Raw genomic sequence first — 144,179 nt, 5'->3', positions numbered from 1 at the left:
CAGGAATGATAAGGATCACTGTTTATGTTCTCTGTAAAGTCTGAATTATGAAAAAGGATTTGTGAGGTTGGCCTTAAGTTGTAGCCAATCTCCTGTGCTTTGCATGTGTTTCCGTTTGGTCAGTAGCAAACTTTGCTGCAGGCCTCCATCTTGTGTTGTGTCCTTGGAAGTATGACCTATAACTACGCGGAAACGCTTTGTTCTAGCCTCTGCCATTTCACAATGGCAGCTTGGATTAAATCCTGACTTAGGGAATGAGTCCTTTCTGGTTTGATATCTGCATGATCTTTTTGACATTTGTTGATTTTTTTTCCCCTACACAAAACACCTTGGATTTTCCTTTCTCTGAGCCTTTAGTGAAGTTTGGAAGCCAGAAATGTTGGCCGCTTTACATGACTAAAGCCAGATAACAAGGAATTTAAAAGGATTTTCTTAAAGAGAGCTCCGCTTAATTAAAAGTGGATATCCACGTTATAGGTATATTTAAAAGGCCTTTATGTTTTCCTCTTCCTAGATGTATTTTGTTAAGAAACGTTTTTTTCTCAGTCAACTACATTCTTTTTCTGCATTTTGTATTGTCACTCTGAATGCATACATGAGAGGCCCTAAGACAACTCCTAGGGGCATGGGATTCCTTGGGAAAAACAGAGAAGGCACCACTGACCCTGTTTTGTGGAGAAACCTGTTTTACTCATGGAACCCCAGGAATGAAAAGCAGATAGATCCATCTCAAAATCTGTTCATGCCTCCTAGCTTTGCCTGTTTTTAGGCCTTAGGAAGTGCACGTTTTCCTAGCCCTGTCTCTTAAAGGGCTCCCCAGGAGGCCTTAAAGATTATAGGTAAAATGCAGATGTTATCAAACTGCAAATTTTTGACTAAGTTTAAAGAATTGTTTTGATTTACATACAATAAAGCTAAAAGTTCAAACAAGTTGTGAAAGGGTTGTAAAATTTAATCTTTCAAAGGAAATTCTGTGTGAACATATTGACTAACTTCAAAAAGCTATTATATGTTTTTCTGTAAATTGAGCATTGAAATACAAGCACAACAAGGTACTCTTTTTTGTTTGTTTTATTATTATTATTTATTTTTTATTTTTTTTAAGGTACTCTTAAGGCACTAATCTGTTCTTTAGCAAAATTTGTAAAGGGTTCTAACAACTTTTTGCTTTTTTTAAATTTCTGAGTCCACATTTCGGCAAAATACATGACTTATGGTAGTCTGAAATTCTATTTCATAATATTACATGTTTTAAATCTCTAACTTTTGATAGGCTTCCCAAAATCAAACTTTGGTTTCAAAATTATCTTTCCTGACACCTGGCTTTTGAATGTTATGGAGGACCCCTGGGGTATCCAGAAGAGAGGTAAACAATATTACCTGACATTTAGGTACATGAGATTGCCAAAATTCTATTCTATCTTGTTTAGGCTATGTTTTAGTGAATAATATTAATATAGATTTCAAAATTATATGGGATTTCTAAAATTCTAATGTCTAAGTATATGCTATTAATCACAGTCAAGGTTGTTATGTTAAATTGTTGTAAATCACGGGTATAACCAAATTTCTTTGACAATCATGTTTCTGGCTGTACTATCCTGAACATTTTGTTACTCACTCACAACTGCTGTCTTGTTTTTATCCTCTTCAAATGATGGTTTATAATCACCTATAGAACATTAACAGGTGCTTTAAACACAGGTTTCTGATAACTTTGGAGATTGTGACATTGGATTAAAGGAAAAACATACAGGACTCATAAAGAGCTGAAATGTTCATGAATATCAAGCAAAACAAGAATAAGCTAAATGGACTGAACTAATAGACAACTGAAGTAAATGTATGAAGCATTGTTGATTCGTTTTTTAGAGTCAAGTAAATTTATTTTGAGCTATTTACAGCCTTTAGTAATTGAGTAAGGTATACTCCTGTGAACAACATTTGGAGCATATTTATCTCTCTCTTTCCACCTAGCTTCTCCATAATTTGGAAACTAGTTATGAGGATTTTTAACTTACGGCAATATAGTTGTTTGCATCAATGCAATAAGAATCCATTTTCTTTTGCGACAGGATGCAATGGAGAAACTGGTTGTTTTACGAAGGCTTTGACTAAAAGGCTATACTACCCTTTAAAGAGTCAAGCTTGACTTGCAGAGCTGATAAAAGTCCTTTGGGAAAACTGTCCTCACACCTTGTCCACAATCCCTGTGCAGGGATCCTGACCTGTGGTAAGTAAAGAATGCCACTGTCTGACACTGGAGCCCAAGGGCTCCAAGTTTATCTTGTGACCTTAAGAGGAAAGGATCACCCAACTCACAGGTATTGGAGGACACAAACCCATGGCTAAGCTCAGCTTTAGAAAGTCCTATCTGAGATTCCTTGTAGAACAGAGTTCCATGAAAGCCAATCTAAAAGGCCTGTGTAAAGGGAATTATTCTTGCTGCACTTTACGCAAATAATTGGGCCAAGTATAAGACGAAAGTCTATTTTGCGAACAACTCAGTCCTATTATTATTTGTTTTTAACAAAAACGAGGATGGGAGAGAGAAAAATTATGTTTCAAAACTTATTGTACATTCGTCATTAAATTCTAGCCTCAGTTGTTTTAAGTTCTTGCCTACATTTTAGACTAACCCTGCTTGTGCCTGTGAACCATCCAGTGATCTCCAACGGCAGTTCAGAAGGAACGGAAGGGGATGGCTAATGTAAAAATCTAGATCCATATTCTAGTTTTGAACCATTATCCTGCAAACACTGTCAGGCAATGAGAATAAATAGGGTGCTCATCACCTGAAGGTTTCCTTTTTGGGAAAGTAAGACCAAGGGAGCTGACCAAAGCCAAGCTCTGTGCATCCAAATATTAGCAGGCATAACTATAGTCACCAGTTATCTGGGCATGTCCAAGACATCCTTTTCTCTCACTTGTTGGAGGAGAACTCAATTTGACAGATTCAACTTAGCATTTGGCTTATAATATTGAGTCCATGCAACCTTCCCAAAACACATTTTTGTCCCAATCTCAATTCCAAGCTTCAGGTTGAAGCACTAGGACAGAAAACTGGATCTGAGGGATACAGGGGCTGATGATAAAGGAAGTTAAAAGGCACAGTGCAGGAGAGCATGATCAAGCTCCTGCCAATTAAGCCAAGTTTCCCATTTCATGAATAAAGGTCATGCTAGTATCTATGGCATAAATTAGGTCTAGAGAATTCAAAGGCTACTGACAGCAGGGGAAATAGCCATACATGGGTAAGAGCAGATATCCCACCTTCTAGGCCCCCCTGTTAACATGGGTGAAAGCTGTTTTGACACCCATGGGTAGCACCCTGTTGTAGTCTCTGGGACCTATAGAAACGAAAGGATGGAAGAAAGAAAGAGTAACACCTCACTTCTCCCTCACGTATGTTGGAATATTTGCTAAGAAGAGAAGGGAATCAGGACACTTTACTCCCCTCTTTCTAGATGAGTAGCCTTGCATTTTCAGTCTGTGCCCCTTTCAAATGCATCCTGAACCCCTGGGACTCCTTTGAAAAAATGCCTTCTTTTTTCCTTCTTCCTCCTCTGTCCTCTCTTCACTGATAGGTAATTGTGTCTCGTACTATGGGACACTCCATTAAGATGCATCCTCCAAACTGGGAAAAGTTAATTCCCCAAACCTTAAACTGGTTGGCTTAGGATTGGACTCAAGGGAAAGACCCAGAAGCCTGAAATCCTGGCAAAAGGGTCGACATTTGTGTGTGTGTGTGTGTGTGTGTGTGTGTGTGTGTTTTCTTTCTTCTTCCACTAGTTGGGCTTTTAACCTCCCTCTCACTGTGCAAACTGGTAAAAGACCTCAGATTTTTTAGTTCTTCTTTCCCCTACTTGTTTTGTTTTGATACATGTTTTCTAATAACCTGGTTTGCCTCATCTCACCTTTAGGCCATCAAACTCTAAATGGTCATTCAACTGGAGCTTCAGATGATGGACCCTTTTGCCAGGGACACTTAAATAGGCCTCCGAGGGACATTGGACTGCTGTTTTCCTTAAACAGCACCCCTTGTCATCAGGAAGCGTTAAGATCAGTCCTCATACCTATCCTTATTCTTATTCTAATGTAGATGTATTCTAACATCTAACTTAGATGTACTTCTTTAGAGTAGGGCGATGATAGATGCAGGAGGTAGATAAGGAGGAGGGTCCCCAGATAATTTCCAGCCCACCTGCGCACTGGGAGAAGGGGGTGGAGCCATGGGAAGTTTGCACCTTTTGCAATAGGGAGAAGCCCGGCTCTTCAGCATGTGTGATGGTCTGGAATTCATTCTGGGAGATGGAAGCCCGCTGTCAAGATCTTCTCTTGCTATTCTGAAAGGTTTTTTTTTTTTTTCTTTTCTTTGCCTTTTTGCCCAATAAATTACCCTCTACTTACCCTTCAATATGACCACATGCCTAATATTTCCTGGTCATGTGACAAGAACCCAGTTTTAACTGAACTAAGGAGTGAAGTTCTGCATCAACTAGATATTACTACTAATAAAAATTTCAATATAACTGGAAAATATAGTAATTATAAATATTTAAGCAGCTAAGAATAGACCATTAATGTATATGAAGAAAAAGGTAACCAAATTAGAGAGAAATAGACAGTTCTACATTAAGAGTTGAAGACTTCAATACCTGACTCTTAATAACAGAATAAAATAGATGAAAATAAGTGAGGAAACAGAGAGCTTTAACAACTTAATGAACCACCTAGATATAACAGACATATACAGAACAGTCTATCCAATAACAACAGCATACACGTTTTTCTCAAATGCACAAGGAACATTTTCCAAGATAGACTATATGTTTAGGCCACAAATTAAGTCCCAATCTATTTAAAATATAGATTTTTATACAAAGTATTTTTTATCACAATGGGATAAAGTTATAAATCAATAACAAAGATAAAACTGGAAAATTCACAATGTTTTAGAAATTAATATACTCAAACAATAGATCAAAAAATTATGAACTATATTAGAAAATTCTTAGAGAACAATGAATATAAAAACAGAACATGGCAAAACATGGGATACAGCAAAAGCAGTGCTAAGGAAGAATTAGTAGCTATAAATAGTTACATGACAAACAAAGAACGATTTCAAATAAACAACCTAGATTTACAACTAAAACTTATTTTAATAAAGAACAAACCAAACACAAAGTTAGCAGAAAATAGGAAGTAATAAAAATTAGAGCAGAGCTAAATGACATAGAGAATAGCCAAACAATAGAGAAAAATTAATTCAAGCAAAATTGCTTCTCTAAAAAATCAACAAATTTAACAAAATTTTAGCTAGCTGGATTAAGAAAATAAAGGTAGAAGACTACATTACTAAAATCAGAATTGAAAATGGATACATTACTACTGATTCTACAGAAAATTAAAACTATTGTAACAGAGATCTATGAGTAAATATACACCAACAGATTAGATAGCCTAGAAGAAATGGTCACATTTCTAGAAACAAAAAACCTACCACAAGAGACTTACTAAGAAATAAAAATAAATCTGAATAGAACTATAGTAAAGTGATTGAATTGGTAATTTAAAATCTTCTGGCAAAGAAAAGAACAGGAGCTGGTGACTTCACTGGTAAGTTTTTCCAAACATTAAAAGAGAAATAAAATTAATTATCTCAAACTTCTACCAAAAATTTTCAGATGATGGAAAATTTTATAATATATTCTGTGAGGCCAACATTACCCTGATAACAAAGACAGAAAAGAACAGTACAGAAAAGAAAGAGAAAGAGAAAGAAAGAAAGAAAGAAAGAAAGAAAGAAAGAAAGAAAGAAAGAGAGAGAGAGAGAAAGAAAAGAGAGAAAGATGAAGGAGAGAGAAGAAAGAAGATAGAAAAAGAGACAGAAGAAAGGAAGGAATGAAGGAAAGAAAGAAAGAAGAAAAAAGAAAAAGAAGGAAGGAAAGAAAGAAAGAAAGAAAGAAAGAAAGAAAGAAAAGAAGGAAGGAAGGAAGGAAGGAAGGAAGGAAGGAAGGAAAAGAAAGAAAGAAAAGGAAAGAAGAAAGAGAGAGAGAGAAAAAGCGAGAGGCCGGGTCTCATGGCTCATGTCTGTAATCCTAGGCAGAGTCTTCGTGAATGGATTAATGCTGTTAATACCATGAGAGTTAGTAGGTTATCACGGGAATGAGTTCCTGATGAAAGGATAAATGTTGCCTCCTTACTTGCTGTCTCTCACAAACTTCTGCCTCTGCCATGGGATGTTGCAGCAGGAAGTAGCTAAGCAGTCGCATCTCCTCAATTCTAGATGACTCAGCCTCCAAAACTGCAAAACAAATAAAATTCTATTATTTACATATTACCTGGTCTCAGATGTTCTGTGATAGCAGCAGAAAATGAACTGGTACATTAATTATTGTGGAAATGCAAATCAAAAGTAAAATGAAATAATACCTCATACCCATTTGGATGGTTACTATCAAGATACAGAAAATAGTAAGTGTTGACAAAGATGTGAAGAAATTAGAACACTTGTGCTCTGTTAGTGGAAATATAAAATGGTATAGTTGCTGTGGAAAACAGTAGAGGACTTTCTCAAAGAATAAAAATAAAAATAGAATTGCAAAATTAAAAATAGAATTAGATGCAATTCTACATCTAATTACATAACAAAAATATTTATAAGCAGGGTGTTGAAGAGATATTTGTACACCATGTTCATATCATCTCTATTCACAATAGCTAAAATATGGTAGCAACTCAAGTGTCCATCTAAGCGCAAATAGCAAAATTAATGAGTAGAGAAGCAGAATGTGATATACACATACAACAAAATATTATTCAGCCTGAAAAAGAATAACATTCTGCAATGTGTGACAGTGTGGATGAACCTGAAAGAAATCATGCTAAGTGGAACAAACCAGTCACAAAAGGACAAATACTACGTGATTCCACGTATGTGGGGCACTTACAGTGGTCGTGGTCAGGGAATGGGGAGACCGGGGATAGAGTTATTGTTTCGTAAATGCAACATTTAGGTGTAACAAGGTGAACATATTTATGGATATGAGCCCTTCAGGGTTGGAGATAGTAGTTTGGTTTAGTCAATTGGCTTTATTTCTATATGCATTCAGGGGGAAAAGGCTCAGGTCAGCACTCCTGGGCTGTGTACTCTATCCCTGGATGGCTGGGATCAGGCTCATGGCTTTATTCTTTGGCTCTCCGTGGTTAAGCACCTGCTGTTCTGGAGGGACTCAGGTGTTCCCAGCCCACTACCAACAACACTCCAATGGGGGCAGCCAAAAAAGGCACTCCAGTGGAGCTGCAGTGGGGCCCCACACACATACACCAGGGGGTAGCAGCAGGTCTCCATACATGTGTGCACTGGCCAGGCAGCAGCGGGGAGATCTGGATGGGTCCACACTGGCAGAAGACCATCTACAAAAGTGTTTCAATAGGAAGGTGCAGTCGGCTAGCGGAAGGGCTGTTGTGGTGGACACTGGCAAGTTGAAGCTGGTCTGCAAGTGGATGCGGGTAGGCAGGGAACCTGGGAGAGGGCAGCAGGAACCAGGGCACTTAGATCCGACTGGCCTCATCGCACAGGCAAGACAGCCCTGATCTGTGTAGTTTAGCAGGAAACAAAGGCTAAAGCTGCCTAGGCGAGTATGGCCAGCCTTAGATGTTCATGGTTCATGGTTATACTCTACTGCAGCTGTTCCCAGGCCAAACTTTCTGGACTCTGTACAGGCCAGAGTTCTGTCTCACCCACTGTCCATGCAGTTTTCCTGCCATCTCAGATGCCTGTGGGGTTGTAGAGTCCCCTGTAGCTAGGATCCTGAGAGTCTGTGGTGATAGCGGGCCACTACATGCCCGTTTCAGTTGCCCTTCCAGGAGCCAGTCTGGGCCAGGAATGAGTTGTGGTGCTGGGTGCTCAGCAACCTTGTGTAGGGTTCCCAGCTTCCTCTTCTTTCAGCCCAGGGTCTGTGTCCTCTCTCCATTTACTCCTATTTCCTTCTTTCTGGAGGTCTGTTCAGAGTGTGCTGGTCTACTTGTTGGTCTGGTCCCTCAGTGTAAGAAGCTCTTCCTGGCTGCTTCTAGTCGGCCATCTTGGCTCTTTCCCCACATGGAATTTCACAAATGGTAGGTTTATAGAACTTTGCTATTTGATAAGTCAGTATCCCCAAACTCAATAATATTTGCATGGAAATTTTTGTATTTATACATTTTCAGATGATCTTCAGAATTAAATTTTCAAATCCCTAAAATAAAGTACCTTATATTTAATTGAATTATGTATATAATATTGTGAGGAGCATTTTAAATTATATTTTGACATTATAAAAATTCATGTTATAGTTAACTATTCTTTTTTAGGTTACCCATATATTTTGAACGTCTCTAAATATACCTAAAATATTTTATTCTATTCACTGCTGTGTTTTTCTGCCTCCCCTATTGACCTGTATGTGAGCTTATCATGAAGGCTTTATTCTGTTTATTTACGTTAGCAATTTCAGAATTAGCTCAGTGCTTTGACTGTCAATAGGTGTTTGAAAACCATTTGTTATGTAAATGAGAGAGTGAGTAAAATATTTTTTTATATACTACAATTTCTCAGAGTAAAATAAGATCATACCAAACATAATATTATACTTTTATATATATATATATTTTTTGAGATGGAATTTCGCTTACCGCAAGCTCCACCTCCCAGGTTAAAGCAATTTCTCCTGCCTCAGCCTCCTGAATAGCTGGGATTACAGGCATGTGCCACCATGCCCAGCTAATTTTGTTATTTTAGTAGAGATGGGGTTTCTCCATGTTGGTCAGGCTAATCTCCCAACCTCAGGTGATCTACTCGCCTCGGCCTCCCAAAGTGCTGGGATTACAAGCATGAGCCACTATACCTGGCCTATTTAAGAATAATTTAATATAGCATGTGGTGAATAGTTTTCTTATCATTTAGCTACATATTTGAAGTTATGTGGTTTAATATCAGTAGCATTAATAAATTTAATTTGGGAGCACATTTCAAGCAGACACATGCTCTAATTAGTTTCAGATATTGTTTGCCATTTTGCAATTATAACTCACTTTTCACAAGAAGAGATAATTTTTCATATCACTTGAAATATAAATTGAGTTATTTTTTGATGTATATATCATAGGAGATTTCTTGATTCTCTGAAGAAAAATAGTCTTCTTCAATGAAACAAATAAAGTCAAATTTTATGACTATCAATAAAATAAAAATGAATCAACAGTAATTGAAAATAACAGATGGCATTAATATTTCATAGAAAAAGTGTCATCAGAAATGATAACAAAGTTCTTAGACACATATCAAAATGAATTAAACTATATGGGTTTAGCTTGAACAATTTCCACATAAAAATAAAAGCTATAATTTTTCTAATGTTTTAAAGCTTAATATCGGTTTGGGATATCAAAGGGATCTTTATATATTCTGATTATATCCTTCTGTCATTGAAAAACATGAATTCCTGTTGAATTATACAATTTTAGAATTATAAAGATGTTTTGGATGCTATGGATCTGTCTTCTTTCATTTTAAAGATAAACTGAGAAGTAAATAACCTCTGAAGGTTACACAGCACAGTGTGGCAGGGCTCTGACTGGAGTACGGATTTTGTAACAAATCCTTTTCACGTAGCCCAGCTGCCGCTCTCAATTCAAACATGGGAAGTGTTTGAATTATTCCTATATTCAATATGACTTGGGGCTGTTGAATTGTCTGGTATTTTGGATCAGATGTAAAATAGTTTTAAAGATTTTGTATTATTGCCATGTAAATATTAACATGTTTCTCCCTCACTTTGAATACTTAAAATTAGTCTAAAAAAGGAAAACATACATTTATATTTCCTTTTTTGTTTATTTGTCTCCATGTTTTCCCTTGTACTTATGCTTGTAAATATTTAAAGACTGGTAAGTGTAATACACTTTATGCAGTGTATTTACAAGTTAAAAAATGTGGAGTGAGACTGATTTTATCTCTCTGATTATATAAGTATATACAAATAATTGTTGCATATGGTTATCAATATTTTAAATGAAACTAGATTTTGAAGTCCTTGAGGATTATGGTGTCTTTCAGTTCAGTGAATTACATTATTCTTACATTGAATATTAATTTGGACTTAAGTGCACACTTTTTATCATCATCCAAGATGATGAGAAACATGTTTGTAAATATGTGCATAAAAGTGATTCATATGCTAAATATGAAAAAATTGGAATTTACTTATAAAAATCATCATTTTTGGCAATTAAATGTCTTTTCAACTGTAGTCACTTTCAAAGGATCTTTTCTTCCCAGGAATGAAAAAGACACCACAAACTTCTACTGATAAACATATTGAAAGATAGATAGGTTTCTCCTCAGATTATCTCTCCCTTTGTTCTTAGATATTACTGAATATGTATTATCTGAGTAAAAACAAGTTGGGCAGAAGGATGATTTTTAAAAAGTCCTTGTAACTCTGTATCACACTCTAGGCTAATACAATTCTTGAACATTTTCAAGAGAGTGTGTTTCTTGAAACATCTTTAGAGAAAAAACATTATGCACACATTTATGCACAAGATGAAAGAAAATAATTTTTAAATAAACTCATTTTACTTCAAGATAACAATTATTAAGAAAATGTCTTTATTCTAACTTTTCACCTGTAAATTTCCAGAGAATACATTATTACACTTCACAGTGAATCTTAAAATTTAAATGTTTTTACAGTTTTAATTTAATATTTAATCTGTGGAGTAAATAATGAATATACCCTAACAAAATAGCTTAAAAAATAATATTCTGGAATTAACTACACAAATATATGTAGGTTTATTCTTATGCTTACACTCATTTTTGCTAATTATGCTCTCAAACAAAATTCTTACTTGATAAATTTTGTATGAAAAATTATGACAATCCTGGCAATACTTTAACTTTTTTTAACTTGTTTACATTTGCAGACTAATTTGTAGTCACTAATCTATACTGACAGAAAGTGGTTGCTTGGGGATTGGGCAAAGGACAGAGAGGAACTAGAGGGAAAGTTTGCAAAGGGACAAGAGAAAACTTTTTGGAGTGATGGGTATGTTCCCTATCTTGATTTTGGTGACCATTTCTACAGGTTTATACACATGTCAAACTTACACTATTGCATACTTTAAATGTGGAACTACTTTAATTACACTTGAACATTTTAATTAGTCTTTCAATTATTCAAAATATTCTAGCAATTATATGACCATAATGGATAGGAAAGTATGGGGAATGCCATGCAATTCAGTATAGCAGAAAGATTATGTAATCTTTAAACAAAGTTTTGGGTTAAAGTAATAGTATAATAGTTTTATTTGAATAACATTGTGAGATTGTTAAATAATCAGGTAAGACATGCTTTCTAAGTGACTTCCAAGATAAAAGTTAAACCCTATCACATCAACTATCTAAATATTTTTTTAATTATTAGGGTAGTATAATTACTTTTAAACTGGCAAATCCATAGCAAAAACAATCGAATGGTTTACTGTTTTATCTTTTAAATTTTTTTAAATATTAACATATCTATTTTATGGTAGACAAGTCAATTAAAAAGGTTGTTGACGCTAGGTCATGACATAGATATCACAGGATTTTACATTTTAACATACTTAAATCAAAGTCTGTTTGGTTTAGGGAGGTAGGTAACTTCTTTCAATTTCATTTGAGAATATTCTAACTGAATTGTTACCCAAAGCATTTTGGGGAGTAGAAACATGACAGACCTAACTGTACAGAGCTGCACTGTGCTCAGTTAAGCTGAGTCTCTCCAAAGATCCTGCTACTGTGGGCAGTTCTGCACATCCTGGCAGGTAAATATTTCATACTTACTACAGTACAGCCTGGAAACCTCAGGATGATCTGGGCAATTAAGTTAAATGGACAAATAGCTTTTCACACTCATTACATTTCTGAGTCTTTAATACATTGCTTCCAAAGAGCTGACTGTGACAAGAATTCAATCCTAAACTGCTATGTTAAGATCTCTGTTTCGTACTATTATAACCACCCTCCTGGCTAAAACTAATACAACTTTCTAACACAAATTTCTTAGAAATATGAAAAAACAGTAACCAATGATCAGTAATATATTTATTCTGTTTTACTAAATTTATTTACTTTGCCCTACGAAGGGCATACATTTTAGATATAATCAGAAACATCAGCTGAGATTACAGGCATGTGCTGCCATGCCGGCTAATTTTTGCGTTTTTAGTAGAGATGGGGTTTCACCATGTTGGCCAGGCTGTTCTCGAACTCCTGACCTCAGATGATCTGCCCAACTCAGTCTCCCCAAGTGCTGGGATTACAGGTGTAAGCCACCACGCCTGGTCAATTTTTTTTTTTTTCTTTTTGAGATGGTGTCTTCCTCTATTGCCCAAGCTGGAGTGTAGTGGCATGATCTTGGCTCACTGCAACCTCTGCCTCCCGGGTTCAAGAGATTTTCCTGCCTCAGTCTCCTAAGTGACTAGGATTACTGGCACCCACCACTGGCACCCACCACCTCACCCATCTAATTTTTGTATTTTTAGTAGAGATAGATTTTCACCATGTTGGCCAGGCTGGTCTCAAACTTCTGACCTCTGGTATTCTGCCCATCTTGGCCTCCCAAAGTGCTGGGATTACAGGCATGAGCCACTGTACCTGGCCATGAAATTTAAAAAGAAATAAAGTTTTAAATGCCCATTGATATGACTAAAGATTTATGTTTTTCAACTCAATTTGAATAGGTTCCATAACTCTATACCCGTTAGAGTTGTTTATTGCCCTATCGAAGACCACCATCTTCATATCCAGGCAGATGGATGAGCCTCCTAAATTATAAATGAAAAAGAGAACAGCATGCACATGTTGACAGCATCACATTCCATCAGTTCTAATTCTAAAATTATCCATAATAATACTATGTATAATTGTCAGCTCAGTTACATTGCAGCAAACAATGAGGCATTTCATTTTTTATTCTCGCTAGTCCCATTACGTGTATAATGGATTTTTTCCCCTTTGCCTTTCTTAAATCTGTTTTTGAAATTATGTCCACTTTTACGTCTTTTTCCTTTGACTTATCTTAAGTTTGCAACATTTTACAGTCTCTTCTAACTAGTAAATAAATAAGTAAACAAAGGAATAAATAGAATCCCATTGCTTCGCCAATCACCTGAGTACACGTTGCTGTATCTTCCTCTATTCCCTTCCGTTGCTACATTTTCCGAAATAATAATGTTCTTTAATCTCTATTCATTCTTCAGTCTGATTCAATCTTATTTCTTTTTTCAAAACCCAGTGTTAGGTATTCAATGTTGGATTCATTAGACCAAATTATTATAATTTTATACCGTAATAAGTAAATATTGTTTACTACTTCAATTTTGTCTTCTATCAATTTTTCAGAATCTTGTCTTTTCTGTTTCCCATCCTCTATCATGTCTCTGATTATTCCATGTCACCCTGTACCAGCCTTTAATGTTGACATGTACTCTTTTGATATAAGGCCTTCTTCTAGTAATCCCTGTACAGATGTAGTCAAGACATTTCATTGTAAAGTTTAATATAGAAAATATTGTCAGTTTTCCTGGTTGTAAGTGAATGAGCATGACTGTGCCCAAATAAAACTTTATTCACAATTTGGCAATAGGCCAAATTTGGACCATGTGTCAGTTTACTGACTCCTGCTTGATCGCATCACCAGATGGTTTCTTTATCCATGCCTGTGGTAGCTACCACCTATTATAAAATGATGACATCCATATATTTCTTCTATCTAAAACGTTTACTCTCAGCTTCACACATATGTTTAGCATCAGATTGAACATTCCAGATGTTATATTTCATAAACACAAAATATTTTTTAACATGACACAAAATCGAAAATTCTTTATATGCAACTCATGCTGTCCTTGCTGTCCACTAAACTCATAATTACTACTCAGAATCAATCTAAATTATATCTACTATATACAGCTATTCCTTACCTCTGTTATTACAAGTAATTATTTTTGTGTGTTTTCCTTTAATATTATGTTAATGCTAATATTATAAAACTTTAAAAAATGCATTACAACTTAGAGGGCTCTATTTCCCACTGAGGTGCTTTCTCACTAAAGACAAAAAGAAAGCTTAAATTTCTTTTATTTATTAGCAATTAATATAGTTTTCTTATTCCATAGTTAACTCAAAAATATTACGAAATCTATTAATATAAATGTGAAATACAAGTATATTTTTCTGAGAATATGAATCCGTTTCCACACTAGTCTGAGAATGTCACGAATGTTGGTATGGTTCACTCAGAGTGGATTAACTGCTGTAATAATTTAAAAATTCCAACTCTTTACCACCAGAAAGCTTATTTTGTCCAATACAACCATCTAAAATGCGTAGGTCAGCTCTACTCCTTCCAGTTATTCAAGAACTCAGGCTCTGAGTCTCATGACTCTGCTCTTGTCTCGATCCTAGAGATCTCTGCATTCAGCCAGCAGATGGAGAAGCAATATGAGGGTCACATTTGGGAGATACATATACGTCGGGCTGAGAGAGGGTACCTGTCATTTCTGCACACTTTCCAATGGACAATTCTCACTGGCGTGCCCACAATTAAACACAAGGAACCACACAGCAAACAAACAAAAGCTAGCTGTTAAACCAGGAGAACAAGAGTAACACAAATAGTAAAGAGAAATAGTAATTTCTGTCACGGCTGTATTTTTTTTTCAGGTTTTCATTCTTTTTTATTTGTATTTTTCTTTGCTTGATTTCTTTATTTTTTTCTTTTTTTTTTTCTCTTCAATAAAAAACATTTTATATAAGTTGCAAGGCTACAAAAATGTTCTCCAAGACAGGGAGGAAATGATTTTTTAAGTGCCTCTAACTTTCACGATGACTTTTATTAACTACCATCATCTCTTACACTGTCTTCTATGTTGTAAAAAAGATGCTAAGAAATCGACAAGGTGTACACACCAAAGAATTTAAAAATATAGTTTGCTGGATTCTAGGAATTTTTTTTTACCATTGTATATATCTTGCTTCTTGTAGTAAGACTATCAATATTTTCCATATTGAACACTTTTGTGTAGATGACTAATTCTGTGGATTGTGCATAGCAATGTTTAAAAATTGTATTTGGGGTCTTCAGAGATTACACAGAATGTAATATTTTCATCATGCAATTTCTGTCTTAATCTGTTTGTGCCGCTGTAACAAAATACCAGAGACTGTAATTTATGAACAAGAGAAATATTGTTTCCTGCAGTTCTGGAGGCTGGGACTACTATGAAAGTGTCAACAGGTTCAGTACAGTTCTACTTCCAAGATCATGCCTCATTGCTGCATCCTCCAGAGAAAATGAGTGCTGTGACTTCACATGATGGAAAGGCAAAATAGTGTTCGCTTCAATCTCTAGCTTTTGTAAAAGGGTGCTAATCCCATTCAAGAGGGCTTGATCCTTACGACTTCATCACCTTCCAAAAACCACACCTCTTAATACGGTTGCATTAAGAACTAAGTTTCAACATGAATATGAGAGCGGAAACCATCATTCAAACCATAGCACTCCCTGAATTCACTGCTGGATGCTCAAAGAATGCAATGTTATTTTAGTAATAGCTTAATATTCATGTTTCTGAAGATAAAGATGCTAGAACATATTTTTCTTAGAAAACGTAAGAGCCAAATTTCCAAATACAAATCAAATTTATATCACTCCATGGTTCCCATAATAATAGATGGCTGTGAATTGGCACTAGCAGACTTTTAAATTTCATAATTTCAGAGTCTACATTTGTTTTACTCTTCATTTATTACTAGGGCCTAATCTAGCGCCTGTCATTGAGTAAAAATGTTTGATCTAGTGAAAGTTAAAGTGAAAGACATGAAATAGAATCCAGTAAGTTTAGTAAAAGGATATTATTAAAAATATATGTACTGAGGTATAAGGATGGCTTTGACATTTCCTTTTAATTTTTGTATGATTAAAAATGTAAGTAATTTGAGTGAGTAATACATGAATATCTATATCTACATAAACAGATATACATATGCATATAACTAATATGAATGTTTACATGTAGCATGGAACAAGGCTATTAAAACATAGATGGGCATACAAATTTATTGTTTACTTTTAATTTGAATCATTTGCAAACATAATTAGGAAAACATTTGATAATATTAAAATTTGGATAACAATTTGCTATTAGAAATAGAAAGTTATTAGAGGAATTCCTTTTGAAATACATAGAAACCTAGACTAAGAAGTAAATGATTTAATTTCATTTGTGGACACAAGAAGAATAATCATGAAATACTGACTGATTTTGGTTAAAAAGAAAATGTAAGCCATTTTAAGCTTATGTGACATAAAGTGAATTTAGTAAATTCAATAAAGTTTATGTCACTTTTTCCATGTATTCTCACTCTAAATGTAAATATCTGCTGGCCTATGTGTTTACAGGAGGGTAGAGCAAACAAGAACCATATTCAGACCTGTCTTTTTAAAATGACATGCCACATTAAAAATATGTGGACTTAATTTTGCCTGAATTATATAAAGCATAAAAGGGGGAAGCTTATAGAATGTTAACATTCAAGAAATCATGTAAATATGAGGAAAAAATTTAGTAAATCCATTGGTTGATAATTAACAGTTTAAGTACGTAATTATTGTTTACTGTCTCTAACAAAAATAAGATATAATAATCACAGTAAAATGTGCTGTGGTAGGCAATTTTATTTGTTAACGTAGCCTGTAAATAAGTAGCTTTTAACTTTGGCTTCATGTTGAATTCCTACTGGATATCATTTGGTCTAGGATATAAGAACTAGATATGTAGAACTTTTGATATAATTGGTCTATAATTGATATAATAAGAACTAGGATATATAGGATATATAGAGCTTTTGATATAATTGATCTAGGGTATGATGTGGCCATTGGATTTTCGGTTAGCTATATTATTCCAAACTTTATCTAGGGTTAAGGACATTACTTTAAACAAACATCAAATTTATCTTAATCAACCACTGTTTATAATGAAGACATGTATTTATTTGGCCAAAACATCAGGTGACTTGGTCAGAATTTTTTCTTATAGCTTCCTTAAAATTAGAGTTCTTCTGAAAATTCTGTTTAATACATTACTTGTGCCTTTTTCTCTTTCACATAACTAAAACAGAATGTAAGAAAGTATGCTATCATAATAATGTCTCTGAGTTTATTTGGTTTTCTGTTCTTATTGATATTTTAAGATACTCTCTTTTTTTGAAATGAGGAATCTACTTATTTATTTTTTATTTTTACACATTTTTAAGTTTTATTTTATTTTTATTTGATAATGATTGCATATATTTATGAGATACAATATGATATTTTTATTTTTCTTAATCTTAATTATTTTAGTTTTAATTTTTTATTTTGTGTTCAGGGGTACACGTGCAGGTTTGTTACATGGGTAACTTGCATGTTAATGAGGCTTGGTGTATGGGTAATCCCATCACCAAGGTAACAAGCATAGTAGCCAGTACGTAGCCTTCCAACCCACACTCTCCTCCCCACATTCCCCACTCAAGCTGTTCCCAGAGCCTATTTTTCTCTTCTTTGCATCCGTTTGTATTCAGAGTTTAACTGTCACTTATAAATGAGAACACATAGTTATATTTAGTTTTTTGTTCCTATATCAGTTCAACTTCAACAAAGTTCTTTGCTAAGGCTGATGTCCAGAGTAGTATTCCCTAGAGTTTATTCTGGGGTCTTATAGTTTGAGGTCTTGCATTGAAATGTTTTATCCATCTTGGGTTAATTATCATATATGGTGAAAGAAAGGGGCTCAGTGTCAATTTTCTGCGTATGGCTATCCAGTTATCCCAGTACCATTTATTGAATAAAAAGTTCTTTTCCCATTGTTTGTTACTGTTGACTTTGTCAAAGATCAGGGGGTTGTCAGTGTGTGGCTTTATTTCTGAGTTTTCTAACCTATTTCATTGGAATATGTTTCTACTATTTTACCAGTACCATGCTGTTTTGGTTACTGTAGCTCTGTAGTATATAATTTGAAGTCAAGTAGTGTGATGCCTTCAGTCTTACTCTTTTTGCTTAGGATTGCTTTGGTGATGTTGGCTCTTTTCTGATTTCATATGAATTTTAAAATAGCTTTTTATACTTCTGTGAAAAATGGCACGTGAGGTTTGACAGAAATAGCATTGGATCTATAAATTGCTTTGAGAAGTATGGCCATTTTAACGATAGTGAGTCTTTGTATCCGTGAGCATGGAATATTTTTTTCATGTGTGTATGTCAACTCTGATGTCTGTCAACAGTGTTTTGTAATCATATTGTAGACGTCATTCATATTCCTAGGTATTTTATTCTTTTTGTGGCTATTGTGAATACAATTACAATACTGATTCATCTCTCAGCTTGGATGTTATTGAAGTATCAAAATGCTACTGATTTTTGTACATTGATCTTGTATCCTGAAACTTTACTGAAGTTGCTTATCAGTTCTAGATGCTTTCTGGTGGAGTCTATAGAGTTTTCTAGCTATAGAATCATATCATCTGTGAAGACAGATAGGTTGACTCCTTCTCTTCCTATTTGGATGCATTTTATTTCTTTCTCCTACCTGATTACTCCAGCTATGACTTCCAGTACTTTGTTGAATAGGGCTGGTTACAGTGGGCAGCCTTCTCTTGCTTCACTTCTCAAGGGCAATGCTTCCAGCTTTTGCCTGCTCAGTATGATGTTGGCTGTGGGTTTGCCATAGATAGCTCTTATTATTTTAAGGTATGTTTCTCTGATGCCTTATTTATTGAAGGTTTTTAACACAAAGAAATATTGAATTTTATGAAAGGTCTTTTCTGCATCTATTGAGATGATTATATATTTTTGTGTTTAATTCTGTTTATGTGCTGAATCACATTTATTGATGTATGTATATTGAATCAACCTTGAATTCACAATTCAAAAAGTTGTTTACCATGTTGCAAGTTGGAAAATCAAGCTTCCTCACCCAAAATAAAGTATACACTGTAATTTTGAAAACTTCGTAATAGTGTAAAAATTTTGTATCTGTACTCTATATTTTATATGTTTGTTGGCATATTTGATATATGTAATATAATAAAGTTCTGTATTTGCCTTGATGAAAGGCATACAAACTCCCTTAGACCAATATTTAAGGTTACTTAAGAGCTGAACACTTTTAAGTGATTTATCTAATTATTTAACTTCACAAGCTATAATCCCATTTCTAAGTGATATTATCATAATTTTTCACAATGCCTCACACTTTTGCTGCCTCTGTGTAGCAATCCCTGTATTTCATCTGCCTGGTTTGAGTGCCCTATCCCCTCCATTCATAGCTCATCCATATCATAAAAATAAACTCGAAAGTCTCCCTTCCAAGAATGTTCCCTGAATTGCCTTTATAGAAATCTTCATTTTACTTTGGAAACCACAGCATTTAAATTATTTTTTAAGAGGTGTTATCATTTTCAATCTAATATTATAATTTCTATGGTCACATACTATATGTAATATCTCATAAGCTTTTTAAATAAACCATAATTACTTCAAATATTTTAAAAAAAATTTTAAAGCATTTTTCACTTTCTCGTAGTAGGTCATTCATTTACAATTTTTGAGTTACAAATAATATTAGTTTGGTATGGAAAAATGACTTCTCAGGTATGTCACAAAAACAAATACCTCTCTCAAACTGTATTAAATATGTACTTAAGGCCTCAGAATGATGTCAATGTACCTTATTAAGTCAATAGTAAGAGATTCTATTGCCACAGAATAGCTCGAAATTTATTATGTCTATTATAAAACAAATTTTAAATATGGTAACAAGGATAATGTATGAAGTTCTTTTACTAAGCACATAATTCCAGAAGGCTTAAAATGTGTACAAAGATACATTAAATCACAGATGTATAATGATAGAAACATTTACTTGATCTATATAAAAATCTCTAGGACATATTTGTATAGGGTCATTCAGGTTCCTTCAATATTTTTCAGTGCTTACTTTGAGCTCACGACTTTTTTAGATTTTTTTCATGGCCTTGGATCATTTTCATTACCGTTTCCTTTCTCGTTTTTGTTTTTTTTTTTCAGCATCAAAGTTCAAATGGGATTTTTAATAATCCAGTTAAAGTTACCCAAATTATTCTTTCTGAGAAGATATTTCGACTTTTACCTTGTTTATATTCACATATGTATTTGTCTCCACAATAACTATAGTAGTTTCAGTTTGTCTTTTGTATCCTTTTTCCTCTTCCTTTCGTCATTTTCTCTGCTTCTTTAAAAAAAAAGTCTTTAAATCATTTTATAATTTTCTACTTTCCTGTTTCATCCAGTTCCTAGAGTCTTTTTAACATTATCACTTTATATCTAAGTTGGATTTCCTTTTCTTTTTTTTAAAGGATTTAAAAAAAAGGATTTCTTTTTCTTTTTTTTTTATTATACTTTAAGTCCTAGGGTACATGTGCACAACGTGCAGGTTTGTTACATATGTATACTTGTGCCATGTTGGTGTGCTGCACCCATCAACTCGTCAGCACCTATCAACTCGTCATTTACATCAGGTATAACTCCCAATGGCATCCCTCCCCCCTCCCCCCTCCCCATAATAGGCCCTGGTATGTGATATTCCCCTTCCCAAATCCAAGCGATCTCATTGTTCAGTTCCCACCTATGAGTGAAAACATGCGGTGTTTGGTTTTCTCTCCTTGAGATAGTTTGCTGAGAATGATGGTTTCCAGCTGCATCCATGTCCCTACAAAGAACACAAACTCATCCTTTTTAATGGCTGCATAGTATTCCATGGTGTATATGTGCCACATTTTCTTAATTTAGTCTGTCACTGATGGACATTTGGGTTGATTCCAAGTCTTTGCTATTGTGAATAGTGCTGCAGTAAACATACGTGTGCATGTGTCTTTATAGCAGCATGATTTATAATCCTTTGGGTGTATACTCAGTAATGGGATGGCTGGGTCAAATGGTATTTCTAGTTCTAGATCCTTGAGGAATCACCATACTGTTTTCCACAATGGTTGAACTAGTTTACAATCCCACCAACAGTGTAAAAGTGTTCCTATTTCTCCACATCCTCTCCAGCATCTGTTGTTTCCTGACTTTAATGATTACCATTCTAACTGGTGTGAGATGGTATCTCATTGTGGTTTTGATTTGCATTTCTCTGATGGCCAGTGATGATGAGCATTTTTTCATGTGTCTGTTGGCTATATGCATGTCTTTTTTTGAGAAATGTCTGTTCATATCCTTTGCCCACTTTTTGATGGGATTGTTTGTTTTTTTCTTGTAAATTTGTTTGAGTTCTTTGTAGGTTCTGGATATTAGCCCTTTTTTCAGATGAGTAGATTGCAAAAATTTTCTCCCATTCTGTAGGATGCATGTTCACTCTGATGGTAGTTTCTTTTGCTGTGCAGAAGCTCTTTAGTTTAATTAGATCCCATTTGTCAATTTTGGCTTTTGTTGCCATTGCTTTTGGTGTTTTAGACATGAAGTCCTTGCCCATGCCTATGTCCTGAATGGTATTGGCTAGGTTTTCTTCTAGCGTTTTTATGGTATTAGGTGTAACATCTAAGTCTCTGATCCATCTTGAATTAATTTTCGTATAAGGGGTAAGGAAAGGATCCAGTTTCAGCTTTCTACTTATGGCTAGCCAATTTTCCTAGCACCATTTATTAAATAGGGAATCCTTTCCCCATTTCTTGTTTTTGTCAGGTTTGTCAAAGATCAGATGGCTGTAGATGTGTGGTGTTATTTCTGAAGACTCTGTTCTGTTCCATTGGTCTATATCGCTGTTTTGATAGCAGTACCATGCTATTTTGGTTACTGTAGCCTTGTAGTATAGTTTGAAGTCAGGTAGCATGATCCCTCCAGCTTTGTTCTTTTGACTTAGGATTGTCTTGGCAATACGGGCTCTTTTTTGGTTCCATATGAACTTTAAAACAGTTTTTTCCAATTCTATGAAGAAAGTCATTGGTAGCTTGATGGGGATGGCATTGAATCCACAAATTACCTTGGGCAGTATGCACATTTTCACAATATTGAGTCTTCCTATCCATGAGCATGGTATGTTCTTCCATTTGTTTGTGCCCCTTTTATTTCACTGAGCAGTGCCTCAGCTCTCGCTGGTCGGGCTGCACCAGCTGCCCAGCACCAATTGTCCCGCACTCCCCAGTGAGATGAACCCGGTACCTCAGTTGAAACTGCAGAAATCACCCGTCTTCTGTGTCGCTCATGCTGAGAACTGGAGACTGGAGCTATTCCTATTCGGCCATCTTGCTCTGGGACCCTAAGTTGGATTTCTTAAGACCTCTACACAAATATACTAAAAATGTTCTTTGATATCTCATATAATGTTTTCTTGCCATAGGAATTTAATCACATTTGTTGAGTATGTATAGGTTTGGGATATTTTACATCAAATAATTTCTTAATTAAATCAAATTGTTGTATAGCTATAAAAAAGTTATTGTCTTCTATAAAAGTGCCATGGAGTCCAAACTTCTATATAATGGGTGAATATTTTTTCTCTTGGCAATCCTAAAGTTATCACTTTTATTAAAAGCATACTGTAAGAGAAGACAAGAGATAGCATATGAAAAGCTATCATTGTGATTTGGAAAGGTATAATACCACAAATATTTTAACATTGCATTCTAATGTAATAAGCGTAAAAGCAGAAAGCGGTAAGTATGTATGAAAGCAACATAATACAAGGTCTAGATATTTTTAAATGGAAGAGATTTTGGCCAGTAACATGAGAGTGTACTAAAAATAATAATACTAATTCTACTACGTGAAAACAATCATCTTAGTGTAAAATGTGGCAGTATGAGGCAGGATCTTGCCAGGACAAGGAGAAAAATTAATGTCAGACAAGAAGAATGCAAACCATACCTTGATTTAAATAGCGGTTTTAAAAAGCTTGGTAAAAATTATACATGACAAAAAATTATAAGCACTATTCTGTGAAAAATTAAACCAGGTAGTACTTTTCTTTTCAGGAAGTATTCTTAGTCAGGTTTATTGTACATTTGTAAGAGATGAATTGATGTTTCCTTCCATTGCAATATGAGAACTTCATTTCGAACTAGTTAATTAAAAAGTTGAAATTAATTATCTCAAGTAACCAAAACATCTAAGGCAAAATTAAGTTCAGAAACAGAAGGACACCAATTCAAACAGTATCATCTGGTCTCCTTTTCGCCATCTTTCAGATAAACCCATTCCATGTAGCAAACATGGGTCATTGACAGCCTACTTTCACATTTTTTTTTCTCAAATAGCAACTTCATAACTTTTCTGCCCTTAAATCTGTCAATTTCACAGAGACAACTCTGATTTGATTAGCTTAGACCACCTTGAACCAATCACTGTAGTCTGAATGAAAGGATACTTTAATTATGTCATCCATGTGTTGGTAGAGATTCTTTACTAGAGCAAAGGTAAGATGTTCCAGGGAAGCATGAAAATGAAACAAACAAACAGATGCCCATTGCAGACCTGACATTCACATTTTTCTGACTGTTCATTATCATATGTTTGATAGGTTTTTACTGACATTAACTAAAATTTGCTTTTCCTTAATACAAATAGCACATAAATGATTGTGTTTTCTCTTATATTGCATCAATTTCTAATCACATATCAAGTCAATGCCGATCATAGCAAACGATAACACAGTAATCCAGATATATTTTCAAAGCATGTTTTAATTTTTTTCTTTATTTCTATTTTACCACATCCTTCTGTACCTAAAGAAAAATGTTTTATTTTTACTTGAGGCTAAGTTTTATATCATCATAGAATTTTTCTAGCATTTTCTCTTCTTGTTTCATCTAAAACATATAGAATATTTCCATTTATTAGTTAATATTAAAATATTTCTTGTCCAGGGTATGAAATATTATAAGCCCCTCCCTTGGACTCATGTGCAACGAGTTAATAATTAGTTTCAACCATGTAATCTCTAGGCAGGCATTTGCTAATATCACTTGCCAACAATTTTTTCCCTTCAATGTTCTGTATTGTCCCACTTCCAATATATTGTCTTCTGAGTTTTACTTCTCTAGAGATAGAAAAATTTTCAAAAATTACACTATGAGTTAAAGCTATTTTGTTTTTACCATTATCCCAACTTCTATGTCTGGTGGAACAGTTGGCAAAAGAATGTAAAACGTAATTGTTTAGAATTGTTTTGATGGACAACTGCTTCACCCAATAATCAAATTATTTTTCAAATATACTCCAAAACTATAATTGTCTTGCTTATTTTTAGTTCATTGCAATTGAGAACATAATTTTATGCATATTAAAGCAAACTATATAGACAAAATGCTTAAAAGGCAAACACTAAAGTCATCCTATTAGAATCAAATCCAAATCTACATGTTAGCTTAATGTAATAATGTGCTATTATTATTAACATTAAATTAATATTTTAACCTATCATGATAATTTTCTTGGCCTTGAATAATTAAAAATAGGAAAAAATTCGAAGTAATTTCAAATAAAATTGAAGAGACAATTTCAAAGTAATATTTTAATAAATAATACAAACATTTAACTAAAATATACTTATTGTTTGTCTTTAAGATTTCTTAAAAATATATTTAAGGTACCTCATGAAAATATAGAAGTTTTGTATCTATTTCCAATGTATGTTAATTATGCTTTTCTAAGATATACTGCAAAATTGTTTTAATAATGTCATTGTCTTGATGTGATATTGGAATCATTTAATGTTGGAAGATGAAAGAAATGCTGTAATTTTATTTATTCTCTTGGTACATCCTATTACAGCTCATAAATTGCAACATAAATGAAGTTAAATTGTCTGTCTTAATGATTTATAGAAGTCCTTGAACCATAGATTTTATTTATAAACAAAAAAAGAACATTTTGTCATTGTTTATAATGCTATTTTGATGGTTTTCATACAGTAGGACTATAAAATATAATATGACTAATTTTTTTCAGGCAAGGTTCTGATTTATTAACACATTGTGCGTTTAATTGCACGTATTAGCACATTGCATGCTTATGTTAAATATATCAGTAAACTCAGTTCCTTTCAAAATATGTTTATACATTATATACAGATAGATATATATGTGTATATACACAGAGAAGTATATATGTATACAGTGTGTACATATATGTATTCCTACATATAAAAATATTGTTAGTGGTAAGAAAAATTTTCATATACACTATATTTTAATGAAGACATTCAACAAAATCAAGAATATAGAAATTATTTTTTAACCTCTGATTTAAAATATATATAAGCAACTTTCAAAACCTTTCATAATACTGTAAATATAAAAATGCTTTTAGAGAAAAAAATCATTTTAAAAAGATACTCCTGTTTCTAAAAGGAATGCTGTAAATTCTGATTAGGCTTTTTCCTTCAAGAGTTACAAAAAAATTGACTGTATTTCAGAGTTCTATAAAGTAGTTTTTTGTCAGTGAAACTAATTGTTACACAATAATGAAATGGACATCTCCAATATTATGATTGCCTTCCTTTTTCACAGTGCAGCCTTTCTCTTAGAATATAATCATTACTGAAACTGTATGTTTCAAAGAATACAGTAACAGTAATATTTTATACTGCAGATATATTTATTCATTTTTACTTATACACTATGCTATGAATTAACTGTTGTGTTGAGAGAAATTGGTACCATGTAAAATAAATATTTTAAAAAATACTCATTGCTTCATATGCTTATTTCATTTATTATTCAGGAACTACAAAAATGATGCCTAGAGAACAAAGATTGAACTGGGTAGCACTAGAGGCTAACTTCTGAATTTGCCTTTTAATATTTCTCTTCACAGAAACACCATAATAGTAAACTCAAATAAGCAAAATATCTTTATTAAGTAAATAATTCCTGATGCAAAGAAGTACACAATAGTGGCCAGTATATTCTGAATATTTTAGAAAATGTATAAGCAGTAACACAACATTACATGATTTTTGGTTTAAGGTAATTAAGCATCAATGCCACCACTACTGCTGTGAAAAAGCTATCAAATATTATTATATAGGAGGTTGCATGGTGTGGAGTAAATGAGAAAAAGTTTTTAGTTCTACTCAAAGCAGATATCGAATGTACTGTCTTCAAGGATTTTAAAATGAGTATTCTGTCCTACAGCTCCCTGATTCATTCTGATCTCACAATGACAACATAAAATAAGCAAGAAGATCAATCTATATGAAAGGAGTTTGGGGTAGCTATACAGAGCTCAACAGCAGATTGAAATCATTGAGTATATTGAAAAAAATAAAGAACTTTCCCAGAAATTGAGCTTCGAACATCAGGTACTTGAAGATTTTAAACAGATATATGAGCAAAGAAGACATGTTTGGACACAAGCTAAACCAACTAGGATAAGAACTTGTTCAACACAATATTACCCAGACTGGTCAAGAAAAGTTCCCAGTGACACAGGTGATATTTACCACCAATTTTTCAGTAAGAAGAAACCAGAAATTGTCAGAACTTAATTTACAGTATTATTTATTTTAGGTACAGAATTGTTTTTGAATACATAGTGTTTTCATTATAGAACATGGACTTATTCATTTATTGTACTGTTCTTACTTTACTAGAGTATATTGTGATTGGTTGGGATGTGAATCACATACTCTAATATAAAGTCTAGGTAGACTGTTTAGATTTGGATGTTTGATTGCGTTGATAGGGTTCTATCCTACTCAAAATCCTTTCTTGAGTTTGTAGGATTTAAATGCCCACTCGATTAAATCATTATTGAGATATGATATTGTTCTAAGAATTAGGAGTAGAGGTTAAATGAGCTATATGCTATACACCTTTGTATATTCTAAAGTGATTAGCAACACAAAATTTTGTAGATGACAGAGCTGTCTGTAAAAGTTGTTGTATTCCATGTACACAACATGTTCTTGCTTCTCATATAAAGATATGTATTCAAAATGATTATTTTAAAGAGAAAAATTACATCTTATTGGTGAGGTAATGTAAATGAGGTGAGATTTAAAAAGTTATTATAAAATCAACCTTATCTAATACCAGAAATGCACTGTTATCATTTTTAAGTGAATACATCAATATGACTTTATATATGGGTAAATATAAATGTTTTCTATTAATTCTAATAAAAATTCAAAATTTAAGTATTTTTTTTGAAAAGAGAATTATGAAACATCTATCAGCTTAATGAGTAGGAATGGCTACATGGCAAAATATATATATTTCCAGATAATAATTCACTTTGATTTTAATATATGTTACACATTATATTGGGAAGCATTTTAATAGCAATTTTATAGATCATTTATTTCAATAGTATTTTACCATCATAATCATCAATTAACCATCATATGTAGTAACAATTTTTGGAGAAATTGCCTAGCCAGTTTTTTTTTATATTTTATAATGAAAGAAAAAGTTAATAATTGTTATATAATTTTCTATTAAAAAATTAAATTCTGGTTTAAGCCAAAGGTGCCAATATATTACCGTATTCTTCACCCTCTTCAAGTAATGAATAAAAACTAAAAATATAAATTATTTGTGTTTAGTCAAGGTTTTATAACTTCACATAAAAAATTATAACCCATTTCTTCTTAACTATATCCTTCTATAATCAATATTTAAAGTTGAACCAATGTGATAAAGGGCATCAATTTTCATGCTTGATAAATCTTTCTGTGACCAACTCCAAAAACATATTAATCACTCAAAATATTTAAAGTAGTTTCCAAAATTTAATTCACTGTAAAAGTTTCCTAGGCACATTTGAGTGCGAAGGAGGCCAGCAACACACTTTAGCAATGTAGATTATGATGCTGTACTCTTATTATTTTTAATAAGAAATTCATACACATGTACCCTAGAACCTAAAGTATAATAAAAAAAATAAATTCAGTGGGAAGTGAATAAATCGGGGAGGAAGGATATGAATATGTAAATGCGTACATATTGAAGAACGTAAACCAAAAAAAATATTATTTATATATTTTATAAAAATAAAATAAACTATAGACACATAACTCATTTAATTATCAGGCAATAACTTATATATTTCAATTCTTACTATATTTATAGTAAATACTGTTGTTTACAATTTAATAATGTCTAATTATGGCTTAAAGAAATGTAAAAGCTTGTCCAAGTTTAAATTATTAAATGACCGGGCATCATCTTGGGCACTATATTGAGTGACTGTCATAACATATATATTCTTGACTGTCATAACATCTGACCACATATTAGAAATTTCTAAATATAGGGATACATTTATTTGGGAATAAGGGTTTTAGATTCAGTAGCTATTGATGAAAAGAATAATATGGGAGGTGTGAAGAACTAAAAATTTCATGTAAGAGGAACAGCCCAAGCAAAGGACTAAGGAAGAAAAACAGCATTTTCTGGATTTGTAGACACACTACAGGAAGGAACTTAGCTTTATTTGTAATAATTTGCTACCACCACTAAATGCTTTCAATGAGGGAAATATATTAATGTGAAGCTGAATCTAAAAATCACAACAGAATTCTGAGTTGCAGATAAATATCTGGAAAGGAGACCTCTACCAGCGTCTGGAAAGGAGACCTGTGCAACAAAGCATAATTGCCAAGAAAGGGCCATGAGGCCAATGAATTCTTACTTATCTACTTTTATTTATTACTTGTTTTTATTATCACCTTCTGATAAAGGACCCTCACAATTTAATCCCAGGTCTGCTCCCCTGCTCCTGCTGACACATGCCTGCTAATTGTTGAAGTTCTGTAGAACGCAGTAACTTTACTGTTTATCAGACCTAGCATATCCCTGTCCACATCATGCTGATATTTTAGTCTAATTACCAACCTGGCAGCCAGAATACAAAATGGATAAATTACCTTAAAGGTCACCTCTTGACTTGTCATAGAAACACCTCTGCAGACTGTTCCCACAGAGAGAAAGTCTTAGCTCATACTCTAGAGGACTGAGCCAGCTCGGCAAGCCTTGGGGACTCACAGGAATCTGCAGAGCCAAAATTCTTAGGGCATTCATTCAAATGTTCTCATTTTATGTTTTAATATCTTAGGTTTCCTCCACCAGGGTCTTGATCTTGTCATAACAGAGCTGGCCTGGGTGAGAATTTAAATCCCCCAAGCTTCATAACCCTTACTCTCAGATATCGATGTTGCTCCTCAGCTATGCTACTATCACAGAGCAGGATCAAACAGCCTTGCTGTAAGCTGCTAAACTGACTAACTGGCAGGATGTAGGCATAGGCAGTGAGAGCCTTCAGATCAAGATGGAAGTTCTAATCTGCAAGGAATAATAGGGGAGGATGAGGTAGGCAGAAAGAGCCTCAAATGAGGCTTAGCCCTGATAAAGTCTTGGTAGGCTACTGGCGAGTTTTCAAGCAAATGTTTCCCATGAAAGGGATCCTACATCAAGCAAGATTAGTGTTCTAGTACACTCACTGTGCTCGGTCATTAATTGGAAGTAAGTCTCTCTAAAGAACTGACGTTTGAACAGAGTCCAGAATGATGAAAAGAAGTCGGTAATTGGTGTAAACTATTTTCTCTCTTCAGTATATCAGAGGCACTCAACTGTGAGCACCCAATTTCAAAGTAGTTATAATTACTATTTATCCTATATATCTCAAATAAATGACAAGATACTGAATCACATAGTACATCCCTTTCAGGTGTATTCCCTTACAATTCACCATGTTTGTGATATGTCATCACCACACTGACACCCTATTAGTACTATGGACTATGCTGTACCAGGAACGCAGCATCTTTAAAATGTGGCATATGATAGAGCTGTCAGATCCCATGGTGCTCACCACTTCACCTGTTTTGCCATAAAGTGGATTCAGTGGATTAAGGTGGTGTTACAAAGGATACATTTATTGTTCCATAAAGGGAATGATGTTCACCTTACCTCAATGATCGAAATGCTTCTACCTGGCTGCTTCTTTCAGAAATTATATTACTGTCAATTTGAGAGCCCAGTTCTGCAACAGCATCTCCTACTTTTAGTATTAGTCTACAGAGAACATCTGCCACTGAGCCTCTTTATGATATCAGTACCCACCTCAAATAGGCTGTTATTGCAGCCATTGTAAATGAAGTGTTATACCTGTGTTGTCGAGGAACAAAGATTTCTAGTTTCTTGTGTCTTACATTTGGTATTTCTTACTTCTCTGGGACTTTTCTCCTTTCGTTTATTCTCAGCCTTTGCTCTTCTGCAAGCATCATTTTGTTTAATGTGCGTTGTTGCTATTTTCTTAGGTTCCACGTGCCAACTCAACTCCACATGCATCAGAATTGGCCTGAGCACCATTCCAGAGCATTACGTCCCAACTCACAGGAGAGTGCTCAGATATTGACAAAATCCATTATCTGCTTTTAAAATATGTGTACATACACATAACTCATTTAGCTCCCTTAAAATACTCACTCCTGTGCATAGTCTCATGGTCCTGTGAGTGTATATTGTCTAGGTTTTGTAGCTCCTCCAGTGTAAAATTCCTTTTTCCTTTTAGTAGGCAAGACACTTTTCTGGTTTTTTTTCTTTTTTTTTTTTTTTCATGTTAAGACTAGACCTGATTTATTGGTCTGCTTGCAAAGAAATAAGGTATGTCAGATTCTGAGAAGAGAATTGTCCTGCCAGTAAGCCTCTTCACAATTATCAAGAAAAGGACTGCCACTGTCCTCTACAAAGGGACCCAAGCATTCAGGATCTTGGTGCATCTACCCTTATATCCCCATGCCTAATCTCATTTCTCCCTTCTTTCCTCTACTTGTATTGACTATGGCACAGGGAATGCTCCTAGGCTAAGAATTCAGTCTGAATTTCCATTACCCTCTATAATTATGTTCTATGCCTGATATCCAACTGTCTTCACTGCCTAGCTGCAGAAAATGATGGTTTCTTTAACAATTGCCAAAGAGGCATTCTGACTTTCATAAATTGCTTTCAATTGTTGATTAATAGATATGAGCCTATCACTTTTTCAGATAAATTAATCATTGGAGCTTAGCAACACCAATCTTATTTTACTGTTCTACTGTTCTTGCCAGCTCTCTCATTAATCTCAAACACCTGAGACATTGCATTGTGAGTGCATCTTCTTCTTGCTATATCCCATTCCAGACCATCATAGATGAAGTCTTAGCAATTCCACTGCTACAGCATTTTGAGGATTGTCCAGACTCGATTTGGAATCAGCATTGAGATCCTTATTGCCATCTAGAATTACATCCTCCAGGATTCCTTTCTAGGATGACTCCTGGCATACACTGTCTTAAGTTTCCTAGAAACAGAATCTAAGGGGATTTTTTTCCCCATGTAACTTATTACAGAAAGCCCTGAGAAGGGAAAACAGTGAAACAATGAAGCTTAGGAGAATAACTTTGAGCAATAATGCCATATCTGCTGGAAATTTCTTTCAGTCTGATACCATGTGGAAGCTGTAGAATACAAACTACAACAATACATTTTGGACCCTATACCAGTCAGTCAGGAGCAAAAGTCTGCCCTCCACACAGGGAGTGGCATATAACTTCTGCTATGGTGGATCCTGCTTGGTTGAGAGCAGTTCTCTGGAGAAAAGGTCAGATAAGAGTTATTTCCTAAGCACAGGCCTCACAAATAGCTGGGAGATGCATGCACCAACTGGTTCAGGTGATCAGAAAGGGAAACATTCAGCATCTACTACCATGTGAAAGAGAATATGTTACCAATTATAAGATTCTGAGAAAAAATATTCTTCCAAGTCCATATTCAATCCCATAACATGATTAAAAATAGTATGCCTAGCTGGATGTGGTGGCTCACACCTGTAATCTCAGCACTTTGGAAGCCCGAGGTGGGCAGATCATGAGGTCAAGAGTTTGAGACCAGCCTTACCATGGTGAAACCCCATCTCTACTAAAAATACAAATATTAGCCAGGCGTGGTGGCACGCACCTGTAATCCCAGCTACTCAGGAGGCTGAAGCAGAAGAATCGCTTGAACCCAACAGGCAGAGGTTGCAGTGAGCCCAGATTGGGCCACTGCCCTCCAGTCTGGGTGACAGAGTGAGACTCCCTATCAAAAAATAAATAAATAAATAAAGTATGCCATATATATGGCAGGTCTATTATATCTAATAACAAAATAGAAGGAAAAAAATGAAGATTAGATTGCCTAGACCGTGAAAGCATGCAGTAAAGCCTAGTTTAATTTATAGAATGAAGAGTAGAATGACTTTTAGGGATTATGTGTCACAATAACAGATCCACCATTATTCTCAATACCTAATTGGTAAATTACAAATTTCCCCATAGAAAGGAAAAGTAACTTATGACACATAAGAGGTATATACACTCAAGCTGAACTAGTGTATTTTATTTTAGATATAATTGAAATGACTCTTTTATGGAAATCAACAAAAATGATTAACATTCAGTTGCTTTCAGGGAATTTACATGATGAAATGGAGGAGCAACAAGAACTATTCTCAATATAGTCTTGGATCGATTACTTATGTCTAAAGTCCAAAGAGTCAGAATTTCATCTACATCTTCAGCACTATATACATGGCCTGCAGCTACACAATATAAATTAACTAACTTCTAAAATGTTGTTGGGGGTAACTTCAAGCACCAACTACATTGCCTCAGTGTTAGTATATAAATTTATTGTGGATTAAAAAAATGACTTTTTTGAATGCACCTCATTTTAATTAAATTAGTGATCTGTGGAATTATTTAATGAGATGCTCTACTACCATCTATAAAATTACTCAATGAGATATAGTATTTTCATCCTATTCATAATATTTTCAGACTGTATTCATCATATTTTCAGATTATATTTCATCATATTTTCAAACTACATTCAGGAGAAATTCCAACTCTTTTTTTTTTTTTGAGACGGAGTCTCGCTCTGTCGCCCAGGCTGGAGTGCCGTGGCCGGATCTCAGCTCACTGCAAGCTCCGCCTCCCGGGTTTACGCCATTCTCTCGCCTCAGCCTCCCCAGTAGCTGGGACTACAGGCGCCTGCCATCTCGCCCGGCTAATTTTTTGTATATTTTAGTAGAGACGGGGTTTCACCGTGTTAGCCAGGATGGTCTCGATCTCCTGACCTCGTGATCCGCCCGTCTCGGCCTCCCAAAGTGCTGGGATTACAGGCTTGAGCCACCGCGCCCGGCCCCAACTCTTGAGATGTTAGATTACTTGTGATCTATTTGAGATTTCATAACAGTTTTGTGAATCTTATTTAATCAATTTGATTTATTATTTCTTCAACAATTGGTCTACTGAGTAAGGGAACTAAACTTTGTGTTAGTGATTAATATTTATGAAGGGAAGTCATAACCACATGGAGGAGAATTTGGAAGAAAATGAAATTTCAGTGGTAACCATATGAGAGTTTTCTTTTTCTTCTTCTTTTTAAAAAATATTTCCAGTGTAACTCTATTATGCAGATGATAGAAGACAAAACAGAAGCACTTGATAAGGCCATGTACAATAAATAATAAATTAAAAAACTTGAAGGAAAAAAAGAACAGCCACAAATAAACATCAAACTTAAATCTATATCTGGAATAAGAGAGAATATAAATGCTGTCTGGGCACAGTGGCTCACGCCTGTAATCTGAGCACTTTGGGAGGCTGAGGTGGGTAGATCACCAGGTTAGGAGTTCAAGACAAGACTGGCCAAGATGGTGAAATTCAGTTTCTACTAAAAATACAAAAATTAGTCAGGTGCAGTGGCGGATGCCTGTAATCCCAGCTACTTTGGAGGCTGAGGCAGGAGAACTGCTTGAACCCAGGAGGCGGAGGTTGCAGTGAGCCAAGATTGCACCACTGCACTCTAGCCTGGGTGACAGAGCAAGACTCCTTCTGAAAAAAAAAAAAAAAAGAAATATCAAAAGAAAAAAGAGTAAAAATAGTTATAAACTCTGTTACAAAATATGAAAATCCTGAGCTCCCAAAAAGCAACAAATACAGTGGTTTTTGTAACATATTACATATACTGAAAAGAATGGCATCGTGACAAGAATGATAGTAAAAGTAACATTATATTTAAGCTAGGCTATTTAAAATAATCAAGTTATCATCTATCATCTACTGTCATGGTGCACTGAGAACAGCAGAACATCACTTTTGTGATATTTGTACCAAAACTGCATAACCTGAATTTAGTCATTAGGGTATATCAGATAAAACCAAATTGAGGGGAATTTTACAAGATAACTGACCTGTAATTTTCAAAAATATCAACGTTCTGAAAAACTAAGATTATCTGAGGAACTATTTCACATTAGAGAAAACCAAAGAAACATGACAACTAAATGTATTGTGTTAATACTGGATTGCATCCTGGAGCAGAAACTAAAACAAACAAACATTTTACAAGAAATATCACTATAGGAACACTTGGTGACATCTAAATAATGTCTATTGAACCGATAACACTTCAAAGTTAATTTCCTAATTTTGATAACTATAACGTTAATATACAAGGCAACGTTCTTGATTTTAGTAAATGCAAAATGAATTATTTAGGGAATGAAGAGTGTCAATTTACTCTCCACAGTTTGAAGATAATAATATATATGTATAGATGTAGAGAAAAATTATAAAGCAGATATGGTGAAATGGTAACACTTGGGGAATCTTTATGAAAGTTATATTAGAGCTTTTTGTATCTTTCCTGCAATACTTCCCTAAGTCAGAAGTTACCTCAAAATGAAAGGTTTAAACACAGCAATTGATACCAAAAAAGAAAAAAATCATAAATAGGGCAATTAGACTTATTTTAAATATAAAAGATTCTTGTTTATTTTTGGCTAAAATACTACAATTGTATAATAATATTAACCTTAATAGCTTTGAGAATTTGGCATAGAATAAAGTGCTTCTTTTACAGTGCATGTAACAGCACAGAAATTTAAAAAGTGGAGAAATACAGAAGGAAAAACTACCTCAAAACAATAATATAGTAGCAAGCCAAATAATGACTTTATTTTATAATTTCTTCCCTAGTGCATGGCATTATTTAAGTTGACGTTTAAAATGCATGTGTTTGTGAAAACAGAGCTGCAGGTGCAGTCATATTTGCTGGAGTTAAATTTTTCCTGTACTTTCCTTTAATTAACTAGTAGTACTGTAATATGACTGGCAAACTTAAGCCTCAGTTTTAACTAATCCAAATTAAGGTAATTATATTGTACAAATAAATTCATTTTTTGGTTATATGATGAATCATCAATTTCCTCTTCATTTCTATTCTTGAAATGTTTGAGTCATGTCACTTTGTTCCATACGATATTTCTTCTTAGTTTCAGTTCAATGGTGAATGAAGTGACTTAAGCAGTCCATAAAACATTGTGTTCTCGTCATACAGATAAATTGTTACACAGAAAATTTATGACTTGCAGTTCTAAATCTTTAATATTTACAAACCATCAAAACTTCCAAATCAGTTGGGAAAATCACATGTTTTAAAAATATTCCTTTACCTGAAGCTTGGTGAAGCAGAAAAATATAACCCAAACATTTTTATCTATCCCACTGAATTGTGATTCACATATAAGCTATCAATTTGTTGTGGGGAAAAGAAAGAGAGATCAGCCTGTCACTGTGTCTATATAGAAAGAAGTAGCCATAAGAGACTCCATTTTGTTCTGTATTTGAGATGTTGTTAATCTGTGACCCTACCCCCAACCCTGTCCTTGAAAGAGACATGTGCTGTGGTGACTCAAGGCTTAATGGATTTTGGGCTGCGCAGGATGTGTCTTTGTTAAACAAGTGCCTGAAGGCAACGTGCTGGTTAAAAATCCTGCCGGTCCCTGGGCAATGGAACATCTCGGTGTAAAACCCGATTGTATGCTCTGTTTACTGAGATATGAGAAAACCACCTTACAGCATAAGGTGGGACTTGCTGGCGGGACTTGCTGGAGCAATGCTGCTAAGAGGTTTGTGGAGATGTTTGCATATGCATATCAAGGCACAGCATTTTCCTTTGAACTTACCCATGTCACAGAGATCTTTATCCATACGTCTTACTGCTAATTTTCTCCATTCAATGATCCTATTGTCCTGCCACTCCCTTATCTTTAAGATGGTAAAGATAATTATCAATAAATACGAAGGGAACTCAGAGACCGGTGCCCCCGTGGGTCCTCTGTAAGCTGAGCGCCGGTCCCCTGAGCCCACTTTTTCTTTCTCTATACTTTGTCTCTGTGTCTCATTTCTTTTCTCAAGTCTCTCCTTCCACCTAAAGAGAAATGCCCACACGTGTGGAGGGGCAGGCCACCCCTTCATTTGTGTTTTTATTATTTTACCCTGATATGGTTTGGCTGTTTGTCCCTACCCAAATCTCATCTTGAATTTCAATAATACACACATGTCAAGGGTGGGACCAGGTGGAGATAACTGATTAATGGGGGCAGTTTCTGCCATGCTGTTCTCATGATAGTGACTGAGTTCTCATCAGATCTGATGGTTTTAAAAGCATCTGGCATCTCCCCTGCTGGGACTCATTCTCTCTCCTGGTGCCCTGTGAAGAGGTGCCTTCCACCATGATTGTAAGTTTCTTGGGCCTGAAAGAGACCAAATGAGGTCTACAGGCAGGCAGCCCGGGCGGCGCCTTGAGCCTAGTTAGAAGTTGACCCTACAGGCAGACAGCCCGGGCGGCGCCTTGAGCCTGGTTAAAAGTTGATGCCGGACTAGCCGATAATGTTATCTATAGATTTCAGATGTTGTGTGGACAAGCAATGTGAAAGTCCCTGTCTTGTTCTTTTTCTGTTCTAATTACTAGTGCTTGCCATATATCTCTCAACTTCCTGAGCCCAGTATAAACATATCCCACCATATGTCTCCCCTCCATATATCCCTCAACTTCCTGGGCTCATCCCACCATATGTCTCCCTACCATATATCTTTCAATTCAAAGACTACCATATATCTCAACTTTAGAAGGACACCACCTGGAAAATCCCCGATAAGAAAACAGCCGTTTGTGAGAGCACGGGAACCAATAAAAAACTGCTAAATGTATAAACTTAAAATGTTAACCAATTGTAATGCTGTAACCTAGAAAATTCCCTCGTTCCTCTGCAACTTACAAGTCCTGTTTACATTAGGCTATAAAAGGCAAGCACACGCATTGTTCTGGGCCCTCCTGTATGTTGTGGAACGGAGGGACCAAGTTCGAACTTGCATTAAAAATCCTTGCCGCTTGGCTTTGACTCTGGACTCTGGTGGTCTTTTTCGGGGAACAAAGGGTCTGGGCATAACAGGCCTTCCCAACCATGCTGAACTGTAAGTCAATTAAGCCTCTTTTCTTTATAAATTACCCAGTCTGGGGTATTTCTTCACAGCAATGTGAGAACAGACTAATAAATCCCTAAGCTTAAAAGAGTAAATGCTGTTATCAAAGCTTATTGTAACCTTGAACTCCTGCTCTGAAGCAATTCTCCTTCCTCATCCTTCCCAATAGCTAGTACTACAGACAGACACCATTATACATAGATAATTATTATTATTTGTTTAATGTAGAGACAGGTTCATACTATGTTGCCCAGGCTAGTCTTAAACTCCTGGCCTCAAGTAATCCTCTCACCTTGGCCTCTCAAAGTGCTGGGTTTGTAGACATGAACCACAGTGTCTGACTTTCATGCAATAATTAAGAACAAGGTAAGATGATCCCTTCCTTTAATAGTTTCCTGTAAGATAAATACATGCACAAAGTATACAGTGAGGTGTAATTCAAGCATCTTGCAAATATAATTTAAAATAATTTAAAATAATTGCAATTTTAAGAATCATATATCAGCCCGGCATGGTGGATAATGCTGTACTCCCAGCTCTAAGAGGCTGAGGTGGAAGGATCACTTGAGGCTAGGAATTTGAGACCAGCCTAGGCAACATAAGGAGACCTCATCTTTACAAATAATAATAATAATAATTATTATTATTTACAAATTTTAAAAGGAAATAAAACTAAAAAATTATATATCAAAGTTGTTTTCCACATACAGAAATTTCTGATGGACTATACCTATAAAATTGGAAATTGCTTGAGGAGCTACTTCTGGAAATTGTTCTAAATGCCAAAGGATAAAGCTCACATACTTCATAACAAAATTATGCTACTGAACACTTTGGGAGGCTGAGACGGGCGGATCACGAGGTCAGGAGATCGAGACCATCCTGGCTAACCCGGTGAAACCCCGTCTCTACTAAAAAATACAAAAAAAAAACTAGCCGGGTGAGGTGGCAGGCACTTGTAGTCCCAGCTACTCAGGAGGCTGAGGCAGGAGAATGGCGTGAACCCGGGAGGCGGAGCTTGCAGTGAGCGGAGATCCGGCCACTGCACTCCAGCCTGGGCCACAGAGCGAGGCTCCGTCCCAAAAAAAAAAAAAAAAAAAAAGTTATGCTGCTGAAAAACCTTTTAAAATGTAGTTTCTATTAAAAAAAAATCCCACCTATGCTTCATATTGTTTTCATCTCTTAGATGTTTTATTTTCCACATATTGTGTTCACTATGTGGTTATTTTAAGATATTATACATATTAATCTAATTAAAGGTGAGAATATTTCAATAACAGTTAAGAAAACATCAAATTAAAAAAGAAACCTTGAATGTCAAAATCTCAGATTCTCACTGTTCTCAGCTTTGCTATTGAAAAATACCACTTTAATAGCTAAGATGCTAGATCTGCTATGAACTAGCTGTAGAAGCAATGAGCAAGAACTTTCCACCTTCCCATTTCCATATGCTGATCTTTAAAGGAGCTGGACTAAATAAAACACAAATTCCCTTTCATACAAAAAATCCTTGATTTTTTCCTTTGTGCAAACAAAGAAATTGCATTTGTTCCTCCTTGCTAAATAGTGAATATCTATTATGTTGTTATGTTCTTAATAGCTATTTTGCCTAAAATATATTTCTGGATTTGTATATCTTCATGTAATTTTTAGCCTATAAGAATACAAATTATCAATATCCTTAAAAAATATATTTCCCAGAGAGTTGTATCCAAAGCATGTGTATCTGAAAATGTTTATTATAAATAATGCCCAAAGGCTTTGCTATCACTTGCTGTCACACTGTGTTTGCTATCGCTTGCTATCACCTGCTTTACAATAAAAGATGTTGGCACTTTCTTTAGATATATTTGATTTTTTTCACTGACACCTTCTTCTGATGTCCTATTCTATATTGCAAATTATTTAAGAAAGAAAATTATATTTCTTGTGATCATGACAAACCTTTGAATAAAAAAGTTCTGTGTAATAATTCCCTTTTATTGATTTGTAAAAAGTTAGGGAATTTCCATTTTTCTTTTAAAGTTTCATCTGAATTAAGTTGACTGAGTGTTTCAACAAAGCAAGCTATATTTTCAGGGAGAGACAAGCATTAACTGTTCTTAGCCATCATTTGTTGTGCTGATCATAAATATTTTTTCTGATTTTTTGTGTTCGTTCCATATAGGTCACTACAGTAAAGTTTTTTTTCTTTCTGTTCCATTAGGTCTCTTTAGGTCTAGTGGCTCTCTGTGTTACGTGTGGTTTACTCTTGTACGTACAGGACATATTTTGTAGTTCTAACTCCATGCTGTGTTTCATGGAACTCTACAATATTAAGATGAGCACCTCTTATTTGTTATGCATGCTTACAAAAACATCCTTTAAAAGAAGATGAACCCAAGAAAATCTATAAGGCCTGTTCCAGTATCACATGGCCATTTATTTGTGTAATCATGTACTGTACCTTTCTAAAGAAACAATAGAAAATGAGGCAGAAGTTTGTTTGCTTTTCATTCATTCAAATCTCGCTGGAGATTAGGTCAGTGCTTCCTTTTAGGGTTTAATACCTTGGAATAGCAGGCACAAGCCCCCTTCTCATGATCTAATTGCCTTTGAACTCTTTTTTCTACCCCCAACACAGTATAGGATCAGTATAGTCTCTGGAGTTCCCACACATGTGAGGGCCTTACAGTGCCACGTGTTTTAAGTCAGCTTCTCTAGATGCAAAGTCTGTGATAGTGATTTTTTTCACTGACTCAAGTGATGTTTTGAGGCAAAAGGAAAGATAAGGCAGTGTCGGGGGAACAGTAAGCAAACCTGTGCCTCAGTTGAAGGCTAGCTTCGATCTGATACCACAAAGAGGTTCTAGGCAAAAATTGTGCAGCAGTGTTTGTCTTACCTTAGGCAGGATCACTCACTGCCTTCGGTGTAGGTTGAAGGAAAGGCAACTCTGACCTGTTGGAAGAAGAGAGTGGCAGTGCTCCAGAGAAAGTACAGCTGTGAATTGCTAGCAACCAACATATATATCACCTAGGGGATGGATACACTGTTTAAGAGGGCCTGAGCATCCTGAATACATGGCTAATGATGATAATTCAACTCTTTATCTGTGTTCACTCAAAGAAATACTTGAGATATAGAGTTAGGTACTTTGAGAGGTAACCCCACGAAGCACTCATGAGGAAATAAAAAAGATGAGACAAGAGAAAAGACAATCATCAGTTCATTAGTGTGCAGACTCATATCGCAGACAAATAGGTTTGGGCTTTCTATCTTCCCTGGGGAGTTACCTCTCCTTCCCTGGGTTAGTACACAATTGATGCTGAATGATTGCAGTGCAAGAAAGCTCTCAGGAACAGGAAATAAAAACAGTATTTTAAGATGGGAAGCTGTAATTTATGTGCTGGGAAAAGATCTAATATAGTTGCCTATAAACTGAAGTGGACTGTACTTCATGAATTGTGTATGTTATATCTCTTGTACTATCCTATTTTAGTCATGGTCACATTGAGTCCCCAGTGTGGAGATACAATATTCAGGCTTCCAGGTGGTAGCTAGTATCAACCTCTAAAAGAATATTTGAAACAGGAAGGATGGTGAAAAATTACACTCCTATGGCTATAGCTAGTCCCAAGACAATTTTGTGTATTCATAACTTTCCTCCTCTACTTTCTATTTCTCAGTCCCATCTCTCTTGGCCAGCATTCCACTGGTCTAGGTACTTGTCCTGGTGAGTTGACTAAGATCTTAATTTCTCAGGGTTCTGATTTCCCAATTACCTGGTTTTTTATTACCCTACAGTTGCTTTAATTACCAATCCACTGTTATCACAAGAAATGGAAGCACAAGTAAGAAGTTTCAATAAGTCCTTGAATTCCACACAACATTTTCATTAACCTTTATATAGCTGCAACTTTAGCACATCAAGCAAATCAGCTTCACTTAGTCTTTTTAGGAGAGCAGACCCTGTCTTTGGATTCTGACCTATTACCCTGTCCCACAGTGAAGCAGACATTATGGTGTCTCATGTACTGAAGCATTTGTTGCACCCTCTGGTCAAAGTATTTCATCTCTGGGCACCACAGTCTCTAATCCCACAAACTCCAATATTGCACAGATGAGAACTTAAAAATCCCCAAGTGAGACAATAGAAATGATGAAGAAAGAAGGCATTCGTATTTCTACTCTTTAATTCCCAGACTAGTTACTGAGAAAAAACGGCAGCAGCATAAATAGTTGTTGTTTTAACATGTATACTACGGTTCCCAACTCCACATCATGTATTCATCAACCTGATGCATTTTCCTGAGCCTTTGAAAGGCTATTTAAAATTCTATCATATTGGCATTGCACAGGTGATATGGGCAGAAATTTTTGTTTCTATGCATGTGCCCTTCATTGTTTTTCCTTCACTGTAAAATTATCCCCCTCTTGGACTGAGGTCATGCTATGTGTAATGCTAACCCTCAGTGAGTGGTGTTGGCAGAAGCAATGTGATTAGACAAGACAAATTCATTTCCAGAATTTGTGAAAATCCCAGTAAGTATAAATTTTTGCTACTCCTGGCCCTTTCAGGAAAGAGAGAGTCCTGGGAAGCAGAGGTTGCAGTGAACCAAGATCATGCCATTGTACTCCAGTCTTGGCAACAAGAGTGAAACTCTGTCTCGAAACAAAAACAAAAAAAAAAAAAAAAAAAAGAAAAGGAAAGAAAAAGAATACAAGACTAATTGATGTCCTTGAATGATAGTGAGGGTTCAAGGATCGGAAAAATAATTTCAAGATATGTCTAAGGATCACTGCATTCAATGTAGAAGAATGTGGGCCAGAATGATCTATATATCACCTGGTTTTGATATGTCCATAGTCAAAGAATATAAGCATGTTAGCATTTTGGGTCTCAGGTACAAAATCCAAAAATTCTCAAATATCTGGATAGTCCCTTTCCTTTGTGATGAATGTATGATCCTTTCAGCAAAAATTGGAGAAAATACACACACACACACACACACACACACACACACACGCGCGTCACATTGCAGGTTCTTTCTTAAGAGAATCAGGTGTCTTCTTCAGTTAATGGGCTCTGAGTTTGAGAACAATCTCAGTATTTGAACAGGATGAGGTTTTGTGATTTTCCCATATTCTTATTTCTTATAAACTTTTAACTTATTTAGTTTATACTTTTTATGGAGTTAGTTCATCCACCAAATATATTTTTTGTTTATAATTTCTTAATAGCTTATATTTAGGTTTGATAGAAAATACAGAGACATATTTCCTCCTTCAAAGTTTTAGTCACATAGTTTGTTATTAGTAGAATATTGATACATTACTATGCTATAGATGCGATTGAGTTGTGGCCGTATTAAGACAATCAAACAGGAATGTTGAGTAGTATGTATTAATTCTTCCCAATTTATCAAGATAATCACATGCTTTTTTGATTTAAATTGAACTGTTCACTTGCACAGTATTTGCTTTCAGGTGTTTTCATTCTAGTAGCGAGAGATTGTTTTGTTTTAGGTTGCCAAACAGAATAAACACAAAATTAATTAGACTTTTGTAAAGAATGGAAAATCCACACAAAATTTGTTAGACTTCCCAGCAGCATTAAAGAAATTTGCCCCACTCTGCCCAAAAAATATATATAATGACAAAAACATTTTTTAAGAAAAAAACAAAATAGCTGCAAATGTGATGTCAAATTGTTTGAAAGAGTCATAATTGTGAACAACTCGCTGGAAAATTTATTTTTGTGAACAATTCATTTGTTTCCCTCTGGAGCAGGTAGTAGGCTCTTATCTAGCACGAAGCTACTGACTGCTAAGTATATGAGCACACAGCCAAGTGGGTCCAGTTTCCTCTCCCTTTTCCTTTCATTGGCACTTGTAACATATTTAGGGAAACGTGGATATGGGGCAGGTCACCCACAGGGAAATATTGATACTGACTGGAGAAATGGACAAAAGTTTTCCTTGTAACTTGAACTTTCTTTTCATCACTTTCAGAGACTGTTTTTTTCTTTACATTTTTCTCCAAGAAAGATCCAAAGCTTATTAGACAGAATTTGATTCCAATTGAGCCAGTTGACAAAAAAAAAAAAAAGCTTTTCCTATCATCATGAGACATGTCAAATTTGAAAGTAAGTTCTTCCATTTTGAATATTCTTGTTTCAAAGTAACAAAATTATAAAAGCATGACCAGCATATCCAGTGTTATTTGTGTTATTTCTCACTCTGCTGTTTGTAGAGACATTAAAAGAAGATAAGAAGATGACATATGACGGGAAGCAGGGCAACATAGCAGTCCAGGTGGAATCTGTTCAGTCTCTGGCTCACAGAAGGCTGGAGACTGGCAACTCCAAAGAGAAACAAGTATGTGTTTCACAAAATGTTGGCAAGGGCAAGCAACTGGGACTGATCCTGGCAATCTCTCCTGTATTTGAAAATGGCATATGTTGATGTCCTTTGGCCAGCTGAACACATGACAGATATCTTTTAACCAGGTCAGAAAAACACAACATGAAAGCACAATTCGTGCTTACAGTAGACTCTGGCCTGCATTCTCAAACAGAAATAGAAATAAAGATAGAAACAGGAAATGGCCATGTTCCTACTCTTACTCTAATAATTACCCATTTTCTTCACTTGTGCATTGTTGATACTGTTATTGTTCTAAGAACTTTTATGTCATGAAATACTTTCATTTAACTTTTCAAATCACTCATATAAAGTTATAAATTTGTTCTGGTTATATTTATTTATTATTTTTTCACATTTTTTAAGAGATAGGGTCTCACTCTGTTACCCAGGCAGTGGCATGATTATGCTTCAGTGCAGCCTCCTGGGCTCAAGCGATCTTCCTACCTCAGCATCCCAAGATGCTGGGACTACAGGTGGGAACAACTATGCCTAGCTAATATATATATATATATATTATTTTTGCAGAGATAGAGTGCATTAGTTTATTCTTGCATTGTTATAAAGAAATGCATGAAGCTGGGTAATTTATAAGGAAAAGAGGTTTAATTGGCTCACTTTTCTCCAGGCTGTACAAGAAGCATGATGCTGATATCAGCTCAGCTTCCAAGGAAACCTCAGGAAACTTACAATCACGGCAGAAGGCAAAGGGAGAGCCAGCACTTCACATGGCTGGAGCAGGAGGGATAGACAGGGGTGTGGGCTATTCAATAAACAACCAGATCTCGTGATAACTCACTCACTATCACAAGAACAGCACTAACGAGATGGTTCTAATCCTTTTATAAGAACTCTGCCCAGTGATTCAGTCACCTCCCACCAGATCCCACCTCAAACAATGGGGACACAATTGAACATGATATTTGGGCGGGAACATAGATCCAAACCATGTCATGGAGTCTTACTTTGTTGCCAAGTCTGGTCTTGAACTCCTGCCCTCAAGTGGTTTTCTCACCTAATCTTTTTAAAGTTTGCAATTGTCTCCTTCCTTGCATCCTTCCCTTCTTTCTTTTATTTTTTCTTTCTATACATAGTATTTTCTTGAGTGTCTGTTATGTGGCAAGCATAATGTTAGTTTGGGAATCACATAGTGGATAATAGAATACCTTTGCAAAGCCTTAAAGCCTAGTATATCAGAAAGGAAGGTAAATACAGTGCAATGCATTCTAGGGCAAGAAAATTTGAAGATGCAATGAGGGTACATAAGAAAAGCACCCACTGTACGGAAAAGAAGTTTTCTTGGAGAAAGTGATATCTTCGATACCTGAATATTAAATTAAAGTTAGATGGCTATGGGAAATAAGAGAGACCTTAAGAAAGAAAGAATTGCAAGCACAAAATCCTGGGGTCAGGGGAGGGTATCTCTCAGGATAGACTTTCAGAAATATGAAGAAATATAAAAGATTGAGGTCAGAGTGTAAGCAGAGGTGAGATTTACAACTCCTTGTAAGTAATGCCAAAATATTAAACCTTGTAACCTAAGAAACGGCGCAATTAGAATATTAGTTTAAGCAGCAGTGTACAGACAGTAAATGGTGGTGCCTTAGCAATGTGGTGTTAGAGTTCATAGTCTAATCACTTCACTATGCTGCCCCTTGAACTCAGTTCATTCAGCTAAAATATTAATGGGAACATTTAGGTATGTATTAATGGTACATACTTAACAGGATTATTTTAAGGATTATACTACCTAATACACGTTGACGACTTAAAATAATGTTTGGTAAAGAGTAAACACTAAATAAATGATTGCCATTGTGCGGACTCACTCAGAGACCAGGGTTTCGTATGAAGATTGTCTTAAGCGGAAGACATACAAGATTCAACGGATCAGAGAAAAGCCTTCTAGGATCTTCCTTTATCTGACGAAAAGCATCAACTGCTGGGAAATGAGGCTGCCATAAATTCTCTCATTGGGAGGGATCTATTCCACGACAGAGCCTAAAAGTAAAACTTGTAAAACTCTTCTCTTCAAGAAAGCGTCATGGCCAAAAAGAAGACAGAAGACCACGTGCTCCGTCCTAAACCAATATTATCACAAACTCTCTTATCTTCTTTTAATTTTAAAAACCTAGCTGCTTTTCCTTAAAAAAAAGATTTGTTCTTCACATAAAGCCTTTACTCCCTCTTTGATTTCCCCTAATAAGTTAAAGCCTCTAATTTTAACTATTTAACCAGCTAGCTACTTCTTTTGTTCGCTCCCTTGTGCATGTGAGTACATGATTTTTATCCAATTACTCATCTTGTGACAGTTTAATTAATTGGTCACCAGTTCAGAACCTAAGACGGTGGAGGAAAAGTTTTTTCTTCTAGACATCATTATTATTATTATTATTATTATTAATTATAGGTTCATTACTCTGGTTACATTATGGAAAATACATCAGGCATGTATAAACAGCACAGAAAAAAATGTTAGACGTTATTGCAGTGGTCCAGCAATAGATGATGCTCAACCAAATTAACATATGGGCTGAGGAGAAGGATGGAAACAGTTTTGACAGGAGTCAACTGATGAATGGATGGAAATCACTAATTGGGAAAGCAGAGTTTTATTTCACATAAATGATTGCAGCCTGCTGAGTGGTCACTCTATCAGGGAGGAAAGCATAGCCTCCAGTCAAAAGCCAGAAGCAGACACTTCAAGAGAGAGGCAAAGGGAAAAGGAATTTATGCTGAGCAGGGTGTACGAATATATATATATATATATTTAAAAAGCTATAGGTGGAGTTAAAATATTTATTAAAGGAGAAACATGCACATGTGCAATTGAGCTTCATGCTCCCGCATGGGTACTATGCACAAAAAATGGCCAAGTTAGCAGGATCTGAGGGTGGAGATTTGGCCCCATGATGTCAAAAGGTAAAGCAGAAGATGTGAAAAACCTTACTGCTTATCCACCATAGATATCAGAACTGCTGCATGGTCAATGGTCTCTTATCAGGAAGAAAAGCCAGTTACTTGTTTTGTTGAAACTGCAAAAGGGAGGGGCAGAAGAAAGTTTGGTAGATTCTACTTTCTGCAATAGAGTCTCTTAAAGAAACCGGTTTCTGTGTAGCCATTAGGGAAGAAAACCCAAGGGCACTTAGCGAGGGACGAGGTAGAACAAGGCATATCTGATCTCCCATCATGACCAAGAACTCAGTTCTCAAGGTTACTCTGGGGTCCTCTTGGCCAAGAGGAGTCCATTTAGTTAGTCATGGGGCTTAGGATTTCATTTTTATTTCTCAACAGCAAGGTGCAATAGAATGAACAATACTTAGTGGATGATTGAATGAGGGTGATGTAAAGGATACAGGTGTGAATAAAATTTAACAAATGACATTGGAAGAATATAAATTTAGTGTCCAAAAGTGACAACATTGAACATAATATAAAATAACTTCTACTAACTAGCTTAAAAAAGATAAGGATACTAGTAGCAAAACTGACATCGATAAAACAAACAATTTAAAAGTATAACATTTCACTTTGTATTGTTAAATTATCAAACTTTCAAAAGTTAGAAAATTCCAACAGAAATGTGGGGAAGAAGAAATGTTATATGCCGCATGTAGGTTTTGAAGTGAGATTACATGGTCAAAATCAGACTATTAATTTATATACTGGATATAGAGCCCAGTAAAATTTTGAAGCATTCCCAAGAAGGGCATATATTGGATATTCATTACATCATTCTGTTGGGACATCAGAAATAAGTGGCATAAAACAACAGCTAGGTGTTTACACTGGTAGGTTATATTGCACTCTGAAATTGTCCTCAAGTGTTTGCTGCATCCCCCTGCCTTAGTTCCTTGTAAGAGGAAATGTATACACACACACAGTCACACACACACACACACACACACGAACACATTTTCCTGGTTGTTGCTGTATGACTTTTACTTCTCTCTTGATGGAGGAGTATACTGCTTTCCTACATTTACATCAGTTTGGTCTGTGACTTGTTTTGGCCAAGAAAATGAGAGCAGGAATAACTGTCTGCCAATTCTGAGCAAAAACTTTAAACAGCAATTTTGCAGTTTCATCAGGTCTCGGGAGGATCTATTTTACTTTATTCCAGAAAGTGGAAGCTACATAGAGCAGACTGTGAAAAGCCCTGCAGATTGCAATAACTATAGCAGCAACGTAAGCAAGAAATACATGTCTGTTCTTGCAAGCCCTGGGTATCATTGTGCCTATTGTTTGGTTACTAATAATCTTTATCACTTGTAAATTCCTGAAGGTCAGAGGGCATTTTACTCATCTTTGTGTTTGTGGAAAATAATATTTTCTGGTACCTAGTAGTGACACAGGATTTTTCTTGGTCACTTTGCTAGTGGGGGACTTCCAGCTGGTGACGCCCCTGTCAGGGCTTCACTTGGCCATGCTACCTGCTGCAGGAGGTGGCCCTCCCATGCCCAGCCCGCCTGTATTATAGCATGTACCCATGTTCAGCAGTTCTCAAGTTCTTGTCCTGCATCCAAGAAGAATCAGAGTATGCCAACAATTGAACAGTGAGGAGGGCGAAGAGGAATTGTATTGAGCAACAGAACAGCTCTCAGTGGAGAGGGCACATGGGGGTGTTCTCCCCTCTAGTGTGTCTGGGTCTGTAGCTTTTATAGGCTCAGAATGGAAAGTGCATGCTGGTTGGTTTGTGAGTATGCACAAAAGGCTAAAACAAAGGCACCACTCACAGGTGGGCATGACACTGTAGAAAACCAATTAGGAATGGGTAGGTATATGTAAAACAGGTGAAGGGTGGGAATCAATCAGAAAAAAAAGCATGCAAAACAGGAAGAGACATTCTCAATGTGGTCTGAAGATTTATCCGGGGCTATCTCCGGCTTGAAGGTCAGGTTTCACTGGGGACCCACCCCTGTCTGCCTGGAGATTTATCTGTCTCCTGCTGCTGTCAGTAGATATTAAATATATTTTTAAAAATTTGTATTATCCCAGCATCAGTTTAGCTTTTCAGTCATCATCACCCTATGAAGGGGCAAACATATATTCACTAGCGTCACTCTTCAGCAACTTGTGCATTGTAAATTTGGTGATTTAATCATCTTTCCTCTTTCTTCCCTGGAATTTTTTGCCAGACTTTTAAAAATAGATTTTACTTATTTAATTGCTTTGGTAGTTTTAGGCTCACAGTAAATTCAGAGGAAGGTACAGAGATTTTTCAAATATTCCTGGCCTCCACACATGCATCACCTTCCACATAACTAACATCCCCCGTCAGAGCGATATTTGTGATAATCGATGAACCTGCACTGACACATCCTTAGACATATGGCACTACAATTATCAAGACCATAGTTTACATTAGAGTCCATTCTTACTGTTGTACACTGTATGGGTTTGGACAAAGGTATAAATTATGTGAATTCACCATTTTATTATCATATAGAAAAGTTTTGCTTCCCCAGATATCTTCTGTGCTCTGCCTATTTATCTCAACCTTCATTTTGATGCTTGGTAGCCAATAATTGTTCCACTGTCTCCATAGTTTTGCCTTTTCTAGAACGTCACATAATTAGAATCATATAGTATGTAGCCTCTTCAGATGGTCTTCTTTCATTTAGTAACATGCATTTAAGTTCCCTTTCATGTACTTCATGGCTTGATACCTCTTTTTTTTATAGTATTGAATAATATTCTATTGCCTGGATGTACTGCAGTTTGTTGATTTATTCCCCTTCTGAAGGACATCTCGGTTGCTTCCAAGTTTTGACCATTATGAATAAAGTTGCTGTAAACATCCATATGCAAGTTTTTGTGTTGACAAAACTTTTTAACTACTTTGGGTAAATACCAAGGACATGATTGAAGGATCCTATGGTAATTGCTGGATTGTATGTTAAGAGTGTAATTAGTTGTTTTTTTTTTTTAATCTGCCAAATTGTATTCTAAAATGGCTGTATCTTTTAATTGGTACATTTAGACTCTTCAAATTAAACGTGATTATTGGTATGGCTGGAATCATATCTGCCATATGTTTTTCTGTTTTCTATTTATTATCCTTTTTCTCTTTTATTTCTTTTCTGTGTTTTGTGGCTTTACTTGAGTGAACATTTTATGATTCCATTATTTCACTTCTCTTAACATATTACTGAGGTTTTTTTCACTCTTTAAAGTGTTTGTATTGGAGTTTGCAATACACATTTTCAACTAATCCAAGTCCATGTTTAAATAAGACTGCACTGCTTTGGGGTAGTATAAGTACCTAATAAAAACAAAACAATCCTAATTTCTCCCTACCATCCCTTGAATTACTGCTGTTATCCATTTTGCTTATACCTAGGTATACGTGAAAACACACATGCACACAAGCATATATATTCAAATGTATTGTTTCTATTATTTTGAAGAAAGTTATCTCTTAGATCAGTTAAAAATCATACAAATAAATTTTTAAATTTTACCTTTACTTATTTCTTTTCTGATATTCTCTTTTTTAAAACGTAGATTTGAAGTTGTTACTGATATTATTTTCTTCTCTTTAGGAACTTGTGACATCATGTAAGATGGGTCTCTTGTCAACAAATTCATTCAATTTCTCTTTGTCTGAGAAAATCTTCAAATTTCTTTGCTTTTGAAGGATAATTATTCAAAGTATCAAATTATAGTTTGGTGTGCATTATTTTCCCTCACAGCATTTAAAATAATGTATTCAATTATCTTCTTTTTTGCATGAATTCTGAGGAAAACTTTGATGTAATTCTTATCTGTCCACCTCTACAGGCAATGTTTGTTTCCCTTTGGCTTCTTTCAGGATTTTTCTTTATCTTTGACTTTATGTAGTTCAAAAGTGGTACACCTTGATGTAGGCTTTTTTTTTTTTTTTTTGGCATTTATTCTGATTGAACTTCTTGGATCTATAGTTTGATATTGACATTCATTTGTAGAAATTCTCCATCATTTTTGTTTTATATATTGATTCTGTTCTTCTCTTTCTTCACAGTTTGGTATTCCTGTAATGTACATTTATACCTTTATAGTTATCCCACGGGATAACATAGATATTCTGTTCTTTTTTCTCCACTCTTTTTTCTCTTTTCTTTTTCAATTTTTGAAGTTTCTATCGAGATATTCTCAAGTTCAGAAATTCTTTCCTCAACTGTATACAGCCTACTAATGAGCCACACAAAGGCGTTCTTCATTTCTGTCGCAGTATTTTTAATCTCTAGCATATTAGCTCTTTCTTAGAATGTTTATCTCTGTTAACATTGTCCTTCTGTTTTACATTTTGCCTATTTTACCCAGAAGAGCTTTTAACGTATTAATCATAATTGTTTAAATTCCAAGTCTGATCATTTCCTCATCCCTGCCATGTCTGAGTCTGCTTGTGCTTTATTTGCCTTTTTGTGGGTTTTTTTTTTTTTTGCCTTTTAGTATGCCTTGTAATTTTTCTTGATATCCAGGTTCCATGATCAAAGGAGTGCTGTAAATAGGCTGTTAGTAATGTTGTGGTAAGGTGTGAAAGAGAAGAAGTATTCTGCAGTCCTATGATTACATTTCAACCTTTTATTGAGCCTGTGCCTCTAGACTGTGAACTTTCTAAGTGCTTTTATGTTTTGCCTCCTACCCCCATGATATGGGATGGAATGACTAAAGTGGGCTGAAGGCTAGAGTTGAGTGTTTCTTTTCTGTCACTTGGAAGACTTCAGGGGGCTGGAGTTGGGTATCTTACCTCCCCCAGGTCAGTTAGGCCCTGATGCAACCCTAGAATGTTAGACTTCAGTTCATTAGTTTCTTCTCACAGGTGACACTGGTAACAAGAACAGAATACTCTGATATATTTTAAAATGATTCCTTTCCTCTTTGCCCTCCAGAGGGGATTTTTCTCTGATACTCACTGTGAAAAAAGGATGAAGCTCCTCCACATAAAATGTATAAAAATTATCCCCTCTCCATTGCCATGACAGGTTTCTCTGTAGTTTTCACTCAAAGTTGTCCATACTGAGCCTCCAGCAATGCGTTAATTGCAGTTTAGATTTTCTTACCCTGGCATTTTCCTGCCCTAGCTGCAGACGTTTCAATTTTTGGGTTTCTGTGCTCAAAAGAATTCATTTCTCCTATGGATCTAAACTAACCAGTTATGGATTTTTCAATTTGTTCAGCATTTTACTTATTGTTGGAATGATGTGGTAAAATTTCCAAACTTCTCACATGACAGGCTGCAAACTGTAAGTTCTCTGTTGTACTTTTGTTTGGAGGAATAGAGCCTTTGTGAGAATACACACATAACAAAGTCTGCTAATCACAGTACAAAGTGCACAAATCTTTTCCAATCCTGGCGGACTGAATACTTTTAATTTAGCATGTTAACCTAAATAACAAACAGGGAGAGGCTATGTAAAATAAACATATTTATTTTGGTATAGAACATCACAATGGAAATTCAGGTACTGTAGCATACTGTGTGCATATTTAGAGACGTAAAAACATTTAAGGAAAAAACAGGGAGGATACATAAGTGTTTTAAAATAATCATCATTGGTTACAAAGATCAATAACAAGGGTGTCACCAGTTTGAGACTGTACACACAGTTGCTGGGCAGATATCCTTGCAGACGTATTTGTGTGTGTGTGAGGTTGTGTATGCTAAGTTGTAGTTTTTGTAGTCTTTTTTACTATCAGACATACAAGTATGATAATTCTCTCTTTTTGAATTTCCTTGGCTCCATTATTTATTTCTTTTTTTAACATTAGTAACCCCACTTTGGTTCTGACAACCTTCACATTTATCCCTTTTGATTAAAGTCCTTCTCCAAAAGTGTCACTAATAAGTCATCCCTTTGTCAGGATTTGATGTCCCTCAGTGTGTGCATGGGCCTATTCTAGTTGTTTGACTTATCTCATATGGGGAGGGGTGACTGGAAACTAGGAGTCAGTGGACACATTTGAATGACGATGGAGATTAGAAAGACTTGTTCTCAGTCTAGATCTGCCTGGAGTTCACGATTAAGTTCAGTTTTATTTGTTCCACAATGCTTTGTTCTCACCTCAAAATGCTTGGCCAGCATTACTTTGTTAGGATTTGTCCTTCTGCAAAAATTTAATAAATAATAGATGGAAAGTTAAAAAGGGAAAATACAAAGTAAAATTAATAGTAATAAGACAATTCCAGTTTGTATAATGATTTTTAGCCACAAACCTAGGCTTAAAGGCAACTAATTTAATAAATTTAATAAACATAAGGAATTAGGTGAGACCTACTGTAACCATGTGTTCTGTTTTCTCTTTTCCCAGAGGTATTTACCCAAGTACAGCTTTTAGTATTAGCAATAGCATAGACATTTTCTTATTTAACCAATAGTTGAAAGGACTTTTTAGGTTAGTTTCTGTTAAGTTCTAGCAGAAGCTATTGATTTTAACTTTCCATTACCACCATTATCCTGTCAAGTGAAAAAGTAGCATTAAAAGAGTAAAAGTTTCATTATGATATAAAGTCTTGTCCCAATGTCTTGAAAAGCTGAAAAACATCAACTCTTTCTACTAGTTTGTAGTCTAAATGACTCTGGCCATGGCATTGGCAGTTTGGTGAACTTTTTGTGTTGTCTATGCATCAGACATGAGAATGATCTCTAAAATGTACCTAGTTCCAGCCTACAGGGCTTTAGGAACAAAACAGATTTTGTTTTTAGTTGTAAAGTTTTACTCAAATATTGGAGGAAATGGGGAGAATTCAGGACCTAGTCCAGCCTAGAGGTAGATAACAAGAACTTGAAAACATAGCATAGAACCACAATCTAATAACAACTATATAATAGATTTTTTATGATAATTTTTACTCTATATATTGATCCTATAGCAATTTGTTATTTAATAACATCTTAAGTCTAGGCAGAATTTAGAATTTACTCACAGTCTTAAGGTTCTTGAGTCTGCCAGGTAGCTACAATTTTTACCTACTCATTGTAAGATGGGAACCCTTGAAACCAGGCATTTTATGCACATTGTTAAATATGACATTTTAGTTAAAGCCTTGGAAATAGAACTAATGTTTATAATTGTACCCTGCTTATTTATAAAGAGAAAGAACATTTTTATTGAACTTATATAAATAAAAATACAAATACACATGAATAATTTCTGAAATTGGGAGGACTCAAGTGGGAGAAAAAGCAAATGCTTGCATCTTTGTTCACAAATGTAGACTTTTGCAAATTGTTAAAAACTATAGATAGTTTATGAGATAACATTTTCTTAAATCTGGAAAACAAAACATTTAAGTAAAGAACCAAAAATATTTTAAATAGAAATCATAAAAACTTTCTCTTCATCACTTTCTTAATTTTATGCAATTACTAACTTTGATTTTAATTAGCAGTTTTTATGAACCCATGAGTTTCTTCACTAGAGTTCTAGAAACACTTATTTAGTCCATTGATCTTAAAATTATCAGAAATCTGTGTTCAAGAGTACTTGTTAGAGCTTTTTCCATGAGAAGCATTTTTGGACTATTGCTGATTGCAAATGTTTTTAGAGAAGAATTCAAAACAAATAACTGTGGATGATAAACAGAATAACCATTTTGAAAATATGATGAAAGCTCTCAATTGGTAAGGAAATGTAATTACTTGCATTACATGTGGCATTTTAAGATAAGATCCAGAATCATGACAGCATCACATCAGAACCATCAGACTTTCTTTTTTTCTTTTTTTTTTTTTTTTTTGAGACGGAGTCTTGCTCTGCCACCCAGGCTGGAGTGCAGTGGCCGGCTCTCAGCTCACTGCAAGCTCCGCCTCCCGGGTTCACGCCATTCTCCTGTCTCAGCCTCCCGAGTAGCTGGGACTACAGGCGCCCGCCTCGTCGCCCGGCTAGTTTTTTGTATTTTTTAGTAGAGACGGGGTTTCACCGTATTAGCCAGGACGGTCTCGATCTCCTGACCTCGTGATCCGCCCATCTCGGCCTCCCAAAGTGCTGGGATTACAGGCTTGAGCCACCGCGCCCGGCCACCATCAGACTTTCATAAATTTCATATAATTTTTAGAATCCTCACATTAACAACATATTTATATTAACATAACTTTAGAAAAGATTTAATATAGCAATCAAAAGTATGACAAAACATTTGATTTTTATATGTTTATGTAATTTCTGGGACATTTATATCAACAACTTATTCAGAAATATGATGCAAATAAAGTCTAATATCACTTATCATTTAACTATGGCTCTCATACAATTTACCAAATAAGTCCTACCATTTCCATTTAACATATATTCATGATGAGAGATGCATCCTTTGAAGCTATCCAGGGACCCAACTAAAATATCCTAAAATGAAGTTTATGCCAAAAAGACTTAATTTAGGATTTTGATTCTGAAGATACCTATCAAAGATGTCAAAAGGCCCAAAGCACTTGATCAAAAAAGAATCACAGGTCATGTTAAAAAAAATCGTTATTCATTTAATCAGAATAATAATCAAAACACTTCTAAAGCAATACAGAAAGTTATATGGATGTAAAAACATTACCCCATTATAGTTTGGATGTCTTAAGTAATTAAAACTTAATAAAGATAATACAGGAATTATCTTGACAAAACATAAAATTGTTGTTTTTCGTGGTTTTTTTTTTTTTTTTTTTTTGGCCAGTTTCCACAAAAGTAAAGACAAACATACTACAATGTGATTGTTTTTCTTTAAGGGAAGTCCATTTTGATAACCTGGGAGTCAAACTTGATAAAAAGGATACCTGAATTTAACCAGACACAGGAAGAGTATATCCAGCATTATGAGTGTAAACTATATTGTAAAGGAATGTTAAAACAAACAAATTAGTACCTTGAGCAAGGAAATACATGGATTTAAGTAACAGCATGGGAATTTTCCAGGTTCCATTAAAAAATTCAGGCATATTTTAAAAATCCAAGTGTATGGAATCAAGTGAAACTGCAGAAAAACATTGGTTTTCTAGACTTTCAAGACAAACATTTCAGCATCAGACCATAAAAGCAGAGTTAGAGCCAGAGAAAGAAAGGTTACAGGAGTTGATGAAAAAGTTGAAGGAGAGAGGAATTAGTCCAGCCAACCAGAGACATACCTTTTTAAAGAGAGAAAGAGAAAACAGAAGGCAATGATTTATGACCTGCAAATCACATGCACTGAGTAACAACAAAATTTGAACTTCTGAAATATAATGCTCAAAAGTTTCAAAAAGATAAACTTCACCTCAATAAATAAAATTATCAGTCTGAATGAAAAAGACAGTATTTCTAGTATGAAACTAGGGAAACTGTTTAAATCTCAGAAGAAAATAGAAACTGTATATACTTTAGAGGATGATTGTTATAAAAAACAGATTTCAGAATCAATACTCAATACCTTTTGCAACTTTACTAAGAGCAAATTAATACCTTAAGAAAACCTTGTTGTTCTAACATAAGGACCGTTTTTTAAAGTTTTTGCATTTGTTCATTTTTAATGTCAAAGCTCAATTTTTACAAAGACATAAGTATTTTTTTATTATTGCCTACTTACTGACACATAAAATTCCTTTAATAAATTCTATTTTCATGAACATTATCGTAACTTACTCAGACAGTTGGCAACACACTAAAAATTTCTGCTTTGTCCTATACTTCCTCTTTTCAAAAAAATAAAACAGTCATTTTGCTTTAGAACAAAATTTGCCATACCAGCTTCTTTCTCATACAAAATTATTCTCTCTTTTAATCAACCTTCCTTGCCAAAAATGCATCTTAATCTTCATAACTTTCTTCACATCTCTTTCTCCTACTTCCTGGTTTATTTTTATCTTGCTTCTATTTTCTTCATAAACCCATAGTCTGAAGCAACATTAAATTTTCTTTAAATTAGACAAAAATGCTTTTCTACCAACAAGAAAAGCATTTTTATGCCTTTCTTAAATTGTTTTATTAAAAACAACTTAGGTGTATATGCACTTATATATAGAACTATTTATATATGTTAGGATTTTAAACTCTTAATAACCTTAAATTTTAATGAAAACCTAGGAATCAAGCAATCTTGAATTGTCTGCCCATACATGAGTATTTTATAGATGAAGACCATTTTATATTTTTTAGAAACATGTTTCTTCATAACATAATTTTACACATATTAATTGACTCAAATATATTTAATCTTTCTATAAACATTAAGAAGGCAAAAATAAAGTTATATTTATGGTCAGTAATTTTTTAAATCTTATTTAGATATGACCCAGACATTTAATGAGTATCTACTATTAAACATAACTTAAAGATTTCAAATTATGTGAAAAGTTCATTTATAGATATTTGCCACATTAACATTCATCTAATTTATTTTTAACAGTTACCTCTACTACTTACAAAAACCAAGACATTAGACAATGATAGTCCTCATTTCTAGTTATTTCCTTGTTAGCCATTTTTATAGCCCGTGACTACTTGGTGTTTACCTAAGTAAAAAAAAATCTTAAGTTAAATATGTGGTTATTTTGCCGACAAATCTGAACATACAGCTCGTTTCATCAAACCAACAATATTAAATTAATTTCATCAAAAAATTCACAAAGATCATTCTGTTTTATACAGGTTTTACAGTTTTTATAAAACTTCGTATAAAAAGCTGAAATTTGAAAATATCTAGCAGGAACAAAAATAAAACTGCCAGTAAATACAAGCAAAACTGCATGCTGACAAATTTGAAGACTACTATTTTTATGTAATGAATAATTTAAAAACCAACTAATTTATTATATATTTGCTTAATTAACACGACAAAAAGACATTTGGGTTAATTATATATTTTATATGAGCACTCATTTATCTTTAGAGTAGTCAGAATATATAACATGATACATGTACATATGCATAAACAAGTCTAAACACACATACACAAATAAAGATCTTATAGCTTCATTTTACAATTTTAGACATGAGATAGTAATATAACAAATATACTAGTTTATACAAGACAGTTGAATCCAAATTGTATTTCTGACAAAATTGGAACGAGTCCACTTAACTAAACATTTTTAGCGCCAATATGTAATCTAACAAAGGATGTAGATCAAAACTTTGGGTAAAGCATTTCCCATGGCAGTTTGATTTTACAAAAAAATAAAACAAACAAACACAGACACAAAAAAGCCTCTTCTTTTATTTTCTTGCACCATTTTTAGTTTCAAATGTGTTTAAGGTCTTGATGCAGTGACTCATGCCTGTAATCCCAATACTTTGGGAGGCTGAGGCCAGTGGATTGCTTGAGCCCAAGAGTTAGAGACCTGTCTGGGCAACATGGAAAACTCCATCTACATACAAAAAATACAAAAATTAGCAGAGTGTGTTGGTGCACACTGTGGTCCCAGCTACTCAGGAGGCTGAGGTGGGAGGATCCCTTGAGTCCCAGGGTGAAGTCCGCAGTGAGCTGAGATTGAACCACTGCACGTCAGCCTAGGTGAGTTAGCAAGCCTCTGTCTCAAAAAAAAAAATAAATAAAATAAAATAAAAAGTGTTTAGGGTTAAAATTTTAGTGTATCCATTTTAGCTAGGAGTAGCTGAATTTTATAAGATAAACAAAATATCCAAGTTGTCTTGCATTAGAGACAAATGTGCCTATTACTTGCTTTCTGATTTGCTTGACTGGCAAATTCAAATAGAAAAGAATTTTAGCGGTTTCTTTTTCTTTTCTTTCTTTTTTTTTGGACTTTTTACTTTTGACATCTCTGTGGCAGAAGAAATAAAAATATTTTTATGCATGACTGAGACACCTTATGTGATTGATTTCAACTTAAGATTTTGATCTGTTTAATTGGAGATCTAACTTTTTAAAACATTTACCTGGTTCTTTTTTTTAGATCATTAATTATTCACTTATGTTCTATCATCATATGCAATCATTAGTCAAGCAAATTAAAATCACATTTCTAAAAGGTATTCAATTTGTTGGTTATTATGGAGCTATCAGAATTTGTAAAAAAAACCATTAATTTTAAAGCCCTTTAAGATTTCTTTTTAAATATATATTTAATTATATTTATAAATATATAAAAATATATATTTAAAATAAAATGTATTATATATACACTATATATATGTTATATATATATATATCCACCCCTGGGACTCAAGGGATCCTCCCACTGCAGCCTCCTGTGTACTCCTGTGTAGCTGGGACCACAGCATGTGCCAACACACTCAGCTAATTTTCGTATTTTTTTTGTGTAGATGGGGTTTTGCCATGTTGCCACATATATATATGTGTGTGTGTGTGGATATACACACACACAGAGTGAGATAGAGTAGCATATATATATATTATATATAGCAACATGTATATTATATGTATATATTTTATATTTTATAATATATATAGGTTGCAATGCTATAAACAGTGAATTTTATTTCACGCAATTAGAAAAATCAGCAGATTCAAAGTAGACAGAACAAATATAGAGACCTAGATAGAGAACTTAGAAGACTCTGCATGTTAACTCTATAGCTACTAATTTTTCCACTGATGACTGTTTGAGCTCTGAATTTTCCTTGATGTAATTTGCCCACCAGTTTAAAAGTATGCCCACAAACAAACTACAAAATGTAGTCAGCTAGAGCCTCAGAAAACCTGACATTTTTTAATGTTTGAGAATCTCTTTTTTTTTTTTGAGACGGAGTCTTGCTCTGCCACCCAGGCTGGAGTGCAGTGGCCGGATCTCAGCTCACTGCAAGCTCCGCCTCCCGGGTTCCCGCCATTCTCCTGCCTCAGCCTCCCGAGTAGCTGGGACTACAGGCGCCCGCCTCGTCGCCTGGCTAGTTTTTTGTATTTTTAAGTAGAGACAGGGTTTCACCGTATTAGCCAGGATGGTCTCGATCTCCTGACCTCGTGATCCGCCCGTCTCGGCCTCCCAAAGTGCTGGGATTACAGGCTTGAGCCACCGTGCCCGGCCTCTTCTTATTAATCTCACACATACTTAAAAAAAAAAATTATATAAATTTTGTCAGGGAATGTCAGGAGTTTAGACTGGTTTTAGATTGTGACAATTGCCCTAGTAGCTTTAAATTAGCTATCCTGCATTTACTATTTAGAATGTTTATTTTTTCTCTCATAAGATTTTCGGAAATAAGCAAGGGAAAAGAGTCAAACCAAATTCAATGAAACCAAAATAAGGATGTGAACAAAAATTGTAACCTAGGTGTGCAGATCAAACAAAATATTAAACCAAAAGCACAGACTAGACTGAAATTACTCACCAGAAGACAATCTTTAAAGACAGCATGTAAGACTTAGGACAGAAACAAGACCACTCAATTAGAAAGACACTTATCTTTATACCAGAAAGGAATTAGCAGAAAAGACAAAACGTCTTTTATCATCCCTGGAGGAATATATCACTCCTTATTAAGGGGGCCTTATCCAAATAAGATTCCCCAACTTACATAAAAAAGCCTCTACCAAAAGGATGAAGGCTGAACCTAGAAGATTTGCAAGGCCAGACATGGTGAAGCATAGAAGCAGAGGCTCAAGTTAGTCCTGTACACTAATTCCAAGAATTGCCAATTTCTTCTTATAGTGATCTTATTCAGGTCCCATTTCAGATACCATATATATGACAAAACAAATAACGAACAAAAAGAGGTTCTCTAAAAGGAAACATATTTATTTGACAAGGAAGCATTGCAATAAGAATATGCATGCCAGATGGATGTGGTGGCTCAGGCCTGTAATCTCAGCACTTTGGGAGGCCAAGGCGGGAGGATCAGGAGGTCAGGAAATCGAGACCATCCTGGCTAACACAGTGAAACCCCGTCTCTACTAAAAACATACAAAAAGTTAGCCAGACGTGGTGGCGGGCCACTGGAGTCCTAGCTACTCAGGAGGCTGAGGCAGGAGAATGGCGTGAACCCGGGAGGCGGAGCTTGCAGTGAGCCGAGATCGCGCCACTGCACTCCAGCCTGGGCGACAGAGCAAGACAGCCCATGTCGAAAAAAAAAAAAGAATATGTATGCCATAGTAAACTATGTTCATATATAGAAAGGTAAAAAAGACCAAGGTTTTTAAAGTTCAAAATAAGAAAGATGACATAATTATTTTTGAAATAATTATCTTTGCCGACAGAGATAAATAACACGGGTGACACCAGTCTGAGGTTGGGCAGGCAATTTCTGGGCAGATGTCTTTGTAGAAGTTTTGTTTCTTTGTAGTATTTTTCATTATCAGACATACAAGTGTGAGGACTCTCTTCATGGTGTTCCTTAGCTCTGTTTCTGAGGTTTTTCTTAACATTAGTGACTCCATTTTAATTTTGACTGCTTCTATGGCATAACTGAGAGAAAACACCAATAGATTAGAGTTGTATTTGATTTAAAATCTATTTGTTATCTCTCTTCTAGGGAAGAAAATAATTGACTTTGGATTTGAAATTCAAAGGAAGGCTCTTACCTGCCTCACTTAAGCTTGAATTTTGAAAAATACTTAAATTTCAATTCATTGTAACATAGTTTAAAATGCACTTTCAACTTAGCTTTATGAGTAAATTTTTAATAATATTCTTAGTTCAATTTTCACTCTAGTTTTATAGCCTCATTTCTTTTAATGGTTATACACATACGCTGTAATATAACACTATGCCTAATAGTTTGAAAGCAAATTCAAAATACACTAGACAAACTTTTTTTAAATAATGAGCTTGTTTTTGTTATGTTTATTCCAATGACATATTTTAGTTTTTTGTCTTAATTGATTTAAAATAAAAATTTTAAAAATAGAAAAGAAAGCACACATACACAGAGTTTTTGAATCTCTTAGCTAAACATTGTGATCTTGATTAGAACTTGGCATCTTCTACTATATTGGAAAGTGAAAGGATACTACAGCATTTTATTTTCAGAATAATAATTGGAAATGTATTTGAGCACTCAGCTAGAACTTTAATATTATTTCAATTTTGGTCAATGAGGAAGCTCATTCTCCTTTGCTGATTTAATGAATGGAAACCAAGGGGCATCAGAAGGATAATGCAAAGCGAATCTTGCATTCAAAACATCATGCTGTACATGCTGTACATGGCAAATACATGTAATTTTATCTGTCAGTTTAAAAATACTTTAAAAACTGTATTTAAAAACTGTATTCTAAGAAAACATATTTTGATTAAAAGTAAACTGTAAGGAAGCATACATTTTCAACTATATATTTGTATATTCTGTGGCCTCCTTAGAATATATATAATATATACAATACATATAATATCTACTATTATATATAATACATATATCTACTACATAAACATCTATTGATTATATATGTATAATGTATATGTATATAACATAAACTAGGTAAACATAATATGCATAATGTGCAAGCATATTATATGAATCACTTTTTTGTGTGTGTATTTTACAGTGTTTTGACATCTTGCTAATCCTAAAAACACTCTCATTCCCTAAACTAGCTAATTCCTAGAAAGAGCAAATGACTTTAATGGGAGCATACCCTTCATATGCAAATCAACCAATTCAGAGCCCATATTGGCCAACTACCCTCTTTCTTCTGCTCTCAGAGATTGAGCCACTGTCTTCCTTGCCTAACATCACCTCAGGGCCTAGTAACAAACAATTCAAGACAACTCCTACAACCTGGAGCCCACCAGTGCTATTTGGAACTGGCTAATTCTAAATCTTGTTACCCTGCCTTGCCATCCCCACAGAAAGCACAAGAAAGGCTCCTGTCCACACTTTTCCCTCATTCCTTCTTCCTCCTGACTGACCTTGGCGTGTCTCTGTGTGGCCTTGCGTGGCAGAGCGTGCCCCCTGCTCCTGGAAACTGTGAAACTATCTTTTCAGCAACAATTATCTCCTCATCTGTTGACCTCAGCAAACTTGAATAATAAGTCCTACATGTTAAAACACATATATGTATATGTATTTGTGTGTGTCTGTATTGTGTACATATATCTACTGTTAGGAGAGTTTTGATGTTATAATTTAGCCATTGTATCACTATTTTTTCATTAATCAATAAGAATGTATCCATATTAAGAAACAACCTAGTCTTATAAAATGGATTAATTTAATTGTTTCATGAGTTTTGGTCTTCTAAAATATCAGTAAGTGCCAATGAAAATGATTTCAAGTATTTATAGGCTTAAAATATATATATATTATATATGTACTATAAGGCTTCTATGTATATATTTACTATAAAATATATATAAAATTTACAAATAAAAAGAAATAAAATAATTTTTAAACTCATTTTTTTTTAAAGGTTGCACTGTTTCACTGAGGATTAAGATGAGAATTTAGGTCAATAATCAAGTTTCCATTATATAATCTAAGGCTTTCCTAAGAGAAAAATAACTTTAGAAGCTTCTGTAATTATTTCAAGATCTGTTGATATGAATTGATATCTCCACTTGAATGTCAAGGAGGCATATGAATCTTAACATGTCTTTCTTTCAAGCTCACTCTCCATCAGCTGGCACCACCATTACTTCATAGTCTAGGGCAAAAATAATGAAGAAATATTGCTTACTTTCTTTCCATGACAATACACCTACAATTATAAAATAAATCTTTTTTACCAAAATAAATGTGAGAAAGATTGCCACAATTTTTAGGAACTATATAATTTTCACATTTGTCCAAACCACTATTTTTTAAAATATTTTCTCCAAACCAAATTATTGCAATAACTTTTGTCCAACCTCTACAACATTTTTATAACAGGAAGGAAGAATAAATTTAACTCACCTGCTAAAAATTCTATAAAATTTAAACTCCTTACCAAGAAATGCAAGGCATTGTACAAACATCCTCTGCTCACGATTCAGCTACACCTTCCTTTAGTTCACCTGCTTTGGCAGGTCTGGAGTAGACTTGGTAGTCAAGTGAGAAAAACTTTTAATAAAATTAGCAACCATAATATGGATTAAGCAATAATGCTAGATTATGAGATTGAAATTTAAATTTTACTGTCAACTTCTTGCGAAGGTTCAAGCATTTTCTTAGAAATGTTGTATCTAGTTATATGGGAACAGAAATAGTATTCTGTCATGTTAAAACAAAATTCTATCCTTTTAAATTTATCATCACTAGGTTTTCCTTGGCTTTCAAATCAAGATCAAGCTTGATCAACTCAGACCCTAGCATTACTTCAGTAGTGTAGAATTATATATTATGTCATATATATAATATATAACATGTATTATAAATAATTGACATTTGGTATAGATTCTCTCAATCATTTAGCAATATTTAAATTGTGCATAGAATTTAAAACACTACATATTTAAAATGAGTAGTGAGTTATATAATTATTTATTATATCTCTGATTAACATATAATTAATTACATATTAATTATATATTAAAGGGAAAGGCTGAAGATGTGTGGGGAAAGTACAGAATTCTATAATAATAAAATGTGTATTAATTCTTCTACTTGCTTAGCCAAACTCCCAAAGAGACAAGGAGAAAAGGTAGATAGAACAAGGATAAAATCTCAATTTGAGAGATTTTATTTCCTACTCCCATTTTGGGGACATCTGGCACTATGAATTTCCAAGATGCAGACTTGAGCACCATGTTCCAGAAACATGGTTGGTGATAGTTAAACAAGGAATTTTCAGAGTCAAAATCCCAGAGGACAATGTATTCTTCTGATGCAACCAAGGTAATCCTCTGTCACTTCTGATGTCACAGGTTATATAAACTGTATTCCTCTCTATCCGTGTCTATGCTGATGCCACACAAACAAAGCAATAATTTTCTGTGTGCATATATTTATAGTAGACTATCTTTTAGACTTTCTCACGCTCGTTTGATATGAACAACTCATATGACATTACTTTCCTGTACTAGTAATTTCACTCAACCTGAGGTAGGAAAAGAGATCTATCCACAATTTAAATATAGCTAAATAATTGAAAGAATCTACACTAGATGCCAAATTGGTATAGGCCTGTAGTTGTCAAGGGTTAGTGAGATCCATCTACTCTAATTTTGAATCAACTAATGATACTTTACAGTTGTTTAATAGTAGAAACAACAGAAAGAATGGGGGAGCATAAAAAATATGATATGAAATCATAGTACAAAAAAATGGTGATATTGAAAACAATTGGATGCTCTGAGATTTAATAGAGGTCAAATTGGAAATGATCTTCTTTGAAAACACAATGTAATGCAATCATATGCAAGAAATAAGTTGGTAAAATTTCTATAGAGTGACATAAATCTAATTTTCTTAGATTTTTCCAGTGGAAATTAAAAACTAGACCTTTAGTCTCCTAGCCCATTTTCCTATTTTGTTATTTTCTAGTATTGTTCTGTGCTATTTTTAAGCTTTTTGCTTCAATAGATTTTATATATTCTAGGAAATGATTTCTAATGTTTGTAAAATTTGAAATGTTAATAGAAATTTTATGAAACTAAAAATGTGAATATATTTATCAATTAGCCACAAATCTAATATTTGACTATTTTTAATTTGATTTTAATTGGCTTGCATTTTCTTAATAGCCAAGAGTTTAGGTCAGTCATCATTTCCATGTTAAAAACAAAATGTTAAAATAAAAAGATTAATGAAATATTACTTTAATTCAAACAACATGCCATTTGACCAAAGTAATTGTCTCAACAATGCTTGGTTTAACTAGTTTTGCTCATTCACTAAGAAACATAGTAGAAACACATCTTCAATATCAGATATAAAGTATTATCATTTGAGATTACAGTCATCCCTCAATATCCATGGAGGATGGGTTCCCAAACCCTCCCAATACCACAATCCACAGATGCTCTGGTTCCTTCTACAAAATGGCAAAGTATTTGTATATAATCTGTGCACATCCTCTCATAAACTTTAGATCATCCGTAGATTACTTATAATACCTTATACATTGCCTACATATCACCTCATTTACATGAATTTAATGTAGTAATGGGTGGGAAATTTCAGTTCTGCTCTTTGAAACTTTGTGGAATATATTTTTCAAATATTTTCAATCCAGGTTTGGTTGAATTCATGAATGTAAAACCCATAGATATAAAAGACTGGCTGTGTATCTTTACTTTATTAAAAGTTTAAAAGGTTGTCCATATTTTTCATAACATTTTGTAGAAATACAAAAGCCCATTATGGCATAATTAAAGGGAAACTATTCATTCTTTAGATTTAGTAAACAACAAAGCTTGGAAGTGATTTGGTGCTTCGCTATTAAAAGTATAAAAACCATCTGCACTAATCCTGGGACTTGTTTGAAATCCAGAAAGCCAATCTCCTAAAAAGAACCTACATTTTAACAAAATCTTGAGGTAATTTTCAGGTGGTTACATGTGTAAAAGTATTATAAGGAAAAAAGCGATGGAAAGGTGAAAACAAGAGGAGCAGGTATAAATTGGATGTTCTGAGAGGGCCTGCGTGGAACTCTTAGTTCATTGTTTTCTAATTAGTGCAGGCTAACCAAGAGAGGAGCAGGTACCCACTCTATGTGTTAGTATCAGAACTTGTCTGTGGCTAACAGTGGAAATTAATTCCCCATGGCTAAGGAGGCGCAAAAAGTTAAAACAGAGCCAGGGAGTCATGATTTGGTGAGCAAACAGTCACATACTCTGGGATCTCAGAAAGATGTTGTAAATGTATCACAGGGCCTTCCTCTCTAAAATGAAAGTAAACCAGTTCCTGATGGCTGTGCCAACATAAACTCTGGCCAGAAATTCCCTGCCTATCCAACATATGAAATAAACATCTGATAAAGGTATTTGAGTTTGGGCTTGGAAACCAACCAATCAGAGCTCACCTGCCTGGGCCAATTGGAGCTCAGTTGTATCAACCAATCAGGGTTCAGCTACATTGACCAATCACAATTTATCTGTAACAACCAATCAGAACTTAGTTTCAATCCTACATTTGCCAAACAGACCAGTTTGGGAACCTGGGAAGGAACTTTTGCTATAAAACCTATACCCTCTCTTTGTTCTCTGGAATATACCTTTGTTTTGCACGGAAGACTGTCTACCCAGTTGGAACACTGTACACTAGAATAAATTGTCTTTCATCCACATTTTTTTTCAGAGAGCTTTTGGTCTCAGAACCTACAGAATGGCGTTATATTTCAGGGTTACCCTTTGCCCAATTTTGAGGATGCCTAGTTTAGAGGTAATTCAACATTTGAAAGTTCTTCTAACTCAAAGGTCAAGAGCAACAACTGATAATATTAAACATGCCATAGGAGGATATAACATTTGTTTGCTCTGAAGGACATTATAAATCTGCATACTACACAATATGGCAAGTCAATAGAGTGTCATCTTTTTATTAATTTTAACAAATTAACATTCACATTTATCCAAAACTTGTTCCTGAAATTAATAGTAAATAAAGACACAAATTAAAAGATACAGATCCTAATAAAACAGTTAGCATATGCAGCATTTTCTTCATTAGAAGTGAAATGAGAGACACTTTTTACTTAATGAAAGTGAAGAATTTAAATACAAAAATAATGGTCTAATCTATGTATTATGTGTTTAGAATTTATTTTTCTAATTTTCCAAAATGTGTGAATAGAGAGAAATATGTTGATCTAATCACCAAACCGTGTAAGTCTTCCATCAGTTATTTTTTTAAAAAGGTAGCGCATCAAACCTAACGGATACTAAGAGAATAATAATTTTGAGCTTGGGAATCAAGATTTAAAACAAGCAATGAAGTTTCATAAAATTGTTTTAGCACATGACGGTATCCCACTCATCCACTGATTTTATGTGGCACTGTTTTCTTTAGTAATTTGTTATATTACAGTGGTGGCAAAATTTTTTTTTTTAATCCCGTTAAAAGTCTATAACATTATTTTTTATTTTTAAAAAAGTACCACATATGGAATTTACTTCTTGGCTTCTGCAGAAAATAATAGTCACTGATGATCAAAGCTAGGAATTCTCACCAGTGCACTGAGGTACATGAACACTTGAACCCCAGATTAGAGGTGTGCTCCAAGATGGGTGTAAAACATGTATAGTAAGATAATATTTAAAACGTATTATTGACTTTTAAGCAGTTGAAAATCTACTAAAAGAATCCTTAGATGACTCCTCTCTACGATTGTTATCAATTGAGAAATGAATATTGTAATTTGCAGGACTTGTGTCCAGGCCTATAAGAAGAGTTGCCCTGATTCTCCACTGAGTAAAACCACTTAATCTGATTTTATTATTGTCAAGATACTTATATCACCAAAGAAATTCTTTATCATTAGAATGCATTTAAGTATTTAGAATTGTTATTGAAACTTTTTAAAATGATTTTTCTAAGCCAGTATCTATGATTGCTATTTTTATTACTTGAAATTAGATATTTCCATGTAAAGAACAAAATTGATTTTATCAAATTGTTAATTTCAAATACTTATTAATCATTGGCTATTGATGTTAACATTTATAAAATTTTTAATACATTAATATTTGTTTTCAGAAGTAAATATTTCTTAAATGGAAAACATAATTTGTTGCAGTGCAATATGCACTAGTGATTTACTAAGGTACTATGGGTACAAAGAGTTTCAAAAATATGTTTTGCATATGTTTTCGTCCTATAAGGGAATACTATTGAATTCTGTATCTGTTCTCGAACTTTAATATTAAAATAAGTGAAAAGTTATATTTATCTCTTCCCATTGTGCTTATTACACAGTGTTTTCAAAATATGTGGTTAAATAAAATTGATTATTTTATATAAATAAAAATTATAAATACAGATTATTATATATTTGTAAAAATAAGAATTTTCTGGTCATGAAAGTTGGCAATTCTTACTTATTTTAAATTTATTTAGATACAATATTTTGATATTCCCTTCCAAATCATAATCAACAATTTTGAAATAAAATCAACAGTTATCAATTCACAGAAAGAACACCACAAAATAAATAATTTAAATCAATAAATAAGCAGAATGTAGATTATCACAATTATGCATTACTATATTCTGAAAATTTATCTCTTCTTCTGCCCAAATGTCTTTTTTCTATAGAAAGAAATAATAAAAATAAATCACATAGTTAGCTACAAAGTATGTTATACAGAAGCAACTCAGGTGTCAAATTCAGCTCCAGTAAACAGCCAAAATTGAACAATTAATAGCCCCCAAAAAGTAGCTTAATTTTTTTCCTTATATTGGAAATTGTCATTGTTATGTTTGAGATCAATAAATCAAAGGAAATAGAAAAAGTGCCATTTTCACATGACAGTATTAGTGAACATATTGGTTATGTGTTCATGGGGGTGACAACGTTATCTTGAAGTTTATTAAATTTATAATGTTTTCCTTGCAGATTGATAAATATACAGTTATTATTTTTATTTTCTCAGTAAATATTAATGGATTTATTGAAGAAAAGGGACGAGGAGAATTATTGTGCATTCTCTATATAATTTCTTAAGCAGGTTACTGTGAATAAATTATGCATAATGATATATCAACAATTTGAATGTGAATGAAATATTAACAAATTAGACAAAAGTGTGTGTGTGTGTGTTGTAAAAGTAAGCTTCAATGACAGGATGACATAAAAAGGGAAAGGAGTTCTCTCATATACAAGCTTGCTTCTAAGTTGGATTTCTATATTAAATGCTTCCAAAGTGACATAATGAACCATGTATGTGTCATCATCATCAAAATAAGAGTGCTCCTTAACAAATTGCTTTTATGAAACATGATAATGGGTTGATGACCAAAAGTAGAATTCTATCAAAGTTATGAGTCAAAACACTGAAAAAAAATGGAATTTTTTGATTTGCAATTTATTTGAATGATACTAATCACTAAAATATACTGTTTTGACTGAAATTTAATTGTAAGGAAATGTTCAAGAACTGCTTAAAATATGTTAATATTAACTGACAAAAATCAAACCTTACTTGGGAATGGTTAATAATAAATTCAGTTGTTGTTTTATCAGTTACATTTTCATTTTTCTTCCATTTGCTGCTTAAAATTTACATTTGAAAAAGTTTATTGGTGGGGAGTGCTGGCTCACACCTATAATCCCAGCAATTTGGGAGGCCGAGGCGGCGGATCATGAGGTCAGGAGATCGAGACCATCCTGGCTAACATGGTGAAATCCTGTCTTTACTAAAAAATACAAAAAACTAGCCGGGCGAGGTGGCGGGCGCCTGCACTCCCAGCTACTGGGGAGGCTGAGGCAGGAGAATGGCGTAAACCAGGGAGGCGGAGCTTGCAGTGAGCTGAGATGGCGCCACTCACTACAGCCTGAACTACAGAGTAAGACTCCGTCTTAAAAAAAAAAAAAAAAAAGGTTTTTATTGAACGGCATAATCAAGATTTTGAAGATAGTATTTCAAGCATAAAATATTAAATAAAACCCTTTTGATATGTGAAGGTATTCAAATATACTTCTTTATAAAATAAAATATTGTTTTGAAAATGGTATACTGACTTAGCATTTAACATCTCTAAAAATGTGTGCTTCAGTTTTCCTTACCTCTTTATATAATTGCAATTACCTCTTTATATAATTCTTTCTTTGATGAAAGAAACATATTTTTATATATAGATGCTTCAAAATCTTCACCAGGTTACCCCATATACATATTGCCATTTTCTACTTTTGTTATTCCATGTATAAGTCTGGGAATCATTGTTCTAGATAAAGAAAAATAAATCAATAGATGAATGGACATCTGGATGGGATTAAAAAATTACTTGGAGGACAAAAGATTAAACATTTCTATGTTTAATTCAATAATTTCAGTTTATTATTGTAACTTTTTTTCTTGAGGTAAAATTACTAGTTACAATGGTAAATATAGGTAAGTTCCTTCAATCTTTATTGGTTAAAGTATATCTTTCACATGTATGACTAAGAAACAGGAGTACTGACTACTGATGATCCTGTTGAATTTTTATTTGGAAAGTAAGTTTAATTTTTAAAATAAATTTATTTGAATATTTATATACTATATCTCTCAAGGTTCCCTCCAAGATTCAACTAATGTAATACAATTGCAGTTGGTTTTGGTTTGTTTGCTTTCTTTTATTCGATATTTTAGTTAGATATTAGGGAGGAATTGAAGGGAGAAATTTTTATCCTAAACTTAGTCCCTTCTGATTAGCTGTATCATCGATAGATTGGAAGGAGAGTGTCGTTTAAGGAATAAGGCATTATTTCTTAAGAAAGACTCCTTGGCTTTTTTAAATCCTTGGCTCTACCATTTACTTAGCTACCTGAGTTAATTCATTTATCTGAAATGATAGTTACTTCAATTCTCACTTAAAAAATCAATTAAATGATGAATTGACATCTGAAAGTTCTTAGACCATAAGTGGGCACATGCAAAGCACTATGAGACTGCTAGATCTTTTTATTATGTACACACTGGATAAAATTGTTTTTGTTCTACACACAGGTTCAGCCTCCAGCAGAGCGGACCCTTGATATTTCATTGAATTTCTCCATCATCAGTGTGATATTCTTTTTCTCTTGTTGTGTTCAAGACTTTTACGGTACCTGGACTGAACTCTATATCAAAACAATTATAAAGAGTGTATGTATAATAATTGATCCAGGACTATGACATTAGGAAAGTGTATAAAGAAAGAAGAAAAAATGTGTCCTCCCTTGACAATAATTATTTTATGACAGCACAAAATCATACAGTATTACATATAATGTTTGCCCCTTGAAAAGTTTATCGTCTGCACAACCCCATTTCTAGTAATCTCAAGTATCATTTACATCAGAAATTATGCTCCCATTTGCCAGTTTTAATTTTTCTTTGAGTTCAACTTTTGAACTTCATAGAATAACTGAGCTAGTTACTCTTCTATCAAGAGTTTGCTTTGGAAATGATTAGCAGAAAAAATTGGGATGGTTAATTTTACTGATGGATGACAGTGAACTCTACAACTTATATGTCATGAAACCTAAGGAAATCTTTCATTCTGACCATGAAAATGCCAATCAATTGATTAATTAAATTTAGTAACTGTAAAACTTAAATATTATTCATAGATCTGTGAAAGAGAACTTACACATAATATTAATATATTGTCCCTGAATAGTTTGTATTTTAAGGGTTGTATCTCCAAGCGTTCAAAGCATTCACAATCAGTGTTATTTTATGTTTGTTTTCATAAGAGATTGATGTTAAATTAATAGATAACAAGACACATTTCCTTGGTAAGAGGTTAGCTGGCAAATGAGGAATTCAAAATTTCATTAGGAATAGAAACACAGATTTCAGATAAACTTAATTAAAATTTTAAGTGATCAAGAAAAATCATATACAGTCATTGAGAAAATAGAAACTCTGCTCTTCAACAGTGAAAAATGATTCACTTTATTAGATAATAATTTAAACCTTAAAATTTGTGGTTGCTTCCATTTTCCTTTAACAAGACTTGGATAAAGAATTCAAATACATTCCAGAGAAGAAGTGTAAGATGACTAAGTTTTAGGAATACTTATGTACAAAGATGAAAGATGTCTAAGCTATTCCGAGTGGGAAGATAACTCCTCAGAGTGATTTAATTATGCTTTTCAAGTTTGATCAAAGTTTTTTTCTGTCTTCATAAGGAAGACCAAAGTCGAGCTTGGCCTAAAGTGAAGTTTCTGTGATTAACTTTGGAAAGATACTGTGTTTATAAAATCAGTTATCACTGAGCTATTGATATTATGTTCTCCTTTGCTGATACTATTAAAATATGTATAATATTTCACGACTATGTGGTGGTTCATTGAATTATACCGTAACGTTTTAGCATACATATTATAAGACACCAGGCACTGAAACTATGGAGATAAAGAAGGTACAGCTTTTGCTTAAGGAGCTAACAGCCTAGAAGAGAGACATTTATGTGTAAATTGTAACATAATGTAATAACAAGAATTGAAATAGATATATGCCCAAAATGTTAAGAATGCACAGAGAAGCCATCTAATTAGGTTGAAGGGAAGGTCAAAGAATTCATTGTATAGTGATAGATTGACTTTATAGTTGTACCATAAAGCTTGAGAAAACTCAAGCCAGGCAAAGAGTAGGTGAAAAATATAGCAGTGAAAGGTAAAAAGAAGCATATTGATTTCAAGTATTAGAACCTCGATCTTTCACTGTGACTAACATAGGGTGGAGGGATGAGACTGATTAGAGTTTCAGCTAAAGTAATAAATAATAATAATAAAGACCTTCTAGTGGTGTGTTAATAAATGTGGTTACTGCCCTGGGAGTGATAAGCACGCAATAAAGGATTCTAAACTGTAAAGAGAGAATTTCAACTTCGTGTTTTAGGAAAGAAAAATCAAATTATTCTGAGAATGGACCAATACTCCAAAATTGGCACATATATTTATTCTCCCTCCAATCGCTCACTCTCTGGGGAAAAAAAGTATTTCAAACTAAGTAAATGTATTGCATTGCTAGAAAGTAACAAAATGTCGCAAAAAATATAGTTTTCAGCAATTACTGAAAGACGGAAAGCTAATTGGAATGAACAGCTTTACGTGCAAATAAAACTATAAGAAACTGCAGGGAAAGGTGACTGTAGGTAACCACGATGATGTTCCGAGCTGAGAGCCAACTTAAGGGAAGAGCTGAAGAGAGTCTTGGATCACATTTAATAATTATTAATTGAGAAGACCATCAAGATTAAATGATGCTCTCTCTTTTCTCCCTGGTCATTAAATATAGTAGGCAATATTAGTATTTTAGTCCAGTCATTGTGAGTTGTGAGTTGAATATAAATTATGGAGAGGCAGGTTGTTTCTGCCACCCAAAAACTTACTTTCAGGAATCTAATAGCATTTTCCAACATTCAATACACTCTTTTTTTTCCTTTTTTTTTTTTTTTCATGGTGAGGAAAGACTACTTAAAGTAATTACAATAAAGAAAAACTAAAAGAAAATCTCAAATATAAATGAACACAGGCTAATTAATCCTCTAATATTTAGATGGAAAGCAAAACAGTAAAAGAGAGGCACAAAACAGCCTGCAAGGATAAAAGTCAGTTTGAAACACTGCACAATGTGTCTTTTATTCATACTCTTTGTTGTTGTTCATTATTATTGTTTTGCCCTGTACTTCTCAACCTATTAAGTCATTAAAGATAAGGCATATATTACTTAAACTGAGAAAATAAAACAAGACAAAAACCGAGGATGATTTCAAAAATTAAGTCTTGAGTTTCAGTGGGAAAGAAAAAAAACCAATGTATTCCAATGCACAAATTATCATGCAAATAATAAGCGTAGTACCCAAGAGGTAGTTTTTTAATCTTCCTCCTCCTTCCACCTCCACCATCAAGTAGGCCCTGGTGACTGTTGTTTTCTTATTTGTATCCATGTAATAAAAGTTGGGGGGGGAAGCATGAATGCACAAATTAGAGACTTCAGAAAGCATGTTTACTCATAGAGTAGTCATGTTGGATATACCATGAAGGAAATTCCTGTCATTTATGAACGAAAAAACATTGTTATTTTGCTTGGGTAGGAATGAGAGAAACTGGAAAAATATAGAAGTTTTGGAGATGCAATGCACTAATATATATACATAGACAGATGCCAGATAGAGAAATAGATAGATAGATAGATAGATAGATAGACAGATAGATAGATAGATAGATATAGATAAATAGACAGATAGATGATAGAGATAGATAGGTAGATAGATAGATAGATAGATAGTAGATAGATGATAGAGACAGATGGATAGATGGATAGATAGATAGATAGATAGATGATAGTAGATAGATGATAGAGATAGATGGACAGATAGATGGATGGATAGACATAGATAGATAGATGATAGAGATGGATAGGTAGGTAGGTAGATGATAGATAGATGGATAGATAGATGAGATAGATGGATGGATAGATAGATAGATAGATAGATAGATAGATAGATAGATAGATAAGATAGAGATAGATAGATGATAGATAGTAGATAGATAGATAGATAGATGATAGATAGATAGATAGATAGATGAGATAGATAGATAGATAGATAGATAGATGATATAGATAGATGAGATAGAGATAGATAGATAGATAGATAGATAGATAGATAGATAGATGATTCAGAAAAAGGATGTAGGGATCTAACCCTCTAGGATCCTGTTCACAGGAAAAAGGAAGTTTAAGTTGTAAGGATATAGAAACCTGAGCTATTTTGAGGAAGAACTTAAAACTTGAAGGGGACTCTGCTTATTGGCCCACTTTGACTGTGGGAACCGAATGCTTACCAGGTACTCCAACAGAAACAGGAGGCAGACCAAAAAGAGCAGACACAGTGGCATGCTTGGTTCAGATGAGAGAGGCCTAGACAGCAATTCCTGTCCTCCAAAGCATGCATGAAATCTGGGAAGGTGCATTTCTACATACCTAAATCATAGTATATAAATATTATATCTGCTCCTCAGACTTAAATGTATTATATCCAATAAGTTCTTTGACAAATAAGTGTGATAGTATATTTTAAGAGTAGTTCTATAGTTTCAAACTATCAAACTCCCTGAGGAATTTCACTCCAACGCTTAACAATTTGTTAAGAAAATAATTGACTAAAATTATTGTCAGCATTTCCTTAAGAATAATTATAGTACTTGCCTAATTAGGTTATTAAATATGAATAGAAATTTATTTATATGTGTGTGTGTGTGTGTGTATGCATGCCTGTGTGTGAATGTGTGTGTGTGTGTTGTGTGTGTGTGTGTACAGTGCTTTAAATGGTCCTTGGAACATTGTAAATGTACTCAACAAAAATAGCTATCATTGGTTAGTATGTGCCAGAAACTATATGTAGGGCAAAGATGAAATTGGCATATAAAACCATAGTCTCTGCATTTCATCTCTACTTCAAACTTGTTTTTCCAAGACACCAGCTTATTCCTTTTATTAACTAAAACAGCTTGCTAAATGGTCTCTTGATTCTATCAAGCTACACTTATTGCTTTAAAGTCCATTCTTTATGCAAAAAAAGTGACATATTTAAAATGTATGTTAGATTATGTTACCTTCATGGGCCAAGCACTGCAATGACCTCCCATTGCATTTGTAAGATGTATCCAAACTGCTTGCCTTCTGCATAGGGCAGTACTCGAGCTGGGACTCCCCACTTATCTGACCTCATTTCCTGCTCTACTCACTGTTACCTACTAAAAGTCAGCTGTATTTGTTTCCTTGCTATTCCTCACACATGCCAAGCCTACTCATGATTCAGTACCTCTGAACCCACATCATTGATTAGCTGTTTCTTGCCATTACAGAGTTCTCGGCTCACATCCCTACTCACGTAATCTAAAACTACTCCCTTGTTTTACTAATATTTTTGTCTTTGACACATTTTTTAATGAAGGTATTTATTTTCTTGTTTCATCATGTGTACTATATCTCAAATTTAAGTCCAGGAGAGCAAGGAAATTTTCTCTCTCGTCCACTGCTCCCTTTTAGCATAGAGCATGATGCATAGTAGTTGTTAACTACATAGTGGCAGAATGCATGGGGTTGAAATTAACACGGCATGAATTGTTCTTCAGGAATTAAGGCAAATGGACTACTCTCTGAAGAAAACACAGAATGAAGACATTACACAGAGAAAGAAGGAGGATTCAGATAGTAAAAATATATTTTTAACTAGAAAAACAAAATGATTTGTAAGACTTCTACAAGATCTCTTTATCATCTGTAAGTGAAATATGTGTTGTTTTATTCATTAATGAAATGAATCTGGCAAACATTCCTTGAGTATCTACTACTTGACAAGCATGTTCCAGTGATAATGTTTGTCAAATGGTAATTTGGAATATGCCATGAAAAATTATGGTATAATAATTATTCATATGTAGGTAGGAACATAGTAAAGTAAATCTTATATTAGTCTGAGAAAATACATATCAATGATGGAGAATATTATATCTGAGAAAGGACATGTGGATGATGGAGAAGATAGAATGGTCTAGCCCAGCACTGCCAACAGAATTCAGAAGAGTCACATATGGAATTTTCAATTTTCTAGTAAACATATTAAAAATAGTAAAAAGTAAATGATGAGAATTTTTTTTTTTATTTTGTATTAAGTCTTAGAAGTCCAGTGTGTATTTTACAATCATAGTACATCTCAATTTTGGCTAGATATGTTTTGAGCACTCATTAGATACATGAGACTAGTGGTTATCATATTGTGTAAGTATGAATAGAAGTGATAGTATGTATTCCTTCTATCACATGACTGGCTTACTTTCCCAAGCAAGGAGCTCCATTCAGTTTCTATCAAATAGCAGTTCCTCAAAGCTATGTTTTGTATGTATAGATGAATAAGAAAACAAAGTGAACAACGTGAATCAACAATGAAATATAAGATCATAGGATGTCAAGAAATAGCAAATCAATTGGTGTGATTCCATTAAGTACATACGGTGAGACAAGAGGCATGAAGGATAGATATATTAAGAAAAAATAGAGATAAATGTATTACAAACAAAATATATAAATATATGTATATTCATATATATGCACAGATACGAAAGAGAGAGAGCGATTTAAAGAATTGTATTACACTAGTGAAAACTGGCAAGTCAAAAATCTTCAGGGTAGACCAGCAGGCTGGAGAGTGATATTATTTGTGACATGGAACATATTTGATGGAAAGAGAGCTGAGTCCTCCTCAGTAACTGTTTACCAAAACCAAGCATAAAAATTGAAGGTATTATATAAATTTACATCGCAGGCTATTGATATTATATAGTCTGTATAATTTGGTATTTTTAAATTACATATGGAGTAATTGTGATGCACGGAAAACTCTATAATCAAAATAATCGAGGCAGCATCTATATACCACCAAGTACACAAAAGGATTATTAAATATTAGGATTGTATTAATTTGGATTCTGTAATTATATTCAACCCCTTTAAATGTTAGGGATGTATTTAAAAATTATATTGTACATGCATTTTCATTATTTTATTCTGACAAAGCTTTGTCTTTTTGCCTAACACAAATCAAACCACTTGGAACATCCATATTTCCACCAATCCATTTGCAGTTTCCAGAGAGAAGTTGTGGCAGAATTCATTTTCCATTAGACAATTTTAAAAATAGGTTTATTGGCCAGGGGCAGTGACTCATGTCTGTAATCTCAACACTTTGGGAGCCTAAGGCGGGTGGATCTCTTGTGTCCAGTTGTTCGAGACGAGCCTGGCAACATGGCAAAACCCTGTCTCTATCAAAAAAAAAAAAAAAAAAAAAAAAAGCTCTGCATGGTGGAACACCCCTGCGGTCCCAGCTGCTCACAAGTCTGAAGTGGAAAGATTGCTGGAGCCTGGGAGCAAGAGGCTGCAGTGAGCTGAGATCACCGTACTGCACTCAACCCGGGTTACAGAAAACATTTGATTAAAAAAAAAGTTGTATTAATTGAAGTGTAGGGATTCCGTCTAGCTTGTAAGATAATATGAGGAGCACGAGGCTGGTAATGGAATGATTGATTTCTTCCTCACAATTTAAATAGTATTAACTAAGTTTTAGTTTGAAAAATGTGCCAACAAATAAAGTTCTAATAGAACACTAACAGTTAGTGTTAAATAATTAAATTCAAACACAGGTGTAATAAATATTTTTTCCACTTGAATTGATAACAAAAATTAACTCCCTCCAGAATTTATAGAAACATTGAATAATGGCTCACTGTATATTAACTATACCCTGGGATTAATTTAGGCACTTTTAGAAAATATATTAATTTTTTAAGCCTCTAGGGTACCATTGGTAAATTACTGCTTTAGTGCATTAAATGGTACCTAAATCATTATAGCACTAACTTGTCTCTTATGTTAACCCTGAACTTTTCAACTATTAAAGATAAATGTAGCCTAGGGTATTTTATGTTAGAATATCAAAGGAGAGACTAATGATGGGCAGAGGTTGATGGATCCCTGGGAGTCAGGCAGGCCTTCTTTTTCATGATAACTCAGTCAAGGTATATTGCCAAACCTGTACAGATGAGATTAGAGACATATGCCTCACTGTCACATAAAAAAGATTTTCTTCCTACCCTATTCTGTGTCCAAAGCATTCTATAAATGTGCAATCTACTACCAGCACATTTTCTACAAAGTAATAATCTCTATAAGTTTTCACCATTTTTATCCAATATTTTAATTTTTTCTTTATTTTCTGTAATTATGTTAATTATAGCATTTATACATAAATATGTTCTATACAATAAATATTTTTAAAATTATAGATCAAATAAGGACAACACTGAACAACTTTTCATACCAGTCCCCAACACCCTTTCTAAACATGATCATGGTTGTCCATTTAGTGGATATTCATCCCAAGCAAGCCCTGTACCATCAAATGCATATGCCTGTGTGCATAGCAAATGTATATCATATACATATATACCTTAGGAGACATTGTATTATCGATGCACATGATGTGAGTTTATACAAATCTCTGTATTTCCCCTTCACACAACAAAATTACCTATTTAGGTATTCTATTCAATCTGTTACCTAAGCAAAAGGTTGCATAATGATAAACTATAATTTATTTTTTCCTTGCCTTATAGATGAACATTTGGATCAATTGGAATCTGGGATGAATCTTAAACAATAAAAAAGATATTATCTCACATGGCAAGATATTTGACGGGTATGTGTTTTCCAGTGTAAGTAAACCAGGAGTACTGTTATATCAGCAAATTCCCAAGTTACCATTTATATCTGTGCTTAGCCAACTACTTCTTCTTCTTCTTCTTCTTCTTCTTCTTCTTCTTCTTCTTCTTCTTCTTCTTCTTCTTCTTCTTCTTCTTCTTCTTCTTCTTCTTCTTCTTCTTTTTTTAACTGAGTCTCTCTCTGTTACCCAGGCTAGAGTGCAGTCACGCAATCTTGGCTCACTGCAACCTCCATCTCCTGGGTTCAACTGATTCTCCTGCCTCAGCCTCCTGAGTAGCTGGCATTACAGGTGCACACTCCCACACCCAGGTAATTTTTCTTTTTTCAGGAGAGATGGGATTTTTTACCATGTTGGCCAGGCAGATCTTGAACTCCTAACCTCAAGTGATCCACCCGCCTTGACCTGGCTCCCAAAGTGCTGGGATTACAGGCGTGAGCCATTATGCCCGGACACATCTTTACTCTTCTTAAGGTTTATTTCATGATTACAAGTCAATGCAATTATGCCTGTCATTACCTCGTCATCTATCCATATTCATAGGTAGAAAATGGCTAGTCACTTCTGTATGATCAGGATTCACATGAAGTGCTGTTTTCCTAGAATACCTTCAGCAAACTTACCTCAGGTCTCACTAGCTATACTGATGTTACCTTCTAATATTTACAGTAATTGCCATCAAGGTGAATGAAATTAACATCATTAACAGACTAATCAACATTTATGCCACCCATTTTCGTCTCCTGCTGTGGCTCAGAAGGTGCCCATGAACACATGTTTAATACCTGGGAGGAAAATATGGTGTTTTTTTTGTTTTTGTTTTTTGTTTTTATAGTCAGAGAAACGAGAAAATGGTTATTTAGTAAGAAACTGAAAGTATCTGCCACAATTTTCCTTTTCTCGGATTTGGTTTTTCAAATGTTATAAATGACGCTTACAAAAATATCATTCTGGAGGCCTTCTAGGCACATATGTAAAAATTTCTATGGAATAAATGCAAAGAAGTAAAAAGCTGGCACATTGATTTTAATAAATACATACAAATTTCCTATGAGTTTATATGCCATTTTGCATATGGAAACCATATAATTTATTATTTAAACTACAATATTGTTGACAATGAAAGAACAGATTATTTGTAATTATGATTGAGTAGAATTTTATTATATGAATATATCTGTTTAAGAAATCAATATGACCAAATTCATCATTGTTTCTTGTATGTCTTTTTTTGTATATTTGCTCAAAATGTCCTTAAATATTTCAGTATCTTAAACATATTTTTTATGTTTATTTCTAACATTTTTTATAAATTTTTATTTATTTTTCAGGGCCATTTAAGATTAACATTAAACGATTTAATTACAGAAGGCAAGGAGATAACTACTTTTATCAAATGGATAGCCAATTGCCACAACATCATTTATTGAATCATTATTTCTAATTTTAAAGGTAGTTTAAGCATTTTTTTTGTTTCATAATTTCAACTTTTATTTTGGATTCAGCAGGTACATATGCAGGTTTGTTTCATAGGTATATTATGTGATGCTGAGGTTTGGAGTATAAATGATCCCATCACACAGGTAGTGAGCATCGTGTTCAGTAGATAGTTCATCAGCCCTTACCTCTCTCCCTTTTTCCCTGCTCTGGTAATTCCCAGTGTCTACCATTCCCTTGTTTGTGTCCATGTGTACCCAATTAACATTATTTTTATTTAAAAATATCAACCTTTGAAATTCGAGAGGGATTCTACACTCATGAATGATTAATTGTTACAGAAATTGACATGCCTTTATAAATAACTAGAAAACCGTACAAAATAAATCAAACAAAAGTTTCAAGGCAGTGAACAGCATGCAGAGCAGGAATACGGGGTCTAAGAGAAGGAGAAAGAAAGACAGGTGATCAGTTAGGTTACTCCCATTTTCTGCCTTGAGGAAGATTGTAATAGTGCTGGAAAGAGGAACTAAAAAAGGTTAAGGAAATAAAAAGGGGCAAGAAAATCTCTATAAAACATTCGTCTGTTAAAGGACGTATGTCCAGAATAATAAAGATACTTTACAATTAAGTGGCAAGGAGACAAACAACTCAGAGAAAAAAAAAAAAGAGAGAGAGAATAAAGGACTGAAAAAGATATTAACAAAAGCAATACAGGAATGGGAAGTAGAACAAAAGAGAAAGCTCAATAATATTATTTAATAAAATAAATTTAAAATGAAATCAAAATGAAATAGTACTATTGTATGCATTACAATTGCCAAAATGGAAAAGACTGGCAATTGCAAGTATTTATGAGGAAATAGAATTCTCAAATTTTGCTGGTGGAGTTGAAGAATGGTACAACCTCTTTGGAAGTTATGTTAGCATCTTCTTACAAAAAATAAATTTACATATGGTAAATGATTCAGCAATCCGATTCCTACGTGCGTACTCAAGATAAAGCATATGTAGGCACAAAGACATGAACTCAAATATTAGTAGCATTATTCATAATAGCAAATTCAAAACAAATAAAAAAGTAGATCAAACTTAAACATTCATCAATAGGTGAGGCTATGAACAGATATATTCATGTAACAAAATTCGACTCAGCTTAGCAAAAGAGTGTTTACTATACAAAAGAAGTCAGTTTCACTATACAAAAGAAGTCAGTCTTTTGTTCTAGAATTCAACATACCATATATGAAATTAGAGAAAAGGCAAAAGTATAGTAATAGAGAGTAAATTAGTAACTGAACATACAGATGAAAATAATTAACTTAAGAAGAAACATGTTGAAACAAGAAATATGTTTTTTACCTTAATTGTAGTGCTGTTACATTGTATCAAAACCTATTGCGTCAAAACCTATTTAACTACAAATTTATACCAGTGAAAAAATACATTTTGAAAAACCATTTTAAAAAGTCAAACATAGACAAAGATAATATCTACAATGTTGCTTTTTCTTAAATAAAAATAAAAAGTACCAAAGCTAGATAAAGACATACAAAAGGAAAAAGGGAAATTACATGCATGAAAATAATCAATATTAGCAAATTTAATCTAACAATACCTAAAATAGTTATAAACGATTACCAATTAAATTTTAATCAAATGCAAGATTGGTTCAACATTTTATAATTAATTTATATAACCCATAACATCAACAGACTCAGAAAGAAAAATCATGTGATCATAATAGGTGCAGAAAAGTATTTGACAAAACCCAACACCCGGCTAGGCGCAGTGGCACACTGTTTTAATTCCAGCACTCTGGGAGGTCAAGGCAGGTGGAGACTAGCCTGGCCAACATGGTGAAACCCCATCTCTACAAAAATAGAAAAATTAGCTGGGCTTCCTGGTGTGCACCTGTAATCCCAGCTACTCAGGAGGCTGAGGTGTGATAATCGCTTGAACACATGAGGCAGCGTTTTCAGTGAGCTGAGATCACACCACTACACTCCAGCCTGAGCAATAGAGCCAGACCCAAAACAAAACAACAACAACAACAGCAACAGCAAAATCCCCAACACCATTGGTAATAAAACTCTCAGAAAACTAGGTATAGAGGGAAACTAACTTCAGAAGCAATACCTACAAAACACCTATAGTTAACATCATTCTTAATAGAGAGAAACTAGGTACTTTCCCATTAAGATCAGGAACAAGACAAAAATGTCCTCCACCCTCACCACTCCTATTCAACATGGTAATGGAAGTCCTAGATGAAGCAAAAAGTGAAGCATTTGAACCAAAAGTGTAATCATTGAGAAAAAAAAAAAAAAAAAAACTGTTCGAAGATGACATGATCGTCTGTAGAAAACAAAATAATTAAAAACAAATCCTGGAAGTCATAAGCTGTTCCACAAGTTTGGAGAATAAAAGAAAATTGACAAAATTCAAAATTCAATTGCTTTTTTTTTTTGAGACGGAGTCTAACTCTGTCGCCCAGGCTGGAGCGCAGTGGCGCGATCTTGGCTCACTGCAAGCTCCACCTCTTGGGTTCACGCCATTCTCCTGCCTCAGCCTCCCGAGTAGCTGGGACGACAGGCGCCCGCCAACACGCCCGGCTAATTTTTTTTTTTTTTGTATTTTTTTGTATTTTTAATAGAGACGGGGTTTCACCCTGTTAGCCAGGATGGTCTTGGTATCCCAACCTCGTGATCCGCCTGCCTCAGCCTCTCAAAGTGCTGGTATTACAGGCATGAGCCATCGCTCCGGTCTCAAATGCATTTTTATATTTGCATTAAAATATAAAACGTGAATAATGAAATTTGAAGCAATACATGCCACACCACTTACATTAGCACACAAAAAAAGTGAAGTATAAATCTTAAATAAATAAAAAAAGACTTCAAAATCCATATGAGGGCAACTTCAAAACTCTGATGAAAGAAAAGTAGGAAGCAAATAATTGGAGATATTTTTCATACACGTGGATAGAATAACTCAATATCATGAAGATATCAGTTCTTCCAAACTTTATAGATTAAATGGAGTTCCCCTAAATCTCAGTACGTTTCTTTGGAGATGCTGACAAACTGATTCGAAGTTTATAAAGAAAGATAACAGATTCAGAATAACCCACTCAATATTGGAGGGGAACAAAGTTGCATGACTGATGCCACCCAACTTTGACTTATTATAAAACTACAATAATCAACACAGTGTGGTATTTGCAAAAGACTGGGCAAATAGGTCCATGGAGCAGTATACACAGCTCAAAAATAGACACAAAAATATAGTCAACTGATGTGACAAAGAATCCAATGCAATGACAATGGAGAAAGTATAGTCTTCTTGCCAATTGATGCTGGAACAAGTGAATATTCACATAAAAATGAATATAGACACAAACTTTATACATTTTACATAGACTTAAATGTGAAACACAAAATATAAAATTTTCATAACATGGCATAAGAGAAAATCTAGATCATATTGAGTTCAGTTATGGCATTTTAGCTACAACACCAAAACCGTAATTTACACAATAAAAATTGTATAAAGTGAACTTTATTACAATTTAAAAACTTTTTTTCTGTCAAGGACACTGCTCAGACTGAAAGTAGAAGGCAAAGACAAAAAGAAAATATGTGTAAAACACATATCTGATAATAGACTGTTATCTAAAATATACAAAAAATTCTTAAAACTCAACAGTAAGAAATTAAACACAATGAAAAACTGGCAAATGATCTGAACAAGTATCTCACCAATGAAGATTGTCAAATGACAAATCAACATATGAAAGGGTAGAAAACACCATGTGCCAGTAGAGAATTGAAAATTAAAACAACTACTACATTCCCATTAAAATGACTGAAATCCAGAAAACTGAAAACTCCAAATGTTAGTCAGGATGTGGGGCCGTGGGAACTTTGATGCATTTCTGATTGAAATAGAAAATGAGCCGGGCGTTGTGGCTCACGCCTGTAATCCCAGCACTTTGGGAGGCTGAGGTGGGCAGATCACTTGAGGTCAGGAGTTGGAGACAAGCCTAGTTGACATGGCGAAACCCCATCTCTTCTAAAAATACAAAAATTAGGCGGGTGCAGCCACGGGTGCCTGTAATCCGTGGTACTTGGGAGACTGAGGGAGGAGAATTGCTTGAATCCGGGAGGCAGAGGTTGCAGTGAGCTGAAATGGCACCACTGCTCTCCAGCCTGGGCAATAGAGTGAGACTCCATCTCAAAATAAAATAAATAAAATAAAATAAAACAAAACAAAATAAAGGATAGCTACATACGTGGATATAGATTCCAATAAGATATATACATCAATATATACATAGACATAAATATTACAGATAGCGGGCCGGGCGTGGTGGCTCACGCCTGTAATCCCAAGACTTTCGGAAGCTGAGGCGGGCAGATCACCTGAAGTCGCGAGTTAGAGACCAGCCTGACCAACATGAGTAAAGCCTGTCTCTACTAAAAATACAAAATTATGCAGGCGTGGTGGCGGCGCCTGTAATCCCAGCCACTCTGGAGGCTGAGGCAGGAGAATCGCTTGAACACAGGAGGCGGAGGTTGCGGTGAGCCGAGATCGTGCCGTTGCATTTCAACCTGGGTGACAAGAGTAAAACTCCGTGTCAAAAAAAAAAAAAAAAAAATACAGATAGATTACCATAACATGGAGCATTGCAAGTAAATTAGAATAAGACATGAATAAAATTGCAGCCATCTAGGCAAATATAAAAAACTGGAGGTTTTTATTTCTCTGAAGAGAAATTGTACTAACCTCAGTTAATATCCTTATTTGATAAAGAGATCAGACAGACAAAGGGAAAGAATAGTGACAATCTGTACAGATTTTTAAAGAATATTTTGATTCCGTCCCATACGAAATTATTTTTGAAAAGGTAGCGAAGTCCAATTATTGACCTTTTCTAATGAGTGAATGAATGATAAACTTTTGCCTCAACCTTGATGGTTATCAGTGATTCTGCCTCAGCTTTAAGGGTCTAGTTTTTGAGGCATAATTCAGAATCGGATTATCTTATTAAAGAGACAAAAAGAGATTTTAAATGAGCTTCAACATTTAGGGGAGATTATGACCCTTTTAATAATTGGATAAATGTTTACAGGAGTAAATGAATAATTATGATAATTATGTATATTGGAGAAAAATATGTGAATACAGGTGAGCTGTTTTTGGAAAGATAAAATATATATTAACACTTTAAATTGTTTGATTTATTTAGAAAAATAGACACAATAAAAATGTAATAGTTCTCTAAGCTTTAATACATGTTTATGAAACTGTTCATTAGTTCACATACTGAACAGAATTGACTCAGATGATTCCTAATCAGAAATTATAAAATTAATTTAAAATTTTCAGAACTATATAAATTAGAATAGCATCTGTTCAAGATTTTGTTCAAAGTAATAACTTAGTCCACCTATATTCACAAAAATATATTTCTAATGGTATAATCCTATATTGACACAGAGTAATACAATAAGTTAAAAATATATAATCACAAAGGGGCCATCTGTAATTTCTTGAGCTATGATTTATTTTTCTGCTTTGTACTTAGCTTCAGTGATTTAGGATGGGATATAATGTACGTGTGTGTCTCCCTTTTTCTTGTTTACTTCTGGACAAGCCAATTGCACATATTTAATCACAGTGGATAGTGGATCCTCTGTAATAAATCTTCATTGGACAAGTAGATCACCCAAAATAAATCATCTGTGGGTGAATGAAACAACTTTGCTCAAACATCCATGGAAAAAGAGCTCATCCATCATAAATCAAAGATAGATAAGTGGATCAGCCTTGATTTACTGCCTCTAACCATGACCATGGTTTTGCCTTAACTATGATGTACCGTAATTTTATGAATAGTATATAGTTTAGAAAAATATGGAAGAGTTACCTCCCTACTACTGCCTTCAAAAGCCTATTTTCATATGAAGCACTAGCATAATGAATAAAATAAAAAGAAAAATAAGTTGCAAAATATTATTCAGTTAGATTAATTTATCCTATTAAGCCATCTTGGAACTCCCCAGTTAGATTAATTTATCAGTGTGATATAAAATAAAAAGAACTAGTAAATTATCAAAAAATTAAGTCCAAATCCCAGGAATTCCAGTTATTGATGTGACCCTGAATAAATATTTTCTCCATCTATAAAATTACAGTGATAATCAACAGCCTTATAAACATTGCAAGGAGTAAAGGTGGTGCTTAATAAATATATATTTTTATTGTTCACATATTTTGGAGTACATATAGCTTCTGTTCCTTTCCCTAAGATACAAAGTGAGATATATGTAACACTATTCCTGTTTTGTTGAAAAGTGAGATCAAATTAAATTAATCGCAAAATGATGTAATAACACCTCAACAGAGATATGAATAGGAAATTATTTTTAAAAAAGGGCTGTTAAACTGTAATCAAAGGCAACATTTTTTAAAAATGACTTTAAAGAAGAGTCTTAAAGCTTAAAAGAGACATTTGATGAACAATGCAGGGATGGGAAGGATATGTGTAAAGATTAGCAATTGTGAGAATATGCACTTGGGACTATAAATATAGGAATCTATATATTTATGGGCATGCGTGTTTTCATAAATATAGTAATAAATTAGCTCATCAGATTTTGGCAGGGGTCACTTATGAAATGTCTTCTATGGCTGGTTAAATAGATAGAAATTTATTCTAAGCCAATAGAGCATCTCTTGATGGCATATATATGTGTGTGTGTGTGTGTGTGTGTGTGTATGTAGTCTATATGACTTCTGCAGTAGCAACTTTTACTCATTATTCCACCTGAAATAAAGCCACTTTTCTCATTTGTATTTCACATAAATTACTGTCCTGCAAACTACACCATCAAATACATCTTGCCAAAGCTTGCCAAAGCATTTTCTGCTAGAGTTAACACAGGACATAAATTGAACAGTTCATTATATAAATGAAAAAAAAAAAAAAACAATGCTAAGACAATCATTTACTTCTATGGCAATATTTTTGTTTTGTTTTGCATAGATAAAATATCAAAATATCTTTTTAAAGGTCAAATATGTTTGCATACTATATCCCATTCACAGTAATACAGATAGATAGATAGATGATAGATAGATAGATAGATAAAGTAATTTTACTATTGAATTTATAATCCATTACTATTATAAAATCAACTTTTCAAAGTTTTTGACAAAATTAACTTATCGCATTTCATCTTTCCTTTTTTACACTTTCAAATATACATTTTATACTCACTTTAGAAGTTCTGGATTTGCTGGTTATATTGTTTATATATTATTGTATTTCTAAAATAATGTTGAATTGATAGATTGATTTTATTTTACTCACTTTTTCCCAGAGAAACACAAAGTATCTGATTTTACCATCAAGGCTTGGGATTATATGCCTTGTGGAATAAAAGAAAAAGTATTTTACTTTCTCCTGATGGGCTTAAATCAAATAGAAAGTACATTTCAAGGTTTTACTTTTGGTTGTGTGTTTTGTGTGTGTTCATTTTTTTTTAAAGGATTATTGTTCTGTAATCAAAAATGAACATGAACTTAATTCCCCTTCAAATATAGTCAAGAAAAGCATTTCCTACATTTTTATAAAACATAATCAAAAATATTTTATAATACAAGGTTTACTGAAAAGCATTATTTAATTATATAATAAATGTAAATATCACTCAGTGTGTGTTTTATAGATATTTTTCACAATATCCTCATAACAGCTATGGTGAAGTACTACAAAAATAATAAAACATAAATAAAACATTCCTTCTTTCACAATTATATTCCTAGTCTAATGAAGTGAGTTAAATGAAGTAGTAAGTGCCTGAATTTTAAAATCTAAATTTTAATGTAAGTACATAATGAGTATCCCAGCTTATTTTTCTTTCAAACATAAAATATTCCTTATTTAAATATTTACATAATTAATGTATATAATTATATACATAATAATAAACTGAATTAGCTTTTTACTTTAGGGAATGAGTTTAAGATACATTTGCAATACCTGGGGGCAGATTGAGATAATCAAAACATAACAGCAATTCTTGAATGGCTCTAAGAACAAATCCCTACGTTTTGTGTCTAACCATGCATATTGTTCTATGTTTTGATTTGATTATAAGTAAGCTATATATCAGAATGATTTCCTGTTCCTATGAAGACCAGGATACTGCATTTGTGATCATTGGAAGATTAAGTAAAATCTTCATTATAGTTCTCAACTGGCTTTTTCAAAAGAGTGCAATTGTTTTAAACTGGTGTCCAACAAGTAAATTTTTCAGAATTGTTCTCTCTCATAATCCTCAATTATTATGTATTAAATAGAATAATTGTTTGATTATGCATATAATATATGCTTATAATGCAACAACTTCAAATCTTTTATTATGTAAAATGGATTCTTATCGTTGTCAGTTGCATACACTCACCAATTTCAAACATCTTCGTGGACAGTAAGGCAGAGCAGACATCAAGTTTGAAAATTTCTCTACGTTACTAATCTTTTAAACTGAAGTCAACCATTAATTTCATATATGTCCTGTCCATTTTGTAAAGCAGTCTGGTTGCTGCTCACAGGTACAATGATTTGAACTGTGACTGTATTGTATTGTATTGTATTGTATTATATTATATTATATATATTATTGTATATCACACACACTACAAATTGCATAATGACCAAAAGCACACAAAAAGATAATCAATGTCTACATCTGTGAATTTCTATTTCTTCTGCAAGGACTGCTGCTGAGCAGTTTGTATGTCTAGTAGTCCAGCTTTGATAGTGTTATAATCTGAATTGTATTGGAAAAGGAAAAATATTTTCAAATATTTGTGGATGGGTTAAAGCAGGAGCTCGGTAGAAATGCGTTCAAGTTCTAGAATGTAGCTCTGGGAACTGTGTCATTTCCCTACTCACTGTTCTTTAAAATATAGCCTTCCTACTTGTATAGGATTAATTGCTTGCCCCCTAAATACCAAGGCATTTCCCTATCAAAGTAATTTATTGCAAACCAGTCATATCTCAATAACTCATCTGACTGGGTAGCAAGCCCTCAGCATATTTTCACCTGTATAAAATGACTATTCTGCGTAACGTGCATTTTGTTAGTTGCTGAAGCAAAACATCGTTATATCATTTATTATATTTTTGACATTTAGGCCACATTTTCAATGGCCTAATTTGCTATGATATTTCTTATAGTGATATAACTTTTACAACATTCCACACCCAACATTAGAGTGAATTATTCTCCAGGTCTCTTTACTTCCTTCCTAAATGAATAACAATTTGATGATGCATGAGCTGTGTTCCCTCTTAATTCTTGTATATAAGAAGCTTTCTCAGTAATTCTTTTCCTCTTTCTGGATCTTCTGTTGTTAATTTTTTTACTTGCAGTATGTTTATTCCAACATTTCTTGTTCTTACTCTTGAGCTTTGATAAAAGTGTATTTTCTTTTTTTCTATTTTCCTTGAGAAGTTTTAGGGCACACTCTGTCCAACACTTTTCTCTTTCTTCTTCTTTTCCTACTGTCAACACACCAATCCACCTTCAAACTACAACCAGATTAGTTTGCATTGTGCCTTGTTCTTTTTCATAGTTTATACAAAGTCAGCTCAACTAGCCCTTCACATAAACTGCTTTGCAAGGCTCCCCTTTTGTATGTCCTAATGTTGACCTTTGTCTATTAATTGTATGTCATGATTGGTTAGCATAGTCTCATTTTACAGAGAATATGGCCTTCCTAGATTTATACTTACTAATTATTGCGTTATAAAAGATTCAGGAGGAAAAACAAACCGAAAATAAGAGAAGTTTACTTTTATATCAGAGATTCTCAAGTCTTCATCTCCATAAAAATCACATACAAATCTCAGCTCATTAAAAAGTGCATATTCAATCTTTTACTCATAGGAGTCAATCATTGGGAGGGGTTGGAGACAAGAAACATACATTTTAACGAAAACCCCAGTGTATTTTGCTGAAGATAGCCTGATACAATTTAGCAATTGTTCAATGGCTATACTTTGTAACAACCATCCTAATGTGGATATTTCATTTTCTCTCCAGAAATTGTATTCAGTAAAGTATTTTATACTTTGGTCTCGTTTGTTTTCACCGGATATTTTCATTAAAGCTTCTATTTCGTGTCCCTCCCTGTGTATCTGCCTGACTCTGGTCATTTGAATCTCAGAAAGAAGCATCCAGCATGTCTCTGAAGGCTTTATCAACAACCGTCCCACTCTTCATTATCCATCTTTCAATTCAACATTCATATCTTTTGCAGAAATGAAGGAAAATTTTAAACCACAATTCACTGGATAGATTGTTGGAGGCTTATTGTCTGTATATATTTTTCTCAGCTTACATGGTATTTTCTATACCATGATGACTTTCAAAGTCATATCTTAAAACCTACCTTCTACTCTGAGCAACATATATTCATGTCGATTGTCCCCTATACTTCTCTACTTACATTTATATTGATTCCTCAAACCAATCTCTAAAAGTTTCTCATAACTCACCTTCCAAATATGTTTCCCATTTGAGGCCCAACATGATCTCTCTCCACAAAGAGACACTTGAATTTCTTCACCTCACTCTTCCCTCTCAATTCAAAGACATTATGATTATCCCAGTCTTGTTTCTTACTTATAGAAAGCATTTTTTAAAAATTTCATCTTTACTTCTTGTCCCAACCCTTATATTAACTATCTCTGATTATTTCAGTCATGGACATTCAAACATTTACTCAAGCTTGCTCCTAATATCCTACTATGTGTTTTCTTATTCCACATCTGGAAATAAGTTAATTTGCCCTCCAGGGTCAAAGTCAAATATCACATTCCATGAAAAATTTTCCTGCTTTGTACACCAAATCAGAATCAAATATGCTTCCGTATATTTTTGTCCCTATGGAGGACGATTTCATTATTTATATGAGTGTCTCCTATGTTAGACTATGAACTTCTTGATGGTGAGTAAACTGTCCTCCATCTTTATAACTATCCCCCTGAACACTGTCATTATGGGGTATAACAAATTCAAAGAGACCTGGGTTTCTTTTTGTGCTATTATAATGCAATGAAGGTCAGGGGTCTAAGGATAGCTACATTTAGCTTATAATTTATAACACTTTCCTAGAGCGTTTTCAAAGGAAATCTACACATAAGGGAGAATCTCTGAATGGAAATCAAAGTACCATTTAATGTAGAGCTATGAGATGACCTTAACTCTGACCAATCAGACTACGAACTCCATCTCCCAAAGGTAAGGAGAGCTAAGAAGGAGTTGTTGTATGTAGGCCTGGGCAGCAGTGGAGAGTCAAAAAGTCCTTCTTCTTCTGGTGGTAATAAATGTTTTTATGCTACTGAATTATTCATTTCATCTATATTTAGTTCAGACTAAATATAGGTACCTAATAAATTGACAATATCAATGTTGTAAACTCTATGGAGTATTATAAATTAAGTAACTTAATATCATTCCCATTTAAGTTTTTTCTGGTTTATTCCTCCATAATTCTTAAATTATTTCCATTAATGCATTAAGTTTTTGAGCTCTCTGTATCTTTAAAAGACAGTTAAGAAAACTTAATTATATGTTATCTCATTGAAATATTAAAGCATAGAACAGAGCTATCAAAGTGACATTAATAAGTTTCTTAGTGGAGGCTACTTCTAACCTGAAATATAATTCTTCTTTAAAAATACCTTACATCAAACTGAGGATTGAGGAAAAAAAGTTGCTGTTTTTATACCATATTATATATTATGTAGTTTATAACTCAATAGTCTCTGCGATCTTATTAATATTTGAACAGACTCTTATAATTTAAATAGTACTTATGGATCTTTACAGATCCAAAATTCACAGAGCTAATAGGACATAGAAGTAGATTATTATGAGGAAAAGCTACTATGCTAGGACTTAAAGTTTTAAATACAATAGAATCTATAATGGCTTGTTAAATTTTATTAATTTATATTTAATGAGATGAATAACACTCAAAAAATAATTAGGATGTCTGAAATAAATAAAAATTATAGAAGCAATAATTAACATGGGAAAGAAACAGAAAAGATAAGAATTAAAATTGTATCAGACATGGGCCAGTCACCAGAATTCCTTGACTCTCACTTTCTACATTTTAATTTTGAATAAAAAGAGAATAATTATGTTAATACAAGAAAATAAATAGTGAGAAAAGTTATTGAAAATCTCAACATGTGGGCAATTGCAAGTCACTGACAGTCATTATCATGAAATAGTGTATAATTTTTCCTTAGCAATAGGAAAAGTCGTAATTTTTAATCTTATATGTAAAATGCAACTTTTGCCTGCTCATCAAAATCTGAAAGCTTCTGTAGCAGTGCTTCCAAGTCAAAATGTTACTGAGAGGGAGGTCTTCTATGTTAACTTGCTTTCTCTCTCAGTGCCAAGTACAAACATCCTCATACTTTTTTGAAGTCTCTGCCTAAAACTGTTCCTCTAGAGGCAAATGTTCAGTTCTCATACACTGTGGCTTTTAACACTAAAATTCTGATGTAGTATCATACACAACTGGGCTATGCATAATGTACCCCATCTCTCTGACCTTGTCTTTCACAACTCACCTTGCTCATTTCCCAGTTGTCATATTGGGCTGATTTCTGCTCCTCAGGCACACCAAGCGTGTTCTTACCTCAGGGCAGTTTTGAGCATACTGCTCCCAATACTTTGTAAAGTTTTTCCTTGATATAAGATATGTTTGAGTTCAAATGCCCCTTTCTTAAAAAGAGATTTACTGACATAACCATCTGAATTCTCCTGACCATCAAATCCAAGTCACTCTCTAGCACAACTTTATATTATTTTTTTCCTTGCTTAGTGTTTTGGAAATTCTTGGGCTTATTAATGCATTTACTAATTTAATGTTTGTATCTCCCCCTAAATTATACATATCAAGAAAACCAGACATTTTATATTCTTGTCTGTTGTCTCGTCATTATCTAAAACAAATCCTGGCATACCAAGATACACACACACACACACACACACACACACACACACACAAATGTGCTGGAGCTGGGTTTCAATAGTTTACACAACTCAATTTTGCACATCTTTTTTGAACTCCTAGTTCAGCAACAACACATTGGTAGTTTGAAATTGGCCAGATGGGAGCATTTTTGCCAGAGAAATCAGCAAACACTACAAATCAGGGCATTTTTTCTTGGACTGTCAGTTAAACATTTACTAATCTCTGTCTTTATACAGGAAAGAGACAATAAAACAGTAACAAAATGATTTCCTATAACTAAGATCTGAAGTGAGGAAAGTACATATGAGAAGAAGCTTTGGTCTTTGTTATACAGTGTAAGTAAGATAAAAACAGAAACATACAAAACAATTGCTCCTATAGGATGTTGACCAAAAAGGTCAATGGAGGAAGCCATTAGGAAATAATTCATCTCACACTTGATTTTCACATCTTGGAAACAAAAATAAATGTGACTATTTTACCATCTCAAAAATTATATTTTAAAATTTTGGATGATACTTAACACAATCTATTAAAATAAAGAGATTTTAAGAAAAATGGCCCTTTTGATAAATAGACAAGGCAAGATTTGATGCCAAATAATCTTGAATAATAACTTGTACTCCTGGCTGTGATTAATTTATCCTTTCATCCTAATAGTATTTCTTTTTTTCTTTTTTTTTTTTTTGAGAATGAGTCTCACTCTATCACCCAGACTGGAGTACAGTGGCGTGATCACAGCTCACTGCAACCTCCGCTTCCCAGGTTCAAGCGATTCTTGTGCCTCAGCCTCCTGAGTAGCTGGGATTACAGGTGCCCGCCAACATGCCCAGCTAATTTTTGTATTTTTAGTAGAGGTGGAGTTTCACCACGTTGGCCAGGCTGGTCTTGAACTCCTGACCTCAGGTGATCCACCTGCCTTGGCATTTCAAAGAGCTGAGATTACAAGTGTGAGCCACTGCGCCCAGCCAGTATTTCACTTTTAAAATAACGACCACATAAATTGTTTGTCAATTATGTGCTTGCAACTTTTTCTAGTCATAAATAATAAGTTAATATGTCCATTTCAGCAAACTTCAATTACTATCACTTTATTCTGATGTAAGAATGTGACAGAAACTTTACTTCTCTGGCTTCAGAATATAGACACAAACATTATGCATCCCTATTGTCTGGCAATGATATGGCTTTGTTATGGTAAAATAATACTTTAGATCAAGTATTCCAAAACCTCAATACTACCTAAGAATGTCCCTATCATTGTAAATACAGATTCTCAATAGACATGACTCACTTGACTATTTTGTTGAAGAGGGAGTCTACTAGTAGAAAATAATATTGAGTACCTACCATTTCTTATATGTTTATTATGCTCAACAATGCATTAAGTTCTTTGTATTCAGAAAATCAATGCAATGACATTATGAATAAGTTATTTTTATTTCAGCTTTAAATATGAGAAAATGGTTAATTTCAGAAAATTTCCTCTGGTTATGCTGATAGTAAATAGACGAGATAGAATTCAAATCTAAGTGCCTAATTTTAGGTTTCATAGGATTACGTATAAGTTCTCAAACATAATACACTGTCATCCCACAAAAACTCAACTCACTAATGACAGCTGAAAGGGCTTGGGCTATTCAAAAGGTAAAATAATCAATACATTCAAACAAGGAAATTGCCTCCTAATCTCAGAAGTATGGCATATGTAAAAAAAATTACACATTTGCATGCACGTATGTCTTTGCCTTTTTCTTCATTATTTGTCCTCCTTATGCTGCAAAATTACTTGCAGATCCATGTAGAACGCATCTTGCTTTGGGTTACCTAGGAATGATGGCTCTATTGTACTATTTTCTAACATAAAGTTTTTATTTTCCCACTTTGAAATGTGTTCAATCAATCCCAAATTTGTACCACTGTTACACAGACTCATAAAACTTCAGTACAGTGGCGTAGATATGGTCCTCTTAGACGTTCTGGCATAACAGGCAAGGAAACAAGTGTCCCCACACTGACTCTGATACACCACCTACTGCTATACTTTTTTTCAAGGATTCCTCATTCATCAAGTGGAGAATGGAATCTGGTAGAAAAGACAGAACTTACAGAAAAAAATGGGAAAAGCCCTACTTATAAATTGTCTCATATGAGCAAAATCTTGAAAGAGTGGTTCTAGATGACAGGATAAACATACACATCATAAAACAATTTACTTCGATTTACTATTTGTGCCAGGTATCATTGAAGGTCAGTTCCAAAAGATAAGTTAAAAGAGAATTATGTTTAAGGATTCTGCTTGTGGGTTTCTGTGTGTGTGTGTGTAAGAGAGAGAGAGAGTGCATTCGTGTACGTGTGTGTGTATTTAGGCACTCATCTTTCGTATTAATCATTCTGAAGAGTAATTTGCTTGATTGAGCTGTTCGTTCATTTTGCTTGAGCAAAATAGTAATGAAGTATAAAACTTGAGTCACACATAGAAAAATACTTGGATTAGGTAATACAATTTCACATAAATATTTTAAAAGGTTTTGTATAGATTTTTATATTTATCCAAGGAGTAAATAAGCTATGTACCTTAATTACATTTTTCTAAAACAAGATATAATGGAAATTTTGCATAAAAGCTATATAGTAGCAGATTTTATGAAAAAATATTTCAGCTAGCAGAAAAAAGGATTTGCAACCATGGCATTAATATCTATATTGGATATAGATATTATAGACATGAAAAATGATTAAATAATTAACTTAGACTTATCACATCCCATGTTGCCAAAAAATTTACCCTATGTTAATTGAAAAGTAAGAAATAATTATCTTTTATTTCACCATTCTTCATTATAGCATATTCTTTGGTACTGTTGCTAAAGAAATGGTTCCCAGAAAATTCTCTAATGTTAAGGATTGTTAATCGTTATGGGATTAGGACTCAAAGCAGTAGTAAGATATATAAAATGTATTTTAAAAATCTTCAGGTTTTCGTTAAACAATTTGCACATTACTTTTATTGCCCTCAACATGGAGTTCACTTAGGAAGTATCATAGCTTATTCCTTTTGGAGTTATATGTTTTTGTTTTTTAAATAAACTTTTCATTTTAGAAAAATTTTAGATTTACAGAAAATTGTGATAACACAAAATTCCCATAAATTGTACACCCAGTATCATCTACTATTAAATCTTTTAATATATGATGTATTTACCACCTTTTATGAATGATTGAATATATTATTAATTAAAATCCATGTTTTATTCAGATTTTCTTGTTTTTATACAGTGTCTATTTTGTTGTTCCTACATCCCATATAATATATAAAATAAAATTAAAATTGGTTTTAATGTCTTCCAAGGCTACTTTTGGTTGTGACAGTTTTTCAGACTTACCTTGTTTTGATGACCCTGAAGGTTTTGATAAATGCTAAGTCATTTTGTAGAATGTTCTGGAATAGATAAATTTCATTATTATACTAGGTATAATAATGGACTTTTGAAACAAGACCACAGAGATAAAGGGCCATTCTAATTGCATCATATCAGGAAACACACTATCATCATTACTTAATCATTCTTCATGGTTACTCGATCCCATTCCTGGGATACAGTTTGTTAATTTTCTTCATTGTACATAACTTATTTTATCCCATTTCCATTTTGTTTTATAAAAAGGAAGTCAGTATATGTAGCACATACTGAAGAGTGGGGAGTTGTAAATGTCATATAAATGAAATTATATGTACCATTTTCAGACTGGCAAATTTTACATAACATTATGCATTTAAGATTTATTTGTGTTTCAGCCAGCCTCGGTGGCTCACATCTGTAATACCAGAAGTTTGGGAGGCTGAGGCGGGCGGATCACCCGAGGTGGGGAGTTTGAGACCAGCCTGACCAATATGGAGAAACCCCATCTTTACTAAAAATACAAAATTAGCTGGGTGTGGTGGTGCATGCCTGTAATCCCAGCTACTCGGGAGGCTGAGGCAGGAGAATAGCTTGAACCCAGGAGTTGGAGGTTGTGGTGAGCCAAGATTGCACCATTGCACTCCAGCCTGGGCAACAAGAGGAAAACTCTATCTCAAACAAACAAACAAACAACAAAAAAAAGAGAAAGATTTATTTGTGTTTCTATGTGTCTTGATGGAACAGTCTTTTATCACTGAATAGCATTTCACTCTATAGAGGTACACAGTGTGCTTATTCATCCACCTATTGAATGATATTTTTATGTAAGTATTTTTATTTTTTCAGAAATGGGGTCTCATCATGTTGCCCAGGCTGACCTGCAATGGTGCAATAATAGCCTCCTGCAGCCTTCAATTCCTGAACTCTAGCAGTTCTCCCACCTCAGCCTCCCAAGTAGCTGGAACTACAAGCTACAGGTGCACAACACCACACCTGAATTCAATGGCATGTTGATGGTTGCCAATTTTGGGGCAATTATGTATAAATGCACTATAAACATCTTCTCACAGTTATTTGTGCATGCATAACTTTTCAAGTAAATTAGGTAAATATCTTAAAGCAGGATTACTTGATTATATGCTAAGACTATGTTTAGCTTTATGAGAAACTGCCAAACTGTCTTCCAAAGAACTTGTGTCATTTGCATTCCCACCAGCAAGGAATGGCAGGTTTCTGTTCTTTGCACCTTCACCAGCAATCCATATTTATGTTGTTGGGATTTTAGGTATTTTAATGTGTGTATAATGGTATCACTTTGATGTTCTAATTTGCAATTTCCTAATGAGAAATGACATTGGGTACTTTTTTTTTCATATGCTAACATACCATCTGAATATCTTCTGAGAGATGTCTGTTGAGATTTTGGCCCACTTTTCAATTAGTTTTCTTACTGTTGATTTTTTTTTAAGTTCCAGTTATATTTTGGATTTCTTTCCTAATCTTTAGAACCTGTGACTATTTTGGATATAAGTCCTTTATCAGATGTGTTTTGCAATATTACCTTCCAGTTTTAACTTGTCTTTCATATCATATTTTCCCAGAGCAGAAGATTTCAATTTTTAAAAAGTCCATCTTAGTTTTTCACACATTGTGCTTTTGTTATTTTACTGCACTCAGGAGCAAATCCAAGGTCAACACGGTTTTCTCCTCTGTTGTTTTCTAGAAGCTTATAATTTTGCATCCTACAATTTCTTCTATGATGCATTTTGAGTTACGTTTGGTCAAAGTAAGGTCTATGTCTGGGCAGTCTCTCTGTTTTGCTTATTTTTCCACCACCGTTTGTTAAAAACTACCCTTTGCTCCACTGAATTGCCTTTGTGTCTTTGTCAGAAATTAACTATGTTTGTCTTAGTCTATTTCTGTGCTCTATGATATGTTGCATTAATTTATGTGTCTAATCTGTCACCAATACTATGCTGTCCACATTACTGTACTTCAGAACAGTAAGTCTTGAAATCTGAAAGTGTGACATCCTCAATTTTGTTTTTCTTTAATATCCTCTTGGCTATTCTAGCTCCTTTGATTTACATATATATATTTATATGCATTTTTAGAAGAGTTTAACAATATCTATATAATGATTTGCTGGAATTTCGATTTCACTGGATTCAAATTGGGAAGAATTACAAAAATATTAAATATTTAAATCCATGAGCACAGAATAACTTATTTATTTAAATCTTATTTAATTGATTAATTTTATCAGCGTTATGACATTTTTCATTACAAACTCTATTTACATTTTGATAGATTTTTACCTAAGTATTTTTTTTTTGGTGCTATTACAAATAGTATTGCATTTTTAATTTTAGATTTAAATTTTTCATTGCTGGCATGTAGACAACAAATTGACTTTTGCATATTGAACTTGTATCTCATATAACCTTGCTGTAGTTACCTGTTCATTGCAGGAGTTTTCTAAATTTGTTTGTCTATAATTTATTTGGTCTTCTCTACACAATCAATCAAAAGTAGTGTTATTTTGTTCCTTCCAATTTGCATATATTTTATTTATTTTTCTTATTGCACTAGCTAGGGGTTTTAATACGATGTCGACTTGGAGTGATGAGAGGGGACATCTTTGACTCTTTCTCGATAATAAGATAAAAATTCTCATCTCTTACCATTAAACATAATATTAGCTGTCAGATTTTTTTGTAAATATTCCTCATAAAGTTCAGAACATCTCTTATTCATATTTAATGAGAGTTTATATCTTGAATGGATGTTAGATTTTTGTTGTATGATTGCTTTACTTCAATTGATACAATGTGGTGAATCACATTGATTGATTTTTAAACAATAAATCTACTTTATTTGGAATAAATTATCAAATAAGTAAAGCTTATTTTTAAATAAATAATAAAACTAGTACTTTTCTACTAGTTCACCTGAATGCTTAAAAACTCTTGCTCTTTGTTTTACCAGAGTTTAATTCTCTCCTTTATTGTGATAATCTTAAATAAAGCCCGTCTTTCCTGTTTAATTTTATCTGGTGCAATTTTTCTTTGACAACACCAGGTACTGCTCTATTATTTTTATTTTTGTCTCCTATATATATTTTTTTGTTATGTACTTCACAGAGAGTCTTCAGCTATAATCCACTCTGATTAAATATATATGTCTGTATATCTATTAATATGATGTATACTATGTTGATATATTATAGTGTGTATTAGAATATATAATATACAATATTATAGTGTATATACTATGGTGTATATTATATAACATATTAATATTGATATGTTGCATATTATGTGTATATGGTAAATCAGGCTATACTTTCAGATAACAAGACAAAGCACTCTTTTCTATTTTTTTATGGACATTTATTATTTACTTTTTCATTAAATTTGTAGATTTTGAAATAATGGTCAAAGTGAATAAATGTTATTTAAAACAGCCAGGCACGGTGGCTCACGCCTGTAATCCCAGCACTTTGGGAGGCCAAGGCCTGTGGATCACGAGGTCAGGAGATTCAGACCATCCTGTCTAATGCGGTGAAACCCCATCTCTACTAAAAATTCAAAAAAAATTAGCTGGGTGAGGTGGCGGCGCCTGTAGTCCCAGCTACTCGGGAGGCTGAGGCAGGAGAATAGCGGGAACCCAGGAGGCGGAGCTTGCAGTGAGCCGAGATCGCGCCACTTACTCCAGCCTGGGGTTCAGAGCTAGAATCCATCTCTAAAGTAAAGTAAAATAAAATAAAATAAAATAAAATATATAAAAATATAAAATACTATTTAAAACCTTTGTTATGGTTCCTAGATAGCTTTACAAAAGAATGTAGCAATTTATACTCACACAATGACTGAAAATGCCTTTATTTCTACATTTCAATTTGATTGACATATAACGGATGTATATAAACTGCTTGTATTTCAAAATGTGTGAACACTTGTGAATCCCTCAAAACATAAGCTATTAAACATATATATGTCCTTCTGAGAAGCTTTCTCATGTTTCTTTGAAATTCAACCTTTCTCCCTTACTCTCTTCATTCTCAATCAACCATTAGTCTGTTTAGATTAGGTTGCTTTTTCCGGAATTTTATATGAAAACAACAAAAAATATGTAGTAGTTTTAGACGTACTTTTTCACACATGATAGTTATTTAGAGAGTCACTGATATTTCATGTAACAATATGGGATTCCATGTTTTATTGCTTAGTGTTCTTTTTTTTTGTCAATATACTATAGAGCATGAGTATTCTTTGTAGTTTGGGGCTATTAAAATTAAAACTACCGTGAACATTTGTGCCAAAGTCTTTGTGTTGGCATGTGTATTCATTTTCCGTTGGTAAATGTGTAGAAATTGAATAAACAGCTATATGGTGAACATATCTTTAACTTTTTACGAAAGTGAAAAAAAGTGCTTTCCAAAGCACACAATCTTACTTGTCAACCAGCAATGTAAAAGGTCCAGTTTCTCTACATCTTAACCTGTAATTTATATTTGTGTATGTATCTGTGTATATATATGTCAAATATGTGTGTGCATATATATGTGTGTTTCTGTGTGTATATATAAATTTTAGCCATTCTTGGGAGTGTGTACTAGTCTTTCATTATAATTTTAATTTGTATTCTCCTAATGATTAAAGATATTCAACATTCGTTTCCCATGCTTATTTGCCATTTGTATACATCGTTTGGTAAAATGTCTGCTGAAATAGTTTTTCTGTTTTAAAATTTGCATCGTTTGACTTCTGTTGACATCAGTTGTAATAATTTTCATATATCATAAATATCAGTCCACTGTCAAATAAATGCTTTGAAAATATTTTTAATTTAATTAATCTAATTTAGAGCTTTTTTCTATTATAGTTCATACATTTTGTGCTGTATTTAAGAAATTTTGCAAAAACCATTATTAGCAACATTTTCACTATTATTTTTAATACTTCTTAGCGATTTAGTCCTTGTATTTAGATTTGTGATACATTTTGAGCTAATTTTTGCACGTGATATTATTTAAGGGTCAAGGTGCTTACTCAGTGTTTATGTATCCAATTGTTTTAAGCATTCCTTAGTGAAAAGACATTCTTTTGTAAATGCATTGTTTTTGCATATTTGTGGCAAACTGACCATATAGGTTAAGGGTCAATTTAAGGACTCTGTATTTTGTTTACGGAATAAAATACCAAGTATTTAATATGTTTACTATTATGCCAATAGCTTGCTCTCTTCATTACGATAAGCTTTAAAATAAGACTTAACATTAGGTAGTATAAGTCCTCTTATTTTTCTCTATTTCATTGCTATTTTGACTATATTAGACTCTTTGCATTTTTGTATAATTTTAGAATCCCCTTGTTAATCTTAACTAAGAGCCTGCTGGTATATTGGTTGAAGTTTTCTGGAATACATAGATAACTTATTGAGATGATAGACATCTTAATAATAGTTTTCCCATCTATAAATATGGGTCTTTTAAATTTTTTATCAGCAGTAATTCTATTTTCCAAGATGTATGTCTTCCATATGCTTATCCAAATTTATTCCTATATATGTCACATTTTATATATTGTAGAATGTTCTTAAGCATAGAAGAAATACCAGTCTTTCACCATTTATGGTGATGTAAATGCCAAGTCTTTTGTGTGTGATTTTCATAAGGATGAGTGTGTTTGTTTATTCATTGTTCACTGAGGATTTTGTCATGTATGGCTGTTGAATATTATCAAGTGTACTTTCAGCCTTTATTGAGACACTTTTTAACACTTTTTTACTCTGTTTATATGATACATTATATAGATTGATTTGCAAATGTTTTTTTTTTTTTTTTTTTTTTTTTTTTGAGACGGAGTCTCGCTCTCCCGGGCTGGAGTGCAGTGGCCGGATCTCAGCTCACTGCAAGCTGCGCCTCCCGGGTTTACGCCATTCTCCTGCCTCAGCCTCCCGAGTAGCTGGGACTACAGGCGCCCGCCACCTCGCCCGGCTAGATTTTTGCATTATTTTAGTAGAGACGGGGTTTCACTGTGTTAGCCAGGATGGTCTCGATCTCCTGACCTCGTGATCCGCCCGTCTCGGCCTCCCAAAGTGCTGGGATTACAGGCTTGAGCCACCGCGCCCGGCCGATTTGCAAATGTTAAACCAGCCTTACTGAAATGAAATGTGATTTATCATGATGTATTATTATACTTTGTATGTATTGCTGAATTCAGTTTGGTATCTGGTTGAAGATATTTGCTTTTTTCATCATGAGTGTTATTGGTATAGTGTTTGATTTGATGTTTTCTTTTCCTTTCAATATCTTTTCTGGCAATGCTGACTTCATAAAATAGATTAGGAACAGATTTATCCTCTTAATTTTCTTGAAGAAAGTTTGTTTCATTTTTTATTATTTCTTCCTTAAATATTTCATAGAATTCACAACTGAAACAATATACGTCAGAATTTTCTTTGTGGGAAAGCTTTTAACCAGAAGTTCAATGCGTTTGATAGACACAAGGCTATGCAGGTTCTTACAAAGTCTGCCTTAACACAGCTATCCCGGTTCTCAAGTTTTCTGAGTGAGCTTTGTTAATCTGTTCACATTGTTTGCAATAAATTTATTTATACTATCTGAGTTGTCAAATTAATTGATACAGGTTACTTATAATAATCCCTTATGATTCTTCTTATGTCTATATTACTTATAAGATACGTAATACTGTCTTCCATTATGTTATAAATGTCTTCTTTATTTTATGAAATTAATCTACCTAGTGTTTCATTAATTTCATTGCTGCTACTCAAAGAAGTTTTTTATATCATTGATTTTTTTCTCATTTTAATGTGCTACTTTCTAATATTTTTTTCACTAGCTCTCTCCTTCTGCTTATATGGATTTGAGTTGCTTTTCTTTTTCTGGTTTCTTTAGGTGAAAGCTTAGGTCATTGATTTAAGACCTTCCTTTATTTCTAATAGAGGCCTATTTTTGCTATGAAATTTCTTTTAAACATTGTTTCAGATGTCTTACGGGGTTTGACAGGTCACCTTTTCATTTTCATTTGGTTCATTTAATTTCTAATTACTATTTATATAGCTTTACCAATCAATTATTATGTTAATATGTGTAATTCTTTTTCAAATACTTGATGATTTTTTAGATTTCTATATTTACTGATTTTTACTTTCTTTGTATTGTGTCAGAGAATATCTTACATGTATTCAAATCCTTGAAATATATTGATAGGTGTTTCTGTATATTTATTTTATTAATTATTGAGAGAGATGTGTGAGATTATATAAACATAATTTGATTTTGTCTGTTTCTCCTTGCATTTCTATAACATTTTGGTTCTTGATTTTGAAACTCTATTATAAGATACATAAATATTTAGTATTTTTATATCATCTTGATGAAGTGGCCCTTTTATCATTATGGACCAACTTTCTTTATCCCTGATAAAGTTATTTTCTCTGAAGTCTAATTTGTTCTATACTAATATGCCGCTTCCACTATCGCTTTCTATGGATTACTGTTAGCTTTGTGTATTTTCCTATTATTTTTTTAGATACATTTCTATTTTCAACTTAATTTACTTAACAGTTTATGCAGCATGTGGTGAAATTTTGTTTTTTAAATCTAATCTGATAATTTCTGCCTTTAGATTATTTACATTTAATATAATTATTGATATATGTGTGTTTACAATTCATACCTAGCTATTTGTTTTCTATATGTCCCATCTATTTATTCCCTTTTCCTGCATTTGGCATTATTTTTATTAGGTGAGTATCTTTTTTTGCCATCCTTTATATACTTTATCAGTCCCTTGGCTACATCTGTTTTTAAAGACTTTAATTTTAAAAATAATTTTAGAATTACTGAATAATTTCAAAGCTAATATAATAGAACGTTTCTATATATGCTTTATACCAAGTTTGTTCTCTTATTAATTTATCTTGTAATTTATCCCTTGACTCATGACCTATTTAGAAGTAAGGTGTTTAATTTCCAAATACCTTGTAATTTTCTAGCTATCTTCCTATTATTAACATCTTTTTAAATTTAACTGTGGTCTGAGAACATACTCTAAGATTTCTGTTCTTTTAAATTGGTTAGGTGTGTTTTATGGCCCAGAATTTGTTCTATCATGGTAAATGTTCCATGTGAGCTTGAGAAGAATGTGTGTTCCACCGCTATTGGATACGCTACTCTACAAATGTGAATTAGATACAGTTGATTAATGGTACTGTTGAGTTCAACTACATACTTATTGATTTTCTGCCTGCTGGATCTATCAATTATAGTATGAGAGATGTTGAAGACTCCAACTGTAATAGTGGATTTGTTTATTTCTCCTGGCAGATCTATCAGTTTTGTCTCACATCTTTGGGCATGCTGTTGTTAGGTACATACATCGTAATCATTGTTATGTCTTGTTGGACAATTGACTCCTTTATCATTATGTAATACCCTTTTTTATCTCTGAAAATTCCCCATGTTCAGAATCTGCTTTACCCGAAATGATTATAGCTACTCAATGTTTCTATTAATTGGTATTTGTATGACATATTTTTCTCTATCACTTTATTTATTATTATTATTTAAATTATACTTTATGTTCTAGGGTACATGTGCACAACGTGCAGGTTTGTTACATGTGTATACATGTGCCATGTTGGTGTGCTGCACCCATTAACTCGTCATTTACATTAGGGATATCTCCTAATGCTATCCCTCCCCCTCCTCCTACCCGATAATAGGCCCCGGTGTGTGATGTTCCCCTTCCTGTGTCTAAGTGTTCTCATTGTTCAATTCCCACCTATGAGTGGGAACATGTGGTGTTTGGTTTTCTGTTCTTGTATCACTTTACTTATAATCTATGTGTGCCTTTATATCTACAGTGGGTTTCCTGTAGACAATATTTTCTTTCTTTCACTCTGACAATGTCTATCTTTAATTGGTGTATTTCAAGCATGCATAGATAAATTGAAGGTGAATATAGTTGGAATAGTATCTAACATGCCTGTAACTGTTTTCTGTTTGTTGCACTTTTTCTTTGTTTCCTTTTTATCATCTCTCTTTCTGATTTCTCTGGTTTTAAATGATAATTTTATGTTGTTACTTTTCCTCTCTTCTTTTAGCACATCAATTATGTTCTGTAAAAAAGATGTGTTTTAGTAGTTTCCCTAGATAGGCGATATCCATTTACAATGAATTGATTTTTAAAAATTGTGTTATACTGCTCACAGACAGTGCAGGTATTCATTTTACTTATCTATATGATATAATCACAAAATTTAATGTCACTATTATCATTTTAAATAATTATCTATAGGTCAATTAGGAACAGGAAAAAAAAGTTTATTATACCTTCATATACTCCTACTCCAGCAATCTCTTTTTCTTCTGTAGATCAGAGTTTGTGATTTGTACCTTTTTCTTCCTGAGCAGGCAGATCACAAGGTCAGAAGTTCAAGACTAGCCTGGCCAAGATGGTGAAACCCTGTCTCTACTAAAAATACAAAAAGTAGCCAGGTGTGGTGGTGGGCACCTGTAATCCTGGCTACTTGAGAAGCTGAGACAGGAGAATTGCTTGAACCCAGAAGGTGGAGGTTGCAGTGAGCCGAGATCACACCACTGCACTCCAGCCTGGGTGACAGAGCAAGACTCTGTCTCAAGAAATAATAATAATAAAAAGAAACCTTGTTTTAGCATTACTGAAAAGACTTCCACTGATGAAGTCTCTATTTTTCTCTTACTTATAAAGGATAATTTTGCTGGATATAGAATTCTAAGTTTATGTTTTCTTTTTATATTTTATTCTACTCTCTTTCTTGCCTGGTTTCTAACATGTTTGCCACAATTTGTATCTTTGTTGCTTTACAGATAAGGTTTATTTTCTGCTTAGGCTTCTTTTAAAATTTTCTCTTTGAACTTGACTTCATGCAGTTTAAATATGATATGCCTGGGTGTAGATTTTTTGGTATTTAGCCTGCTTGGTAATCTCTGAGCTTCCTATATCTGTGGTCTGTTGTCCTACATTGCTACTGAATTCTTTCAGCCATTATTACTTCAAGTATTTCTTCATCTCCTTTCTATCTTTATACTCTTCTGGTAATCCATTACATTTATGCTACTCCTTTTTAAATTATTGCATAGATCTGGGAGATTCTGGTCATTTTCTTTTTCATTCTTTTCTCTCCTGTTTCACCTTTGGGCATTTCCTTTGGCCTATCTTCAAGTCAATGAGTCTTTTCTTATCTATGCTTAGGATACTGATGACCCTATCAAAGGCATACATTTCTGTTACTATGTTTTTAATTTCTAGCATTTTCTTTTGATTATTTCTTAGAGGAAATATTTTCCTGCTGAAAACACCTATCTTTCATGTTGTCTAATTTTTCAATTGAATATCTTATTATTTGTTTTAAATTTCCTATCTGATCTCTTCACAAGCTTCATTATAACTTAATTTTGATGCTTGTTTTGTCTCTTCAGATTGTGTTTTTTCTTCCGTTTAACATGCCTTGTAATTTTTGTTGGATGTTGAAAATGCTGATTTTGTAGTCAGAACTGAACTAAACAGGCCTTTCTTGTGAGGTTCTACATGTATCTGGCTAGTAGTTGGGATACTGGTTAAAATAACTGATGTATTAATCTTCAGTGCGTGTATGAATGCCTGAGGTTTTATTTTACTGTACTGTCCTTATTTGAGCTCCCTGTCATTTTTCAGTCCCTCGGAATATCTTTTGAATAACATTTGCATCTGTACCTTGCTTTTTTTTTTTTTTTTTTTTTTAAGATAAGGCTATTGTAAAATGTTCTCTCCTCTTAGATTAGGTGTCTTGCCGAGATAATGCTCTGGGTGTATTTCAAATGGCTAATTTTTTCTTCCCTTACCCCCAAAATTAGAAAACTGTTTTGAGATTTCCATGTGAAAACCTAGTGGGGTTTCTGGATATAATTGTGGCAGCTCCTCCAAGACTTTAGACCCTGGAGGTATTCATTTTAGTCCACACTGACTCCAGCAGTTGGTCAAAATTGTCATGTAAGTCTTCCTTCCTTCTTGCCTCTCCAAACCTTTATTCTATTTTTGTGTTACGTTTACTTTACATGTATCATAAATTCTAAAATACCATTTTCATTTTTGTTTTTGATTATCTTTTAGGAGATTTACAATTTAAAAAAAATAGTACTTTTCATTTACTCACATATATGCCACTTTTGTTGCTATTGATTATGTAGCTGTAGATTTCCATCTGGTATATTCTGTATGCCTAATAACCTTCTTTTGCTTGTTTTTTTTTTTTTTTTGTAAAGATCCTTTGGAAATTAATTCTTTCAGCTTTTTTATATCTAAAAAAAAGCCTTCATTTAACCTACATTTTGAAAAGATACTTAAGTTTTATATACACTCTAGGGTTATAAGTTGACAGTTTTTCTTCTATTTTCTTTACTCAGCACTTAAAGATGTTGCTGTACTGTCTTTTTGTTTGTATTGTTTCTCACAAGAAATTTGCTACCATTGCTTTCATTATTCCTCTGTAGGAAATGTGTTATTTTTGTCTGGTTGCTTTTGAGATTTCTTTATTACTTGTTTTGAACAGTCTGATTATGACATACCCTCATTTTGTTTTCTTTATGTTTATTGAATTTTATGCTTCTTCGTATTCCTGAATATGTAGGTTGAGAGTTTTGATCAAATTTGAAAAAAACTTTGGTCTTTATTACTATGTTTAATATTTTTGTCACCCTCCATTCTCTCCTCTCTTTCAGTAACTCTGTCTACATCCATAATAGTAGAAGTTTCCTCACATACACTGATGCCCTGTTTGCCTATTGGCAATCTTCAGTTGTAGACTTGAGGAGAAACCCATGCAGATGTATGTGGCTCGGACTTTGGACACCCTCTCATCTCTTACAGATTCCTCAACTTTGATACAATAGGCTGTCAATTCAAGCTACTTTTGACTTCCTGAATACTCAACTCTGTCTTCTCAACTCAGAGTGGGGACGTGTTCTATCGAGTTTCTATATGCTTGTATTGAGGCCTGACAATTCCTGATACAAGTAGTTTGTTTACAGTTGATTCTTTCTTCTTGTATCAGGAATTGCTGTTATGTGATGGTTATTTTCTCATGTCTAAGAACCATTATTTAATATAATTTGTCCATTTTTTAGCTGTCGGATGAGAGAGGTAAATCTGTTACTCTGTCCTGGCTAGAAACAGAAAAACTTAAGTCCTTATACCTTTAAGCCCACTATATTTCTCTCTTTCTCTTTGTGTGTGTATAAAACCATTATCAGTGTTAGAATATCTTTACGCCAGTGTATTGTTTGTCTTATAGTTTTTATTTTGCCGAATAAATCAGATTTGATTCTGTAGATTTAACTTTTCTACAGTAAGCTCTAAAAAACTATATCTTAACAGATATGTAATAGGTACTTATCTGCATTTTCCTCAATAATTCTCTCTCATATTATTTATACTACTTGATGTTTATGTATGGTTTGAAATCCATAATATTTGCTGCAAAATTAATACTCTTCTTTCTGTTTTTACTTTGATCGTTGTTTTATTTTTTTGCAAAGTCTGAGTTTCTTTCTAACCTGAATGAGCACTGAAAATGTCCACATTCTCTTTTCTGGGTTAATTTGTTTTTGACAAATTTGATTAAATAGCTTTTTTAAAATTCAATTGGGAAGAAAAGTCACTGCTTTATAAGAGTTGGTGCTGAAATCAACTCATTTTAAATGCATTCTCTGTAAAGCCATTAAAAATCCCTTGGCAGTACTAGCTAATTAAGCATTTGAGGATTAAACATTTTTATTCATATCATTACACATATTCTTTGATTTAAAAAACTCTCTGAAGAATTCTCACATCATATATTAAGTGATTTAAAGTATTTGTGAATACAGAGGGTTATCCAGCTCTTAAAGAATAGAGTTAAAAATTGCATTTGTTATTTCACTACAAATTCCTTATTCTTTCCTATCCTTTCAATCAGTCTACCTATCTATCTATCTATTCTCTCTCTCTCTCTCTCTCTCTCTAATAGAGATGATTTATTCCTCTATCTAGGTGCCACCTTTGATTATCTTTTAAATATTCTTAATTAACTAAGCATTTTGTAATACTAGTAGAGCATTTACTAGTATGTGCTCTGATTAATGTTACCATGATGAATAAATAGTTATCGACATTTCTTTTTATAGCATTTTCTCAAGTATCTTGATTGTGAATGACCAAAGAAGAAACAGATCGTAACATCTGTCTCTGTTATAACACTGATTTTGCTCGTGTATTTCTCCACTTCCTAACAGCCTGTCATTGCATGAATTTAAAATACTATTTTTGTTACATTTTTGTAATGAATATCAACAGTCTTCTGTATTTTGCATTTTAAGATCTCTCAAAATGCTTTATCATCTGTTTATATACCCCCCAAAAATTTTTCAAGTGAGAATCATGAATAAATGTGTCTTGGCAGTTTGTGGAGTGGGCCTTTGGGTGTGAAAAGAATGATGTAATGCCATATGGTTCTTTTTCTATAGTGCCATTGCCCTCTCATTTTCACCTGCCAACTCATTCTTCACTTTGCTATCAAATTAATCTCTAGTTGTTCATTGTTTAGTGCCAACTATAAAGTTTGCATTTGCAAGGCAAATATATAGTCACAGGTAGTGTGGCAATAAGAAAAATAAATATGCATTCATTATGGAGGTTAATAATATTAATACTGATGCTAATGATAGCATAGGTAAAAACAAACATTCATCTGGAAAGTAAATATAGAGTGTATTCTCAATATATTTGGTATCTCTTAAATTTAATTCATTTAATGTAGCTTCCCAAATAAAGTGTCATTAATTACATAAATTATTTTAAACAAAATACTTTATTGTACATTTATGTGAATAACTTGCTATATGCTATGAAGTAGAAAATAAAAGCAGCTAACCCAATATATTGGACCAAAAGAGTGCTTTAATATGTGTCCTGATAAAATTCACACTAGTCTAATTTCTTTCTGTAGTTCATAGTTTAAAATTTTGTATCATTATTTTTATCAATATCTTAAAAAAGATATTATCAGAAGAAAACTTTCCAAAGATGTGTCTCTTTCTGCTGTTTTTGTTGTTGTTATTGTTTGTTTGTTTGATTGATTAGCAGTGGGACAATTAGCAAGAGAGCTGTCAAGAGACTAAGACTTCAGAATTTAGAGACTATCGCCAGCAACCAATATATATCAATAAGTCAAAGTTTTTAATGCTGTACTTACCTTATAAGAAGAAAGAGAGGTGTTCTTAAGCATATTCTCCTCTAAAGAACAAAGTATTCAGACTAACTGTATCAGTTTACTAGAGCTGCTGTAATTAAACACCACTAGATGGGTAGCTTAAAAATTGGAACTTCTTTGTTTCATAATTCTGGAGGCTAGAGGTTGAAGATTGAGGTGTCAGTATGATGGGTTCAGTCTGAGGACTGTGAAAGAGAATCTGTTCCATTCCTCTTGTCTACTTTCTGCATTAATAAAACAACATTCTGATGTTTGTTCACCTCACGAAGAGTGTCCTCCATGAAAATACTGATTTGACAATACAAAATAAGCACTGTATTCTCTTTTCCCCCCAGTTCTTAAGTTTATGTTCTTTCTTAAGGGGCATTCCTTTTAAAATTCAGTCTTTTTTTTTTTTTTTTTTTTTTTTCATACTTGCCAAATTTTTTATTTGCACAGTGAATTCAACTCAAATAAACAACTGTTATAGGTATCATCTCATTGAACACTCAACCTAATTGGGAAGTAACCAGGTGGTTAATCCCAGTGTCGTAGGTGAGGTAACCAAGACTAGGAGGCTAAGTGACATGCTCAGTGTCAAACAAGTAGCAAGCAGCTGGACTAGGAGGAGAACTGGGTGCCCCTGATTCCCTGGCCACTGCTCTTGTTAGAATTTTTTTTTTTTTTTTTTTTTTTATTATACTTTAAGTTCTAGGGTACATGTGCATGACGTTTATATCATGTATAACTCCCCAATGCAATCCCTCCCTCCTCCCCCCTCCCCATAATAGGCCCCAGTGTGTGATGTTCCCCTTCCCGAGTCCAAGTGATCTCATTGTTCAGTTCCCACCTATGAGTGAGAACATGCGGTGTTTGGTTTCTCTTCTTGTGATAGTTTGCTAAGAATGATGGTTTCCAGCTGCATCCATGTCCCTACAAAGGATGCAAATTCATCCTTTTTTATGGCTGCATAGTATTCCATGGTGTATATGTGCCACATTTTCTTAATCCAGTCTGTCACAGATGGACATTTGGGTTGATTCCAAGTCTTTGCTATTGTGAATAGTGCCGCAATAAACATACGTGTGCATGTGTCTTTGTAGTAGAGTAATTTATAATCCTTTGGGTATATACCCAGTAGTGGGATGGCTGGGTCATATGGTACATCTAGTTCTAGATCCTTGAGGAATCGCCATACTGTTTTCCATAATGGTTGAACTAGTTTACAATCCCACCAACAGTGTAAAAGTGTTCCTATTTCTCCACATCCTCTCCAACACCTGTTGTTTCCTGACTTCTTAATGATTGCCATTCTAACTGGTGTGAGATGGTATCTCATTGTAGTTTTGATTTGCATTTCTCTGATGGCGAGTGATGATGAGCATTTTTTCATGTGTCTGTTGGCTGTATGGATGTCTTCTTTTGAGAAATGTCTGTTCATATCCTTTCCCCACTTTTTGATGGGGTTGTTTGTTTTTTTCTTGTATATTTGTTTGAGTTCTTTGTAGATTCTGGATATTAGCCCTTTGTCAGATGAGTAGGTTGCAAAAATTTTTCCCATTCTGTAGGTTGCCTGTTCACTCTGATGGTAGTTTCTTTAGCTGTGCAAAAGCTCTTTAGTTTAATTAGATCCCATGTGTCAATTTTGGCTTTTGCTGCCGTTGCTTTTGGTGTTTTAGACATGAAGTCCTTGCCCATGCCTATGTCCTGAATGGTACTACCTAGATTTTCTTCTAGGGTTTTTATGGTATTAGGTCTAACATTTAAGTCTCTAATCCATCTTGAATTAATTTTCGTATAAGGGGTAAGGAAAGGATCCAGTTTCAGCTTTCTACTTATGGCTAGCCAATTTTCCCAGCACCATTTATTAAATAGGGAATCCTTTCCCCATTTCTTGTTTCTCTCAGGTTTGTCAAAGATCAGATGGCTGTAGATGTGTGGTATTATTTCTGAGGACTCTGTTCTGTTCCATTGGTCTATATCTCTGTTGTGGTACCAGTACCATGCTGTTTTGGTTACTGTAGCCTTGTAGTATAGTTTGAAGTCAGGTAGCGTGACGCCTCCAGCTTTGTCTTTTGACTTAGGATTGTCTTGGCAATGCGGGCTCTTTTTTGGTTCCATATGAACTTTAAAGCAGTTTTTTCCAATTCTGTGAAGAAAGTCATTGGTAGCTTGATGGGGATGGCATTGAATCTATAAATCACCTTGGGCAGTATGGCCATTTTCACGATATTGATTCTTCCTATCCATGAGCATGGTATGTTCTTCCATTTGTTTGTGTCCTCTTTGATTTCACTGAGCAGTGGTTTGTAGTTCTCCTTGAAGAGGTCCTTTACATCCCTTGTAAGCTGGATTCCTAGGTATTTTATTCTCTTTGAAGCAATTGTGAATGGAAGTTCATTCCTGATTTGGCTCTCTGCTTGTCTGTTACTGGTGTATAAGAATGCTTGTGATTTTTGCACATTAATTTTGTATCCTGAGACTTTGCTGAAGTTGCTTATCAGCTTAAGGAGATTTTGGGCTGAGACGATGGGGTTTTCTAAATATACAATCATGTCATCTGCAAACAGGGACAATTTGACTTCTTCTTTTCCTAACTGGATACCCTTGATTTCTTTCTCTTGCCTGATTGCCCTAGCCAGAACTTCCAACACTATGTTGAATAGGAGTGGTGAGAGAGGGCATCCCTGTCTTGTGCCAGTTTTCAAAGGGAATTTTTCCAGTTTTTGCCCATTCAGTATGATATTAGCTGTGGGTTTGTCATAAATAGCTCTTATTATTTTGAGGTACGTTCCATCAATACCAATTTATTGAGCGTTTTTAGCATAAAGGGCTGTTGAATTTTGTCAAAAGCCTTTTCTGCATCTATTGAGATAATTATGTGGTTCTTGTCTTTGGTTCTGTTTATATGCTGGATTACGTTTATTGATTTGCGAATGTTGAACCAGCCTTGCATCCCAGGGATGAAGCCCACTTGATCATGGTGGATAAGCTTTTTGATGTGCTGCTGAATCCGGTTTGCCAGTATTTTATTGAGGATTTTTGCATCGATGTTCATCAGGGATATTGGTCTAAAATTCTCTTTTTTTGTTGTGTCTCTGCCAGGCTTTGGTATCAGGATGATGTTGGCCTCATAAAAGAGTTAGGGAGGATTCCCTCTTTTTCTATTGATTGAAATAGTTTCAGAAGGAATGGTACCAGCTCCTCCTTGTACCTCTGGTAGAATTCAGCTGTGAATCCATCTGGTCCTGGACTTTTTTTGGTGGGTAGGCTATTAATTGTTGCCTCAATTTCAGAGCCTGCTATTGGTCTATTCAGGGATTCAACTTCTTCCTGGTTTAGTCTTGGGAGAGTGTAAGTGTCCAGGAAATTATCCATTTCTTCTAGATTTTCTAGTTGATTTGCGTAGAGGCATTTATAGTATTCTCTGATGGTTGTTTGTATTTCTGTGGGGTCTGTGGTGATATCCCCTTTATCATTTTTTATTGCATCTATTTGATTCTTCTCTCTTTTCTTCTTTATTAGTCTAGCTAGCGGTCTGTCAATTTTGTTATCTTTTCAAAAAACCAACTCCTGGATTCATTGATTTTTTGGAGGGTTTTTTGTGTCTCTATCTCCTTCAGTTCTGCTCTGATCTTAGTTATTTCTTGCCTTCTGCTAGCTTTTGAATGTGTTTGCTCTTGCCTCTCTAGTTCTTTTAATTGTGATGTTAGAGTGTCAATTTTAGATCTCTCCTGCTTTCTCTTGTGGGCATTTAGTGCTATAAATTTCCCTCTACACACTGCTTTAAATGTGTCCCAGAGATTCTGGTATGTTGTATCTTTGTTCTCATTGGTTTCAAAGAACATCTTTATTTCTGCTTTCATTTCGTTATGTACCCAATAGTCATTCAGGAGCAGGTTGTTCAGTTTCCATGTAGTTGAGCGGTTTTGATTGAGTTTCTTAGTCCTGAGTTCTAGTTTGATTGCACTGTGGTCTGAGAGACAGTTTGTTATAATTTCAGTTCTTGTACATTTGCTGAGGAGTGCTTTACTTCCAATTATGTGGTCAATTTTGGAATAAGTGCGATGTGGTGCTGAGAAGAATGTATATTCTGTTGATTTGGGGTGGAGAGTTCTATAGATGTCTATTAGGTCCGCTTGGTGCAGAGATGAGTTCAATTCCTGGATATCCTTGTTAACTTTGTGTCTCGTTGATCTGTCTAATGTTGACAGTGGAGTGTTGAAGTCTCCCATTATTATTGTATGGGAGTCTAAGTCTCTTTGTAGGTCTCTAAGGACTTGCTTTATGAATCTGGGTGCTCCTGTATTGGGTGCATAGATATTTAGGAGAGTTAGCTCTTCCTGTTGAATTGATCCCTTTACCATTATGTAATGGCCTTCTTTGTCTCTTTTGATCTTTGATGGTTTAAAGTCTGTTTTATCAGAGACTAGGATTGCAACCCCTGCTTTTTTTTGTTCTCCATTTGCTTGGTAGATCTTCCTCCATCCCTTTATTTTGAGCCTATGTATGTCTCTGCATGTGAGATGGGTCTCCTGAATACAGCAGACTGATGGGTCTTGACTCTTGATCCAGTTTGCCAGTCTGTGTCTTTTAATTGGAGCATTTAGTCCATTGACATTTAAGGTTAATATTGTTATGTGTGAACTTGATCCTGTCATTATGATATTAACTGGTTATTTTGCTCGTTAGTTGATGCAGTTTCTTCCTAGCCTCGATGGTCTTTACATTTTGGCATGTTTTTGCAATGGCTGGTACCGGTTGTTCCTTTCCATGTTTAGGGCTTCCTTCAGGGTCTCTTGTAAGGCAGGCCTGGTGGTGACAAAATCTCTAAGCATTTGCTTATCTGTAAAGGATTTTATTTCTCCTTCACTGATGAAGCTTAGTTTGGCTGGATATGAAATTCTGGGTTTAAAATTCTTTTCTTTAAGAACGTTGAATATTGGCCCCCACTCTCTTCTGGCTTGTAGAGTTTCTGCCGAGAGGTCTGCTGTTATTCTGATGGGCTTCCCTTTGTGGGTAACCCGACCTTTCTCTCTGGCTGCCCTTAAGATTTTTTCCTTCATTTCAACTTTGGTGAATCTGGCAATTATGTGTCTTGGAGTTGCTCTTCTGGAGGAGTATCTTTGTGGCGTTCTCTGTATTTCCTGAATTTGAATGTTGGCCTGCCCTACTAGGTTGGGGAAGTTCTCCTGGATGATATCCTGAAGAGTGTTTTCCAACTTGGTTCCATTTTCCCCCTCACTTTCAGGCACCCCAATCAGACGTAGATTTGGTCTTTTTACATAATCCCATACTTCTTGCAGGCTTTGTTCCTTTCTTTTTCTTCTTTTTTCTTTTGGTTTCTCTTCTCGCTTCATTTCATTCATTTGATCCTCAATCGCTGATACTCTTTCTTCCAGTTGATCGAGTCGGTTACCGAAGCTTGTGCATTTGTCACATATTTCTCGTGTCATGGTTTTCATCTCTGTCATTTCGTTTATGATCTTCTCTGCATTAATTAGTCTAGCTGTCAATTCTTCCACTTTTTTTTCAAGATTTTTAGTTTCTTTGCGCTGGGTACGTAACTCCTCCTTTAGCTCTGAGAGGTTTGATGGACTGAAGCCTTCTTCTCTCATCTCGTCAAAGTCATTCTCTGACCAGCTTTGATCCGTTGCTGGCGATGGGCTGCGCTCCTTTGCAGGGGGAGATGCGCTCTTATTTTTTGAATTTCCAGCTTTTCTGCCCTGCTTCTTCCCCATCTTTGTGGTTTTATCTGTCTCTGGACTTTGATGATGGTGACGTACTGATGGGGTTTTGGTATAGGTGTCCTTCCTGTTTGATAGTTTTCCGTCTGACAGTCAGAAGGACTGTCTGTTGGTCTGTTAGAGATTGCTTGAGGTCCACTCTAGACCCTGTTTGCCTGGGTATCAGCAGCAGAGGTTGCCGAAGATAGAATATTGCTGAACAGCAAGTGTACCTGTCTGATTCTTTCTTTGGAAGTTTCCTCTCAGGGGTGACGCCACCCTGTGAGGTGTGGGGTATCAGACTGCCCCTAGTGGGGGATGTCTCCCAGCTAGGCTACTCAGGGGTCAGGGACCCACCTGAGCAGGCAGTCTGTCCGTTCTCAGATCTCAACCTCCGCGTTAGGAGATCCACGGCTCTCCCCAAAGCTGTCAGACAGAGTCGTTCGGGTCTGCAGCGGCCCTGCTCTTTCCCCTAATGGACTGCAGCTGTGCGCTGTCCGCAGAGGTAGAGTCTACAGAGACAGGCAGGCTTCCTTGAGCTGCTGTGAGCTCCACCCAGTTCGAGCTTCCCAGAGGCTTTGTTTACCTACTTAAGCCTCAGCAATGGCGGGCGCCCCTCCCCCAGCCTCGCTGCTGCCTTGCGGATAGATCGCCGCAGACGGCTGTGTTAGCAGTGAGGGAGGCTCCGTGGGCGTGGGACCCTCCCGGCCAGGTGTGGGATATATTCTCCTGGTGTGCCTGTTTCCTTAAAGCGCAGTATTGGGGTGGGAGTTACCCGATTTTCCAGGTGTTATGTGTCTCAGTTCCCCTGGCTAGGAAAAGGGATTTCCTTCCCCCTTGCGCTTCCAGGTGAGGCGATGCCTCGCCCTGCTTCAGCTCACGCTGGTCAGGCTGCAGCAGCTGACCAGCACCGATTGTCCGGCACTCCCTAGAGAGATGACCCCAGTACCTCAGTTGAAAATGCAGAAATCACCGGTCTTCTGTGTCGCTCGCGCTGGGAGTTGGAGACTGGAGCTGTTCCTATTCGGCCATCTTGCTCCGCCCCTAAAATTCAGTCTTATGGGTGTGTTTTGTATAATAATTAATGAAAGGCCTATTACCTTGCACATTTGTAAAATCCACTTACAAAATTTAAAAGGTAACTTCATATCCATGGTGACGCCAAAGAGTTCCCACTTGAAAGTTATAGCAGAAAACTGCTCAATTTGTTATCTTTCTACAGATATATTGTCTTAAATATTAAAAATAATTTAATGCCAATTTTTATATCAATTTTTAAAAGACAAATACCCATAAAATAAAATAATTATTAATACAGTTTTGAATATTTGATAACTATGAAATAGTTTTGTGAAGTCATATCATCACTTTCCAGAGAGCAAACTAATAGGGTGTAGTAAAAATACTTACGATTAACTAATAAACAGAACAAATAGAGAAACAGACACATCACTTAACAGCAAGTGAATTTTCCAATTAACTATGCATTAAAATAAATTTGAAAAGCATTCTGCTGAGATAAATAATGAATTTTAATGTTTATTTATACCACTGAATTTTATGGTTTTATAATCACATACAAGTTCCTTAAAATACTGGAAGCAATTCAGGAAATGGTAACTTTAGTATTATAACTTTTACTTTTGTCAAGTAGAAATTTCAGCTCTTTTCCTATTCTAAAATATATAATTTCTTTTTGTAGAAGTGTGTTACATTTTCATCTTTGTCTTTAAATGTGCCTTACATTTTTGTTCTAATCAGCATTTTTATACCTGACAATAAAAGAAGTGCACAAGTAAAAACTCATACAAAATATATGTAGTGTAACTAACAAATGCTTGTCAAAAAACATATTTTGTTTTATGTTCTATTCAGTTAGTTCAACCTTTGTTATGTTTAAAAATATCCAGGATAAATCCAATACAAAGCCAGTTTAGCATAAAAATAGGTCATAATTTAAAGTATAAAGCTTAAGAAAGTTTACATTGAAAAGTGACTAAGCAGAAGTGACGACACTGTGGCTTTGTCTCAGGAAATAGTCTTTTAGACAGGGAGTAGAACTAGTAAAATGTTCTGAGGCAAAGTAAATGTCCCTTACATTCTAGAAAGAGAAAGGAGGCAGTAATGCTGGCAGTAAAGAATTGGATAAGAGAGAGATTACGCAGATCAGTGGTAAATGCAGTTAAAGAAAATGGGGAAAGCCAGATAACACTGTGCCTTGAATGGCTTTCAATTTAAAACTGTTTTGTCGCATTACATCAGATGAAGTATATTTGTAGCTAGAATGAAGCAAATTAAATGGTAATTTTTATTGACATAATAATTGCATATATTTATGGTACACGATGGGATTGTTTGATACCTACATACATAGTATAATGTTCAATCATCATAATTAGCATATTCATCAGTATAACCATTTGTCATTTCTTTGTTATTAAATATTCAAAATCCTCTCTTCTAACTATTTGAAATACACAATGCATTATTGTTAACATGAGTGTCACCCTACTGTTCAATAGGGTACCAGAACTTCCTCCTAACTGTAACATTGTACCTGTTGACCAGCATCTTCCCATCTCCTCTTCCCCTCTATTCTCCCTGGTTCCTGGTAATCACTATTCTACTCTCCACTCCTATGAGGTAACATTTTTGGATATCACATATGAATGAAATCATGCAGCATTTGTTATTCTATGCCTGGTTTATTTCTTAACATTATGCCCTCCAAGCTTGTTCATCTTATCAAAAATGACAGAATCTCATCCTTTTTCTATGGCTGAATAGTATCCCATTGTGTATATATACCACATTTTCTTTATCCATTCGTCTATTGATGGGCACTTAAGTTCATTCCATTCCTTGGCTATTGTAAATACTGCTGCAATAAATATGATAAATGAATAAAACCAGATCCTGTTTCTCACCATATACAAAAGGCAACTCATAATGGACTGAGACTTAAATGCATAACCCCAAACTATCCAACTACTAGAAGAAACAATGGGGAAATGCTACCTGACATTGATCTGGTTAAAGATGTTTTAGTTAAGACCTCAAAAGCAAAATAAACAAATGGAATTGCACCAACTAAAAAGTTTGTGCACAACAAAAGAAGCAATCAACAGAGTGAAGAGACAACCTAGAGAATGGGAGAAAATATATATAAATTATGTATCTGATAAGGTGTTAATATCCAAAATTTACAAGGAAATTACACAATAGCAAGAAAACTCCAAATAATCTGATTAAAATGTGTGCAAAAATCCTGAATGGACTTTTCTCCAAAGAGAAGATACAAATGCCAATAGGCATAAGAAAAAAAAAAGATTGGGGTTTTTAGTTTTTCTTTCAACAGAGTTATGTGAATTTTCTGAACAGCTATATTTTATTCCTTTTAGAAATAGTTGAACTTGGCAGGGCGCGGTGGCTCAAGCCCATAATCCCAGCACTTTGGGAGGCCGAGACGGGCAGATCACGAGGTCAGGAGATAGAGACCATCCTGGCTAATACGGTGAAACCCCGTCTCTACTAAAAAAATACAAAAATCTAGCCGGACGTGGTGGCGGGCGCCTGTAGTCCCAGCTACTCGGGAGGCTGAGGCAGGAGAATGGCGTAAACCTGGGAGGCAGAGCTTGCAGTGAGCTGAGATCCGGCCACTGCACTCCAGCCTGGGCGACAGAGCAAGACTCTGTCTAAAAAAAAATAAAAATAAAAAAATAAAATCTAGGACAATTTAAAGGATAGTTTATATAGCATGGACAATTTCTATAATGATACTCTTAACTTTTTAAATATACACACCTTATCTACCCACTCTTTCAATTAGAATTACTCACTAGAATCTAATACTAATCAGCAGCTTTTCATATTTGTAAAATAGCTGCCATTATTTGTAAGCCCTACCAAAAATTTTAGTGCTTTAATATATTCCCAAAGCCATTAGCACAGTTACTAATTAGACTATTGGAGTGCTCGTTTGTGCACAGAAAGATAAAAGAGGATTTCATGAAGATACACTTCTTTTTGCTATTTTATAGTTCACATACTTTCAATTAAAAAAAAGATTAGAGTAAAATGGGTTTCCCAATTATGAAAATTTTATACTGTAATAAAGAAGTGTATTTAGAAAAGAAAGTGTATTATCAAAGTCCTGCCTCAATATAAATAGAAAGGTGGATAATGGGACATTTTGGTGTACTGCATAAAATTATATTGTGTGATTGCAGTCAAAGAGAAGAGGTATGCTGGCCTCTTCTAAATAAAGTTTATGATATAGACATATGTGTCCCTTTGTAAGATAAAGTCAGAAACATTTGACTCCACCATAGAGTCACTCTGCATTTCTGTAAAAAATGATACTTTCAGAATTATTTATCTTCCTTTCACTGAAAGAATTTTTCCCATGACTCAATTCAGCTTTATAGTATACAATGATTCTGACATTCTGTTGGCTTTCAAATGGCATTACTGTATCTTACCAGCTTAAAATTAGCTTACTGTCAGTCTGTTAACGGGATGCTGTGAGGATATCACTGAAACCAGAGATGCACTAGGGAAGTACTAAATGTTTTGATTTTTTTTCTTATTGCTGCTATGTTATTACCTCCAACAGAGATATTAGTCAAAGACTAAGAAATGTCAACCTTTTATCATCAATCCTTATATTATCAAATTTAAGTTCTAAAAGTAGTATGATGATAAATCATTAAAGCCATAATACATACAGATGAGGTACACCTGCCAGCATGTTGTTATGATAGAAATAGGGGGAGACTTTTCATTTGTTATAGTTTTATTACAGTTTTATTTAATAACTGTTTAAAGAAACAGCAAAGGGCTAACTGAGCACTCACGTTACTATGAATTATGTTAATTCTGGATTTATGACTTTGAGATTCAATTTTGTCTATTAATTGTTAACACTACATAAGCCACAAATACCAATCTCTTCATTCATGTCATTATTTATTTCAAAAATAAGTTTTCTTTTATTTTTAACAATCTACTGAGTTTCAACTAAAGGAAACATGCTTCCAAGTATCTAATAGTTACATACAAAGAAATAATTTTATATGTTAATAATTTAAAATTATTGTGAATATTATTCAAGATTTTATACATTATAGATATTTAAAAGCAATTTGGAAGAACAGAAAAGAGAGCTTTAACTCTACATTCACTATTTAAGAATATTAAAGCATATAACAATTTACAGATAACATTAATATTTGTGGCATTGGTGGATTAGCCAATGTCTACATGTTATTAATCACATTTTTTCTAGCACTACCATAATGTAATGTTTCAACAAATGCACTATATGTTAGGGTGCTCTAGTTACGTATCAAAAACAACAATTTAGCAGAATATTGATTGGTACCAAACACTAATCCTTTGCAGATGAATTAGAATACCTTCTTATTGGCTAATAACTACAAGATGGCCACAGTCTGTTTCAGACCCTAGAAACTGACACTAAAACAAGAATCATACGAAAATGATTTATTGGGCTGGGTGTGGTGGCTCAGGCTTGTAATCCCAGCACTTTGGGAGGCCGAGGCGGGTGGATCGCCTGAGGTCAGGAGTTCGAGACCAGCCTGGCCAACCTGGTGAAACCCTGTCTCTACTAAAAACACAAAAAAATTAGCTGGGCGTGGTGGCCGGAGCCTGTAATTGGGGGCTAAGGCAGGAGAATCACTTGAATCCGAGAGGTGGAGGTTGCAGTGAGCCGAGATCGCGCCACTGCACTCCAGCCTGGGCTACAGAGTGAGACTTGGTCAAAAACAAACAAAAAACAAATATTTACTAAAGAGTTTCTTTAGTTGAACAATGGTAGAAAACTGGAGTCTCCAGAAGTAAAGGAAGCTAAAGTAGCATGGAGGTCAACTTAGACTCAGTATAGTAGGGGGAATCATGAAATTCAGTTCACACTTCTGAGTTGTTCCCATTAGGGGATGAGGGAGGTAGTACATTAATTATCACTCAACTTCCAGTCATTTTTCAAGAGCGGTGGTAACCTGGTGGAAAGGTGTTATTTCCCAGAGCCTCTTTGTGTCCACAAGTAAAATAGTTCCCAGTATCCCAGGGAAAGTCCATCAACACAAAGACTCAAGTGTTGGTGATTGAAGAAGACTATGACATGGGAGAGTGTTAGTAGTATATGCTAGAATCACTTTGGAACTCTCCAAATTTTGAGGGTTTTGTTTTGTTTTGTTTGCTTTATTTAGAGACAATTTATGCTGATTTTTTGTACAAATTACCACTGTTAATAATTTTTAATTAGACTATAATTTCATTGAGCGTGTTTTTATAATGGTTATTAAGTAAAACTATAAGTCAACATTTGAAAATCTCAAAATTCAGAGAAAAACAACTTTCCATACATAGGACATTTATATATTGATCAAGTAAATGTTATTTTTTTCTACTCTATCTTGCAGTAAATAATAAATTATTCACATACTTAGAATCCTGAAATTATTCTCAGTACTGTATGGTAGTAATTCAGCAATTTAACTTAACTTTTATTAATTTCCATAAAAAATACTTATTGAACATAATAAGGTGACATCATATTTAATGTTGAAACAAAATATTTTGCTCAAGTTTGGGAACGAGGAAAAGATGTCCAGTCTCATCTTTTTTATAATATCACTTATACTGGGTTTCCTGGAAATTGAAATGAGGCAAGAAAAAGATTCAGACAGATTAAGGTTTTAAAATATATTTTAAAATATAAAATTACTTATTTGGAGATGGCTTAATTTTATACATCAAAAATATAAATAATATGCAAAAAGTTACTAAAATTGTGAAGTTAATTTAGCAAGATCAGAGGCCACAAGATCAATACAGTATTAAAAATCAGTTGCATTTATATATCTCAGGCTCAATCAACTGTATAAAAATCATGTATTTACAAAAGCATAGAAACAGAAAAAATCGATAAACTGCAAGAACTTGACACCAAAAGTTTTAAAATCTCTCAGGGATTTTATTAAAAGAATTTTAACTTAAGAGATGTATCATGTGCTTTTGATGAAAGGTTCAAATTCATCAAAAATATTTAATTTATAGAAAAAAACCTCAATCAACCCACCTGGTATACTCAGAAAACATTAAAAAGCTTTCAAGTGTTCACTTAACCAAAAAAATCTGACAATATTGAATAATAAGATGGTTCTCTAGTGAGTGAGTTTGATAACTCCACCTGTGTTACTGAATTTCAAGGAATTTTAAAATATTTATTTATTTATTTATATTTTTTTCTTCAACTTTGTGTGTGTGTGTGTGTGTGTACTTTAAGTTCTAGGGTACATGTACACAACGTGCAGGTTTGTTGCATATGTATACATGTGCCATGTTGGTGTGCTGCACCCATTAACTCGTCATTTATATTAGGTATATCTCCTAATGCTATCCCTCCCCCGTCCCCCCACCCCAAGACAGGCCCCAGTGTGTGATATTCCCCTTCCTGTGTCCAAGTGTTCTCATTGTTCAATTCCCACCTATGAGTGAGAACATGCGGTGTTTGGTTTTCTATCCTTGCGATAGTTTGCCCAGAATGATGGTTTCCAGCTTCACCCATGTCCCTGCAAAGGACATGAACTCATCCTTTTTTATGGCTGCGTAGTATTCCATGGTGTATACGTGCCACATTTTCTTAATCCAGTCCATCATTGATGGACATTTGGGTTGGCTCCAAGTCTTTGCTATTGTGAATAGTGCTGCAGTAAACATATGTGTGCACGTGTCTTTATAGCAGCATGATTTATAATCCTTTGGGTATATACCCAGTAATGGGATAGCTGGGTCAAATGGTATTTCTAGTTCTACATACTTGAGGAATCGCCACACTGTCTTCCACAATGGCTGAACTAGCTTACAGTCCCACCAACAGTGTAAAAGTGTTCTGATTTTTCCACATCCTCTCCAGCACCTGTTGTTTCCTGACTTTTTAAAGATCGCCATTCTAACTGGTGTGAGATGGTATCTCATTGTGGTTTTGATTTGCATTTCTCTGATGGCCATTGATGATGAGGATTTTTTCATGTGTTTGTTGATTTTTTTAGACTCCCATGAATACTGGATAAGAATTTCAATTGTTCCAAATCCTTGCCAAAACCAGGCATAATGATCTGTCTATTTTAGGAATCTATACTAGGCCAGTAGTGGTATCTCATTGTATATTAATTTGCAATTGTCTGACAATTAATGGTCTGAATATCCATAGTAAGTTGTATGAATTATTTTCAACATTTGTCACCTGTATGTCTCCTTTTTTACGTTTTTGTTTTTATATTGTTTATGTTCTTGTTTTGAGTTACGACAGTTCTTTTTATATTCTGAATATGTCTGTTATTTGATATGTTAATTTATAGTTTGTGGTTTATCTTTTATCTTTTTTTTTTTTTTTTTTGAGACAGAGTCTCGCTCTGTCGCCCAGGCTGGAGTGCAGTGGCCGGATCTCGGCTCACTGCAAGCTCCGCCTCCCAGGTTTACACCATTCTCCTACCTCAGCCTCCCAAGTAGCTGGGACTACAGGCGCCTGCCACCTCGTCCGGCTAGTTTTTTTGCATTTTTTAGTAGAGACGGGGTTTCACCGAGTTAGCCAGGATGGTCTCGATCTCCTGACCTCGTGATCTGCCCGTCTCAGACTCCCAAAGTGCTGGGATTACAGACTTGAGCCACCGCGCTCGGCCTATCTTTTATCTTAAGAATGTTTTTTGAAAGCATAATTTATAATTTTGGTGAGGTCTACTTTATCAAGTTTTTTTTCTTTTACATTCTTTTGGTAATATATCAGAGATATTTTGCTTTACTCATGTTCCAAAATACTTTCTTCTTTTTTTTTTTCTGGAAATTTTACAATTTGATGTTTTTAAATGTAGTCTGTGATTACCATTGTGTTAAATTTTTAACAAGATATGGATGGAGTTTATTTTTTGTGATGTAAAAATTATTACACCATAATTTATAGGAAATGTTTTTTTTTCATTAAATTGCTTTTGTACTTTTATCTAAAATCATTTGTCCATATAAAGGTAAGTTTCTGTTAGTACTCTACTCTGTTCCATTGATCTATTTGTGTAATTTTGTGCTGACTTCTCCCTGTTTTAATGATGGTACTTTTATAATTGATGTAGAGTCAGTCTTCCAACTGTATACATACATTTCAAAGTTGTTTTTCCTTTGTAGATCTTTTGTTTTTACATATGAATTTTGGAATGATATTGTCAAATGGAAAAATTAAGAAAGATTGGGATTTAAGTTAGAATTGTGTTGAATCAACAGATCAATTTTTAGATGACTAATATTTTAAAAATATTGAGTCTTCCAATTCCTTAATAATGTATAAATCTAATTTACATAGATTTGCTATAAGTTTATCCAGGGAAGTTTTACAATCTTCAGTGTAGAAGTTATACGTATCTTTTGTCAAATTTACCCCTATTTCAAGTATTTCTAAAATTTCAATTGTAAATAGGTAATTTTATTTTTTTACTATGTACACTACAGAAATGCAATTAGTGTATGTATATTAGTTTTTTTTGGAGACAGAGTATCACTCTGTCACCCAGACTGGAGGGCAATGTCTCTATCTCAGTTCACTGCAACTTACGCCCCCTGGATTCAAGCAATTCTCCTGCCTTAGCCTCCTAAGTAACTGGGACTACAAGCACCCACCACCACACTGGCTAATTTTTGTACTTTTAGTAGAGATGGGGTTTCACCATAAGTGAACAGGCAGGTCTTGAACTCCTGACCTCAGGTGATCCACCCACCTCGGCCTCCCAAAGTGCTGGTGTTACAGGTATGAACCACCGTGACGGCCTGTATATTAATTTTATATATTTAAAATTTGCTAAACTTAACTAATCCTAGCAGCTTCTTTATGCATTCCTTAACATTTTCTATGTAAAAATGTGTGTTTTCTATGATTTAGTACACATTTTATACTTGTTTTTCAATCTGGATGCACAGAATTTATTTTCTTGTTTAATTGCACCTAGCTAGACTCTCTACTAAAATGTTGAATGAAAATGATAACTTAAACTAATCTAGTCCTTGATACTAGGGGAAAAAGTCTTTAAGCTTTCATCATTAATTGTGTTAGCTATATATTTTCCTTAGATGCCATTTATCAGCACACTAGATGTGAGGTTTTTTGTTTGTTTAAAACACAAACTGATATTGGATTTTTAAGCACTTTTTTCTGTGCACTGTGATTATTATATGGATTTATTTTTTTCTCTGGTAATATTGTGAATCCTATTAATTGATATCATAATCCTGGGATATCCCATTCCTGGGATAAACTTCTAAGAGTCATAATATAATATTCATTTTGCATAATAGAAATTATTCATTTCTAACATTTTATTCAAAATTTTGGATCTGTGTTTATAAAGGATATAAATTCAGAGTTTTTTTTTCTTGTAATGTCATTGGTTGTGATTATCAGTATAATAGTAGGCTGATAGAACAGTTGAAAAACATTTCCTCCTACTCTGTTTCTTGGGTGTTTGTGTATTTTTTATTTCCAGTTTTAGCTTTGACAAGTAAAGAGCTTAGAAGTCATCATATCTACCTTCACAATAAGAAAAAAAAATGAACACACTGAAAATCAACAACTTTTCTTAGATCTTTCAGAGAATTGAGGTCACAGACAAACTACCACTCAAAACACTAGAAAGAAAGGTAAATATAGGAAATTACACAGCACAGATCAGATTACCTGCAGGAAAAGCCACTGGAATCAGTAACTAGTAGGAACATTTAAATAGCAATCAATAAATGCAAGAGGATAATTATGTGCCTCCTTAAAGTTAAAAACCGCTTGAGGCTCCTGCCTTAAGGAGAATCCACACTTTTGTACATTTTACTTTCAGGAGCCCCATTAGGTTCTCACGTGAAAATCAGAGAAAAACTCTCATGTGCATCAAGCAAGAATATGGTATGTGTAACTATATTGAAATAAACACAGAACATTCTCCATCACAAAGGCTGGTACACAAGGGAAACTATGAGAGCTTTGTCTCACCTGGGAAAAGGACAACTAGAAAACTCATCCATTCTATCTCTCCTGTCTCACCCAAATGGAGAAAAAGAGTCAAAGAAAGGCTTTTCTGAAGGTCACAGCCCAGGAACTTGGACATATTGAAATTTTGAGTTTTATAATAACTTTACAGAAAACATTTTCCCCATCACCTTACTACCCTATCAATAGGACTCTAATATATAACAGTAGATTACAACTAAGAAGCTGTAAGACACAAGCACCGTTTAAGAAGAAGTCGTTTGGAACATCTAAAGACAATAGGGAGAAAAAAAAAAGGAAACTACAAAAAAATTGGAACCACTGGCACCTATAACTATAGCAACCATTAAACTACTGCCAGATATATGCTGTCCAATTTTCAACAAAAAAATTATAATGCACATTAAAAGCCAAGAAAAATCAAAGCCTGAAGGGATAAAACAAGCATCAGAACCAAACTCAAATATGAAACAGATTTTAAAATAATCACTAGGAAATTTTTATTACATAATTAATACGTTGAGGGCTCTAATGGAAAACAGTAGAAAACATTTGAGAATAGATGAGTAATACGAGCTATGAAATTCACAGAAAGATTCAAAAACAAATTCTAAAACTCAAAGACACTGTAACTGGAATAAAGTACACCTTAGTGAGCTCATCAGTAGCCTGGACCTGGATAACATAAGAAGTAGTTGAAGAGAGGTCAATAAAATCTTCCAAAACTAAAATGCAAAGAGAAAAGGAATGGGGAAAAAAAACCTCAGAATATCCAAGAACTGTGGAACAATTTCAAAATGTGTAATATAAACGTATTTGAAAATGACATACTACAGGAAGAGAAAGAGTAGACAGAATAAATAAAGAAAGCAAAAATAATTGAGCATTGTTCAGAATTAATAGCAGATACAAAACCACATATCTAGGAAGCTTAGAGAACACCAAAGATAAATACCAAAAAACTACAAGTAGGCATATCATATTTCAACTGCAGAAAACCCAAATAAAACAATTTTTGAAAGAAGACTGAGAAAAAAAATAGTTACCTCTAGAGGAACAAGGAAAAAGTTCCACTACAATTTTTATATAATTACACAAAAGCAACAAGAGAGTAAAGTAAAATATTTAAAGCACTGAAAGAAAAAAAAAATACGGACTTAGAATTCTGTAGCCAGCAAAGTTACCTTTCATATATGAAGGAGATACAAATATTTTTCTCTGACAAAATCTGAGAAAATTTTGTACCAGTAAACCTGTCTTGCAAGAAATATTAAAAGAAATTGTTCAGAGAGAAAAAAATAATATGTCAGAAACTTGGATCTATATAAAAAGGGGGAAAGAGTTGGAGAAATAATAAATAAAGTTGAAATTAAAAAAATATTAATTTGTTAAATTCATGATTGATCTAATGGAAAACTGTTTTAAGTAATAATAGCAACAATGTATTTTGGATTATATCCTGTGGATGGATTAGTATAATTAACGGTAGCAATATTAAGATGGATTTCCTCCCTTCTGGGAGGAATTATATAACTCTATTGCAAGGTACCTGCAGTTACTCTGAAGAGGTACAGTATTATTTGACCCTTTAAATGTGGATCATAAAAGAATTTATCATCACTCTACAGTAATTTATGGATTAAACAGGCAGAAAATGAGTAAAGATATAGTTGAACAAAACAGCACCATTAATCAACTGGATGTAATTGACATTTATAGAATACTTTTTACATTTGATTTATTTAATATATATGTATATGCTTATCTTGGGGGTTGACTTTAATAGTTTACGTATTTCAAGTAATTTGTTCATTTCACTAAGTTTTCTATGTATCGGCATAACAATTTATAATATTTTATTCTTTTAATATCTTAGAGCTGTCTTCTCATTCATAACATTGAGCATTTGTGTCTCCTTTCCTTTTTCTAATTTCTTGAAGTATTTGAGACCTTTGCTTGAGATCTTTCATTTTTTTAATATAGATACTATTGCTGTAGATTTTTCTCTAAGTACCTCCCTTTTTGTAGCTGCATCTTGCAAATTTTGATATGGTGTGTTTTAATTTTCATCCAGTTCCAAATTATTTGAAATTATACTTCTATTTCTTAATTGAGCTATTGATCAAGTAGAAGCAGCTTAAGTCTATTATATTTGAAACTTTTTGAGTTATTTTTTCATTCTTGACCACATTTTGGTCAGATGCTTTGACTGCTTGAGTCTTTTAAAATCCATTGGGATATTTATGGACAGAATATGGTCTATTTATGTGCACTTAAAAAGATTTTCTATTCTGCTGTTGTTGGGTGAAGTATGCTACAAATGTCCATTAGGTAAAATTGATTAATAGTGTGTTTAGATCTCCTATGTCTTCACTAATTTTATCTCTGTTAGCTTTATAAAATATTGAGAAAATGGTTTTGAAATCTGAAACTCTAATTTTGAATTTGCCTTTTTCTCCTTACAGGTTATTTTGAAGCTCTGATATTGGCTGCATGTGTGTTTAGAATTATATCTTACTGATGTATAAACCTCTTTATCATTATGAAATGACATAATTTAAAAATCATAGTAACACTCTTTTATCTGACACCTGTTTTATCTGATATTAATATAAGTACTCCAGTTTTCTTTTAATTAGCACATGCATGATATATTATATTCTGTCTTTTTATATTTAATCTATTTTTATTTTTATATTTAAAATGAGTTCTCTTTTGGTAGGTGATACACAGTTGAATCACTATTTAAATATGCCATCTTGCTATTGGTTTTCTATTTTCCTAGCTGTTCTTTGTTTCTTTTTCATCCATTTTTTAAGGATAATTCATTATTTTTTATGATTCCATTTTATCATATTTGTTGGCTTATAAGCCATAATTCTTCATTTTTTAGTGCTTGTTTTGAAGTATACATATTTGACTTATCACATTCTACCTATAAAATATGAATATACATAAAATCTTAATAATATTTAAACAATATTATGTTTATTCAATATGGTATAACAACCATGAACCAAAATACTTACACTTCTCCCTCTCACCCTTTGTGCTAGTGTTGTCTTTCAGGGTTTTTCTGTATAAGCTATTAACACTACAAAATATGGTTAGTATATGCTTTTTAACATTTACCATCTTATAACAAAATTTACTTATAAAAGAGTCTTTATATTGGTTTCTATAGTTTCCATACCCTCACGTTTTTTTCATTTCAGATATCATAGTTTTTACTGCTGGAAATTTGATTTTTTTTTTTTTGTTTTTTTGGTATGCTAGTGGTTTTACTTAACATACTCATTTTTTTCTTCATTTTCTTGGACATATTGAATAGGCATAAAAACTGTTTTTATGCCTTTGTCTACTAGTTCTATCATTTGTAGGTTTTAAAAGTATTTTTATTTTAGTTCTAGGATGTGTTTAAGTTATTTTAAATGGATTGATCCTTTCAGGTCTTGTTTTTAAGCTTTGTTATGTGATACCAGAACATCCTTGTTCCATAATAAATATTGTTTTTTTTCTCCCACTACTAAATAAGGATGATTTTGGTATTCTCCTAATGTCACCTGAATTATAAGATATCAAGTCTAGGAGTTGGAAATAATCCAGTCATGTAAGACTCTAGAGATTCTTCTCTCTAATCCATTTGGGATAATTATTTATTTGGCTATGGGTTATTTCTACACATGTATGAATTCGTTATCATTCACCTGAGTATTCAAAATGTGACTCTATACAGGTCTACTAAGTTCTCTGTGCACTTATTTCCACTTCTTTAATCAGGCCCGTAAACTTGAGTCACCTGGGTTTTCCACACTCCAAGCTCTGCCTCCACAATGCTCAGGAAATGTTAGACTTTGTTGATGTTATCTCTCTCTTCATTACAACCTACAAATTTCTATTGCGGGAAGTCATGGACCTCGAACCGAGGGACCAGCTGAAGCCACGGCAGAAGAACATAGATTATGAAGATTTCATGGACATTTATTAGTTCCCCAAATTAATACTTTTATAATTTCTTACGCCTGTCTTTACTGTAATCTCTGAACATAAATTGTGAAGATTTCATGGACATTTATCACTTCCCCAATCAATACTCTTGTGATTTCCTATGCCTGTCTTTACTTTAAGCTCTTAATCCTGACATCTTTGTAAGCTGAGGATGTATGTCGTCTCAGGACCATGTTATGATTGTGTAAACTGCACAAATTGTTTGTAGAGCACATGTGTTTAAACAATATGAAATCTGGGCACCTTGAAAAAAGAACAGGATAACAGCGATGTTCAGGGAACAACGGAGATAACCTTAAAGTCTGGCTGCCTGTGGGCTGGGCAAGACAGAGCCATATTTCTCTTATTACTGAAAATGGGTAAGAGAAGTATCGCTGAATTCTTTCTCCAGTAAGGAATATTAGTAATTAAAAGCTCTGGGAAAAGAATGCATTCCCAGGCAAGGCCTCTGAAATGGCCACCCTGGGAGTGTCTGCCTTTATGCAGATGTAGATAGGGATGAAACATGCCCTGGTCTCCTGCAATGCCCCCAGGCTTGCTAGAATTAGGAAATTCCAGCCTGACAAATTCTAGTCAGACTGGTTCCCTGCTCTTGAACCCTGTTAAAATGTTTATCAATGACAATGCATACACAGCAGGACATGGAAGTTCATTAGTGATTCTAGTTTTGCCCTGACCTTGTGATCTCGCCCTGACCTCCTGCCTTGTGATCTTCTGTTGCCCTTAAAGCATGTGATCTCTGTGACCCACACCCTATTTGTACACTCTCTTTGCTTTTGAAAATCACTAATAAAAACTTGCTGGTTTTGTGGCTTGGGGGGCATCATGGAACCTGCCAACATGTGATGTCTCCCCCAGCCACCCAGTTTTAAAATTTCTCTCTTTTGTACTCTTTCCCTTTATTTCTCAGACCAGCCAACACTTAGGGAAAATAGAAAAGGACTCACATTGAATTATTGGGGGCAGTATCCCCCAGTAAATTTCCTCTGGGCAGTAAACTGTAGAATTTATCCTATGTGTTGTCAGTCACTCTGTGATCACTGTCCTTTGATATCTGATACTCAACGTCTTTAGTGACCATATTTTTATATATTTTGTCCACTTGTTTATTGTTGTTGTTGGGGTTCTTTAAGATGTTAGGTTAAATCTGTTCTCTAATAATGCTCTCTTTACCACAAATGAAAAAACCCTCTTGCAAATTTTATTTATTTGTCTAATTTTCTAGTTATAAACAAAAAAAGTATCCAAAATAATATTTTAATCTCCAGTATGCTATTCCAATATATTTAAATCTTTCTATTTGTGAACTGGATTCTTTGGGTTTCATGGCAAACAGTACAAATTGTTGAATAACCTTAGGCTTCTTTTTCTTCTTTTCAAATGATCCATCTCACTCATTTCATATTGGCCAGAAATCGATACATGTTAGGTACTGATTTCATGAAAGTTTAAATATTTTTGCAATATTTCATGTACCTGGATTTCATGGATATGATCTGCTCCTGGTCAATATGACTCCAAAAGAAGATTATATGAGAGCTTATGGGAAAAGTGGTGTTCCCCAGTACAATTAGATGCAGAGTTTGTAAGTAGAAACTCTCCAGCTTCTTTCTTTTAGCAATACTTATGTGTGAGCACGATGCTGGCAGAAGCTGTGGATATCTTGAAATACTAATAAGACAAACATAAGATAAAGACACAAACATGAAGATAACAGAGTTGAGAATTGTAAAAAACCAGTGTTCTTGCTGAATTTATTATTAATCATCTTTTGATTAACAATACTTGTACTTGATGTCATATCAAAACCCAACTACGAAAACCCAGTTATTTAAAGTTGATCACCAAGATGTTGACTGTGAATGATTCCAGAGCTGATAAGACATTAGTATTCTCAGTCCTTCACATGTCAGGCTTGGTACTGGAATGGTAGAGTGTTGCAACCACAAGTAGTCTTGTCATAATTAAGAGTAAAAAGTGCAACAGCAAATCCATACACGTAGTTACTCATGGTTTAAACCATATTAACTTTGCATTTTGTTACACGCAACCTGAAGCATCAGACTAGACATGTCCTTATATATTGTAATATCATGATTAGATCACAATATAATTGTCTCTCAATTATAAACTCATGGAAGAGAGAAATCTTATTTCTCAATACTTTTATATGCTTATCACATTCTATGTACCAAGATTTTGAAATATATGATAAATTCAGTGGTGAGCAACCCACAGGCCCTGTCATTAGGGAGTTACATTTAATTCCTATAAATGTCATGTGTCTTCCAATGGGCTTAGGCAATATTGATGTTTCATCATGATAATATATTGAGTACTGCAACATTAGTTGCTTAACATGAATTATAACAAAATAAAAGGGTTGCCTATGGCAAGAACATATATTATATTACCCTAAAATAAAAATCAAAGCACTTATATCATCTCTGATATTGCAGGTATCAATATTTAATTCATATTCTCATAAAATCATATTTGATTAAACATGTAATTATTTTTAAAAGTACTGAAGAGAAAATAACTGAATGTATTTTACCAATTTTTTTCTTATTGCATATGACTAAAAAGTTTTATTTAAACAATAGATTTGACAACAAATACAGATTTTCAAAATAACTGATTAAGCCAATTTAAAACAAGCATAATATATGAAGATAATACTGTTAAATTATCTGAAATTAGAGTATTTGGTTGGACAAATGTAAACAAGGTTATATAAAGTGATACAAGGTTAAGAAGAATTAATTTCAAGAAGGCGTCTCTTAGGAAAAGATACCTCTTCTCATTTTAAAGAACAACAATACATTCTCATTAGTTACATACATCTTATTAAGATAAAAAGCATGATTTTGCTTTTATTATAATGAGACTTTTCTATGTGGGATTCATTTTATTATTATATGGGATAGAGGGAATTTTCATATGAAGTATAATTTAGAACTCATACATGGTGCTAATTTTCTTATCTTAATGGAAACAATAATAATTTTTAGAAGTATATGTTAAGCATCCCTAATTCAAAAATTCAAAATCTAAAATGCTCCAAAATCAGAAACTTTTTAAGAGCTGATATGTTGCCACAAGTGAAAAATTCTACACCTGACCACATACAATGGGTTGTAGTCAAAAGGCAACATTCATCTTATTCAGTGTTCCCAAGGGAAGAAAGATCTTCACAATCCCCTTCAGTTCTGATATACCTGTTCTGTGTATGCCTATATTCCTCCACTCAAGCACACTCACAGAGGATAATAAACCGGCATATGTGCAGTCTGAACGTACCAACAGCAATTCCCCATAAAGCCTCACATGGGGCCAAGACCAGCATATACTGTTCATTGTGTTTTTCTGCTTATTCTATGCCTGGTGATATAAAGACACTATCGAAAGTGTCACAAAGGCCTGCAGATATCTCTATGGGTAATAGTGACAAGAAAAGTAGAAAGAAAAGAATTTATGTTTATTTTTACCACAGATAAATTTCCCACAGTTAAGCTGTTGGGAAAACTGGACTGCAGTGAAAATGTGTAAGGTATACATGAAATATAAATTAACTTCATGTTTAGACTTTGGTCCCATATCTAAGACAGCACGTTATGTACATGCAAATATTACAATATCATAAAACACTTCAAATCCTGAAATTATTCTGGTCCTAAGTATTTCAGATAAGGAATATTAAACCTGTATCAATGTCATAATGCAATAGTCAGGGTCCTGGCAGGAAACAGATGACACATTCAAATGAAATTCTTTTAACATAGTTTAATAGATTTTTTTAATTCAAAAAATTTTATTTTAGTAAAAAAAAAATATATATATATATAATTTGTAATTTTAACATACAAGCTGGTGGTATTAATCATATTCAGTATTTTGTACAACAATCACCACTATTTCCAGAACTTTACATCTGGGTGATTTGAATCTTTCTGTGTGTGTGTGTGTGGTGTGTGTGTGTGTTAACACATTTCCTTTTGCCTGGTCAGCCCCTTCTTGTTTGGCCTTTGAGCTGTTGGCAATTTATAGTTATTATGGAAAGAAAGCTGCTATAGACATGTTTTTCTTTCTTTGGGGCTAACACCATAGGATTTTTAATATATATATACTTTAAGTTCTAGGGTACATGTGCACAACGTGCAGGTTTGTTACATATGTATACATGTGCCATGTTGGTGTGCTGCACCCATTAACTTGTCATTTACATTAGGTATATCTCCTAATACTATCCCTCCCCCATCCCCCCATCACATGACAGGCCCCAGTGTGTGATGCTCCCCTTCCTGTCCAAGTGTTCTCATTGTTCAATTTCCACCTATGAGTGAGAACATGTGGTGTTTGGTTTTCTGTCCTTGCGATAGTTTAATCAGAATGATGGTTTCCAGCTTCATCCATGTCCCTACAAAGGACATGAACTCATCCTTTTTTATGGCTGCATAGTATTCCATGGTGTATATGTGCCACAGTTTTTTAATCCAGTCTATCATTGATGGACATTTGGGTTGGCTCCAAGTCTTTGCTATTGTGAATAGTGCCGCAATAAACATATGTGTGCGTGTGTCTTTATAGCAGCATGATTTATAATCCTTTGGGTGTATGCCCAGTAATAGGATGGCTGGGTCAAATAGTATTTCCAGTTCTAGATCCTTGAGGAATCGCCACACTGTCTTCCACAATAGTTGAACTAGTTTACAGTCCCACCAACAGTGTAAAAGTGTTCCTATTTCTCCATATCCTCTCCAGCACCTGTTAACTTTTTAATGATCACCATTCTAACTGGTGTGAAATGATATCTCATTGAGGTTTTGATTAGTATTTCTCTGATGGCCAGTGATGATGAGCATTTTTTCATGTGTCTGTTGGCTGCATAAATGTCTTCTTTTGAGAATTGTTCAATATATTGTCTATGAATATAGAAATAACCGGCCCCATCACCGGTACTATCATATGTGTTCTTACAAACTGAATAAATTGTGTTTCTTCGATGTCATCACATGACAGATTATTACTAGGTATATGAAAATATTAGGTTGATGCAAAAACAATCATCATTTTTGCCATTACTTTCAGTAGTATATAACTGATAAGTTATGCACCATTTTCAAGGGTGCTAACTGGAAGCTGGTGACATTTGAAGAGAAATCTTAATGGTGAGAAGGAAGTAAAGAAAAGTAAGAAGCTTATTCTTACCTTGGGTCATTTGTATTTTGCTTAGTGAACTCTTCTCCCGAGACTTTGCCCTTTATTTATTTTTCAGAAATAAGATAATACTTGCAGATAAGATTTTGCGAGTTAAAACAGTAGTGGGATATTTGTATGGGGAAGTAAACAGGGAACAGATTTTACCAATCCTTATAAACCATGCTAAGAACATTTATGACATTCTTATTCTAATAGGATTTTAATCAGAAAATTGATTTTTTGAAAAGGATAACTTTTCCTGATGTATGAAAAGCACACCATAATCGAGCAAAATGGAACCAGAGGAAGACATTCAAATCTTTCAGAACATTACTATCTTAATTTAGATTTATTAGCTTCAGAACCTAAAATGGGAGTTGTTTGTAAGGATTTCTTGAAAGAGCACTACCAGGAGAAACTGGGAGGAGGGAAGCAGAATTGAAGATGGGGATGAAGCTCCTTAAAACTGTGGTTTGAGGTGAGGTCTGGTTTTATTCAGATCTCACAGGGAGCTCCAGTGTCTTTCCCACCTTCAGATGGGTAAGGGCAATTTGTAGCCCATTGCAGGGAGTCAGTCACTACACCAGGAAATCACTGAACACAAACCATCAGGCAAAGGGGAGGGGCATAACTGCCAGGTACCTCTAGGAAAGGTGGTTCCAACTGCATGGTGATTATCATCTAGTAAAGCTGAGAAGTCATTAGTGGAAGCACCTACAGCAGCAAGAACGTTGGGTTGGTGAAAGAATTGGTAAATCCTCCAACAGGATAACAGAGTAGGCTCAATAAAAGGACCATCTTTGATTTTTATCCTATAACTGTTATTAGGCAATAATGGAGTATGCATTTATAAATCAGTAATAATTTTCTATTAGAACAAATATCTTTACATCAGGACATTAATATAAATGCCACTATTGAATCTTAAGATGCGTTTGCATGGTTCTCTAGAAACATATGACCAAAATTGCCAGTTGGTCATGCTAACCATCAATTCTTTTGTCATATTAAGTAAAATTTGTGATTCTACTAAAGTAGATTACAAAAAAGAGTACATATTAATTTGCAATTATAGAAAAATGTTTTTATAAAGCTGTAATGTAATATGTTCTCTTAACAGAAGCTATATAAAAATTCAGTAAATGAAATATTGATGAAGATGTCTTAAATTGTGACTAAACTTACAAATAAAATTAATACAGAACACTAATCTTTGAGTTTAGTTAAAAAGTAAAAATGTCTATTCTGAAACATAAATGTGCTCATTAAAGCTGATAATAGCATCAACATAATCTATTAATTTTCCTTTTGCTATGGCTGTTAGAAAACCTGGAAAAAATGAGTAAAGCAAAGTATGCTTAAGTTTGGTTCCTAACACAAATTATTCCCCCTTCATCTTTTCTCATATAATTCTTAAGTTTTATTATTGTAATAACAATCAGGCTTTTACATGCATTTTGTTCTGAATTTATGACAACCTTATTAGCTAAAAACATAAGAGACACTATAAATAATGCTCAGTATGCTACATTAGAATATTTTATTGTGAAATTCTTGAAATTGCAAGGACACACAGTCAGCAAAAATTAAATTTCTGTGAAAATCTGGTTTTAAATAGAGTCAAAGTGAGTAATTAAGAAGGTATAATGATTAGTTTCCAGTTCTCAATTTCAATGTGCTATATGTGATACAACTATAGTAGAATTCAGAATTATAATAGCTGTGCTTTCCATTATACATTCTGTTGCAAAGAGATACATTTATCTAAAAAATCATTTATTTAAATATGTCATTTTCAGTAAGTAATACAATTTTGTAAGTACAAATTAGCTCATTTTTGTACTGTATGTTTAAAATATGATTGGACTAGACATTTATGAGTTCAAGTTATTAAAATATTGAGATCAAGATAAGAAAGTAAATGTAAACTAGATAATCAGAATCATAACATTTGTTCTAGGTTTCAGCTCTGTCACTTAGTAGACTAACGATTTTGAAATTTTTGCTCAGTTTCTCAGAGGTCAATATCCTAATATGTAATAATTTGAGAAACATGTAATGAAACTTGGACTAGACATCTATGCTACATTGCACTTATCTTTTATTTTACATACTGTTTATCGTCTATGTCTTTCTCACATAATAACTGTTTTGTTTTCAAAGGATAAGAATACAAATATTTTTCTGATATCTAATCAAGTTTTTATTATAGTACATGGGCTATCATAGAACAAATAAAATTTGAGTTTTAGTTGCAGTTTTTGTCCTGAGCAAACCATTTAACAGTCTTATAGTATTTAATGTATTCATTCTTTAATAGACTAGAGTTCTAATTCAATCATAGGCTGCAAGTACAGTCATGTATTGTGTGATGAAGGGGACACATTCTGAGATATGCCTTTTAGATTATTTTATTGTTGCCTGAACATAACACAGTGTACTTACATAGACCTAGGTGGTATAGCCTATGACACACCCAGGGTAGATGGTACAGCCCATTGCTTCTAGGCTACAAACCTGTACAGCATGTCACTGTACTAAATACTGTAGGCAATTGCATAAGAGTGGTATTTGTTTATCTAAACATATCCAAACATAAAAGAGGTTCAGCAAAAATATAGTATAAAAAATAAAAAAAATTGTTCATCTGTATCAGGTATTTACCATGAATGAAACTTGCAAGTCTGGAAGTTGTTCTGGGTGAGTCAGTGAATGGTGAGTGAGTATTAAGGCTTAGGGTACTATTCTTCATCACTCTATTTTATAAACATTGTACACTTAGGCTACACTGTATTTATTAAAAACATACAATAATTGCAATAGGATGTTACAATGACTTTGACATCAGTAGGTGAAAGGGATTTTTCAGTTCCATTGTAATCTTACGGGACCACCATCACATATGTGATCTGTTGCAAAGCAAAACGTCATCATATGGAGCATGACTGTACTCAACTTTGTGGTCTATTTACACAAGGATGTTTGGCGAGCAAGAAGGACATCAAACCAGGTATGTGGATTGATGGACTGGATTTGTTCCCCATTGAAGTGACCCAAGGACCAAATTATGCCAAAGTACGTAATATGATAAAATTAATCTCAATTTCTCTGTTACTGATTTCTAAGAAATTCAATGTTATGGACAATTGCATATTAACAAAAGACCCAAACAATGACAATGTGCATGCAGAGGTAAGTAACCACATGGAATTTCCAGTAATCTGTCTGAGTTAAAGCTGCACCTCAGTCAGTGGCTAAAAGCACAGGGGAAGGGATTTAATCTTTGAGAATCCCTTTGGATCCTGAACACGGAGGTGGGGGCAGCTCTACATTCCGAGAACGGGATGTCAGGTTCCAGCACTGCTGCCCTGAATACCAGAATTAAGGCATGTCTAAAGGAAGGGTTCCCCATGCAAGTAAAAAGCTGTCCTTCAGTGAAAAATTTTATTCTTTACTCTTTTTTTTTTTGACGGAGTCTGGCTCTCTCTCCCAGGTTGGAGCGCAGTGGCGTGATCTCGGCTCACTGCAAGCTCCGCTCCCCGGGTTCACGCCATTCTCCTGCCTCAGCCTCCCGAGTAGCTGGGACTACAGGCGCCGCCACCATGCCTGGCTGATTTTTGTATTTTTAGTAGAGACGGGGTTTCACCGTGTTAGCCAGGATGGTCTCGATCTCCTGACCTTGTGATCGGCCCACCTCGGCCTTCCAAAAAACTTCATTCTTAGCATATCCTTCAGAATCTTCTGATTCTACCAAAGCTCTAAAGTACTTATCCGTTTTGAGATTTTCTTAACCTCTGTACTTTGTAGATAACTGAAAACAATGCAAAAATTATTCTTGGTTATAAATACGAAGAGACAATATACCCATGTTAAGAGTTTTGTATCCATTCCTAATCTATAAAAATGTATATTTTCTGCTTTTTCTTTTTAGCTGAGTGGTAACAACTTTCCAATTTCCCAAATTAATTACTGAGCTAAATAAAATCATTCCTATCTACTAGTTTTAAATGTATGAGTTGTGATTTGATTTTTTAAGGAAACGTACCTTTTAATACTTTGGAGGTTGCACTAAGATGTGTGGTAGATTTACCTGACAAGCCTAGATATACTTTATCTCCAGACTGCTGTGTCTCAATAGCCACTAAGCCAACTGACATCATTTATAGGTTCTCATCCAAAGTGAAAACAGAATATTGATGGTTCTTTGTTTTCCTAATTTTCATTCTTTTCTCTGTTATGTTTGTGTTTTGTTTTGGTTTTGATTCATTTACAACTGATATATTACTCTCCACTGGCGGCAGCAAAGATTGAAGAGTTGGTTTTATGGTCTAAACATCTGGTAAGCTCTGTTTGTTATGGACATCTATTTTATTTTGGGTGAAAGACTACAGAAAACCTGGTTTATTAGTCCTTGTTTGTTTCTGTATTTTTCTACTATGAGTTCAAATCACTCAAAGTTTTCATTTCTACCAGAAGTGAGAATAGCTACTTAATAATCGAACATGCATTTTTATTTATTTTTTTTTTTTTGAGACGGAGTCTTGCTCTGTCGCCCGGGCTGGAGTGCAGTGGCCCGATCTCAGCTCACTGCAAGCTCCGCCTCCCAGGTTTACGCCATTCTCCCGCCTCAGCCTCCGGAGTAGCTGGGACTACAGGCGCCCGCCACCTCGCCCGGCTAGTTTTTTCTATTTTTAGGAGAGACGGGGTTTCACCGTGTTAGCCAGGATGGTCTCGATCTCCTGACCTCGTGATCCGCCCGTCTCGGCTTCCCAAAGTGCTGGGATTACAGGCTTGAGCCACCGCGCCCGGCCGAACATGCATTTTTAAAAAAAGTTTCCATATTTACTATTGACCCATATCACATGGTAGCATTGAAGCTATGAACTCTCTCTGTGCCTATACATCGAGAGAGAGTTTCTCTGTGCATCTGGAAATCAGAAAGATTTTTACATTTAGCTGTGTGAGTTTGCCATGTTTCTACTTCTGCAGAGTATTAATAACATATATTAAAGTCAATTAAATTTTAAGGGTTCTATTCTTATTCATTCATGAAGACATATTAAGTATATACACTTATATAAGCATATGTAGGTATACACAAATAAGCACATATGCATTATGTGACATATACCAAATATTGTTCCTTACATGATGTATTATATTGTAACTAATTCCCTTTTTTGTTATTCTGACCTTTAAAGAACAAATTAAGATAAATGGCTGATTATATAATCTGGAAATTTTTCAAGTTTTAGTTGAAAATAAGAAAAAGTAGAAATACTTTATAATACTCTAATTTTCTCATCTGTTAAAATGCCATCAGCAATTGTGGATGCCATCTATTCATTTTGAGATATTGACAGATGGTAGGGAACAATAGATAGTCCTGAGAAATTATAGACCCTTTGGGGAGAACACAAATAAGAAACTTGTAGGAGTTCATCCTTTATCATCGAGTATATTTCTTTTGTCATGGATTATCCATTACTGAATTCACACAGATTTCTAGTTCTCTAGATAGGGCATATTTTCTATTTATTGTATAAACTAATTAAATATTCATGAACTTGTTTTCACTCCATGTTACATGCCCTGAGGCTACTACAAAAGATGAGTAAATGCAAGTTCTCTTATATTGAGACAACTTATAAGCAGGGTAGTAGAGAATTAACTGATAGGCCTCAACTTCATTTAGTGCATATTTTCAAAGCCCTTTAAATGACCACTAAAAGAACATCCTGCATCTAATGAAGAATAGATCTACTTGTGTAATTTGACAGGACTTGAATATCGTGTGACAAACCAATCATCTTAATAAGAATCCTATTATTCACAGGAAGCTGATAAACTAGTATTAAGTTTTAGTATCATCACTGAATGTTTGCAATCAATTTGGAAAAATTTTACATTAGAAAAAAATGACATATTGATCTCTCTCTGTGTCTGTCTTTTTATTTGGTACAATCAATGATTTCTTAAAGCACTTCGTATTTCACTTTTCATACAATAGGAAGCTGAAGAAAAAAAAATATTTGCATTAATATATGCAGTATATTAGGTAAAGTGGCATTATTTCCTACTTAAATTTTCAATTAATTACATTAGGCTCTACATTATTCACATAAATATATTTAATACTGTTGAGAGTGGTAACATTTGTTCATCACTCTGGCAGATTATCAGTGATATGGGAATGTTTTTCAAAGCTGATACCAACTTCCTCTGATGATACTGATAAAGATGCATTATTTTATTCTCATTGTTTCCTTAGGTTAAATGTAGCAATTTACCATGAAAGGAAAGTCATTTTTATAAGAAAAATCTACATAGATCTACATAATCTAATTATATACGTTCCTTGATTACATCCCCCACAGCAGTTCATGAGTGAAGACAGTTGCATTTGACAATTACTAGGTGATTTGGTACAACTGAAATGAACTTATTTCAATATATGAAAAATCTGAAGAAAATAGTCTTACAAGATATAATTAAAATA

Source organism: Trachypithecus francoisi, unplaced genomic scaffold (genome assembly GCF_009764315.1).
Source record: "Trachypithecus francoisi isolate TF-2019V2 unplaced genomic scaffold, Tfra_2.0 Lachesis_group0, whole genome shotgun sequence".
NCBI lineage: Eukaryota > Metazoa > Chordata > Mammalia > Primates > Cercopithecidae > Trachypithecus > Trachypithecus francoisi.
The sequence above is the reverse complement of the archived record's forward strand: the minus strand, read 5'-3'. Positions refer to the sequence as shown.